Source organism: Pseudophryne corroboree, chromosome 6 (assembly GCF_028390025.1).
Source record: "Pseudophryne corroboree isolate aPseCor3 chromosome 6, aPseCor3.hap2, whole genome shotgun sequence".
NCBI lineage: Eukaryota > Metazoa > Chordata > Amphibia > Anura > Myobatrachidae > Pseudophryne > Pseudophryne corroboree.
In genome coordinates, this window is record NC_086449.1 from 697030653 (window position 1) to 697174831 (window position 144179).

General features: G+C 47.5%; 2 protein-coding genes across 3 annotated transcripts; both read left to right on the plus strand.

Annotated features, from left to right (window-relative positions):
* The first annotated feature begins 37496 nt into the window (after positions 1-37496).
* On the plus strand, positions 37497-98884 carry PFDN1 (prefoldin subunit 1). Of its 2 annotated transcripts, none has more exons than XM_063928323.1 (4): positions 37497-37648; positions 39716-39882; positions 82171-82255; positions 98635-98884. In XM_063928323.1, exons 1-4 carry the CDS (start codon positions 37613-37615, stop codon positions 98716-98718), a joined length of 372 nt encoding a protein of 123 aa, XP_063784393.1. In that variant the 5' UTR covers positions 37497-37612; the 3' UTR covers positions 98719-98884. The 2 variants fall into 2 exon arrangements, with proteins under 2 accessions (XP_063784393.1, XP_063784394.1); XM_063928324.1 differs by lacking the exon at positions 37497-37648 and adding an exon at positions 37787-37811.
* On the plus strand, positions 82774-91072 carry LOC134933255 (uncharacterized). The gene is made up of 2 exons (XM_063928322.1): positions 82774-84109; positions 85481-91072. Exon 2 carries the CDS (start codon positions 89224-89226, stop codon positions 90316-90318), a length of 1095 nt encoding a protein of 364 aa, XP_063784392.1. The 5' UTR covers positions 82774-84109; positions 85481-89223; the 3' UTR covers positions 90319-91072.
* Positions 98885-144179: the final 45295 nt, after the last annotated feature.

Below are 144179 nucleotides of genomic sequence, written 5' to 3' on the forward strand. Positions count from 1 at the left end.
TGCTTATTCAAACAGCGTGAATGTAATAAAAATTCCTCATGTGGCCAGCGTTCTCAATCTCGGTTGTCGACGCTGCCTAGTATAGCGCTATGTATCCATCTGGGCACAATAATTCTGGTTAAATCCCCTCTTGTTAATTACTGTTGGCAAGTAACCTGTTAATGCAACTTTATCTGGGAATACAGATCAAAAATTAATAAACTGTCAGTATTCTGCTCGATTTCTTATTAACAGTGAGAGTTGTCCTAGTAATTAGTAATGTGGGAGAGAAAGGGTGTTTTAGTATCAGCGTGTTTTAGATCAGGTTCAGGAGCTAATTAGGATATTCCATACACAAGAGATGCACTAAAAAATAATATTGTGAAATAAGCTTAAATGCTTTATGTGCTAAATACCCCTCCTGTATATCTATATGATTTAAATCATCATAGTTCACAGAATCCAGGCCAGCAGCTTACTGCAGTATTTGTCATGCAGGTTTATGTATACACTCTATCCCTAAGTGTATCAGAGGATGTTGTGACAGGCTTTAATTATGCACAATATATTTCACAGCTTTTAGTCTGCGGTTGCAGGCTGATACACTGGGATTTCAGACTGTTACATATTATCAGACTGTGTTATATATACACACTTTATCCTTAAATGTATCAGAGAATGTTGTAACAAGCTTTAATTATATACAATGTGTTTCACAGCTTTTAATCTGCAGCTGCAAGCTGATACACTGGGATTTCAAGCTGTAAGGGTGTGTACACACGGTGAGATATTTTCTTTCGATTTTGACTATATAGTCAAAATCGCAAGAAAAGTTAGTGCAGATCGCAAGGTGAAAGTCACCTTGCGATCCCGATGCGCGGTCCCGCCAGGCCAGCATCGTAAGAAAAGATAGACTGTGCAGGCAAGCAGTAGCGGATCTTGCCACGGGCAAGCAGGACTTTTGCCCGGGGCGCCGCCTTCCGGAGGGCGCCGGCGCCATCCGGAGGGCGCCGCACCACGGCAAGATCCGCTGCTGATGTGCCGTGCGCCCCCCGCTGCCCGCTGTCCCCCGCCGTGAAGGTAACTAGACGCGTAGCGTCTAGTTTCCCTTCGTGGAGAGGACGTTTACTGTGCGGTGCGCGATGACGTCATCGCGCACTGCACAGCAAAGGTCCTCTCCACGAAGGGAACTAGACACGAAGCGTCTAGTTCCCCTTCGTGGAGAGGACCTTTGCTGTGCGGTGCGCGATGACGTCATCGCGCACCGCACATCTTTCATCGGCGCTACTACTGTACAGGGGGCGTAAGTGACAACGCCCCCTGTATGAAGCCACGCCCCCATCGCCTGCCCGGGGCGCTCAAAACCCCGTAGCCGGCCCTGCAGGCAAGTCAATCCTTGCTAGATCGGTGTACTATCTAGTTCATCTCACATGTCAATGACATCTCACATAAGCCAAAATCTCACATAAGCCAAAATCGTAAGCACACATTGTCCATATCTCAACAAAAGTTAGTCAAAATCTGTGCTATCTGGGCTCCGGGGAGTTCAAGGGAAATCGCAAGTAAAAATCGGGCATAGCAAGGATCTCCCCGTGTGTACACACCCTTACATATTATCAGGCTGTGTTATATATACACACTTTTATCCCTAAATGTATCAGAGAGTGTTGTAACAAGCTTTAATTATATACAATGTGTTTCAAAGCTTTTAATCTGCAGCTGCAAGTTGATACACTGGGATTTCAAGCTGTTACATATTATCAGGCTGTCAGTATTGCACAGTCCTACATATGCAAATGAATATGCAGTGTGTTAAAGTTCTCTGCTTTCCTGACAACACTCCATGGGGTAAATTTACTAAGAATCGTATTTTCCCGTTTGAGGTCAAAGTTCAATCACGAATGACATCGAAAGTGTAAATATGCAACTTTTTGAATTGATTACGACTAATTTACTAAGCTGCCGTATTCTGCATTTTCGGTTTTTCCGATGTCGATGTCATTCGTTTTTTTAGGCAGTGTTTTACGTGAGTGACTTGTAAAACACTGCCGACTTTAATACAATGAATCTCGGCCGGATCTGAGAGATCCGTGCAGGGCTTCATTGTGCACCTTGTAAAAAAAAATAAGAATTTACTTACCGATAATTCTATTTCTCATAGTCCGTAGTGGATGCTGGGGACTCCGTCAGGACCATGGGGAATAGCGGCTCCGCAGGAGACAGGGCACAAAAAGTAAGCTTTTAGGATCACATGGTGTGTACTGGCTCCTCCCCCTATGACCCTCCTCCAAGCCTCAGTTAGGTACTGTGCCCGGACGAGCGTACACAATAAGGAAGGATCTTGAATCCCGGGTAAGACTCATACCAGCCACACCAATCACACCGTACAACTTGTGATTTGAACCCAGTTAACAGTATGATAACAACGAAGAAGCCTCTGAAAAGATGGCTCACAACAATAATAACCCGATTTTTGTAACAATAACTATGTACAAGTATTGCAGACAATCCGCACTTGGGATGGGCGCCCAGCATCCACTACGGACTATGAGAAATAGAATTATCGGTAAGTAAATTCTTATTTTCTCTAACGTCCTAGTGGATGCTGGGGACTCCGTCAGGACCATGGGGATTATACCAAAGCTCCCAAACGGGCGGGAGAGTGCGGATGACTCTGCAGCACCGAATGAGAGAACTCCAGGTCCTCCTTAGCCAGAGTATCAAATTTGTAAAATTTTACAAACGTGTTCTCCCCTGACCACGTAGCTGCTCGGCAAAGTTGTAATGCCGAGACCCCTCGGGCAGCCGCCCAAGATGAGCCCACCTTCCTTGTGGAGTGGGCATTTACAGATTTAGGCTGTGGCAGGCCTGCCACAGAATGTGCAAGTTGGATTGTGCTACAGATCCAACGAGCAATCGTCTGCTTAGACGCAGGAGCACCCATCTTGTTGGGTGCATACAGGATAAACAGCGAGTCAGATTTTCTGACTCCAGCCGTCCTTGAAATATATATTTTCAATGCTCTGACAACGTCCAGCAACTTGGAGTCCTCCAAGTCGCTAGTAGCCGCAGGCACCACAATAGGCTGGTTCAAGTGAAAAGCCGAAACCACCTTAGGCAGAAACTGAGGACGCGTCCGCAGTTCTGCCCTGTCCGAATGGAAAATCAGATATGGGCTTTTGTACGATAAAGCCGCCAACTCTGATACTCTCCTGGCTGAAGCCAGGGCCAGTAGCATGGTTACTTTCCATGTAAGATACTTCAAATCTACCGATTTGAGCGGCTCAAACCAATGGGATTTGAGAAAATCCAAAACTACGTTGAGATCCCACGGTGCCACTGGAGGCACAATCGGGGGCTGTATATGTAGTACACCTTTGAAAAAGGTTTGTACTTCAGGCACTGAAGCCAATTCTTTCTGGAAGAAAATCGATAAGGCCGAAATTTGAACCTTAATAGACCCCAATTTGAGGCCCATAGACAATCCTGCTTGCAGGAAATGTAGGAATCGACCCAATTGAAATTCCTCCGTTGGGGCCTTCTTGGCCTCACACCACGCAACATATTTTCTCCAAATGCGGTGATAATGTTGTGCGGTCACTTCCTTCCTGGCTTTAATCAAGGTAGGAATAACTTCCTCTGGAATGCCCTTTTCTTTTAGAATCCGGCGTTCAACCGCCATGCCGTCAAACGCAGTCGCGGTAAGTCTTGGAACATACAAGGTCCCTGCTGAAGCAGATCCCTTCTTAACGGTAGAGGCCACGGCTCTTCCGTGAGCATCTCTTGAAGTTCCGGGTACCAAGTCCTTCTCGGCCAATCCGAAGCCACGAGTATTGTTCTTACTCCCCGTAGCCGTATAATTCTCAGTACCTTTGGTATGAGAGGCAGAAGAGGAAACACATACACGGACTGGTACACCCACGGTGTTACCACAGCGTCCACAGCTATTGCCTGAGGGTCTCTTGACCTGGCGCAATATCTGTCCAGTTTCTTGTTGAGGCGGGACGCCATCATGTCCACCTTTGGTTTTTCCCAACGGTTCACAATCATGTGGAAGACTTCTGGATGAAGTCCCCACTCTCCCAGGTGGAGGTCGTGTCTGCTGAGGAAGTCTGCTTCCCAGTTGTCCACTCCCGGAATGAACACTGCTGACAGTGCTATGACATGATTTTCCGCCCAGCGAAGAATCCTTGCAGCTTCTGTCATTGCTCTTCTGCTTCTCGTGCCACCCTGTCTGTTTACGTGGGCGACTGCCGTGATGTTGTCCGACTGGATCAACACCGGCTGACCCTGAAGCAGCGGTTTTGCCAGGCTTAGAGCATTGTAAATCGCTCTTAGCTCCAGTATATTTATGTGAAGAGACGTCTCCAGGTTTGACCACACGCCCTGGAAGTTTCTTCCCTGTGTGACTGCTCCCCAGCCTCGTAGGCTGGCATCCGTAGTCACCAGGACCCAGTCCTGTATGCCGAATCTGCGGCCCTCTAACAGATGGGCACTCTGCAACCACCACAGAAGAGACACCCTTGTTCTTGGTGACAGTGTTATCCGCTGATGCATGTGCAGATGCGATCCGGACCATTTGTCCAGCAGATCCCACTGAAATATTCGTGCGTGGAATCTGCCGAATGGAATTGCTTCGTAAGAAGCCACCATCTTTCCCAGGACTCTTGTGCATTGATGTACTGACACATTTCCTGGTTTTAGGAGGTTCCTGACAAGTTCGGATAACTCCCTTGCTTTCTCCTCCGGGAGAAACACCTTTTTCTGAACAGTGTCCAGAATCATTCCCAGGAACAGCAGACGTGTCGTCGGGGTCAATTGAGATTTTGGAAGATTCAGAATCCACCCGTGTTGTGGAAGCACTACTTGGGTTAGTGCTACTCCGACTTCCAGCTGTTCTCTGGACCTTGCCCTTATCAGGAGATCGTCCAAGTAAGGGATAATTAATACGCCTTTTCTTCGTAGAAGAACCATCATTTCGGCCATTACCTTGGTAAAGACCCGAGGTGCCGTGGACAAACCAAACGGCAGCGTTTGAAACTGATAATGACAGTTTTGTATCACGAACCTGAGATACCCTTGGTGTGAAGGGTAAATTGGGACATGCAGATAAGCATCTTTTATGTCCAGGGACACCATGAAGTCCCCTTCTTCCAGATTCGCTATCACTGCTCTGAGTGACTCCATCTTGAACTTGAATTTCTGTATGTACAGGTTCAAGGATTTCAGATTTAGAATAGGTCTTACCGAACCGTCCGGCTTCGGTACCACAAATAGTGTGGAATAATACCCCTTTCCCTGTTGTAGGAGGGGTACCTTGACTATCACCTGCTGAGAATACAGCTTGTGAATGGCTTCCAATACCGTCGCCCTTTCTGAGGGAGACGTTGGTAAAGCAGACTTTAGGAACCGGCGAGGGGGAGACTTTTCGAATTCCAACTTGTAACCCTGAGATACTACCTGCAGGATCCAAGGGTCCACCTGTGAGCGCGCCCACTGTGTGCTGAAATCTTTAGTCGACCCCCCACCGCCCCTGAGTCCGCTTGCACAGCCCCAGCATCATGCTGAGGGCTTTGTAGAAGCCGGGGAGGGCTTCTGTTCGTGGGAAGTAGTTGCTTGCTGCACCCTCTTACCCCTTCCTTTGCCTCTGGGCAAATATGACTGTCCTTTTGCCCGCTTGTTCTTATAGGAACGAAAGGACTGCGGCTGAAAAGACGGTGTCTTTTTCTGTTGGGAGGTGACCTGAGGTAAAAAAGTGGATTTTCCGGCTGTTGCCGTGGCCACCAGATCCGATAGACCGACCCCAAATAATTCCTCTCCTTTATACGGCAATACTTCCAAATGCCGTTTGGAATCCGCATCACCTGACCACTGTCGCGTCCATAAACTTCTTCTGGCAGATATGGACATCGCACTTACTCTCGATGCCAGAGTGCAAATATCCCTCTGAGCATCTCGCATATAAAGAAAAGCATCCTTTAATTGCTCTATAGTCAATAAAATACTGTCCCTATCCAGGGTATCAATATTTTCAGTCAGGGAATCCGACCACACCACCCCAGCACTGCACATCCAGGCTGAGGCTATTGCTGGTCCAAGTATAACACCAGTATGTGTGTATATACTCTTCAGGGTAGTTTCCAGCCTCCTATCAGCTGGATCCTTGAGGGCGGCCGTATCAGGAGACGGTAACGCCACTTGTTTTGATAAGCGTGTGAGCGCCTTATCCACCCTAGGGGGTGTTTCCCAGCGCGCCCTAACCTCTGGTGGGAAAGGGTATAATGCCAATAACTTCTTTCAAATTAGCAGTTTTCTATCGGGGTTAACCCACGCTTCATCACACACGTCATTCAATTCCTCTGATTCTGGAAAAGCTACAGGTAGTTTTTTTACACCCCACATAATACCCCCCTTTGAGGTACCTGCAGTATCAGAGATATGCAAAGCCTCCTTCATTGCCGTGATCATATAACGTGTGGCCCTATTGGAAAATACGTTTCTTTCTTCACCGTCGACACTTGATTCATCTGTGTCGGTACCTGTGTCGACTGACTGAGGTAAGGGACGTTTTACAGCCCCTGACGGTGCCTGAGACGCCTGGACAGGTACTAACTGGTTTTCCGGCCGTCTCATGTCGTCAACTGACTTTTGCAGCGTGCTAACATTATCACGTAATTCCATAATTAAAGCCATCCATTCCGGTGTCGACTCCCTAGGGGGTGACATCACCATTACCGGCAATTGCTCCGCCTCCACACCAACATCGTCCTCATACATGTCGACACACACGTACCGACACACAGCAGACACACAGGGAATGCTCTTATCGAAGACAGGACCCCACTAGCCCTTTGGGGAGACAGAGGGAGAGTTTGCCAGCACACACCAAAGCGCTATAAAAATGTATATAAACAACCCTAAAAGGTGTTGTTTCTGTTATATGCGCTTAATATATAAAAATATCGCCAAAATATGCCCCCCTTCTCTGTTTTACCCTGTTTCTGTAGTGCAGTGCAGGGGAGAGTCCTGGGAGCCTTCCTCACAGCGGAGCTGAGCAGGAAAATGGCGCTGTGTGCTGAGGAGAATAGGCCCCGCCCCCTAAAACGGCGGGCTCTTCTCCCGGAGTTTGCGATATATGGCAGGGGTTAAATACATCCATATAGCCTCAAGGGCTATATGTGATGTATTTTAGCCATAGAAAAAGGTATTATACATTGCTGCCCAGGGCGCCCCCCCCAGCGCCCTGCACCCTCAGTGACCGCTGGTGTGAAGTGTGCCGACAACAATGGCGCACAGCTGCAGTGCTGTGCGCTACCTTATGAAGACTGAAAGTCTTCTGCCGCCTGTTTCCGGACCTCTGGACCTCTTCAACTTCGGCATCTGCAAGGGGGGTCGGCGGCACGGCTCCGGGACCGGACTCCATGGCTGGGCCTGTGTTCGATCCCTCTGGAGCTAATGGTGTCCAGTAGCCTAAGAAGCAAATCCATCCTGCACGCAGGTGAGTTCACTTCTCTCCCCTAAGTCCCTCGTAGCAGTGAGCCTGTTGCCAGCAGGACTCACTGAAAATAAGAAACCTAAAAAACTTTTTCTAAGCAGCTCTTTATGAGAGCCACCTAGATTGCACCCTGCTCGGACGGGCACAAAAACCTAACTGAGGCTTGGAGGAGGGTCATAGGGGGAGGAGCCAGTACACACCATGTGATCCTAAAAGCTTACTTTTTGTGCCCTGTCTCCTGCGGAGCCGCTATTCCCCATGGTCCTGACGGAGTCCCCAGCATCCACTAGGACGTTAGAGAAATAAAAAATGTTTAAACTTAAAAAGAAAATTGCGTGGGGTCCCCCCTCCTAAGCCAAACCAGCCTCGGGCTCTTTGAGCCGGCCCTGGTTGCAAAAATATGGGGAAAAAAGTGACAGGGGTTCCTTCATATTTAAGCAACCAGCACCGGGCTCTGCGCCTGGTCCTGGTTCCAAAAATACGGGGGACAAAAAGCGTAGGGGTCCCCCATATTTTTGAAACCAGCACCGGGCTCCACTAGCTGGACAGATAATGCCACAGCCGGGGGTCACTTTTATACAGTGCCTTGCGGCCGTGGCATCAAATATCCAACTAGTCACCCCTGGCCGGGGTACCCTGGGAGAGTGGGGACCCCTTCATTCAAGGGGTCCCCCCCCAGCCAACCAAGGGCCAGGGGTGAAGCCCGAGGCTGTCCCCCCCATCCAATGGGCTGCGGATGGGGGGCTGATAGCCTTTGTTGAAAGTAATGAATATTGTTTTTAGTAGCAGTACTACAAGTCCCAGCAAGCCTCCCCCGCAAGCTGGTACTTGGAGAACCACAAGTACCAGCATGCGGCGGAAAACCGGGCCCGCTGGTACCTGTAGTACTACTACTAAAAAAATACCCCAATAAAGACATTACACACACACCTTGAAAGTATAACTTTAATAGATACATACACACCACCATATACACATACTTACCTTATGTTCACACGAGGGTCGGTCCTCTTCTCCAGTAGAATCCATGGTGTACCTGTTGAAAAAATCCTACTCACCAAATCCAGTGTAGAGGGCTCCTCGGATAATCCATTTGTAATCCACGTACTTGTAAAAATAAAAAACCGGGACACCCGACCACGAACTGAAAGGGGACCCATGTTTTCACATGGGACCCCTTTCCCCGAATGCCAGAAACCCCCTCTGACTGATGTCTAAGTGGGTTTCTTCAGCCAATCAGGGAGCGCCACGTTGTGGCACCCTCCTGATCGGCTGTGTGCTCCTGTACTGTCTGACAGGCGGCACACGGCAGTGTTACAATGTAGCGCCTATGCGCTCCATTGTAACCAATGGTGGGAACTTTGTGGTCAGCGGTGAGGTCACTTTCGGTCAACCGCTGACCTCAAAGTTCCCACCATTGGTTACAATGGAGCGCATAGGCGCTATATTGTAACACTGTCGTGTGCCGCCTGTCAGACAGTACAGGAGCACACAGCCGATCAGGAGGGTGCCACAACGTGGCGCTCCCTGATTGGCTGAAGAAACCCACTTAGACATCAGTCAGAGGGGGTTTCTAGCATTCGGGGAAAGGGGTCCCATGTGAAAACATGGGTCCCCTTTCAGTTCGTGGTCGGGTGTCCCGTTTTTTTTATTTTTACAAGTACGTGGATTACAAATGGATTATCCGAGGAGCCCTCTACACTGGATTTGGTGAGTAGGATTTTTTCAACAGGTACACCATGGATTCTACTGGAGAAGAGGACCGACCCTCGTGTGAACATAAGGTAAGTATGTGTATATGGTGGTGTGTATGTATGCATTAAAGTTATACTTTCAAGGTGTGTGTGTAATGTCTTTATTGGGGTATTTTTTTAGTAGTAGTACTACAGGTACCAGCGGGCCCGGTTTTCCGCCGCATGCTGGTACTTGTGGTTCTCCAAGTACCAGCTTGCGGGGGAGGCTTGCTGGGACTTGTAGTACTGCTACTAAAAACAATATTCATTACTTTCAACAAAGGCTATCAGCCCCCCATCCGCAGCCCATTGGATGGGGGGGACAGCCTCGGGCTTCACCCCTGGCCCTTGGGTGGCTGGGGGGGGGACCCCTTGATTGAAGGGGTCCCCACTCCCCCAGGGTACCCCGGCCAGGGGTGACTAGTTGGATATTTGATGCCACGGCCGCAAGGCACTGTATAAAAGTGACCCCCGGCTGTGGCATTATCTGTCCAGCTAGTGGAGCCCGGTGCTGGTTTCAAAAATACGGGGGACCCCTACGCTTTTTGTCCCCCGTATTTTTGGATTCAGGACCAGGCGCAGAGCCCGGTGCTGGTTGCTTAAATATGGGGGAACCCCTGTCAATTTTCCCCCCATATTTTTGCAACCAGGGCCGGCTCAAAGAGCCCGAGGCTGGTTTGGTTTAGGAGGGGGGACCCCACGCATTTAAAAAAAAAAAAATTATAACATTTCCCACCCCTTCCCACTGAAAAACATGCACGGATCTCATGGATCCGTGCATGCCTATACAAACACGGGATAAAAAAGCAGGTCTGGTTTTTTTTAGCACTTTTTCACGATTTGTATTTCATCACGGCAGTGTTTGGCTATTGTCGGCAGTGTTTGTGTTTTGCACTTTTTAGTAAATTCCCGATTTCTACCAAATTGCAGGCGTATTTGACCGATGGTGTATTGATTCGTGATTTTTTCCTAGGACTTCCAAAATATTACGAATGCCCTCATCACTGCCGTGATTTTTGCTTAGTAAATTACCGAGATGATACTTTGAAGAAAAAACGGCATCTCGGTCAAAATCGGGACCTTAGTAAATATACCCCCATGTATCTTTTCCATATTCTGTAGTAGTGCATGGCCGGAAAAATCCCTGCAAGTACAGGGAGTATGTACAAATTCCGCACACGTAGGTCCGTGGTGGGGATCGAACACATGACCTCAGTGCCTTAGTGCTGTAAGGCAGTAATGCTAACCATTACATCATCTGTACTGTGATTGACTGGCTTCTGAGCGGCTATCATCCTACGTACCCTGGGTAAGAAGGAGAATGCATGAAAAATGGACATACCTCTGTAAGACCCTGAAAGTCTTAACGCACCCATTCCGTCCGCTGCTGGATCTCACAGTCAGGTCCCATATCTGGGCAACTGCTGATTGTATCGAAACAGCCCTAGCTGAGATAGGCCCCATCTCCTCACTCCCATCACGAAGACTTGTGGCCGTAGACACCACACTCTTGGATGCATGTCCTGGCAACTGATATAGTCTGCCTCCTAGTTTCCACTCTTGGAATGAACAACGTAGAGAGGACGATGGTGCACCTTACTGTTCACAAGAAGATCTGTGTGGCCACCTTTAACACCATCTTGCTTCTTGTTTCTCCTTGACGGGATATGTATGTTGTTGCTGGTACATTGACCGACCGTATCTGTAAGTGTTGACTCTTCCTCAGGTTCGCGGCTAAGAGAAGAGCTTTTGTCAACTGCTCTGTGTTCGTAGAATATCTATGGGTAGAACGCTCTCTTGTGGCACTCATCTGCACTGAAACTGATGTTCCTCTAGAACGGCACCCCAAACTCTGAGACTGGCCTTCGGCGTTAGGATCCTCCAATTCCGAATCTCTTGTTGTGAGATTTCCTTGTAATGACCATCAATTAGTGAGGTTCGGACCTGTGCCAACCGCCATATGCTCTGTGATACTGCTCCCTGTGCAATAAGACCCTGGAATGGCTTGGATTTAAGTCTGCAGTACTGTAGAGCCTCAAAAGATGCCACCATCTTCACGAGAAGCTGTACACATAGATGTAAGGAAACTGTTTTGATCTGTAATACCTGATCCACTAGCTTCCCTAAGTTTTCTGACAGAAACTTCCTGAATTGTATCGTGTCCAACTCTAGACCGAGGACTTAAAACTTTTGCGTTGTGACAATGCTAAATTCCTTTGTCGTATAAACAACCCTTTATGAAGTCTAAGAACACTGTACGCTGTTTGCTTAAGAAGTACCGTAATGGTACGCTAGTTGCGTAACGATCGCTCAGCCGTAGGCGAGACGCTCAAGCGTCACGTTCGCTCACGGCCCAGTGATCACAGGACACGTTATTGGCTATGACTAGAGTAATGATTCGCTATGGCGTGGCTTACGCTCAAGACCACGAGGTCACCAGCGGCGCAGACGCTCACAATGCTATACCTTTATGTCTAAACCTTATACCAATGAAATACACAGAATACCTTAATGTGAATACAGGGTGTACGTGCAACCTTGTGTAACCTGACTAACTACAAAGCTGCTTGAGCGTCACCGACGCTCAAGTGAACACTTAACACTATAGAAAATACACAGATACTGGTTTAGGGTCCGAAGCCTATTAACTGTATTATATCTAATATACTTGTAAAAAGGGGATAACAGTACAAATGATACACTACAATATAACAAAGACTTCCTAACCACAGAACTAAACAATAAATACAAAAAGACAATACTACACTGACCTAAATGCAATACAATACAATGCTATAATACTATGAGAGATATAAGAGGAAAGAGGAGAGAGAGAGAGAGACGGAGAGAGATGAGAGAAATTGGCTCACAGTAAGACAATGATTACGGAGAGAAAACTTACGCACAAAGGGTATGGTCGCATGCGCCTCGATATCCAGCTCCCGGCTATCAGCAGATAACCGTTGATGAGAGAGTGAAGTTGGATATGGTCGGCCTGCCTATTTATGCCCCACACACAATGCAATCTCATAGTCCCTACAATCCCATTGTCCATTGGCCGAAGGAATTCGGCCCTGCATCATAACAAAAGGTCATAGGGTGATTCATACAGGTGGGCTGTGACGATTTCCAACAGCTCAGGTGGGTGGGAAACTAGGTTTCCCGCCGCATACCTGAGTATGAGTAAATAATAGAAATGGACATAAACTTCTTATGTCCATAACTATTCGCACGAGCGATTAATACGCTCCAAACCAACACCGGAATATTGCTAATTAAATACTCTTCCGATGGGTACCAAACACTGCTGTATGATTCCTGTTAGACCCTTCGTACGATGCAAAGAGGGATTCCTCAGCTCAGGGACATTCTTTTTTAACCAAACTTTCAGAATCTATCAAAGGGACCATGATCTATAAACTACATTAATTGTGAACATTTGTAACGAATGAGTCGCACGCTACGACTACATACTCTTTACCGTAAATACGCATACCGTGCGAGCGGGTGCACGCAATAGCGGGTATGCGCAGTCACGGGAAAGCGCACGCATGCGCAGCATGTACCAGTGTGCGGTGCAAATATGGCAGTGTGCATAGAGACATTTTTCTGACTTTGACAGTTGATATCAGGTTGGATTTCTGGAAGTTCACATTCTAACCATGTTGATTTAGAAATTGATGAGTCGTCTGCGCATCTCTAATCAACTGTTCCTGAGAGTGGGCCGTGATTAGCGGCTCGTTTAGCCAATGTAACATTGTGATACCGAACGCTCTCCATCTTGCGACCAGTATTGTCATGAACTTCGTAAAAACTCTCAGGGCTGATGACAGTCCCAATGGCAAGGCTTTGAACTGGTAGTGGTGGTCACCAGCACTAGGTTGTATGAAGTATATATATATAATAATACACTAATTATAAAAAATCCAGGACGGTAGGTTATGTTGAAATAATATATATGGTAAATTTAATAAGAATAATATCTTAAAATCACAGATGCCTTTACAACACAATTAGAGGTTAATTAATCATATAAAATGACACATCCACATATCTCCTCAATAAGTATTAGTTCATACCCCGGCTAGGACTCCCTCTGGAATTATGTCCATGTAAATTGTTGGAGAATTGATGAAAGCAATGGAGTTAAAAATGTCCCTTTTAGGGCGTGGCCTGGAGGCTGACTAGAGTGGCAGCACGAACAGGGAGCTCTGCAATCAATGAGGAGAATTTTCCCCTGTTTTCCTCCCCCTGTTCCCTAAAAGCACCACAATCTTACCCACTGCACCAGCGAGGCCCCCCCACAGTGGTGGACTTGTGCTGCGGAGTCGGGAAGCCGGTATACCGGCTTCTGCGGATTGCGGCCTGCCCACCCACCTGAAGCCGGGGCCTCGATTTTGGACCAGCGCTGCTTACCGCGGGGGGCGTCTGCCCCTGGAGACCCCGGAGAGACTGCTGAGGGCCCCTGTCCTGGACCCCTGCGGCCGGACCCCCTTACCTGGCTGCTGGGATCGGCGGCGCTGCGGGAGGAGGGAGAGCCCGGCTGGACACGGCTACGGGGGGTCCGGAGTCCCGGCGGCCATCTTGGACCTCGGGATTCGGAGGGGGACGCGGAGGACGTGCGGCCCGGGGATCCCCCCGTCGATGAGGTGAGCCGCTTCCTTAGCCTAGTCTCCCGGCGGTGGTCCCCTCCTCTGAGCCCCAGCACTTACTGCCCGCGGACGGCCGCCGCCAGCGGCCCTGATCTGGTGGAAGCCTGGAAGGGCTGGACGCAGCTCCATCCCCCCTCCTGTGAGCTCACCCTGGGACTGGCTCTGTATCACCCCTATGACTGTGTGGATCTGCTCCACTTCAGTCACTTTTCTGGATCCCCTGCACATTGTTGTCTTCTGGAAGCCCTGGTGCCGCCGGACGCCGGGGGCCCTCTTGAGGAGCACCGGCACGGTTCTCTCCCATCCTCCGGCTCCCTGCAGCCTGCTCCAGCGGCGGCCATTTTGTGGGCCTCCGGGACCGCAATCTCCTCTGCCTGCAACTACTTAAAGCTCGCTGGGGCATACACTGGGGCCCACCCGAGGGCCGTCTTCATAGCTGTCCGCGGACCTCTCTCCCCGCCGGGGCCCGGCCGCGGTGCTGCCCCGGTCACTGGCTGGTCCGTGCCCGGGGCGCATCCCCGTGGTCCCTGAACGGCGGAGATCATATACAGGGTCCCCCCTCCTGCGACCTCTGATTACCTGCTTCCACTCCGGGGCCGGGTGGCCCACCCCTGCTCTCTTGAGCCTCCCTGGGCGGGCTCCGTCTGCCGTGCTCAGCTAATAACCACACCATGATGCCTCCTTAAAGCCCTCGATTTACCTTCCCTGGTCCTGAGCCTCACTGCGGGGGCGCCACCTCCATTTCCCACCCTGCTTCAAACCCATCACTTCCCTGCTCTCCCGTCACAACGTGAAGTACCGCTGGGGTTTCCCTTTCCGTATCCTGGTGTGGCACCAAGGGAAGCTCCTCACAGCCAGAGATCAACCAGAGGCCCAAACGCTCCTCTCCAGGTTGGGCATCCCCGCTGCCGACCAAGATGCCCATACTCAACGCCTCCCGCCACGGACACAGTGGGACTCACTCCAATCTCCTCGCTCTGAGTGGTTCACGGTGCCGTCCTCTGCGGCCTCCCAGGCTCCACCTCCAGTTCCCTGATGAACTTTCAGCTCTCTACGCTAACGCTTCCTACACAGAATTGGGGCGATCATTCCTGGTCGCATTCCCCCATCAGGGGAGCTACGTTGCCTTAGGTTCCCCGTAACCTGATCTCTTGACCCCTTAGTTGCTTCACAACTGCTTTGTTGTTACCCCCTGTTGAAATGTTTCAATGTTTAACAGTTTAAATGCTTAAATGCCTAAATATCCAAATGTTGCCCTGCTGATATGTTACCATGCTGATACCTGATCTATTCCCTTCCATCCTCCCCCACCCCCCCTCTCCTTTGCCCCTTGGGGGTGGCGCTCCAGCTGTCTTCTCTTCCTGTCTTCTCTCCAGCTCTCTCCCTCAGGTACCTCCAGGGGAGGCTTGCCTCCTGCCCTTTCCCGAGCGGCTCGTGATCCGCGATCTGGGCCCCATGCCGCGCTCCCACAGGGCTTCGTGCCCTACCGCTGACCTAGGTGCTCCTCCGACACCTAGTACTCCTTCCCCTTGTCAGCTCCGCCGGTCCTGGCCTCTACCGCCAGATGACCAAACACCCTCCCACCCCTCCCGGTCTCCTTTCCCGCCCCCCCCCCCCTCCTCTGACCACACTCTCTCTTGCTTCATATATCTCCGTTCTGTCTCCCCCTCCCCCCTCTCCACCTTCAACCACCTCCGCTCTTTCTAATCTGCCTACCTCGCTGTTACTTGCCCATGGGTCTCCGGGTTCTCTCTCATAACGTGAAGGGCCTGAATAGCCCTCAAAAGAGAGGTAAGCTCTTTGCTTCCCTTAAACACCATAAGGGCGATCTGATCTTCCTACAGGAAACTCATTTCGTGCATGATTCTCACCCTACCCTGCAATGTAAACCATACCCTGTTTCCTTTCATGCCTGCGACCACTTAGCCAAAAAACGAGGAGTAGCGATTTTATTTGCCCGCCACCTCACCTTTGAACTCCTAGACTCTCATACCGACAAAGACGGCCGATTCCTTGTCCTGGTGGGGAAACTCAATAACAACCTTTGCACCCTGGTTAACGTTTACGCCCCTAACCAGCGACAGGAACGGTTCTTTACAAGGCTAGATAATCTCCTTACTCGAGTCCGGCAGGGCGACCTCATACTTGCAGGGGACTTTAACTCTGTCCTGAACCCACAGATAGATCGCTCTACCTCCTCCCTTACTCCTTCCCCATCGGACTCCCTCCGCTCTAGAACCCTTCTCCGTCTCATGCGATCTCAACTCCTCTACGACTCTTGGAGGATAAAAGATTCCTCTGCCAGCGATTATACCTTCTACTCTGCCCCTCATAACTCCTACTCCCGCATTGATATGGTCCTGCTCAGTCATGATCTTGCTTTGAATCTCCGCGATGCCCATATTCACCCATTAATTTGGTCCGACCACGCCCCCATCTCCTGCGACTTGGCAGGTTTGGTTTCCCGTCCTCGCCCCATGACATGGCGCCTCAACGACTCCCTCCTTCACAACCCCGAGATAAGGTCCCATCTTCAGGATAAGATCTCAGATTACTTCACCTTAAATGATTCCCCCGATATCTCCAGGTCCACCCTCTGGCTGGCACACAAGGCTGTCCTTCGAGGACACCTCATCAGCCTAGCCTCAAAAGCTAAAAAGCAATCCCTTTCCCAATACAATAAGCTCTCCATTAAACTCCACGCACTTGAGACCCAACACAAGGCATCCTCCGACCAGACGGTCTTGTCCGAACTTCGCACTATTAAGGCGGAACTTGATCTCCTTCTCTCTACACGGGTGGCCAAGCGTCTTAAGTGGCTTCGCCAGTCCTTTTACGAGAGGGGTGACAAGGCGGACAAGATCCTGGCGGCACGACTCCGCTCCACGAGAGCCAAAACCAACATTGTTACTATCAGAAATTCTCTCAATCAACTTGTTCAGGATCCCATTGCCATTAGAGCCGCCTTCCAATCCTACTACTCTGACCTATACAACCTTCCGCCCCCTCCACCGGGCTCTTCCCCCCAACTCCAATCCGACCTTATCTCCCACTTTCTCTCTGCTTCTAAATTACCCAGACTACCCCAGGACGCCTTGGATCTTCTTAACGGTGAGATTACGGTGGAAGAAATCACCCAGACTATACTCATGCAAAAAATTGGCAAATCCCCGGGCCCGGACGGGTTCACGGCTCTCTATTACAAAAAAATGTCTGCCCTTCTCTCCCCCCACCTTCACTCCCTGTTCAATAGGATTGTCCAAGGTGACCCTTTTCCCCCTGAGATGCTAGAGGCTAGAATTGTAGTGATCCCCAAAGAAGGCAAGGACCCCCTTAACTGCGCTAGCTATCGCCCCATATCTCTCCTGAACTTAGACCTGAAAATCTTTGCTAAGATCCTGGCCAATCGTCTTAACCCATACCTCCCTTCCCTTGTTCACTACGACCAAGTAGGATTTATCCCGGGCCGCCAGGCGAGAGACAACACCAGACGTGCTATTGACCTTATACATATCTCGAATTCCAGGAGATCCCCACTATTATGCTCTCCTTAGATGCCGAAAAAGCATTTGACCGGATCTCCTGGAGATTCCTGAGACCCGCCTTGGAGGCCTATGGCCTGTCCGGTGGCTTTCTCACTAGCATCCTAGCACTATACTCCACCCCCACTGCCACCGTCCTTATCAATGGTATCCCATCCGCCCCACTTAGTATTTCCAATGGCACACGTCAGGGCTGCCCCCTCTCCCCCTTAATATTTGCCCTCATCATAGAACCCCTTGCCTCTCAAATTAGAGCACATCCGGATATACACGGAATACAGGTAGGCCCCACAGATCCTAAAATCTCCCTCTTCGCAGATGACATCCTACTTTCCCTGACCCAGCCTCTCATCTCACTCCCAAACTTATTCTCAGTTCTACAAGCCTATAGCCTTATATCAGGATATAAGATCAACTACTCCAAATCTGAGGCCATGATACTTTATATTCCCCAATATGAGGCTGAGTCCCTTTGCGCCAACTTTAATTTTAAATGGCAGCCCACGAAGATTAAAATAAGAATTTACTTACCGATAATTCTATTTCTCATAGTCCGTAGTGGATGCTGGGGACTCCGTAAGGACCATGGGGAATAGCGGCTCCGCAGGAGACTGGGCACATCTAAAGAAAGCTTTAGGACTAACTGGTGTGCACTGGCTCCTCCCCCTATGACCCTCCTCCAAGCCTCAGTTAGGATACTGTGCCCGGACGAGCGTACACAATAAGGAAGGATTTTGAATCCCGGGTAAGACTCATACCAGCCACACCAATCACACCGTATAACCTGTGATCTGAACCCAGTTAACAGCATGATAACAGAGGAGCCTCTGAAAGATGGCTCACAACAATAATAACCCGATTTTTGTAACAATAACTATGTACAAGTATTGCAGACAATCCGCACTTGGGATGGGCGCCCAGCATCCACTACGGACTATGAGAAATAGAATTATCGGTAAGTAAATTCTTATTTTCTCTAACGTCCTAAGTGGATGCTGGGGACTCCGTAAGGACCATGGGGATTATACCAAAGCTCCCAAACGGGCGGGAGAGTGCGGATGACTCTGCAGCACCAAATGAGAGAACTCCAGGTCCTCCTCAGCCAGGATATCAATTTTGTAGAATTTTACAAACGTATTTGCTCCTGACCAAGTAGCTGCTCGGCAAAGTTGTAAAGCCGAGACCCCTCGGGCAGCCGCCCAAGATGAGCCCACCTTCCTTGTGGAGTGGGCATTTACAGATTTTTGGCTGTGGCAGGCCTGCCACAGAATGTGCAAGCTGAATTGTACTACAAATCCAACGAGCAATAGTCTGCTTAGAAGCAGGAGCACCCAGCTTGTTGGGTGCACACAGGATAAACAGCGAGTCAGATTTCCTGACTCCAGCCGTCCTGGAAACATATATTTTCAGGGCACTGACAACGTCTAGCAACTTGGAGGCCTCCAAGTCTCTAGTAGCCGCAGGCACCACCAATAGGTTGGTTCAGGTGAGACGCTGAAACCACCTTGGGGAGAAACTGAGGACGAGTCCTCAATTCCGCCCTGTCCGAATGGAAAATCAGATAAGGGCTTTTTCAGGATAAAGCCGCCAATTCTGACACGCGCCTGGCCCAGGCCAGGGCCAACAGCATGACCACTTTCCATGTGAGATATTTTAACTCCACAGATTTAAGTGGTTCAAACCAATGTGACTTTTGGAACCCAAAACTACATTGAGATCCCAAAGTGCCACTGGAGGCACAAAAGGAGGCTGTATATGCAGTACCCCTTTTACAAACGTCTGAACTTCAGGGACTGAAGCTAGTTCTTTTTGGAAGAAAATTGACAGGGCCGAAATTTGAACCTTAATGGACCCCAATTTCAGGCCCATAGACACTCCTGTTTGCAGGAAATGTAGGAATCGACCCAGTTGAATTTCCTCCGTCGGGCCTTACTGGCCTCGCACCACGCAACATATTTTCGCCAATTGCGGTGATAATGTTTTTGCGGTTACATCCTTCCTGGCTTTGATCAGGATAGGGATGACTTCATCCGGAATGCCTTTTTTTTTTTTTTTTCTTCAGGATCCGGCGTTCAACCGCCATGCCGTCAAACGCAGCCGCGGTAAGTCTTGGAACAGACAGGGTCCTTGCTGGAGCAGGTCCCTTCTTAGAAGTAGAGGCCACGGATCCTCCGTGAGCATCTCTTGAAGTTCCGGTTACCAAGTCCTTCTTGGCCAATCCGGAGCCACGAATATAGTGCTTTCTCCTCTCCATCTTATCAATCTCAGTACCATTGGGTATGAGAGGCAGAGGAGGGAACACATACACTGACTGGTACACCCACGGTGTTACCAGAGCGTCTACAACTATTGCCTGAGGGTCTCTTGACCTGGCGCAATACCTGTCGAGTTTTTTAATCATGTGGACGACTTCTGGGTGAAGTCCCCACTCTCCCGGGTGGAGGTCGTGCTGAGGAAGTCTGCTTCCCAGTTGTCCACTCCCGGAATGAATACTGTTGACAGTGCTATCACATGATTTTCCGCCCAGCGAAGAATCCCTGCAGCTTCTGCCATTGCCCTCCTGCTTCTTGTGCCACCCTGTCTGTTTACGTGGGTGACTGCCATGATGTTGTCCGACTGGATCAACACCGGCTGACCTTGAAGCAGAGGTCTGTCTAAGCTTAGAGCATTGTAAATGGCCCTTAGCTTCAGGATATTTATGTGAAGTGATGTATCCAGGCTTGACCCTAAGCCCTGGATATTCCTTCCCTGTGTGACTGCTCCCCAGCCTCGCAGGCTGGCATCCGTGGTCACCAGGACCCAGTCCTGAATGCCGAATCTGCGGCCCTCTAGAAGATGAGCACTCTGCAACCACCACAGGATGGATACCCTTGTCCTTGCTGACAGGGTTATCCGCTGATGCATCTGAAAATGCGACCCGGACCATTTGTCCAGTAGGTTCCACTGGAAAGTTCTTGCGTGGAATCTAACGAATGGGATTGCTTCGTAGGAAGCCACCATTTTTACCCAGAACCCTTGTGCATTGATGCACTGAGACTTGGTTCGGTTTTAGGAGGTTCCTGACTAGCTCGGATAACTCCCTGGCTTTCTCTTCCGGGATAAACACCTTTTTTCTGGACTGTGTCCAGGAACATCCCTAGGAAACAGAAGACAAGTAGTCGGAACCAGCTGCGATTTTGGAATATTGAGAATCCAATCGTGCTGCCGCAACACTACCTGAGATAGTGCTACACCAACTTCCAACTGTTCCCTGGATCTTACCCTTATCAGGGAATCGTCCAAGTAAGGGATAACTAAAATTCCCTTCCTTCGAAGGGATATCATTTCGGCCATTACCTTGGTAAAGACCCGGGGTGTCGTGGACCATCCCTACGGCAGCGTCTGAACTGATAGTGACAGTTCTGTACCATAACCTGAGGTACCCTTGGTGAGAAGGGTAAATTTTGACATGAAGGTAAGTATCCTTGATGTCCCGAGACATCATGTAGTCCCCTTCTTCCAGGTTCGCAATCACTGCTCTGAGTGACTCAATCTTGAATTTGAACCTCTGTATGTAAGTGTTCAAAGATTTTTGATTTTAGATTTAGAATCGGTCTCACCGAGCCGTCTGGCTTCGGTACCACAATAGTGTGGAATAATACCCCGTTCCCTGTTGCAGGAGGGGTACCTTGATTATCACCTGCTGGGAATACAGCTTGTGAATGGCTTCCAAAACTGCCTCCCTGTCAGAGGTAGACGTCGGTAAAGCCGACTTTTGGAAACGGCGAGGGGGAGACGTCTCGAATTTCAATATGTACCCTTGAGATATTACCTGAAGGATCCAGGGGTCTACTTGCGAGTGAGCCCACTGCGCACTGAAATTCATTGAGAACGGGCCCCCACCGTGCCTGAGCTTGTAAGGCCCTAGCGTCATACTGAGGGCTTTGCAGATTTCTGTTCCTGGGAACTGGGTAATCTCTTCAGCCTTTTTCCTCTCCCTCTGTCACGAGCAGAAAAGAGGAACCTTTTGTCCGCTTGCCAACAAAGGACTGCGCCTGATAATACGGCGTCTTATTTTGAGAGGCGACCTGGGGTACAAACATGGATTTCCCAGTTGTTGCCGTGGCCACCAGGTCTAAAAGACCGACCCCAAATGTCCTCTTTCAAAGGCAATACTTCCAAATGCCGTTTGGAATCCGCATCACCTGACCATTTTACTGGTAGAATTGGACAACGCACTTATACTTGATGCCAGTCGGCAAATATTCCGCTGTGCATCCTGCATATATAGAAATGCATCTTTTAAATGCTCTATAGGCAATAATATACTATCCTTATCTAGGATATCAATATTTCCAGTCAGGGAATCCGACCATGCCAACCCAGCACTGCACCTCCAGGCTGAGGCGATTGCTGGTCGCAGTATAACACCAGTATGTGTGTGAATACATTTTTGGATACCCTCCTGCTTTCTATCAGCAGGATCCTTAAGGGCGGCCATCTCATGAGAGGGTAGAGCCCTTGTTCTTACAAGCGTGTGAGCGCCTTATCCCCCCTAGGGGGTGTTTCCCAACGCACCCTAACCTCTGGCGGGAAAGGGTATACAGCCAATACTTTTTAAGAAATTATCAATTGTTATCGGGGGGAAACCCACGCATCATCACACACCTCATTTTATTTCTCAGATTCAGGAAAACTACAGGTAGTTTTTCCCTCACTGAACATAATACCCCTTTTTGGTGGTACTCGTATTATCAGAAATGTATAAAACATTTTCCATTGTCTCAATCATGTAACGTGTGGCCCTACTGGAAATCACGGTTGTCTCTTCACCGTCGACACAGGAGTCAGTATCCGTGTCGGCGTCTGTATCTGCCATCTGAGGTAACGGGCGCTTTTGAGCCCCTGACGGCCTATGAGACGTCTGGACAGGCACAAGCTGAGTAGCCGGCTGTCTCATGTCAACCACTGTTTTTTTTATTTTATTTTTTTATACAGAGCTGACACTGTCACGTAATTTTCAACAGTACATCCACTCAGGCGTCGACCCCCTAGGTGGTGACATCACTGTTACAGACACTCTGCTCCGTCTCCACATCATTTTTCTCCTCATACATGTCGACACAAACGTACCGACACACAGCACACACACAGGGAATGCTCTGATAGAGGACAGGACCCCACTAGCCCTTTGGAGAGACAGAGGGAGAGTATGCCAGCACACACCAGAGCGCTATATATATATATACAGGGATAACCTTATATAAGTGTTTTTCCCCTTATAGCTGCTGTATGTTTTAATACTGCGCCTAATTAGTGCCCCCCTCTCTTTTTTAACCCTTTCTGTAGTGTAGTGACTGCAGGGAAGAGCCAGGGAGCTTCCCTCCAACTGAGCTGTGAGGGAAAATGGCGCCAGTGTGCTGAGGAGATAGGCTCCGCCCCCTTTTCAGCGGCCTTATCACCCGTTTTTTTGTATATTCTGGCAGGGGTTAAATGCATCCATATAGCCCAGGAGCTATATGTGATGTATTTTTTGCCATGTAAGGTATTTTTATCATGTTTTATTGCGTCTCAGGGCGCCCCCCCCAGCGCCCTGCACCCTCAGTGACCGGAGTATGAAGTGTGCTGAGAGCAATGGCGCACAGCTGCAGTGCTGTGCGCTACCTTATTGAAGACAGGAACGTCTTCTGCCGCCGATTTTTCCGGACCTCTTCGCTCTTCTGGCTCTGTAAGGGGGCCGGCGGCGCGGCTCCGGGACCCATCCAGGCTGGGCCTGTGATCGTCCCTCTGGAGCTAATGTCCAGTAGCCAAGAAGCCCAATCCACTCTGCACGCAGGTGAGTTCGCTTCTTCTCCCCTTAGTCCCTCGATGCAGTGAGCCTGTTGCCAGCAGGTCTCACTGAAAATAACAAACCTAAACTAAAACTTTCACTAAGAAGCTCAGGAGAGCCCCTAGTGTGCACCCTTCTCGTCGGGCACAGAAATCTAACTGAGGCTTGGAGGAGGGTCATAGGGGGAGGAGCCAGTGCACACCAGTTAGTCCTAAAGCTTTCTTTAGATGTGCCCAGTCTCCTGCGGAGCCGCTATTCCCCATGGTCCTTACGGAGTCACCAGCATCCACTTAGGACGTTAGAGAAATACTTAGGGATATACCTAACCCCTCGTTACGACTCCCTCTTCCGGGAAAACTTCCCACCCCTCCTTGCCAACACACTTGCCGACCTGACCTCTTGGAACAGTCTCTTCATCTCGTGGCTGGGCAGGATCATAGCAGTTAAAATGACCATAATCCCCAAATGGCTCTATCTTTTTCAGACCCTCCCAGTGGCGGTACCGGCCTCCTTTCTCCGCACTACCCAACGAGCCCTTGTACGCTTTATTTGGAACCATAGACCTCCCCGCATTGCAGCCAACACTCTGAAAAGACCAACCTCCGCGGGAGGCAGAGGCCTTCCCGATGTCAAACTTTACTACCTAGCCGCCCATTTATCCCACATTGTCACTTCATATGCTCCTCCAGGATCGGTGTCCTGGTTGGACATCGAGGCAGCCTTCAGGCAGCCATTTAGGGCAACTAAAATGGTGCATGGCCTACATCACAAAACATACCCAGAAAGACTAAGAAATCTCAATATGTATAGTTTGGAGCAGAGAAGGGAAAGGGGGGACATGATAGAAACTTTCAAATATATGAAGGGTTTTAACAAAGTCCAGGAGGGAAACATTCTCCAAATGAAGAGAAGCAATAGTGTCACGATCCAGGTAATTCCTTATCAGTATTTACCTTCCAAATGCCTCCTGAGACTGTCCCAGCGTTCCAAGCCTGGATTCCATCTGCACTGTCTGTGTGCAGCACGCTGCATCTCATTGTTTCTAATCTCTTTACTGTGATTCTGGCAGCATCAGGGTTAAGTTTCACATGCAAGTTACAAACAATCTTTCCCTCCAAGTTCAAACATGGGCGCAGCCATGTTTGTTTTCATCACATGTTGCTTTTCAGCCTATCAGCTGCACTCTGGTTTCTACCTAATTACCCAGCAGCTGCACTCTAGACTCTGCTTAATCAGCCAGCCAATCCCTGTTTCCCAGCTGGTATAAATATCTTGTTCCTGGGCTGGAAAGGTGGTCAGTGCTTCAATTGTCTTCAGTGATTCCAGTGTGCAGTTCTTCCATGGACTTTCTCTGCTGTACAGCCTGACTCTGCAGTGTCTACATTGCTCCCTGTGACTGGCAGTTACCTGAGACCGGCTTCCAGCTTCTAGCTTCCAGCGGTGCTCTGCCCTGCCAGTAACCATCGGTGTTCCGCCATCGATCCCCAGTCACCATCGGTGTTCCGCCATCGATCTCCAGTCACCATCGGTGTTCCGCCATCGATCTCCAGTCACCATCGGTGTTCCGCCATCGATCCCAAGTCACCATCGGTGTTCCGCCATCGATCCCAAGTCTCCATCGGTGCTCCGCCATCGATCCCAAGTCTCCATCGGTGCTCCGCCATCGATCCCAAGTATTTCTCTGAACTGTGATTCCTGTTACCTGTACCAAGTCATCTGTATTCCTCTGAACTGTGTTTAATAAACCTTTGAACTTTCCTTCGTTGTCTTGGTCACGCCTTCGGGCATTTGTTCTAAAGGTTCCCTGCTTGTCTAAGAACCCTGTACTGCCTCCCAGGTACACATATACCTCAGCCCCTACAACTGAGGCTCCCCCTGGTCAGCACCAGCCCTCAGTTGTGACAAATAGGACACGAGGACATGCACTGAGACTGGAGGGGGGGAGGTTGAGGGGAAATTTGCGGAAAAATTATTTCACAGAAAGGGTAGTGGACAAGTGGAATAGCCTCCCATCAGAGGTGGCAGAGGCTAAGACAGTAGAGCAATTTAAACATGCATGGGATAGACATAAGGATATCCTTACAAAGAAATAAGGATCAAATAAGGTTAGTGATAAAAAATAATATAAAAAAAAAAATAAGGGGCAGACTAGATGGGCCAAGTGGTTCTTATCTGCCGACAAATTCTATGTTTCTATGTTTCATTGGCATCCCAGACCTGACCCCCTTATGGGGCCTCCCCTCCACCTCCCGACCCCCAACCTCTAAACTTCTCCCCACCATTAAATTCAACCTCAAAACCTGGGACACCCTCTCTCTGAAGTGGGGTCTCACTACTACACCCTCACCCTTGACCCCCATCTGGCAGAATCCCATGTTTCCCTCAGGACTCTCGTTTACGAGATCCCGGACGTGGATAACACTGGGCCTCAAATTCCCAACCAACTTTGCCGATCGGGGCCAATGGTTGTCCCTACATGACCTCCAACAGAAAACCCCCTCACAACCACTTAATCCCTTTCAATTCCTACAAATACGCCACTTTCTAACCTCCCTCCCCCCCACCGCCTTACTTCGTGCCCTCACTCCCTTTGAAAGCCTATGTATCAACTCCCATTCCTCCAAAGGCATAATCTCCCAACTTTACTCTCTTACTAGAATCCTCCCTTCCCCTATCCCGGCCCCATGAACTCGCATGGGAACGGGACCTCGGGCCTCCACCAGAAACTGAAGACTGGGAGGACATGAGACTAGGGATTGCTAAATGCTCCATTGCCACCGCTTTTAAGGAAACGGCCTACAAAGTTTACTACCGTTGGTACTACACCCCCGACCGACTTAACAAATTTTTCCCGTCCTCCTCTCCGGCTTGCTGGAGGAACTGTGGGGCTAGAGGCACTATGCTCCACATATGGTGGACCTGCCCGGTCATCGTGCCCTTCTGGGACCTAGTCCACTCCCTCCTCAACTCACTCCTAGAATCCCCTGTGCTGAAAGATCCTTGGATCTCCTTACTGTGTTATCCCCCCCCACTCCTCAATAAATTCTCCCAAAAGCTGACCTCACACATTCTAACGGCAGCAAAATCACTGATCGCCCTCAACTGGAAGAGCCCCTCACCACCTTCCCTACTATCCCTTAAAGCTAAAATTTGGCACATCGCCTCAATGGAAAAGATCACATACTACCTCCACGACCGGGGCCACGTCTTCGAGCAGGTCTGGGCCCCCTGGCTCGCCGCCGAACGTAGTTAGCCGTTCCCCTCCTCCTGGCCCTCCCCGTAGACCCATGGGCACCTCCTACCATCTCTCTCCCCGACATCTCTCTTTATTCCATCTCCTCTCTTTCTCTATCTTCTCTTTTCCCTTTGCCTTGTCTGTTTTTCGTCTCCTTCCTGATCCCCCCCCTTCTCTCTATTCTGATCTTGTTGTTCTCACGATATATATTATGTATGGATGCTAATGTGGTTCACCCCCTCCCCTGTCCCTCTCCTCCTCCCCCCCCTTGAACCCCATGTTTGAACTCAATTGTTCTTCCCACACCGATTAACCCTGTTATTTATCTGAAAATTTGTGGTCTATCCTGGACACTGGCTATGTTGGCCGCCTGTCCCATGTATTTCTATAATGCCTTCTCTATGTGTCTGACCACGTACAAATAAAGAATTAAAAAAAAAAATGTCCCTTTTAAGCGCAAGCGTTTTTAAGCAGATAGGGAAGACTCCAATTTCTCCGCAGATGGTGATGTCCAAGGGAAATGCTGTCCAATTAGTGCCGTATGGGTAGTGGGAATGACGATATTCAGCAATATTGAGGTGATTTTTTGAAGATGTGTCCGGCAGTCTCTAACTTTTTTTTATAATTAGTGTATTATTATATATATACTTCATACAACCTAGCGCTGGTGACCACCATTTTTTATTGTACATATTCCTTTGGGGAATTACCACCCCCTACACCAGCAGCTTTTTGACAGCGCACTCTTTCTATTTTCTTTTACTTATTTGAACTGGTAGTGATCCTTCTCCAGAGTGAATCATAAGTAAGCTCAGTGAGGGGTCCAATTTGGTACCAGAAAGGTAAGCATCCTTTATGTTCATGGACACCACAAACACTACTAGCTCCAAACCTGCAATAACCGACTGGATTGACTCCATCTTGAATCCATAGGGGTATATGCAATTGCGGTCGAATTCCCGAAATTGTCGAAAAACTGGACTTTTTCGCCAAAAAAAATAATTCGACAATGCAATTCAGTACTTTCCGTCAAAAAAACGGACTTTCAAAATTCGACTTTTTGAAATTCGACATTTGTCAATTTCGACTTTTCTGCAATGGTACAAATGCGGCAATTCGACAAAAGTATATTCAATTGAAGTTTGGAAATTCGACAACAGTGCTTTTAGACAGTAAATTCGTCATTTTCAATCCGCCACACTTTGGTGGGTGAATCTAATAAAAAAAATGTAAAACATGTTTTTTTTTGTTTTTGTTTTTTATTGGTAATAGCATATCTATTTATATTAGTAGGGATTAGGTACTTGGTTTGTCTTTTTGGGAGGCACAAGTATTATTTATATATTTTTAAAAAAATATATATATATATTTTTTTAGATGGAATGGTAAAATCCCGGAAAAAAATGGCGTGGGGTCCCCCCTCCAAAGCATAACCAGCCTCGGGCTCTTCGAGCCGGTCCTGGTTCTAAAAATCCGGGGGAAAAATGGACAGGGGATCCCCCGTATTTTTAAAACCAGCACTGGGCTCTGCGCCTGGTGCTGGTGCAAAAAATACGGGGGACAAAAAGAGCAGGGGTCCCCCGTATTTTTTACACCAGCATCGAGCTCCACTAGCTGGACAGATAATGCCACAGCCGGGGGTCACTTTTATACAGCGCCCTGCGGCCGTGGCATTAAATATCCAACTAGTCACCCCTGGCCGGGGTACCCTGACAGGAGTCACGTGGGGTCCCGGCATTCGGGGAAAGGGGTTCCATGTGTAAACATGGGACCCCTTTCAGTCCGCTGGTCCGGGTGTTCATTTATTTTTTTTGACAAGTACGAGGATTTATATCTGGACACTGGATTGAGGCGAGTATAATTTTATTCACAGGTACCCCGGATCGTCGGATCAGGAGACGTGGCAGTCGGCGGGTCAACATAGGTAAGTATGTGTGTGTCGGCAGGTGTGCAATAAAGTTTTACTCTCAAGGTGTGTCTCTCCTGTTTTTATTTGGGTATTTTTTTTCCAGTAGTACTACAGGTACCAGCGGGCCCGTTTTTCTCCCGCATGCTGGTACTTGTGGTTCTCCAAGTACCAGCTTGCGGGGGAGGCTTGCTGGGACTTGTAGTACTACAGGAAAAAACAATATTCTTGTCATTTTCTCAAGGCTATCAGCCCCCCATCCGCAGCCCTTGGATGGGGGGGACAGCCTCGGGCTTCACCCCTGGCCCTTGGGTGGCTGGGGGGGGGACCCCTTGATTGAAGGGGTCCCCACTCCCCCAGGGTACCCCGGCCAGGGGTGACTAGTTGGATATTTTAATGCCACGGCCGCAGGGCGCTGTATAAAAGTGACCTCCGGCTGTGGCATTATCTGTCCAGCTAGTGGAGCCCGATGCTGGTGTAAAAAATACGGGGGACCCCTACTCTTTTTGTCCCCCGTATTTTTTGCACCAGCACCAGGCGCAGAGCCCGGTGCTGGTTTTAAAAATACGGGGGATCCCCTGTCCATTTTCCCCCCGGATTTTTAGAACCAGGACCAGCTCGAAGAGCCCGAGGCTGGTTATGCTTTGGAGGGGGGACCCCACGCCATTTTTTTTTCGTGTTTTTCCCCGTTTTTCCCCGCTTTTTAAAAATCAGAACAAAATCCGTCAAATCGGCCGTTTTTCGGCAGCGGGACTGTCGAATCCGTTTTTTATTGAATATGGTCAATTTCGGCACCCACTTGCCGAAATTAGACGGTCGAATTGTGTCGAATTAAAAAACGGCCGAAAAATTGCCGCGATTCGCCGCTAATTGCATATACCCCATAAACCGTTAGAAATGGTGCAAAACCTTTAAAGTGAGTATCGGTCTGACTGTCCCTTCCGGTTTTAGCACTACAAAAAGATTTGAATAAAATCCCGATCCTCCTTAAGAATCCGGGATCAGGTAACCCTTCGAGATAATCCTGTTTATCCAAACACCTGGTGAGAATCTGACCCAGGTATCCCGAAAACCTTCTAGCTGTGCACCCACTATTGGAGACCCCAGGTGAGCTGGGAGACCGTCATGTCACGGTCTTGTCAGCAGGCTTGTCCTGCTTTCTGGCTGTTGTCTAGGAACGACCTCTATCTCTGCCTCCACAAGTTTTTCTCTTAACCTGTGGAGTGGTTCTCGCATAATGGTGTAGGTAGAGAAGTTTATTTCCCTTGCCTGCAAAATCCACCTGTCTAACTCCTTCTAGCCAATATGGAGGATTTGGAGATGCTTGACGTTCTCTTGCTGGCATTTTATGAGGCCTAGCACTATAAATATTTGGCTGACTTTCGGATATGCTCCGTCAGTTGAGCAATTTCCTCCAAGTTCTTCGTCTTCAGTAACTTAAACAATGCGCCTTGCCCCTTGCTACTATGGCTCTGTTCCCAAGCACTGACTATTGTAGGCGTGTGATGTGCCTGTTGCTAGAGAAATCGACTTTAAAGCTGTGTTAAGTCATTACATTAGGTATTTGTATAATTGTCTTTTTTGACAATCTACCGAAAGAGGTGTCCACTATTGGTGGAACTGCCAACTTCGCCACGACCCTCTTTGGTAAAGGATAATTTACATAAAACCTCTTTGGAAATTGAAAAGGTTTATCAGGCTGTTTTCCGAGTCTGGAGATCCTGAAGCATTGGAAACACAACTGACAGCCGCTTTTGGTATTTGAATAATCGAAAATCCTCAGGCTCATTAACTTCTTTTAAATGATGGGGAGGTGGTCCAGAGCCGACAGGCCCCAGGCAACCAATTTGACAGCCTTACCGCTTCCAGAAGGGAATCTAAAACCCCCGACTGCTGTGTTCTCTTCTTGAGAACCAGTATCCAAGGCAGTCTCTATCAACTCGCCTTTTTTAATCAATAACAAGATCATCATCCTCCTCCGACCCTTTTGGTAGGATGAGGTGCGATTTATTAACTGCTATGCACACATCCGTTACTGTTAGTTCATATGAAACTCCCGCAGCCTGCATGTTGCTTTCGGGATTTCTCCACCTTGGAAATCTGCTAGGGCATGTTCCCATGACCTAGACGGAGCACTGCTCCCGGGTAGTGCATCCCTTTCTAAACACGAATCGCACACCCCGGAACTGCCAACCGTCGTGCTCCCTTCTTACATTTCTGCAAACTTCATATGTTTAGAGGTCTGGGTTGGTGCTTTAGACTAACCCCGTCCCAGACTACTCCGCAGTACTTTCACCCTTTAACGTAGGAAGAGAAAGGCCATGACGGATGATGGAAGCAAAGTAACCTGGAGTCAACTGGCTGATTCTACATTCTTTTTGCAAATAAATAAATAAATTAAAATATTTAAATAAATTAATTAAAATTTAAATCATCAGCCGACCTGCAACCCTCGCACATCCAACTGTAATTCAGTTTTGATGATGGGGTTGATATTCAATCTCTTTTGTTTATTTTCATCAGGATCTTTGTAATAGAAGTCCATTGAAAATATAAGTATAAGAATGCATGATTAATGTACAGCAGCATAGACCCTAATAATGTCTTACCAGTAGATGGAGCAATCTGTCTAGTGTACGGATCCCTCCCCCTGAGCTAACTTGTTTTGTCACTGAGAGGGGAGTATCCCCATTCTACCTCAGTTTTGGCGCCTATGTATATATTAAAAATGGCCGCAAATGAAAATTCTTATTCACTGTTAACAAGGGAGTACTCCATTTCTCTATATGGAGCCCTGCTGTGAGCTCTGACATGCTGGCCAGCGACTGGGGCAACCTCATTGCCCTATACCAAAAACCCCCGACTGTTGTGTTTTTATAGCTCAGCTGTCGGCCTAAGCCCAGTCACCTGCTTAAAGAGTGTTCCTCTCACTTGATAGCCGCAGCAGCACTGATTATTTTACCCGCAGCGCGTCCACTCCTGATCTGAGTAGCTCCTCTCCGCTCTCTGTCAGGTATGATCTGCGGTGATACGCGTCTCCCGCTGTGAAAGCCGGAGGGAGGGGGAAGAGCGGGACACGGCTGCGGCTGTAATGGCGCGGACCTTCTAGGCTGATCGCTTCCTCCGGCCGGCGCACGCTGGGACTCCTTGTCTCCTAACAGCCCCAACGGTGATACACGCTGGGGACGCTGAACGCCGCGCACCTCTATATGGAGTCCCACCTGTAGGGCTCTCCGATCGGCATAAGTACTTGGGTGATCATTCCGAGTTGATCGCTCGTTATTTTTTTCCGAAACGGAGCGATTAGTCGCTAATGCGCATGCGCAATGTCCGCAGTGCGACTGCGCCAAATAAATTTGCTATTAAGTTTGGTATTTTACTCACGGCATTACGAGTTTTTTTCTTCGTTCTGGTGATCGTAGTGTGATTGACAGGAAGTGGGTGTTTCTGGGCGGAAACTGGCCGTTTTATGGGAGTGTTTGAAAAAACGCTGCCGTTTCTGGGAAAAACGCGGGAGTGGCTGGAGAAACGGGGGAGTCTGGGCGAACGCTGGGTGTGTTTGTGACGTCAAACCAGGAACGAAACTGACTGAACTGATCGCAGTGGCAGAGTAAGTCTCGAGCTACTCAGAAACTGCTAAGAACTGTCTATTCGCAAATCTGCTAATCTTTCGTTCGCAAATCTACTATGCTAAGATTCACTCCCAGTAGGCGGCGGCTTAGCGTTTGCAAAGCTGCTAAAAGCAGCTTGCGAGCGAACAACTCGGAATGACCACCTTTGAGCAGTAGAGGGAGGAGTATCCTCCCACCACCCTTATCGTGCCGCTTCTGATCTCCCCGTGCTCAGAGCAGGGGAGTACTTACTAATACCTATTAGTCTTGCAATGTTGTTACCGCTGCGCCCTACATGTGGTACAGCCTTCCTGGTCACATATCTCTACAACCAGTACTCACTGTTTTGCTGGCTGGTTAGGAATTCCTGTAGAGAGATACAGTTCCCTTCAGAAGGGATCATTGTCTCTCAGACACCTTCGGCTTTCTCCCCCTTTTATTAGGTGGACGCCACACTAACAATTCTGTTGTCTCACATTCGTGCTCCCTTCTTACTTTTTCAAGGAGCAGTAGCTCACACGTGCTGTACCTCCAGCACAATTTTTCAAACTGAGGGAAGGGGGGCGTGCCACACCTCCGGTTGCAAGCTTCACACCCCTACTGTATAAGCTGTTCCAGTGTCCCCTAGTGGATAAAAGAGAAAGGAAGGTTTTCTACACCTTTTTTGGAATCAGCATCCGCTGACCATTGTCGCAGCCACAGAGCCCTGCGGGCCGAGACCGCCATAGCCGTAGTACAGCCATTGATGAGACATAATTCCTTAACGGCTTCACTCATAAGGTTAGCCGCATCCTGGATATGGTGCAGTAGGGTAATGATCTCCCCCTGGGGCAGGGAGTAAAACCCACTCACTATATTTTCAGACCATTTGACAATGGCCCTAGAAATCCAGCCGCAAGCAATAGTGGGCCGTTGAGCTACGCCCACTGCAGTATAAATTGCTTTGAGTGTAGTCTCAATTTTACGGTCAGCTGTGTCTTTGAGGGAGATAGCCCAAGGTACAGGCAGTATAATCTTACGTGACAGCCTGGACACTGAAGTATCCACTGACGGGGGATTTTCCCAAACTTTTCTGTCCTCTGCAGAAAAGGGAAAGAAATTCAGTAACCGTTTAGGGGTAATAAATTTCTTGTCAGGGTTTACCCACGCCTCCTTAGACAGGGAGTTTAGCTCCTTTGAAACAGGAAAGGTGAGAGGATTTTGGTTTTACATTAAAATACAATTCCTCTTATAGCTCTGCCTCCTTATCTTGTATGTTGAGGACCTCCCTAATGGCATAAATTAGGGCCTAAACTGTAGGGGACAGAGAATTATCCTCGTCCATCTCCAGCTCTGCCTCATCCAACTCCAGCAAGTCAGTCTCAGAGTCAGACTGGAGTTCATGTGGAAGCGTGCGTTTATGAGAGACCACCAGTGGGGGCTAAAGAGCCTGTCTGTGGTCAGCAGCCTTAACTAGGAAATCGTTTATAAACTGTTTTATGGTCTGCCTTTCATGCTTAGCCGTGGCTAACTCAGTATTAATATTAGTAATCATTGTTTTGAATGATTCTAACCATTCAGGTTCCTGCATATCACTGCCCTGTGAAAGCTGAGAACACTGGGTATACAGTAAAGATCCCTGTGAGGAAGTTCTAAACTTAGTGTTACATGAGGGACACACAGATTTTTTCCCATTCTTATAGCAGAAAACACAGAATTAATAAGCAACACAGTGTAATAACAACACAGTTAGTGTACATACACAGCAACCCCAGACAGCCCTGTATGGAGTGACACAGAGAGGATTGGGACCAGCATACAATACCACAGCCCAAAGCAAAGCTCCGCTGGGTATATTTATCTGATTGTAATGTGCACAGCGGTATAACTGCTGAATAAACACTCCCCCCTTCCTATCAGACCCCATGGTACCAGTAAAGTGTGGTTCAGTGGCCTCTGGAGCAGTGTCAGCATGCAGCCTGTAGTCAGCAGCAGCAGCAGGAAATTGCGCCTTCCAGCCTCTGGTCCCCCTCACCGGGAAGCCCCGACCCCTCAATGGCACGTGGCCCCTATAAGATTATACTGGCTTCTACTGTGCAAAATGTGTAAAACAGAGAATAATAATCCCCCTGTGTGTCATGAGCCAGTGTGGGTTCGCGGCAGGCACTGCAGCCCGAGGCCCGTGACCGCCGCGCCCTTATGCCGCCATTGTCACTGGGGTCCTGCTAACCGGGATCCCGTTGTAACACTCACCGCACCGCGTCTGATCTTCGGCATCTGTTAGGGGTTGCGGCATGCTGCCGGCGTGGGCTCACACTCTGGGAGTGTGAGAAACAGCACCTCAGAAGCTTAGTGTCATGTCAGCGGGGATGCGAACCATTAACTCTGTATTAAGTTGGTGCGGTCCCCCACTAAGTCCCACGACGCAGGCAGACTGGTTGCCAACTAGTGCGGCCTGAAAAAAACAAACTAACATAAAGTCTGAAGAAAACTCTCTGGAGCTCCAGAGAATACACCCGCCTTCTTGGGCACATTTTTCTAAACTGAGTCTGCTAGGAGGAGCATAAAGGGGAGGAGCCAGCACACACTAATTAATTCTTAAAGTGACAGGCTCCAATGGACCCGATCTATACCCCACGGTACTAAAGTACATTCCCCAGTATAGGACGTTAGAGAAATAAGGATCATATAAGGTTTGAGGTAAAAATATGATAAAAAAAGGGTCAGACTAGATGGGCCAAGTAGTTCATATCTGCCGTCACACTCTATGTTTCTCTATTTATTCTGCTTCTCTGGGTCACCCTCTCCCTCATTGCCCCCTACCACTGCCTGTCATCCTCTGCCTCTCCCCCGTCACCCTCTGCCCATCATCTTTTGCCCCCCCGTCACACTCTACCCATCTCCCTTTGCCTCTACCTGAAACCCACTGCTCATCGCCCTCTGCTTGTCACCCTCTGTCTCTCGTCATTGCCCCCTTCAGTCTTTCACCTCTGCCTCTGCTCATTGCCACCTGCCTCACCCGTCACCCTCTGCCTTTGTCTATCACCCTCCGCCATCTGTGGAGCCTCCAAGCAGCACTGCTGACATAATAGAGTTATGAGTGTAAAGGGGGCACAGATTATTAATAGTTGATTAAAGGGGGCACATTGGGAGGGTGTATGTATTGTTTGATGGTGACGTGGCACACTATTGTGTGTTATATTATGAACTTAGTTTGGGACCTAGAAGCACAAAGCATTGTTTTGCACCTTGGCCCATCACTTGTATGTTACGCCACTGATTCTCGTGCTCGGCCCATACTTTGCTATAAATTGATGGCTAATGCGTTCACTTTAATTCCACGTTGGGACCCGGCCGCACTATTGCTCATGTATGAGCTACCGTTGGCAGGGAGTGATCCTATGGATCCCTCTTCCTGTAAATTTTGCGAAGTGTAACAAGGGGACTACAATGGCTAATGGTATCTGTAGAAGCGGTTAGCTACCATGGCCAAGCTCACAACAAGGTAAATTAATTTCAGAAACCTATGGGGGCTACTACTGCTAACGAAAACGGGGACCACACAGCAAACATATGCGCTGCAGTCACCTGTACATACAACCAGGTGGTACTTAATATATGTGGGTACCACATGACAGAGGCGTCACAAGGTGGGTGCGGGGGGTGCGGCCCGCAGCCAGGTATCACCTCCAAGGGGGTGACACCAAAAACAGCCACACTCCCACCCGCACCTGCCCTAATAATCACTTATGCCCGCACCCCCACTGACACCATCGGCCGCAGTCGCGCAGCGCTATCAGGACAGTGCTGCCTGGCTGGTGCGCGGCAGCAGCTCCCTCTCTCCTTCCTTCCCAGAATGCCAGTGCGGGCGTGACATCATCACGCACGGCATTCTGGGAGCGGCTGCAGGGGAGAGAAGACGGAGGAGCACAGCGCAGCAGCGCACACAGCCGCCAGCCCACAAGTACCCTGCGTGCAGCCTGGCTACATACAGCCAGCCTGCCTGCCTGAGCCCCCAGGATACTGAAGAGAAGTCCCATCACCCAGGAAGTCCCGGATCCTGGCCCCAGAATCAGCACCCCCCCTTCCCCGTAGGTATGCTCCTGCTCTGTCTTCAGAAGGGCTGTAATAGCAACACATATTTTTTGCATGTATATTATACTATATATATATATATATATATATATATATATATATATATATATAATCACACTGTGGGTATATTATATGAAAAATATCTGAGGCTATAGGTGCATTCACATGTATTGTGTCACCACCTTTCCTCCTCCTCCCTCCTCCCAGCGCTACCTCTCCTCCCAACCATTTTCTCTTCTTCCTGTACCCTCCCTTTCTTCCATCTATTCTCTGCCTTTTATCTCCCTGTCAGCCTCCCCAGCATTTGCAGACTGAAACCTCCCTGCAGGATCAGTTTGATTTACCGGTGCATGGGATCCCGGCGGTCCAAATACGACCGCGGGATCCCAATGTGTACGAAGCCGATAGGGGTGAGTAAGGGGTGTTCTCCCCTCTCCCCAACCCCCTAACCCTCCCTTTCCTTAGCCTAACCCTAACCTCCCCCCTTGGTGCCTAAACCCAACCCCCTGTCCCCGCTGCCTAAACCTAACCCCCCCCCCTACCCGCAGCCTAACCCTATCCCCTCGGAGACACAGCCTAACCCTCCCCCCCTCCCCCCCGCAGCTTAAAGCAATCTCCCCCCCCCCCATCCCCGTCTTACCTGCCTTGCTACGCAGTCTCTCCTCATTCGGTATTCCACGGTCGGTATTCTGGCGCCCTTTCTGCATGCCGCCGCCATATTTCCTTTTCTATGATGTCACAGCTGCTGCAATTACGCCCCCGTTCACGCCGCACTGGCCCCCGCAACGCTCCGTCTCCACCCTGGAAACTGAGTGTTGCCGCTCCCCCGCCCCGCGACTACCTCTGCCTCATTGAAAGGCAGAGGCGATTACATTTTCTGCAGTCCCTCCACAGAAAATGCATGCGCAGGACGGGCACTGCACATGCACCTGCATCTTTTTCTAATTTTTTGCGGTTGGATCACACACTGCGATCCAACCTGAATGAGGCCCAATGATCAGAAGCAATTATTTTTAGTAAAACATTACTATGGATTCGGTGTGGTGTGGTGTGATACGGGACGAAGTCCATGGGGGGGTGACACCATGAGTTATCCCACCGGGTGACACCAACCCTAGTGACACCTCTGCCACATGAAAGTGTGTTTTCTGTTTGGGAGGTGGGGGTTATAAATAGGCCTCTCCGTAACATAACCTGCACTGGGTTGAAAACCAGCAACACTGACTTGGCACAATGATACCAAGCGACGTTTGTGCGTGTGACCTATATTTACTATTACAGAACCTACAGCAATGTTATCACTCATATCAAGTGAACATGATGCTGCGTGTATGATTCAGGTGATATTAGCTGTTGCTAACATAGTAGGCGGCCATGGTGGTCGCCATCAAGCGGCGGAATACGCCCATATAAGCCGCTGGAAGCGTCCTAGATACCGAGTTGACAGTTACCACCAGCAGCGAACCACGTCTCAGCACGGCTGCTCGTCAGCCAATCACATCGCGCGTTGTTGAGACGTCATGTGTCCGGCAGTATCATTGAGGCTGTGCGCCGCGCATTTGGCAGGGGAAGCAAGATGGCGGCTACTCCCGTGGACCTGGAGCTGAAGAAGGTAGTATGTACACAGAATGGCCGGCCTTACACTGACAGATTATGATACTGGGCCTTATCAGTAACCGCAGTTCCAAAGCCATGGGCGTGGTGATGATTTCGCGAGATTAGTAATATCCGTGATTGTCGGATATGTATACCTATTATCCGCATAGCCGTGGCCGGTAGGTTGAATCTAGCATCAACCATGGCCGGTATTACAGCAGGAGTCGGTGGTTATAGCTGGGCACATGTGATTATCACTTTGCGTACAATATACACAATGATACAATATACAGCAATTCTTTATCTTGCCATTGCATTGCGTTGTAGTAGCTGAATGTGCAATTGTAGGCCCAGTCTCTATCTGCAGTGGCTTTGCACTGACTTATAGTGATATTACATTATGGGGTCAGATACATTAGCTGTGGGACCTCTGTGTCACTGAGGTTGCCTTGTCCCTGTAGAGTGATGTAGTGGCTGCTGTAATAACTGGTAACTATCAAGAAGTGGATAAGTTATCCATAGCAAGCAATGTAGATTCATCTAAATTGAGATTGATTTAGTTTAAATATTTTAAGAAATTCGTATTTATTTGACTTGCTTCAGCAATCCATGGGATGTTATTTATTGCACAGTTGTTCTATTATATATTGTTTCTCAATTTACTCTTATTTTTGTTTTGTATTCTATCTATAGACATAGATATGTGTGTTAGTGCTGGGGATTTAGTAAGCATCCGGGGTTTAGAAACCAATGGCACTTGCAAAATCTGCAGATTGATTACAATTTGTAAGTCCAGTATATAGCATTTACTAAACTTTTTTTAAAATTTATATTTTACAACCTACCATAGTTTTCTAAACCCCTAACCTTCCACAGCCCCTCCTCTAAAAGTGCTCCTAGATACCTAATATCCTTTATATATTTTTCAATCTGAACATTGGTAATGTGTGTTTTTTTTTTTTTTTTTATATATATATATATATATATATATATATATATATATATATATATATATATATATATTATATATATATATATTTTTTTTTTTTTTTAATATATATATATTTTTTTTTAAACCTTGCATGGGCTTCCCCACAATATTGATTACCAGCCTTAAACTAGGTACACGCTATACAATTATCTGGCAGATAATCTGCCAGATCTAGCTAGTTGGAATTAAAATTTAGTAATGGATGAGAGCAACTGGCAATCGACCATTTGCTCCCAAACACTGGAAAACGAACAAAACCTGTTGGTCATACAAATTAGTTGAACACATATTTAACCAACTTGGATGAACAACTATTTTTGTCTGTTTTCCAGTGTCGATTGCCATTTGCTCTCATCTATTACCAAATTTTCATTCCAACCAGCTATATCTGGCAGATTATTGTATAGTGTATGCCTAGCTTTAGGCCTTGAAGTCTAAGCTTGCAGTTGCCAAATCAGGGGGATAAATGGTGTGGGGTCCCACCAATTTTCCACTAAGTAACACAAGCCAGGACTGGTGTTACTGTCACAGTAGTGTCAACCACCCTAGGACAGTTTTGGTCCAGTTAATAAATGCATACAATCTATAACATCCAAGTGCATTACAAAGTTTTTTTTGGGGGGATTTCAATTCTTTTGAGTACAGCAATAATTCATTGGCGTCTAAATTGTTTTGGCCGCACATGAATAGTTGCACTTTTCACCTGGTTTAGCAGCATATATCAGTTAAACCTGTCCAAAGTCCTGATTAGAAACCACTGACTTTTCTCACATTATTGGAGCAACAATTGAATTGCTGTGTCCGGGAACCACTGCTAACGGCTCCAACCAAAATACAGTTGAATTCCTCCCAAAAAGTGTATTTCTTCTGCCTCTCCCAAAATAGATGATGGAAGTAACATTTTATTTTGTAATTTTTTCTATTTTAATCTGATACAGAAGTGCCATGGTGTGCATTGGTGAATTAATGATTTATTGCACTTGTAGAAATTATGGTTTCTATTTTTTTTCTCTCTCTCTATACATCTCCATGAATGTATTGTTAACAAAAGGGTATTGGATGAATGTAGAAACTGATAGTTATGTTTTACAGGCTTTTACAGAACTTCAGGCCAAAGTAATGGATACGCAGCAGAAAGTGAAACTAGCAGATCTACAGATAGAACAGTTGAATAGAACAAAGAAGCATGCCCACCTTACTGATGGTGAAATTAAGACCTTGCCTGATACAACTCCAATGTATGAAGGTGTGGGAAGGATGTAAGTAAAGGGTTTTTCAAATTTATTATTATATTTTTTTGTTTTGTTTTTTTTGTTCCTTTTGTGTGTGTGCTTATGTTTAGCTTTAGCACATTATGGTTACTGAATTTAAGAGGATCACACATAACACATAAACTGTATTAATGCCTCTTCAAATGTGTCTGGTCCTTTTAGCAACTCTTATTGCTAATAGGGGCATACTGCCAAGTAATCTCCTTTTTATCAAGCATTAGCAGAACAGGACATACCACAGAGCTGTGACCTCCAACGTGGCACTGATGTAGGATGCCACTTTTTAACAAGTCTGTCAATTTTCTGCCTTACTGAATCTGCCCCAGTTAATAAATGCTGTTATTATGAATTGGAATCATATAGGAACTGCATCAGTAGGCCACAGAAGCTTGCAGAACTGGACCATCAAGTGTTGTAGAAGATAAAAATCCTCTGTCCTCAGTTGCAGTTCCGAATACCAAGTTCTAAACTGCATTGGGAAGCAACGTCTGCAGAAGAATTTTGTCTGGAGCTTTATGTATTTCATTTTCATGGTCGAACAGCTACACCGAAAGCTTGGATCACCATGTGCAATTGCAAACATCTGCTGGAGTGATTTAAAGCGCACTGCCATTGGTCTCTAGAGTAGTGGAACCAAAAACATTACCTGTTTGATATTGGTGATGCTTCAGTATTATGAAATTCCCTCCTTTTTTGCAGTCCAGGACTCCTTCAGACTCCACAGAACTGGAAGCTCTGCATGATCATCTATAGAGTTTAATCAAGGCCAGATTAAGCCACTTAAATAAGTTTCATTATTACAGCCTATGTGGCTTGGTACTCTTGTTGCCCTTGTTATTGTATTGCTTGGGTACATCCCATTGTTAGAGCTGCCATATAGTATATTGGTGGGGAAAACGGTAGCATTTACTCACCGATAATTGCTTTTTCTGCTGCGGTGTACGTTGGTTTTCACAGGGAAACATCAGGGTGTAGAGATGGATCTTGATCCAGGCACCAACAGGTTAATGCTTTAGACTGTCCCAGCATGCATTGGGGCCTCCTCTATAACCCCGCCTCCAGACACTGTGAGCTCAGTTTTCGAGTTGGTGCCTGCAGAAGCAGGTCACTTAACAAGGGGGCTGCACTGGGCAGCCCTGAAAAAGCTTTTAGAAGACTTCAAGGGCCGCAGCACTTGCATGTCGGGGTGACATTCTGTGCTGTGGCTCCGTCGCCTCCCCAGCGGTGTTGCTGACTCTGTTCCCGGGTACTTGCGGCGGAAACGCTCTGGCTCTAGGCACATGGTCATAGATGCTCTCCTGGTTTGCGTGGCTGCTACTGAAGGGAGGAGGTAAGAGGGTCATCCAGGCGGGACCCGCCATTAAATCGCGTTCCGGTTGCAGTCTAAGGAGATGGACTGCGATGCTGGCATGGACACTGTAACAGAGCAGGGACCCCACTATATCCACCAGGGCATAAGAGTACAGGTCTGATATATAAATTTCTCTAACGTTCTAGTGGATGATGGGAACTCCGTAAGGACCATGGGGAATAGACGGGCTCCGCAGGAGACTGGGCACTCTAAGAAAGATTTAGGACTACCTGGTGTGCACTGGCTCCTCCCCCTATGACCCTCCTCCAAGCCTCAGTTAGATTTCTGTGCCTGGCCGAGCTGGATGCACACTAGGGGCTCTCCTGAGCTCCTAGAAAGTATAGTTTAGGTTTTTTATTTTCAGTGAGACCTGCTGACAACAGGCTCACTGCATCGAGGGACTAAGGGGAGAAGAAGCGAACCTACCTAAGTGGTGGTAGCTTGGGCTTCTTAGGCTACTGGACACCATTAGCTCCAGAGGGATCGAACACAGGACCCGACTTCGTCGTCCGTTCCCGGAGCCGCGCCGCCGTCCCCCTTACAGAGCCAGAAGCAAGAAGGTGGTCCAGAAAATCGGCGGCTGAAGACTTCTGTCTTCTCCAAGGTAGCGCACAGCACTGCAGCTGTGCGCCATTGCTCCTCATGCACACCACACACTGCGGTCACTGATGGGTGCAGGGCGCTGGGGGGGGGGCGCCCTGAGCAGCAATACTAACACCTTGGCTGGCAAACTGGCACCATATATAGCCCCAGGGGCTATATAGGTGCTTTTTAACCCCTGACAGAACTTTTACATTAGCGGGAGTAAGCCCGCCGAAAAAGGGGCGGAGCCATCTCCCTCAGCACACTGGCGCCATTTTTCCCTCACAGCTTCGCTGGAAGGAAGCTCCCTGGCTCTCCCCTGCAGTCCTGCACTACAGAAAAGGGTAAAAAAGAGAGGGGGGGCACAAATTAGGCGCAGTATAACTATATTTATGCAGCTATAAAGGGAAAACACACTTCTATAGGTGATATCCCTGTGATATATAGCGCTCTGGTGTGTGCTGGCATACTCTCCCTCTGTCTCCCCAAAGGGCTTTGTGGGGTCCTGTCCTCTGTAAGAGCATTCCCTGTGTCTGCTGTGTGTCGGTACTGCTGTGTCGACATGTATGAGGAGGAAAATGATGTGGAGGCGGAGCAAATGCCTGTGAATGTGATGTCACCCTCTGCGGGGTTGACACCTGTGTGGCTGGACTTATGGAAGGAATTGCGTGAAAGTGTCAACTCCTTACACAAAAGGTTTGACGACATACGACAGCCGGCTACACAGCTTGTGCCTGTTCCAGCGTCTCAAATGTCATCAGGGGCTTTAAAACGCCTGCTAACTCAGGTGACAGATACAGACGTCGACACGGATACCGACTCCAGTGTCGACGATGATGAGACAAGTGTACCCTCCAATAGGTCCACCCGTTACATGATTGAGGCAATGAAAAATGTTTTACGCATTTCTGATAATACCCCAGGTACCACAAAAAAGGGTATTATGTTTGGTGAGAAAAAACTACCAGTAGTTTTTCCTGCATCTGAGGAATTAAATGAGGTGTGTGAGGAAGCGTGGACTTCCCCTGATAAGAAATTGATAATTTCAAAACGATTATTGGCAGCGTACCCTTTCCCGTTAGAGGATAGGTCACGTTGGGAAACACCCCCTAGGGTAGATAAGGCGCTGACACGCTTATCAAAGAAGGTGGCACTACCGTCTCCGGATACGGCCACCCTGAAGGAACCTGCTGATAGCTTTTAGGGTAGCCTCCTGCTTTCTATTTACACACACACACGGGCATTATATTACGACCAGCGATTGCATCAGCTTGGATGTGCAGTGCTGCTGCTGCGTGGTCAGATTCCCTGTCAGATAATATCGATACCATGGATAGGGACAATATTTTGCTGACGATTGAGCATATAAAAGATGCAGTCTTATACATGCGTGATGCACAGAGGGATATTTGCCGGCTGGCATCAAGAATAAGCGCTATGTCCATTGCCGCCAGAAGGGGGTTATGGACTCTGCAATGGGCTGGCGATGCCGACTCAAAGCGGCACATGGAGGTTTTGCCCTATAAGGGGGTGGAACTGTTTGGGGATGGTCTTTCGGACCTCGTGTCCACAGCTACTGCTGGGAAATCGACCTTTTTGCCACAGGCTGCCCCACAGCAAAAGAAAGCACCGTATTATCAGGTACAGTCCTTTCGGCCCCAGAAAAGCAAGATGGCTAGAGGCTCATCCTTTCTGCTGAGAGGCAAAGGTAGAGGAAAAAGCTGCAACACACAGCTAGTTCCCAAGAGCAGAAGTCCTCCCCTGCGTCCGGTAAGTCCACAGCATGACGCTGGGGCTGCTCAGGCGGACCCGGGTACGGTGGGGGCCCGTCTCAAAAATTTCAGCACACAGTGGGCTCTCTCACAGGTGGATCCCTGGGTCCTTCAAGTAGTACTTCAGGGGTACAGACTGGAATTCGAGACGTCTCCCCCCCGCGGTTTCCTAAAATCTGCCTTACCGGCAACTCCCTCTGCCAGGGAGGCAGTGTTGGTGGCTATTCAAAAACTGTATTCACAGCAAGTGATTGTCAAGGTACCCCTCCTTCAGCAAGGAAAGGGTTACTATTCCACAATGTTTGTGGTACCGAAACTGGACGGTTCGGTGAGACCCATCTTAAATTTAAAATCCTTGAACACTTATATCAAAAGGTTCAAGTTCAAGATGGAATCGCTCAGGGCGGTTATTGCGAGCCTGGAGGAGGGGGACTACATGGTCTCCCTGGACATCAAGGATGCGTACCTACATGTCCCCATTTACCCTCCTCACCAGGAGTACCTCAGATTTGTGGTACAGGACTGTCACTATCAGTTCCAGACGCTGCCGTTTGGGTTATCCACGGCACCGAGGGTCTTTACCAAGGTAATGGCCGAAATGATGATACTCCTTCGCAAGAAAGGAGTTTCAATTATCCCGTACTTGGACGATCTCCTGATAAAGGCGAGGTCCAAGGAACAGGTGATAGTAGGGGTAGCACTTGCTCGGGAAGTGCTACAACAGCACGGCTGGATTCTCAATATTCCAAAGTCACAGCTGGTCCCGACGACACGTCTTCTGTTCCTGGGAATGATTCTGGACACAGACCAGAAAAGAGTGTTTCTTCCAGTGGAAAAAGCCGAGAAGTTGTCATCTCTAGTCAGAGACATCCTAAAACCGGGACAGGTGTCGGTACATCAATGCACACGAGTCCTGGGAAAGATGGTAGCTTCGTACGAGGCAATTCCATTCGGAAGGTTCCACGCAAGGACTTTCCAGTGGGACCTGTTGGACAAATGGTCCGGGTCCCATCTCCAGATAAAACGGCGGATAACCCTATCTGCAAGAACCAGGGTGTCGCTGCTGTGGTGGCTGCAGACGGCTCATCTACTAGAGGGCCGCAGATTCGGAATACAGGACTGGGTCCTGGTGACCACGGACGCAAGCCTTCGGGGCTGGGGGGCAGTCACACAGGGAAGAAATTTCCAAGGACTATGGTCAAATCAGGAGATTTCACTTCACATAAATATTCTGGAGCTAAGGGCCATTTACAATGCCCTAAGTCAAGCAAGACCCCTGCTTCAGAACCGGCCGGTGCTGATCCAGTCAGACAACATCACGGCGGTCGCCCATGTAAACAGACAGGGCGGCACAAGAAGCAGGAGGGCAATGGCAGAAGCCACAAGGATTCTCCGATGGGCAGAGAATCATGTGTTAGCACTGACAGCAGTATTCATTCCGGGAGTGGACAACTGGGAAGCAGACATCCTCAGCAGGCACGACCTCCACCCGGGAGAATGGGGACTTCATCCAGATGTTTTCCGAATGCTGGTCAACCGTTGGGAAAAACCACAGGTGGACATGATGGCGTCCCGCCTAAACAAAAAGCTAAAAAGGTATTGCGCCAGGTCAAGGGACCCTCAGGCGATCGCTGTGGACGCTCTAGTGACACCGTGGGTGTACCAGTCGGTTTATGTGTTTCCTCCTCTGCCCCTCATACCCAAGGTACTGAGAATAATAAGAAGGCGAGGAGTGAGAACTATTCTCGTGGCTCCGGATTGGCCAAGAAGGACTTGGTACCCGGAACTTCGAGAGATGCTTGCAGAGGACCCTTGGCCTCTGCCGCTCAGACAAGACCTGCTGCAGCAGGGACCCTGTCTGTTCCAAGACTTACCGCGGCTGCGTTTGACGTCATGGCGGTTGAACGCCGGATCCTGAAGGAAAAAGGTATTCCGGAGGAAGTCATCCCTACCCTGATCAAAGCCAGGAAGGATGTCACCGCAAAGCATTATCACCGCATTTGGCGGAAATATGTTGCTTGGTGTGAGGCCAAGAAGGCCCCAACGGAGGAATTTCAACTGGGTCGTTTCTTAAACTTCCTGCAAGCAGGTGTGACTTTGGGCCTCAAATTGGGGTCCATTAAGGTCCAGATCTCGGCCCTGTCGATTTTCTTCCAGAAAGAACTGGCTTCACTGCCTGAAGTTCAGACTTTTGTCAAGGGAGTCCTGCATATTCAGCCTCCTTTTGTGCCCTCAGTGGCACCTTGGGATCTCAATGTGGTCTTGGAATTTCTAAAATCACATTGGTTTGAGCCACTTAAGACTGTGGATTTAAAATATCTCACGTGGAAAGTGGTTATGTTGTTGGCTCTGGCTTCAGTCAGACGGGTGTCAGAATTGGCGGCTTTGTCCTGTAAAAGCCCCTATCTGATTTTCCATATGGATAGGGCAGAGTTGAGGACTCGTCCTCAGTTTCTCCCGAAGGTGGTGTCAGCTTTTCATTTGAACCAACCTATTGTGGTGCCTGCGGCTACTAGGGACTTGGAGGATTCCAAGTTTCTGGACGTAGTCAGGGCCCTGAAAATGTATGTTTCCAGGACGGCTGGAGTCAGGAAAACTGACTCGCTGTTTGTTCTATATGCACCCAACAAGCTGGGTGCACCTGCTTCTAAGCAGTCTATCGCGCGCTGGATTTGTAGCACTATTCAGCTGGCGCATTCTACGGTGGGACTACCGCAGCCTAAAAATGTGAAAGCCCATTCCACAAGGAATGTGGGCTCATCTTGGGCGGCTGCCCGAGGGGTCTCGGCTTTACAACTTTGCCGAGCTGCTACTTGGTCAGGGGCAAACACGTTTGCAAAATTCTATAAATTTGATACCCTGGCTGAGGAAGACCTGGAGTTCTCTCATTCGGTGCTGCAGAGTCATCCGCACTCTCCCGCCCGTTTGGGAGCTTTGGTATAATCCCCATGGTCCTTACGGAGTTCCCAGCATCCACTAGGACGTTAGAGAAAATAAGAATTTACTCACCGGTAATTCTATTTCTCGTAGTCCGTAGTGGATGCTGGGCGCCCATCCCAAGTGCGGATTGTCTGCAATACTTGTAGATAGTTATTTTTACAAAAATCGGGTTGTTATGGCGAGCCATCTGTTCAGAGGCTCCATTGTTATCATACTGTTAACCGGGGTTCCTATCACGAGTTATATGGTGTGATTGGTGTGGCTGGTATGAGTCTTACCCGGGATTCAAAATCCTTCCTTATTGGGTCAGCTCTTCCGGGAACAGTGTCCTAACTGAGGCTTGGAGGAGGGTCATAGGGGGAAGAGCCAGTGCACACCAGGTAGTCCTAAATCTTTCTTAGAGTGCCCAGTCTCCTGCGGAGCCCGTCTATTCCCCATGGTCCTTACGGAGTTCCCAGCATCCACTACGGACTACGAGAAATAAAATTACCGGTGAGTAAATTCTTATTATCCACTTTATTAAGACTCCATAGAACCAGGTGGTGAGGACCAGCATAGGGGAGAAGGCGCTTGACCTGTAGCCCCTCCCCTAGCTCTGGGCACCATCTACTGCTGGTGTTCCCACCCTGGAGCTGCCTCACACTCTCCCTCACTCCCGACTGAGACGCTGGGTGCCATCTTCTATGATTAGCTGCGACTGGTCTCCGGGACTGCAGGGCAAGGTCTCCTCTGTAAATCCGCCTGTACGTCAGTGCCGTGATTTTACAGACACTTAAGTATTCTACATGTCAATAATAAGACAGTGTTGGTTAAGAACAAGTGTACCTGTGCCAGAATATATTGTACGAGTATTCTAATATATACATCTGGTCTCGTACCGTGCATTGTTGTATGTATGTATGTATGTATGTATGTAAATTGTATCTTTAGGAGGCGCCTAATATGAAAGTTTGTATAGATTGACACCCTTCCTGGAACATCCAAAACATTTATCTATGGTACAGAGATTGGTCTATTTGTTATAACCTATTGTACATTGAATACAACCACAGTACTTAATCTTCAAAGTATATATAATTTATTAAAACACTTTCTAAAATTATTTAAAATAAATGAATAGAACCGTAGTTCAAATACATAGGTACACTTGTATTTCTGTATGATCGAATAAACAGCTTTTGTCTGTTGCCTTGAATCCAGACACTCTATTACCCAACGCTTTTCGTCATCTATGACTTCATCAGGGGTGTATTACAAAATAAGTCTGTATTTATGGACTTTTTGTTAACAGTGTGGTCCTTTACAATTGGATTTTCGAACAGATTTGTGTTTAGTGGATCTTAATCAGACTCTTTCTCCTATCCCCAAAAAAAATGGATTGAGTGGCTGATTATAAATTGGCCCTCATGTACTTGATGTCCTTTATTGACAACCTAGTATATTTTGCGATTAGCAGTCCCAGTTAATCAATTAAAAATTTTACAGGATTTTAGTATAAAGTCCTCTTAGAACTGAAGGTATTACATTTTCTTAACCTTCTTAATGTGGTCCTCTCTCTCCTGGTCCTTCCTGTTCAAAAGCTTGTCACTACTGATACAGCTGCTTCTGGCGAGAAATCTACTACTCAGGGTGATGTCCCTGACCTAGTGGTTGCTATTAAGCAATTCCTACAAATAGATGATGTGGATACCACTACTGGGTCTAAGAAACTTGATAAGTTTAAACGTCCGAAGGTAATTAATACATTATTACAGCAATCTGACCAGTTAGTAGACATACGTCAGGAACCCTGGTCTTCGCCAGGAAAGAAATTCTCCCTAACTAAAAGGATGGTAGCTCGTTATTCTCTCCCTTCTGAGTTGTGTAACAAATGGGAAAATTTGCCGCCGGTGGATTCACATGTCACCCGTCTTGTGGTGTCATCTACTCTACCTGTCGCCTCACTGAAGGAACCGACAGATAAGCGGGTTGAGGGTTGCCTGAAATCTATTTACTCCCTTACAGGTGCTGTACATAGACTCGCTATAGCAGCCTCCTGGGCTGCAAAAGGAATTGAAGCATGGGTTGAGTCATTAGAGGAAGAGCTGCCTCAAGATATATCTGACACTGCCAGACAATACCTGTCCCACATTACCACCGCCGCCTATTACATTCAGGAGGCGTCCTCTGTGGCAGGTGTGTTGGCGGCCAAGGCATTGACGACGTCCATCCTGGCTCACCGTATTCTGTAATTGAGGTCGTGGAAGGTGGACCTGGACTCCAGAAAGACCTTGGAGGTACTCCCTTCTAAGGGAGACATCCTATTTGGGGAAGATCTCAATAAGATTGTGACTGACTTAGCAGCTGCTAAGACTGCATTTCTCCCGAATACTAATCCTTCTGCACAGAAGGCAAAAGGTACCACTTCTCACTCCTTTCGGCCTCAAGGGAAGGCAAAAGTTCAGGCTTACCAGAGACAATCTCATGCTCCCACAACCACTAAGCCCAAGACAAAACAATCCTGGGCTGCCCGTCAGCCTGCTTCTAAACACGACAAGCCTGCTGCATGACTCGACGGGGGACCCCAGGGTGGGAGGCCGACTTTTGCAATTCACCCAGGTCTGGTTAAAGACCACTTCTCGCACCCATGCTTCTGAAGTTCTCTCTCCTGGGTACACGGTCTCTTTCAAGAGATGTCCCCCCCCCCCCCCCCCCCCTCGCCAGTACTGCACAACGGTTATTCCTTCGGATCTGTTGAAGGCGCAAGCTCTACACCTGGTTGTGCGTTCCCTCCTGGATAAAGAAGTGATAGTGCCGGTACCTCTATCCCAGAGAGGCAGAGGATACTACTCGACCCTGTTTCTAGTCCCGAAACACAATAGGTCTTTCCGGCCTATACTCAACCTCAAATCACTGAACAAGTTTGTGAGAGTGTCCAAGTTCCGTATGGAAACGCTGCACTCAATTGTACTGGCCATGGAACACGGAGATTATATGGTATCCCTGGATATACAAGATGCTTACCTGCATATACGAATTGCCATGTCGCATCAGCAATATCTGTGGTTTGCTATTGGCAACCTTCACTATCAATTTCAGGCTCTGCCGTTTGGACTGGCCACGGCACCTCGGATCTTCACCAAGGTTATGGCCGTGATGACGGCTCATCTCCGTCTCCAGGGAGTTAGGTTCTTGCCGTCTCTGGACAACTTGCTGATTCTGGCAAACTCCCACGATGTCCTCCTCAGTCATCTACAACTGACTGTAAACTTCCTACAAGCCCACGGGTGGCTCATCAACTGGAAGAAGTCCTCGCTGGTCCCTGCTCGGAGCATGATGCACCTGGGGGCACTGCTGGACACCGTCAACGGCTGTTTCGGTCTCCAGAGAAGGTCCTGAAACTTCAGGACAGGATCGGATACTTTCTCTTGCCCAAGAGTGTCGATACACTCGGCGATGCAAGTACTAGGCCTCATGGTGTCTGCTTTCGACATTGTAGACTATGCTCAATTTCATTCCCGCCCTCTGCAGAGGTTAATCCTTTCCAAGTGGGTCGGCCTGCCTCACCGGATCAGGTGTCACATGATCTCCTTGACTTCGGAGGTTTGTTTGTCGCTGACATGGTGGCTACAGGACCAGCAGTTGAGCAGGAGCCGTCCCTTCTGGATCCCCAACTGGGTCCTACTGACTACGGACGCCAGTCTGAGTGGTTGGGGTGCAGCGTTGGAGCAACACTCTTTCCAGGGTCGGTGGACCAAGGAGGAATCGCTACTCCCGATAAACATTCTGGAATTGCGAGCAGTGTTCAATGCTTTGTCTCTCGCCCTGCCTCTGATACAGAACAGGCCTGTTCAAGTACGATCAGACAACGCCACAACGGTGGCGTACATAAACAATCAAGACTGCACTCGAAGCCGCATGGCAATGATGGAAGTGTCCAAAATCCTTTGGGCGGAACGCAATCTGCCAGCAATATCGGCAGTGTTCATTCCGGGGGTCCTCAGCTGAGAAGTGGACTTCCTCAGTCAGGATGTGCACGCCGGAGTGTGGAGTCTTCATCAAGAAGTCTTTCAACTCCTAGTGGACAAGTGGGGCCTACCAGATGTAGACCTGATGGCGTCTCTACATAATCACAAGGTTCTGGTCTTCGGATCAAGAACCAGGGATCCTCAAGCAGCGTTTGTGGATGCACTGGCAATTCCATGAACTTTCGGCTGCCCTACGTGTTCCCTCCAGTGTCACTCCTTCCCAGGGTACTACAGAAGTTCAAACAAGGAGGCGGAAAACTACTTCTAGTCGCTCCAGCGTGGCCTAGACGGCATTGGTTCTCAGACCTACAGGGTCTATCGATAGAGCATCCTCTTCTACTTCATCAGCACCCGGACCTCCTCGTTCAGGGCCCTTGTGTCTACCCGGACCTGGCCAGACTGGCTTTGATGGCGTGGCTCTTGAAGCTTCACTCCTGAGGGCTAAAAGGATTCTCCGAGGCAGTTATCCAACCTATGCTACAGGCCCACAAACCGGCTTCTGCGCGGATTTATTATAGGGTCTGGAATTCTTACTTCACCTGGTGAAGAATTACGATGCTTACAAATTCAGTACTTCCAGACTTCTGGCTTTTTTGCAACAAGGCCGTGACGTAGGCCTTCGTCTGGCCTCCCTCAAGGTTCATATCTCTGCCTGTCTGTTTGGTTTCAGAAAAAAATCGAGTCTATTCCTCACGTTCATACTTTCACTCAGGGTGTTTTATGGATTCAGCCTCCCTATGTCCCTCCTGTTGCTCCATGGGATCTTTCTATTGTCCTAAATGCCCTGCAAGAGTCTCCCATTTGAACTTCTTGAGTCAGTGGGCCTTAAGTGGCTCTCGGTCAAGGTCCTGTTCCTACTGTCTATTGCCTCTGCTGGAAGGGTGTCTGACGCAGGCGCTCTGTCCTGTCGTCCACCCTTTCTGATATTTCACAGTTATCGGGCCATTCTTAGAACTCGCCCTGGTTATTTACCTAAGGTGGTGTCATCGTTTCACCTTAACCAAGAGATTGTGGTTCCGGCTTTCATCTCTTCTGGTTTGTCATCCAAAGAGAGGTCTTTGGATGTGGTACGGGCTCTCCGTGTTTACGTGGTCAGATACCCTTTTTGTACTTTTTGGTTTTCACGAATGTGGCTGGCCTGCGAACAAGCAAACATTGGCCAGATGGATTGGAATGGTGATTGCACAAGCATATGCACAGGCTGGTCTTCCAGCTCCTGCTGCTATTAAAGCCCATTCTACTCAGTCTGTTGGACCTTCATGAGCGGCCTGCCGAAGCGCGTCCACGGAACAATTGTGCAATGTGGCTACGTGGTCCTCAGTGAACACGTTCATTAGGTTCTATGCCTTTGATACTTTCGCCTCCCAGATTGCTTCCTTTGGACACCGGGTTCTCATACCCGCTACGGCGCGTCCCCTCCCATGAGGAACTGTTTTAGGACATTCCTGATGTTTCCCTGTGCAAACCAATGTACCCCACTGCAGAATAGGAGATTTGTAGTAGACTTACCATTGTTAAATCTTTCTGTGAGGTTCCACAAGGCGTCTGCCCTGACGCACCTAGCTTCTATGGGTTTGTATGGCATTAGTCGCTAGTCCCTTCCCCTGTCGTGAGAACGTGGTTCAATGTGACTAACATCTACCTTCTTTTACCTGCTCCTGCATTGGACTGGTTAACGAAACCGCTCACAGTGCATGGAGGCAGGGTTATCTAGTATGCCCCAATGCATCCTGGGACAGTCTAAAGCTTTAGTCTGTTGGTGCCTGGATCAAGATCCATCTCTACACCCCGATGTTTCCCTGTGGAACCAATGTACCTCGCAGAAAGATTTAACAGTGGTAAGTCTACCATAAATCTCCTTTCTCTTCTAAAACCCACATGGCGGCCCAGTGTTTCCATGTTTCAGATGCTATGGGGGAATTCAATAGTTTGAAAAGTCAGTTGGGTGTCTTTGTTTGTTTGGGTCCCCCCCCCCCCCCCCCCCCCAAAAAAAATATATATTTTTGTTGGAGAAATGTCATACAAACCATCACAGACGTACAAAAAGACATTGATACAGAATAATTCAAAATGAAGCTCCAGGTATCACTTAGGATACAGATAATGTAGTACGTCAACTACGCAATTTGGACCTTACATTTTTTTAGAACTAAAAAACCTGTACAGAAAGAAGAATAGGAGAGAGAAGAAAAAGAGGAATGAGGGCAGGGGGAGGGGGGAGGACCAATATAAAAAGTTCTAGGAATGAACTCAAAAGTTGACGGTTTAGAAGATGCACATCGTATTTATATAAACAAGATGGGTGTCCTTTTTTTTTTTTTTTTTTTTTTGCCTATCTAATAGACAGAAGGAAACAGACATTCAACCGACTTTTCAAAATTGTATTTTCGGTCTTGATTAGAATACTCAGAGATGGTTAATTACAGATGCAGATCACCTTCACCTTTTGTAAATGGTTTGTTCTGATTTCCACCAATAAAGCTAGGTACACACTGTACAATAACAACCAATTTGCCAAAAATTGGGTGCTCGCTCATTTTAAGTCCTAGTTTGTATGAACGATTGTTTTGTCGATAACCGTAAAAGTTTTACATACAAACACACACCCTTGATTAGCCGAACGGTCGGCCAAGAACGAAAATCTCGTCCTCAATCCCCCGATATCGCGCAGTGTGGGGGGCATTCTCGATAATTTGACCATATTTCCCACGCGTTTCCATGACTTTGGCATCCTCTTTGTTGGCATTCATATGCAAATTCGTGTTTGTGTCAGAGATTCAGTAACTGCCAAAAAAAAAATCAAAAACCTTTTTAGTGTGTTGCTCAGATATTGGGGCCTTCAATTTTCTTGAAAAATCCCCATTATTGTTAGGGCGACCAAAAAATCTGATAGTGTACCTAGCTTAAGTTATAACGGTTGGGAGCAGATCTGCAAAGCCGTTACAGCAGGAGGCTTAATTGGTTTGATAACTGCACTAAAATATGTGGTGTTAGTCACCAAACAGGACAGGTATGTTAATTTTCAGATTCTTAACCACTAGATTTATAGAAATCTTTATAAATATTATACAGTTAAGAACAAGCTAGTTTTGTTTTTTAATCAAACATGATTTTACTATTATCGGTTCTGTAGCTTTTTATAATACCAATTGAAAGCAGTTCTCAAGATTGTCTCAAGTATTCCTGTTACAAAATTAAAGTCTAAAATACAGCCAACAATTCTGAAATCAAATAAGTTTTATTTTAAAGTTTAAACATGTTTTCTGCCACATGTGTAACTGTCTAGCAATTCAAAACATTGAAAGCTATTTTTATTACTTTAGGTAACGTAATAGAGGTATTGAAAAGTAGCAGATATTAATAGCATTGTGACTCATAGGTTGAAACACACACTATAAAATGTCTGCCTGCCCTTTTTATATTTCTAGAAGGGCAGGCAGCTTTTGAACTACGGATTCTTAGAAAAGCTTTGCAATTCCACTAGAATGTTAAAAAAATAAAATATATTGTTGGTGTGTGTAATTAATAATAAAAATAAAAAAAAGTATAATAAAAAAAAAAAAAATTGCATCCGGAAAGTATTCAAAGGTCTTAACTTTTTCCACATTTTGGTATGTTACAGCCTTATTCCAAAATGGATTAAATTTTATTTTTTCCCTCAAAATTCTGCACACAATACTCCATAATGACAATGTGAAAAGTAGTTTTTTTTTTTTTTTTTGTGTACAAATTTATTAAAAATAAAAAAACATATCACATGTACATAAGTATTCACAGCCTTTGCCATCATGCTCACAATTAAGCTCAGGTGCATCCTGATTCCACTGGTCATCCTTGAGATGTTCCTACAGGTTAATTGGAGTCCACCTGTGGTAAATTCAGTTGATTGGACATGGCTTGGAAAGGCACACACCTGTCTATATAAGGTCCCACACTTGACAGTGCATGTCTGAGCACAAACCAAGCATTAAGTCCAAGGAATTGGCTGTAGATCTCTGAGACATGATTGTCTCGAGGCACAAATCTGGGGAAGGGTACAGAAAAATTGCTGCTGCTTTGAAGGTTTCAATGCGCAGAGTGACCTCCATCATCCGTAAATGGAAGAAGTTCGGAACCACCAGGACTCTTCCTAGAGCTGGCCAGCCGTCTAAACTGAGCGATCGGGGGAGAAGGGCCCTAGTCAGGGATGTGACCAAGAACCCGATGGTCACTCTGTCAGAGCTACAGCTTTGGGTGAGAGGAGAATCTTCCAGAAGGACAACCATCTCTGCAGCAATCCAACTAATCAGGCCTGTATGGTAGAGTGGTCAGACGGAAGCCACTCCTTAGTAAAAAAAAGTACATGGCAGTTCGCCTGGAGTTTGCCAAAATGCACCTGAAGGACTCTCAGACCATGAGAAACAAAATTCTCTGGTCGGATAAGACAAAGATTGAGCACTTTGGTGTGAATGCCAGGCGTCCTGTTTGGAGGAAACCAAGCACCACTCCTCACAAGGCCAATACCATCCCTATAGTGAAACATGGTGTTGGCAGCAGCATGCTGTGGGGATGTTTTTTCAGTGGCAGGAACTGGGAGACTAGTCAGGATAGAGGGAAAGATGAATGCAGCAATGTACAGAGACATCCTGGATGAAAACCTGCTCCAGAGCGCTCTTGACCTCCGACTCGGGTGACTGTTCATCTTTCAGCGGGACGGCGACCCTAAGCACACAGCCAAGATATCAATGGATTGGCTTCAGGACAACTTCGTGAGAGCCTAGACTTGAATCCGATTGAACATCTCTGGAGATCTGACAATGGCTCTGCACCGACGCTTCCCTTCCATCCTGATGGAGCTTGAGAGGTGCTGCAAAGAGGTATGGGCAAAACTGCCCAAATATAGGTGTGCCAAGCTTGTGGCATCATATTCAAAAATACTTTTGAGGCTGTAATTGCTGCCAAAGGTGCATCAACAAAGTATTGAGGAAAGGCTGTGAATACTTCTGTACATGTGATTTTTATTTTTCATATTTTTAATTTTTTTGTATTTTTGTTTCATTTGCAAAAATCTCAAACTTTTTCACGTAGTCATCGTGGGGTATTGTGTGTAGAATTTTGAGGGGAGAAATTTATTCCAGTTTGGAATAAGGTTGCTAAATATGGAACAAGTCAAGCACTGTGAATACTTTGTATGTATGTATGTATGTATGTATGTATGTATGTATGCCATTGAAAAGGAGTAGTGTTGTCTATTATTTGAGACACTACAAGCCCAGGCTTGGGGATATCTGTTGAAGTAAATGTGGAATGCAGGGTTCCACGGTCCCTGAAGGAATTTAAGGATTATCACATCCTCTAACTCCGACTTATGTGTTGTTAATTGTTACAATGAAGTCATTTAGATATCATAAGAATTGAATACAGAATGTTCTATTGGATATAACATTGAGAAATACATTGAAAAATATAACCAGTGGTAACCTTTTCTGTTATACAAAACCTGATTTAAAAAAAAAAAAAACCCGTTGAAGTCCTAACGGACGAAACGCATTGGAATGCGATTTGGGTTAATAAAGCCTTTTCCACAAGCATCTGGTTGGAGATACATCCTTTCCAAGTCATAACTGTGACCACCTGATTGTAATTCCTCAGATCAATTCAGAATCATTTATGTATGAGATTGATGTACTATTTTAATAAGTTTTTACATATTTACGTCAAAGACTAATGTAATGTTGTGAATATTCATTTTTGTGAATAAAAATTCTTTTAAATATTGTAGTCTAAAGGCGATCAGGCTCCCACGAGAATCTTTACCGATATATATATATATATATATATATATATATATATATATATATATATATATATATATATATATATATATATATATATATATATATATATATATATATATATAATTTCTCTGACGTCCTAAGTGGATGCTGGGACTCCGTAAGGACCATGGGGAATAGCGGCTCCGCAGGAGACTGGGCACAACTATAAAGAAAGCTTTAGGTCTAACTGGTGTGCACTGGCTCCTCCCACTATGACCCTCCTCCAGACTTCAGTTAGAATCTTGTGCCCGGCTGAGCTGGATGCACACTAGGGGCTCTCCTGAGCTCATAAAAAGAAAGTATATTTAGGTTTTTTTATTTTACAGTGAGATCTGCTGGCAACAGACTCACTGCAGCGAGGGACTAAGGGGAGAAGAAGCGAACCTACCTAACAGGTGGTAGTTTGGGCTTCGTAGGCTACTGGACACCATTAGCTCCAGAGGGATCGACCGCAGGACCCGACCTTGGTGTTCGTTCCCGGAGCCGCGCCGCCGTCCCCCTTACAGAGCCAGAAGCAACGAAGAGGTCCGGAAAATCGGCGGCAGAAGACTTCGGTCTTCACCAAGGTAGCGCACAGCACTGCAGCTGTGCGCCATTGCTCCTCATGTACACCTCACACTCCGGTCACTGATGGGTGCAGGGCGCTGGTGGGGGCGCCCTGAGGGCAATATATGACACCTTGGCTGGCAAATCTACATCATATATAGTCCTAGAGGCTATATAGATGTAAAATTACCCCTGCCAGTATTCCAGAAAAAGCGGGAGAAAGTCCGCTGAAAAAGGGGCGGGGCTTCTCCCTCAGCACACTGGCGCCATTTTTCCCTCACAGCTCCGCTGGAAGGAAGCTCCCTGGCTCTCCCCTGCAGTCTGAACACTACAGAAGGGTAAAAAAGAGAGGGGGGGGCACTAAATTTAGGCGCAGTGTATATCTATCTATCTATCTGGGAAAACACTCATTTATAGTGGGATCCCTGTGTTATATAGCGCTCTGGTGTGTGCTGGCATACTCTCTCTCTCTGTCTCCCCAAAGGGCTTTGTGGGGTCCTGTCCTCTGTCAGAGCATTCCCTGTGTGTTTGCGGTGTGTCGGTACGGCTGTGTCGACATGTTTGAGGCTTATGTGGAGGCGGAGCAAATGCCTGTAAACGTGATGTCACCCCCTGCGGGGTCGACACCTGAGTGGATGACATACCTAATGTGGGACAGCTGGCTTCTCAGCCTGTGCCTGCCCAGGCGTCTCAAAAGTCATCAGGGGCTCTAAAACGCCCGCTACCTCAGATGACAGACACAGATGTCGACACGGATACTGACTCCAGTGTCGACGACTATGAGACTAATGTAACTTCCAGTAGGGCCACACGTTACATGATTGAGGCAATGAAAAATGTGTTGCACATTTCTGATGTTACCCCCGGTACCACAAAAAAGGGTATTATGTTTGGAGAGAAAAAACTACCAGTAGCTTTTCCTCCATCTGAAGAGTTAAATGAAGCGTGTGAAGAAGCGTGGGCTTCCCCTGATAAAAAGCTGGTAATTTCTAAGAGGTTACTAAATGGCGTACCCTTTCCCGCCAGAGGATAGGTCACGCTGGAAAACATCCCCTAGGGTAGATAAAGCGCTCACACGCTTGTCAAAGAAGGTGGCACTACCGTCTCCGGATATGGCCGCCCTAAAGGAACCTGCTGATAGAAAGCAGGAGGCTATCCTGAAATCTATATATACACACACAGGTGTTATACTGAGACCGGCTATTGCTTCAGCCTGGATGTGCAGTTCTGCTGCTGCGTGGTCAGATTCCCTGTCAGAAAATATAGATACCCTAGACAGGGACACTATATTGCTAAACGTAGAGCATATAAAAGACGCACTTTTATACATGAGGGATGCACAGAGGGATATTTGCCGGCTGGCATCCAAAATTAGTGCGATGTCCATTTCTGCCAGGAGAGGGTTATGGACTCGGCAGTGGACAGGAGATGCAGATTCCAAACGACACATGGAAGTTCTGCCTTTATAAGGGTGAGGAGTTGTTCGGGGATGGTCTCTCGGACCTCGTTTCCACAGCAACAGCTGGGAAGTCTACATTTTTACCCCATGTTCCCTCACAACCAAAGAAAGCACCGTATTATCAGGTACAGTCCTTTCGGCCCAATAGGGGCAAGCGGGTTAAAGGCGCGTCCTTTCTGCCCAGAGGCAGAGGTAGGGGAAAGCAGCTGCAGCATACTGCCAGTTCCCAGGAGCAAAAGTCCTCCCCCGCTTCCTCTAAGTCCACAGCATGACGCTGGGGATTCACAGGCGGTGGGGGCCCGTCTCAAATATTTCAGCAATCAGTGGGCTCGCTCACGGGTGGATCCCTGGATCCTTCAAGTAGTATCTCAGGTGTACAAGCTAGAATTCGAGACGTCTCCCCCCCCCCCCCCCCCCCCCGTCGTTTCCTCAAATCTGCCTTGCCAACCACTCCCTCAGGCAGGGAGGCAGTGTTGCAGGCAATTCACAAGTTGTAGAATTAGAAAGAAATTATTGCGCCACGTGTGTTCACCAACGTTAAATAACCCTGAATATAGATATAAACAATAGCGATCTGACACTCCCTAAAAATTTAAAAGGGCGTCTGCTTACCCCCAAACAGGGACGGCGGTTCCCTGTATCATAGAATTCAAGACAGTTGGGGGGGGGGGGGGGGAGGGGGTTTTAGCGACCAATGGTGTCTAAAAGAAATCACGCTTTAGGTGAATAATTAAGAATAAAATACAATTTATTAATGTGTATATTTAAAATGACAGAACTTCTTCTAAAAATGGGATAAAAACTATACATACAGAAATATAATACCAGTTAAAAATGAATAAATAGTAAAAAGATTCCTTAACTTGGTATGTAGTCACTGCCAGATAGCCCAACGCGTTTCGTCCTTAAGACTTCATCATCATCTTTTAGACACCATTGGTCGCTAAAACCCCCTCCCCCCCCCCCCCCCCCCCAACTGTCTTGAATTCACAAGTTGTATTCACAACAAGTGATAGTAAAGGTGCCCCTACTTCAACAAGGACGGGGTTACTATTCCACAATGTTTGTTGTACTGAAACCGGACGTTTCGGTGAGACCCATTTTAAATTTGAAATCCTTGAACACATATATCAAAAAATTCAAGTTCAAGATGGAATCGCTCAGGGCGGTTATTGCAAGCCTGGAGGAGGGGGATTACATGGTATCCCTGGACATCAAGGATGCTTACCTGCATGTCCCCATTTACCATCCTCACCAGGAGTACCTCAGATTTGTGGTACAGGATTGTCATTACCAATTCCAGACGTTGCCGTTCGGTCTATCCACGGCTCCGAGGGTCTTTACCAAGGTAATGGCCGAAATGATGATACTCCTTCGAAAGAAGGGAGTTTTAATTATCCCGTACTTGGACGATCTCCTGATAAAGGCGAGGTCCAGAGAGCAGTTGTTGGTCGGGGTAGCACTATCTCGGGAAGTGCTACAACAGCACGGCTGGATTCTAAACATTCCAAAGTCACAGCTGGTCCCTACGACACGTCTACTGTTCCTGGGGATGGTTCTGGACACAGAACAGAGAAAAGTGTTTCTCCCGGAGGAGAAGGCCAAGGAGCTGTCATCTCTAGTCAGAGGCCTCCTAAAACCAAAACAGGTGTCGGTGCATCACTGCACGCGGATCCTGGGAAAAATGGTAGCTTCCTACGAAGCGATTCCATTCGGCAGGTTTCATGCAAGAACCTTTCAGTGGGACCTGTTGGACAAGTGGTCCGGATCGCATCTTCAGATGCATCGTCTGATAACCCTGTCTCCAAGGACAAGGGTGTCTGCAGAGTGCTCATCTAAGAGGGCCGCAGATTCGGCATACAGGACTGGGTCCTGGTGACCACGGATGCCAGCCTTCGAGGCTGGGGGGCAGGCACACAGGGAAGAAACTTCCAAGGACTTTGGTCAAGTCAGGAGACTTCCCTGCACATAAATATTCTGGAACTAAGGGCCATTTACAATGCCCTAAGTCAGGCAAAACCCCTGCTTCAAAACCAGCCGTTACTGATCCAGTCAGACAACATCACGGCGGTCGCCCATGTAAACCGACAGGGCGGCACGAGAAGCAGGACGGCGCTGGCAGAAGCCACAAGGATTCTCCGATGGGCGGAAAATTACGTTTTAGCACTGTCAGCAGTGTTCATTCCGGGAGTGGACAACTGGGAAGCAGACTTCCTCAGCAGGCACGACCTCCACCCGGGAGAGTGGGGACTTCATCCAGAAGTCTTCCAACTGATTGTAAACCGTTGGGAAAGGCCACAGGTGGACATGATGGCGTCCCGCCTAAACAAAAAACTAGAAAAGTATTGCGCCAGGTCAAGAGACCCGCAGGCGATAGCTGTGGACGCTCTAGTGACACCGTGGGTGTACCGGTCGGTTTATGTGTTCCCTCCTCTTCCCCTCATACCAAAGGTACTGAGGATAATACGGAGAAGAGGAGTAAGAACTATACTCATTGTTCCGGATTGGCCAAGAAGAGCTTGGTACCCGGAACTTCAAGAAATGATCACAGAGGACCCATGGCCTCTGCCGCTCAGACATGACCTGCTGCAGCAGGGGCCCTGTCTGTACCAAGACTTACCGCGGCTGCGTTTGACGGCATGGCGGTTGAACGCCGGATCCTGAAGGAAAAGGGCATTCCGGAGGAAGTCATTCCTGCGCTAATTAAAGCTAGGAAAGAAGTAACCGCAAACCATTATCACCACATATGGCGAAAATATGTTGCGTGGTGTGAGGCCAGGAAGGCCCCAACGGAAGAATTTCAGCTGGGCCGTTTCCTGCACTTTCTACAGTCAGGGGTGACTATGGGCCTAAAATTGGGTTCCATTAAGGTCCAGATTTCGGCTCTATCGATTTTCTTCCAGAGAGAACTGGCTTCACTACCTGAAGTTCAAACTTTTGTTAAGGGAGTGCTGCATATTCAGCGCCCTTTTGTGTCTCCAGTGGCACCTTGGGATCTCAACGTGGTGTTGTATTTCCTAAAGTCACATTGGTTTGAGCCACTTAAAACCGTGGATTTGAAATAGCTCACGTGGAAAGTGGTCATGTTGTTGGCCTTGGCTTCGGCCAGGCGTGTATCAGAATTGGTGGCTGTCATGTAAAAGCCCTTATCTGATTTTCCATATAGATAGGGCAGAATTGAGGACTCGTCCCCAGTTTCTCCCTAAAGTGGTATCAGCGTTTCATCTGAACCAACCTATCGTGGTGCCTGCGGCTACAAAAGACTTGGAGGCTTCCAAGTTGTTGGACGTAGTCAGGGCCCTGAAAATATGTTTCCAGGACAGCTGGAGTCAGAAAGACTGACTCGCTATTTATCCTGTATGCGCCCAACAAGTTGGGTGCACCTGATTCAAAGCAGACTATTGCTCGCTGGATCTGTAGTACGATTCAGCTTGCACATTCTGCGGCTGGACTGCCGCATCCTAAATCGGTGAAAGCCCATTCCACGAGGAAGGTGGGCTCTTCTTGGGCGGCTGCCCGAGGGGTCTCTGCTCTACAACTTTGCCGAGCAGCTACTTGGTCGGGGTCAAACACATTTGCAAAATTCTACAAGTTTGACACCCTGGCTGAGGAGGACCTAGAGTATGCCCATTCGGTGCTGCAGAGTCATCCGCACTCTCCCGCCCGTTTGGGAGCTTTGGTATAATCCCCATGGTCCTTACGGAGTCCCAGCATCCACTTAGGACGTCAGAGAAAATAAGAATTTACTCACCGGTAATTCTATTTCTCGTAGTCCGTAGTGAATGCTGGGCGCCCATCCCAAGTGCGGATTGTCTGCAATACTTGTACATAGTTATTGCTTAACTAAAGGGTTATTGTTGAGCCATCTGTTGAGAGGCTCAGTTGTTATCATACTGTTAACTGGGTATTGTATCACGAGTTATACGGTGTGATTGGTGTGGCTGGTATGAGTCTTACCCGGGATTCATAATCCTTCCTTATTGTGTCAGCTCTTCCGGGCACAGTATCCTAACTGAAGTCTGAAGGAGGGTCATAGTGGGAGGAGCCAGTGCACACCAGTTAGACCTAAAGCTTTCTTTATAGTTGTGCCTAAATTCTTATATATCTATCTATCTATCTATATATCGCGGTCCTGCTGCTGGGTTGTTTGCCTCCTCCGCGTCTCCTGGTAGCGCCCCCATGCTCTGGACACTGCGCTGACAGACACAGCAAACTTTCTTGCCACAGCTCGCATTAATGTGCCATCCTGGATGAGCTGCACTTCCTGAGCCTCTTGTGTGGGTTGTAGGGAGGTCATACAGGCACGTGGAGGCCACACACACTACTGAGCCTCATTTTGACTTGTTTTAAGGACATTACATCAAAGTTGGATCAGCCTGTAGTGTGTTTTTCCACTTTAATTTTGAGGGTGACTCCAAATCCAGATCTCCATGGGTTAATAAATTTGATTTCCATTGATAATTTTTGTGTGATTTTGTTGTCGGCACATTCAACTATGTAAAGAACAAAGTATTTGACTTCCGGTTCCGGCGCCCATGTGAGGAGAAGCTGATTGCTGCAGCTCTCCTGCACCCTCTGCAACCGGAGCACACAGCGCCTCTAATTCACGGCTTTTCTCCGCGCCGGTCGCACAATACCAGTGGGAAGGTGTAGAGAACTGGATGGAGAGATTTCTGTCCTCCCCTATGCCCCCTAAAGTCCAAAGATCGAGGTCTGAAAGACGGCCGGGAGAATCCAAGATGGCCGCCGCATCTAACTCACAAACGAGTCTGCAGGCTGCTGGCAGCACCAAACAGGCTTCTGCAAAACACACTTCTCCCTCAGGTGAGCCTGACTGTACCCTTGTCTCTCCAGTGACTTATGCTGATGTAGTAAGAGCTGTTAGGGATGCCATGGAGCCTATCATGGATGCACATGCTGTTAAAATGCAGCAGGCAGTAAAAGATCTAAAATCCCAAATCCAGCAGCTCACCAAGACTGTTCTTACAAATGAACAAAGGCTGGGGGAGACTTTTCAGGATGTTGGGGATCTTAAGCACAGATATGATGAGCTCCAGAAATCTCACTTTCAACTGCTGAACTAGGTTGATGATCTTGAAAATAGATCGAGGAGATCGAATCTTCGGGTACTGGGGCTCCCTGAGTCACTGAAAGGTCCTGATTTGACTCTGTCTTTTGCAAACGTCCCTCCTTGATTTACTGCATATCCAAGATGAATGCACCGGCTTAGTTATTGAGAGAGCCCACAGACTGGGTCCCCCACGTTCTGCACCTAATAGCAGACCACGTGTGGTCATATTTAAATGTCTGAACTTTCTCCATAAGGAGGCAATATGGTCGGCATCCAGGAAGCACAGAAATTTACAATGGGAGGGAGCTCGTTTGGCCATTTTCCAGGACTACTCCGCGGAGGTTTCCCGGGCCCGTCGAGAATTAACCCCCCATTGCTCACGTTTGGTAAAGGCGAATAAAAAATTTGCTCTGCTCTTCCCTGCAAGACTACGTCTGTTTGATGGAAATTCTTTTCGAGACTTTACAAATCTTGCAGATGCAGAGGCTTATGTTTCCGAGGCCTCCCAGGCAGATGACGACTCCTCTCAGATGGACGACTCCCTGGAGAGGGATGGCTGAGTACTGCTCCTGGACTTATCTGTTTCTGGCGATGCCCGCCAATCTAATATAATTTAATTATTGCGGTAGAAGCTGCCGCAGGTGTTTTTCCCCACAAAAGAGCATTTGGTCTTACACAACGGGCCGAACCATTTTAAAAAATGTTTTTGTTTTAGATTTTTCTTATACATCTGCTGTTTTCTCCTGGAAATGCAATCTCTCTAGAATGTTTACATATGTTTAGAGGAGATATTTCCATCCTTTTATTTATGTGACAGGCTGCATTTTTCTTTTTCTGTAACATGCTCTGTGTGCTCTGAAATTTTCTGGTTAATTTTCTTAAGATATATCTTCATATAATATGTTGCCGAGGGTGGGTAAGGGTGCCCCCTCCCTCACTTTTTTTCTCAGGTTATCAAATTCCGGCTGGCTCAGTGGTGGTCTATGACGGCCTCTGTGCTTGCTCGAACCGGTTGTTCTTGTTTTCTGAAGTTATGATCGTCCTTAGCAGGACTTTCTTTCACAATTTTAATGTTATATTCTGTGTGTTTTCTATGTTTTTGTTCTTCTTTTCTTCTCCCCCTCCCATTCTTTTCCTTATGTGTCCACCCCGGTATGTTTGGTATTTGTTTCTCGACGGCTGTAGATATTGTGGTTACTGTGCATGTTTTCAGGTTCTCCCAGGTCATTTGATGCATGGCTAGTCTGAGTGTAGGCACGTGGAATGTGGGAGGGATCAACTCCCCAGCTAAACGCAGAAAGATTTTGCTCTATCTTCGGAAGGTGGGCATGGATGTTTTCATCAGGAATCTCACCTTATGCCAAATGAGGTGGTAAAACTGAACACTATGGGTTGGTCTGTGGTAGCCTCTTCCTCCTTCTTCTCTTCTAAGGCTAGAGGAGTGATTATATTAGCACGACACACGGTCCCTATCTCTGTCCAAGCTATTATAGATGACACTCAGGGTAGGTATGTATTGGCAGATGTCACTTTGTATGCATCCAGGTTCCTACTTTGTAATATTTATGCCCCTAATCAGTACTCTAGGCAATTCTATACGAACATGGTCACTAAGCTACTAAGTTACTCTGAAATTCCCATGATACTGGGTGGAGATTTTAATATATATTCTTCTTCAACCATGGATAAATCCCCTCCCCCCCCGCACTACCCCCTCGTTACCGCGTATTGGTATCCCCTATATTTGCTCGCAGCTATCCTTAGTGGATGTGTGGCACGCATGCTATCCATTAGAAAGGGAGTTTACATGTCTCTCAGCTGCGCACCACACGTTCTCGAGGATTGATTATCTGCTGTTATCTGAATCCCTTTTCTCAAAAGTGGCTGACTCAAAAATTGAGTATCTGTATTTCAGATCATGCTCTATGCTGGATGAAATTGATGCTCCTTTCAGAAAAATCCCATTTCCGCTCCTGGCACTTCCCCTCTCATTTAAGTGGCTCTCTAAAATTCCGCTCCTCATTAGATGCAGCGTGGCTTGATTATCATATGCACAATGGAGAAACTCTGAGCGATGATCCTGCTCTTTTCTGGCAGGCGTCAAAATCAGTTATCCGGGGACACATTATTTCCTATAGTAAAAAAAGGGATTTAGATTTAAATTCACAATATTTGGAAGCCCAGGCGGCTCTCACTCTCGCTTTCCAGGAATTTAAGTCCTCCCCCTCCCCTTCTACTAGAGAACGGTACCTTACACAAAAAACACTGTTCGATACCCTCCTTTCTCAATTGGAAGCAAAATATTCATTTTCAAGAGACTGTAGCATTTACAGATATGGCAACAAGTCTGGCAAACTGTTATCACGTTTATTAAAGGGCAGACACCCTAAAGTGGTCATTCACTCTCTGCTCACCCAAGGTGGAGACAGAGTACGGACCTCGGCCGAGATTGCTGAGGTGCTACAGTCCACTTTGTATGCACGTCCTATTATCAACCAGACACACAAGTCTAGCTTTTGGTCTTCTACTGATCTGCCTCAAATGTCAGAGTCGCACTGTACCTCTCTTCTTGCACCTATCACCACTGAGGAAGTTTCTCTAGCAATAGGTGGACTGAGGGCTGGGAAGACTCCGGGTCCTGACGGTTTTGCCAATGACTACTATAAAATTCTATCTACTAGACCAGTGGTTCTGAAACTCGATCCTCAGGACCCCACACGGTTCACGTTTTCCATGTCACCCAGCACTGCACTGTGTATCACCAACTGTCACATTTTAAAAATCTACAGGTGACCTGCAAAACATGGACCGTGTGGGGTCCTGAGGACCGAGTTTGAGAACCTGTGTACTAGACTGAGCGACTGTCTTATTTAATTTATGCAGGGTGCTTCCTTGCCCCAATATTTTAATTCAGCCGTCATAAAGGTTATCCCGAAGCCTGGCCGGGATCCTGAGTCTCCCAGCTCTTATCGTCCGACCTCCCTTTTAAACACGGATTATAAATTATTCACTAAAATCCTCTCAAATAGACTCAAATTCATAGTCCCTGACATAGTGCGTACGGACCAGACTGGATTTGTCTGGGGTCGGCAATCAGTGAGCAATATCCGAAAGGTCTTGACTGTTATGCAGGCCTTTCAGTTTTCCAAACCCACGGATACTAATGTATTATTATCCATTGATGCCGAAAAGGCGTTCGACCTGGTCACCTGGGACCATCTGTATGAAACGCTCCATCGCTTTGGTGCACCTGAGGACTTTGTCTCTCATTTCCCGTCTATATGAATCTCCCTCCACTCAAGTTTTGGGGAATAGTATTCTCTCTTCCCCTTTCCTTATCCAGAGTGGCACATGACAGGGCTGCCCCTTGTCACCTTTATTATTTGCCTTAGCTTTAGAACCCTTAGCTGTTTCCCTGAGAAACTCTCCCGAATTTGCAGGCATAAAAATCATGGACACCACGGTAAAATGATCACTGTATGCCGACGACATGCTGCTATTTATTTCTCTGACGTCCTAGTGGATGCTGGGAACTCCGTAAGGACCATGGGGAATAGCGGCTCCGCAGGAGACAGGGCACATCTAAAGAAAGCTTTAGGATCACCTGGTGTGCGCACTGGCTCCTCCCCCTATGACCCTCCTCCAAGCCTCAGTTAGATTTTCTGTGCCCGACGAGAAGGGTGCACACTAGGGGCTCTCCTGAGCTCTTTGTGAAAGTTTTAGTTTAGGTTTATTATTTTCAGTGAGACCTGCTGGCAACAGGCTCACTGCATCGAGGGACTAAGGGGAGAAGAAGCGAACTCACCTGCGTGCAGAGTGGATTGGGCTTCTTAGGCTACTGGACATTAGCTCCAGAGGGACGATCACAGGTTCAGCCTGGATGGGTCACCGGAGCCGCGCCGCCGGCCCCCTTACAGAGCCAGAAGAGCGAAGAGGTCCGGAAAAATCGGCGGCAGAAGACTTTCCTGTCTTCAGATAAAGGTAGGCGCACAGCACCGCAGCTGTGCGCCATTGCTCTCAGCACACTTCACACTCCGGTCACTGAGGGTGCAGGGCGCTGGGGGGGCAGCGCCCTGAGACGCAATAAATCGATAGAAAACCTTTTATGGCTAAAATAAACGCATCACATATAACTCCTGGGCTATATGGATGCATTTAACCCCTGCCAAAACATACAAGAAAACGGATGATAGGCTCCGCCCCTTTCTCGGCGTCCTTATCTCCTCAGCACACTGGCGCCATTTTCCCTCACAGCTCAGTTGGAGGGAAGCTCCCTGGCTCTCCCCTGCAGTCACTACACTACAGAAAGGGGTTAAAAAAGAGGGGGGGGCACAAATTAGGCGCAGTATAAACAATACAGCAGCTATAAAGGGAAAAACACTTATATAATGTTATCCCTGTATATATATAGCGCTCTGGTGTGTGCTGGCAAACTCTCCCTCTGTCTCCCCAAAGGGCTAGTGGGGTCCTGTCCTCTATCAGAGCATTCCCTGTGTGTGTGCTGTGTGTCGGTACGTTTGTGTCGACATGTATGAGGAGAAAAATGATGAGGAGACGGAGTAGAGTGTCTGTAATAGTGTTGTCACCCCCTGGGGGGTCGACACCTGAGTGGATGTACTGTTGAAATTGCGTGACAGTGTCAGCTTTGTATAAAAGACAGTGGTTGACATGAGACAGCCGGCTACTCAGCTTGTGCATGTCCAGACGTCTCATACAGGGGCTCTAAAGCGCCCGTTACCTCAGATACAGACGCCGACACGGATACTGACTCCTGTGTCGACGGTGAAGAGACAACCGTGATTTCCAATAGGGCCACACATTGCATGATTGAGGCAATGGAAAAAGTTTACACTCTTCTGATAATATAAATACCACCAAAAAAAAGGGGTATTATGTTTGGTGAGGAAAAACTTCCTGTAGTTTTCCTGAATCTGAGAAATAAAATGAGGTGTGTGATGATGCGTGGGTTTCCCCCCGATAACAATTGATAATTTCTAAAAAGTTATTGGCAGTATACCTTTTCCCGCCAGAGGTTAGGGTGCGTTGGGAAACACCCCCTAGGGGGGATAAGGCGCTCACACGCTTGTAAGAACAAGGACTCTACCCTCTCTGGAGATGGCCGCCCTTAGGGATCCTGCTGATAGAAAGCAGGAGGGTATCCTAAAATGTATTCACACACATACTGGTGTTATACTGCGACCAGCAATCGCCTCAGCCTGGATGTGCAGTGCTGGGTTGGCGTGGTCGGATTCCCTGACTGGAAATTTGATATCCTAGATAAGGACAGTATATTATTGCCTATAGAGCAATTAAAAGATGCATTTCTATATATGCATGATGCACAGCGGAATATTTGCCGACTGGCATCAAGTATAAGTGCGTTGTCCAATTATACCAGTAAAGTGGTCAGGTGATGCGGATTCCAAACGGCATTTGGAAGTATTGCCTTAAAAAAAAAAAAAAAAAAAAAAAAAAAAAAAGGGGATGTACCCCAGGTCGCCTCTCAAAATAAGACGCCGTATTATCAGGCGCAGTCCTGGTTGGCAAGCGGACAAAAGGGTTCCTCTTTTCTGCTCGTGACAGAGGGAGAGGAAAATGGCTGCAGAGATCAGCCAGTTCCCAGGAACAGAAACCCTTTTCCGCCTCTGCCAAGCTCTCAGTATGACGCTAGGGCTTTACAAGTTCAGGCACGGTGGGGGCCCGTTCTCAATGAATTTCAGTGCGCAGTGGGCTCACTCGCAAGTAGACCCCTGGATCCTTCAGGTAATATTTCAGGGGTACAAATTGGAAATCGAGACGTTTTCCCCTCGCCGTTTCCAAAAGTCTGTTTTACCGACGTCTCCCGCTGACAAGGCAGTTTTGGAAGCCATTCACAAGCTGTATTCCCAGCAGGTGATAATTAAGGTACCCCTCCTGCAACAGGGAACGGGGTATTATTCCACACTATTGTGGTACCGAAGCCAGACGGCTCGGTGAGACCGATTTTAAAATCTAAAATCTTTGAACACTTACATACAGAGGTTCAAATTCAAAATTGAGTCACTCAGAGCAGTGATTGCAAACCTGGAAGAAGGGGACTACATGATGTCTCGGGACATCAAGGATGCTTACCTTCATGTCAAAATTTACCCTTCTCACCAAGGGTATCTCAGGTTATGGTACAGAACTGTCACTATCAGTTCAGACGCTGCCGTAGGGATGGTCCACGGCACCCCGGGTCTTTACTGAAGTAATGACCGTAATGATGATATTCCTTCGAAGGAAGGGAATTTTAGTTATCCTTTACTTGGACGATTCCCTGATAAGGGTGAGATCCAGGGAACAGTTGGAGATCGGTGTAGCACTACCTCAGGTAGTGTTGCGGCAGCACGATTGGATTCTCAATATTCCAAAATCGCAGCTGGTTCCGACGACTTGTCTTCTGTTCCTAGGGATGATCCTGGACACAGTCCAGAAAGAAGGTGTTTCTCCCGGAGGAGAAAACCAGGGAGTTATCCGAGCTAGTCAGGAACCTCCTAAAACCGAACCAAGTCTCAGTGCATCAATGCACAAGGGTTCTGGGTTAAAATGGTGGCTTCCTACGAAGCAATCCCATTCGGCAGATTCCACGCAAGACTTTCCAGTGGAACCTACTGGACAAATGGTCCGGGTCGCATCTTCAGATGCTTCAGCGGATAACCCTGTCACCAGGGACAAGGGTATCCCTCCTGTGGTGGTTGCAGAGTGCTCATCTTCTAGAGGGCCGCAGATTCGGCATGCGGGACTGGGTCCTGGTGGCCACGGATGCCAGCCTGCGAGGTTGGGGAGCAGTCACACAGGGAAGGAATATCCAGGGCTTATGGTCAAGCCTGGAGACATCACTTCACATAAATGTCCTGAAGCTAAGGGCCATTTACAATGCTCTAAGCTTAGCAAGACCTCTGCTTCAAGGTCAGCCGGTGTTGATCCAGTCGGACAACATTACGGCAGTCACCCACGTAAACAGACAGGGTGCCACAAGAAGCAGGAGGGCAATGGCAGAAGCTGCAAGGATTCTTCGCGGGGCGAAAAACCATGTGATAGCACTGTCAGCAGTTTTCATTCCGGGAGTGGACAACTGGGAAGCAGTTTTCCTCAGCACGACCTCCACCCGGGAGAGTAAGGACTTCACCCAGAAGTCTTCCACATGATTATAAACCGTTGGGGAGAAACTCGACAGGTATTGCGCCACGTCAAGGGACCCTCAGGCAATAGCTGTAGATGCTCTGGTAACACCGTGGGTGTACCAATCAGTGTATGGGTTCCCTCCTCTGCCTCTCATACCCAAGGTACTGAGATTGATAAGATGGAGAGGAGTAAGCACTATATTAGTGGCTCCGGATTGGCCAAGAAGGAATTGGTAACCGGAACTTCAAGAGATGCTCACGGAGGATCCGTAGCCTCTACCTCTAAGAAGGGACCTGCACGAGCAAGGACCTTGTCTGTTCCAAGACTTACCGCGGCTGCGTTGACGGCATGGCGGTTGAACGCCGGATCCTGAAGGAAAAAGGCATTCCGGATGAAGTCATCCCTATCCTGATCAAAGCCAGGAAGGATGTAACCGCAAAACATTATCACCGCATTTGGCGAAAATATGTTGCGTGGTGCGAGGCCAGTAAGGCTCGACGGAGGAAATTCAACTGGGTCGATTCCTACATTTCCTGCAAACAGGAGTATCTATGGGCCTGAAATTGGTGTCCATTAAGGTTCAAATTTCGGCTCTGTCAATTTTCTTCCAAAAAAGGAACTAGCTTCAGTCCCTGAAGTTCAGACATTTGTTAAAGGGGTACTGCATATACAGCCTCCTTTTGTGCCTTTAGTGGCACTTTTGGGATCTCCAGGTGGTTTTTGGGTTCCAAAAGTCACATTGGTTTGACACACTTAAATCTGTGGAGTTAAAATATCTCACAGAAAAAGTGGTCATGCTGTTGGCTCTGGCCTGGGCCAGGCGCGTGTCAGAATTGGTGGCTTTATCCTGTAAAAGCCCTTATCTGATTTTCCATTCGGACAGGGCGGAATTGAGGACTCGTCCTCAGTTTCTCCCTAAGGTGGTTTCAGCGTTCACCTGAACCAAACCTATTGTGGTGCCTGCGGCTACTAGGGACTTGGAGGACTACAAGTTGCTAGACGTTGTCAGGACCCGGAAAATATATGTTTCCAGGACGGCTGGAGTCAGGAAATCTGACTCGCTGTTTATCCTCTATGCACCCAACTAGCTGGGTGCTCCTGCTTCTAAGCAGACTATTGCTCGTTGGATTTGTAGTACAATTCAGCTTGCACATTCTGTGGCAGGCCTGCCACAGCCAAAAATCTGTAAATGCCCACTCCACAAGGAAGGTGGGCTCATCTTGGGCGGCTGCCCGAGGGGTCTCGGCTTTACAACTTTGCCGAGCAGTTACTTGGTCAGGAGCAAATACGTTTGTAAAATTCTACAAATTTGATACCCTGGCTGAGGAGGACCGGGAGTTCTCTCATTGGGGGCTGCAGAGTCATCCGCACTCTCCCGCCCGTTTGGGAGCTTTGGTATAATCCCCATGGTCCTTACGGAGTTCCCAGCATCCACTAGGACGTCAGAGAAAATAAGAATTTACTTACTGATAATTCTATTTCTCGTAGTCCGTAGTGGATGCTGGGCGCCCATCCCAAGTGCGGATTGTCTGCAATACTGGTACATAATTATTGTTACCAAAAAATTCGGGTTATTGTTGTAGTGAGCCATCTTTTCGAGAGGCTTCTATATTGTCATGCTGTTAACTGGGTTCAGATCACAAGTTGTACAGTGTGATTGGTGTGGCTGGTATGAGTCTTACCCGGGATTCAAAATCCTTCCTTATTGTGTACGCTCGTCCGGGCACAGTATCCTAACTGAGGCTTGGAGGAGGGTCATAGGGGGAGGAGCCAGTGCACACCAGGTGATCCTAAAGCTTTCTTTAGATGTGCCCTGTCTCCTGCGGAGCCGCTATTCCCCATGGTCCTTACGGAGTTCCCAGCATCCACTACGGACTACGAGAAATAGAATTATCGGTAAGTAAATTCTTATTTTCCCATCCTGATACGTCCATCCCTGCGATTGTCTCCCTGATTGAACAATTTGGTTCTTTTGCGGGATACGAGATTAATATATCCAAATCCGAGCTCCTCCTCCTTTCAGGGGACTCCTCCCTCTTTCCATCACACCCTGTCCTGTCCCGATTCCCAGTTACCCGAGATAGTCTTAAATATTTAGGAGTTCAGATTCCTACTTCTCTCCCGGACCTATATGCGATTAATTTGGGTCCTATTTTGTCCAAGGTGTCTAAAATACTTACTGACTGGGCGTCCCTGCCCTTATCTCTTATGGGTCGTGCAGAGGTTATTAAATCTGTGATATTTCCTAAGATTGCTTATTTCCTGCTTATGCTCCCTATTGCCCTCGTTGAGAAAGATGTCCTTTTCCTTAAGCAATGTTTCACTAGATTTCTATGGGCCGGAAAACGACCAAGAGTCCCCTACGCTAGATTGCAGCTATTACGTGAAGAGGGAGGTATGGGAATCCCGGATCCAGTCCTATTTAGTAGAGCAGCAATGTACAGGTATATCACAGACTGGCTTTGGGGCAGATCAGTATTTACGAACCTGACACTTGAACTGGCTGTATTTCACCCTTTCTCCCCTGCTGCACTCTTACACACCCCGAACTCCCGCCTCCCATCTAGGATAAAACAGAATATTTTGTTTTGGCATACATATCGAACATGGCAGGGCACACACACTAAAGCACAGAGAAAACCTGACACCTCTCTTCACACTACGTTCTGGGGTAACCCATGTTTCCTTCCTGGCCTTGATAACACACATTTTTTGAGTTGGAGAGAAAAGGGGATCGCAGCTATTAGAGACATATATGACCCAGGAGGCAACGCAGTGCTTTCTTTCTCTGACATCCAAATAAAGTTTGGTATATCCCACCGGGAATTTTTTATGTACCTACAGGCTAGGCATTTTGCTCAATCCCAGTCTCATCCTATGATTTCTGAGGCTACCACAGACCCGCTGCGCACCCTAATGGTGCTCACTAAAGATTGTCCTTACCATCTTAATTATTTCAGAAACACCTTTAGAGTCTCATATAGAGACCGGCTCTGGGAACCCGCGCTGTCCTCATGGTCCAGAGATATCCCCAATATGGGATCGAGCGCTGAATTATTAGATAACATTTTACCCATTTTTAGGTCCTTATATTCTGCCTCTTTGCAAGAGGTACACTTGAAAACGCTCCAAAGGGCATATATAGCACCTAATCAGAGGGCACACATGGTCCCAGACGACACTGGCTGTTGCATCAAATGTACTGCGCAGAGTGCCACCTTGTACCACAATATGTGGTCTTGCCGGAAAATATCTTAGTTTTGGTATAAGGTGGTCGCTTATCTCAACACAGTATTTAACTTACAGTTAATAAAACGTCCTAAGGCTTGTTTGCTACTTGATTTTAGGGAATGGTCTCTTGGGCCTGAAGATAGAGATATTGCTCCGGTAATCTGTCATTTTGACAATTGCCAAGAAACAAATTCTTAATAATTGGATCAAACCGTCTACCCCTTCTTTGATGGCTGTAAAACACATGACCCTCCGAATTATTTATTTTGAGAGGCGTGCCACTCTTCCTGACATAGAAATGGGGGTCAGGCGGTTTGCCAAGAAGTGGGAGAGATACATTGATACTTTAGATCCGGACATACAATCTTTCATCTATAAATTATTTGAGACCACAAAGTGGTACCTATATAGACAAATCGATAGGGCCTATTGATAACTTAGGCCTATATTCTGTTCCTTTGAGACCTCCTGTTCCTTGCCTAGGAAATGTAATCATACTAATCTTAATACCCCACGCTGTATGTTTAGTCCGAAGCCAATTAGATACTGAACCTTCTCTTTAATTAGAATGGCTGACCATGCCGGAAATGCCTTTATTATTCTTAATTAAGATGTCTTTGGCCGTTACTCATTCAGGAACTGATCATACTTGTATTGTCTTCCCCATTTGTTCCCCCCCCCCCCCCCTCCTGTCTGTCTTCTTCATTGACCTCTCTGGTTATATTGATGTTCTGTGAACTCTCAGGTAAAACTAGGTGCTTGACCTTGGGTATATGATAATTTCGTATGCTGAGACGCAAACGGGTACTGTTTTCATCATTTCTTAGACCTCATGTAGATTAAGATTGTCCATCCTTTACCCAAGCCCACAGCTACCGACCATATATGTATTTGTTGATTTCACTGATGTGATTTAAAAGCACTTTACGTTGGAACACTGTAATTATACCGGTTTCTCTCCGGTCTTTGGTTTGTCTGTACCATGAAGGTCTTCCCTGTTTATTGTATTTCTATATAAAAATCTAATAAAAATTGTTGAATTAAAAAAAGAACAAAGTATTTAATAGGAATATTTCATTCATTCAGATCTAGGATGTGTTATTTTAGTGTTCCCTTTATTTTTTTGAGCAGAGTGTGTATGTATGTGTGTGTATATATCTATATATCTATCTCTACAAAGAAACTCCATATTACTAGAAATTGCTGAAGCATCACACAATAATAAAAAAATCAAAGTGCTGATTCTTCTATTGACTGGCTCACAAGCTAATAAGTGGAAAATTATTATTACATTTAGAAGGGGCAACTGGTAAAAAAAAAAAAAGCGGACATCAAGTTTAGTGGCAAGAACACAGGAAGCAGGATGATTTCTTTAGCAAAAGAGATGTTTCTCTGACGTCCTAGTGGATGCTGGGAACTCCGTAAGGACCATGGGGAATAGACGGGCTCCGCAGGAGACTGGGCACTCTAAAAGAAAGATTAGGTACTATATGGTGTGCACTGGCTCCTCCCTCTATGCCCCTCCTCCAGACCTCGGTTAGATTTCTGTGCCCGGCCCGAGCTGGTTGCACACTAGGGGCTCTCCTGAGCTCCTAGAAAGAAAGTATATGTTAGGTTTTTTTATTTTACAGTGAGACCTGCTGGCAACAGGCTCACTGCAACGAGTGACTAAGGGGAGAAGAAGCGAACCTACCTACTTGCAGCTAGCTTGGGCTTCTTAGGCTACTGGACACCATTAGCTCCAGAGGGATCGACCGCAGGACCCGTCCTTGGTGTTCGTTCCCGGAGCCGCGCCGCCGTCCCCCTTACAGAGCCAGAAGCAAGAAGAGGTCCGGAAAAACGGCGGCAGAATACATCAGTCTTCACCAAGGTAGCGCACAGCACTGCAGCTGTGCGCCATTGCTCCTCATACACACTTCACACTCCGGTCACTGAGGGTGCAGGGCGCTGGGGGGGGGCGCCCTGAGCAGCAATAAAAACACCTTGGCTGGCAAAATAATCACAATATATAGCCCCAGAGGCTATATATGTGATAATTACCCCTGCCAGAATCCATAAAAAAGCGGGAGAAAAGTCTGTGAAAAAGGGGCAGAGCTATCTCCCTCGGCACACTGGCGCCATTTTCTCTTCACAGTGTAGCTGGAAGACAGCTCCCCAGGCTCTCCCCTGTAGTTTTCAGGCTCAAAGGGTTAAAAAGAGAGGGGGGGCACTAAATTTAGGCGCAATATTGTTTATACAAGCAGCTATTGGGGAAAATTCACTCAGTGATGGTGTTTATCCCTACATTATATAGCGCTCTGGTATGTGCTGGCATACTCTCTCTCTGTCTCCCCAAAGGGCTGTGTGGGGTCCTGTCCTCAGTCAGAGCATTCCCTGTGTGTGTGCGGTGTCGGTACGGCTGTGTCGACATGTTTGATGAGGTTTATGTGGAGGCGGAGCAGATGCCGATAAATGGGATGTCGCCCCCTGTGGGCCGACACCAGAGTGGATGGATAGGTGGAAGGTATTAACCGACAGTGTCAACTCCTTACATAAAAGGCTGGATGACGTAACAGCTATGGGACAGCCGGCTTCTCAGCCCGCGCCTGCCCAGGCGTCTCAAAGGCCATCAGGGGCTCAAAAACGCCCGCTCTCTCAGATGGCAGACACAGATGTCGACACGGAGTCTGACTCCAGTGTCGACGAGGTTGAGACATATACACAATCCACTAGGAACATCTGTTACATGATCCCGGCAATAAAAAATGTGTTACACATTTCTGACATTAACCCAAGTACCACTAAAAAAGGGTTTTGTGTGTGGGGAGAAAAATCAGGCAGTGTTTTGTTCCCCCATCAAATGAGTGAATGAAGTGTGAAAAAGCGTGGGTTCCCTCGATAAAAAACTGGTAATTTCTAAAAAGTTACCGATGGCGTACCCTTTCCCGCCAGAGGATAAGTTACGCTGGGAGATATCCCCTAGGGTGGATAAGGCGCTCACACGTTTGTCAAAAAAGGTGGCACTGCCGTCTTAGGATACGGCCACTTTGAAGGTACCTGCTGATAAAAAGCAGGAGGCTATCCTGAAGTCTGTATTTACACACTCAGGTACTAGACTGAGACCTGCAGATAGTGCTGCTGCAGCGTGGTCTGTAACCCTGTCAAACAGGGATACTATTTTGCGGACATAAGACGTCGTCTTATATATGAGGGATGCACAGAGGGATATTTTGCCGGCTGGCATCCAGAATTAATGCAATGTCCATTCTGTCAGGAGGGTATTAGAGACCCGACACTGGACAGGTGAGGCTGACTTTAAAAGGCACATAGAGCCTTATAAGGGTGAGGAATTGTTTGGGGATGGTCTCTGGGACCTCGTATCCACAGCAACAGCTGGGAAGAAATTTTTTTTACCTCAGGTTTCCTCACAGCCTAAGAAAGCACTGTATTATCAGTACAGTCCTTTCGGCTTCAGAAAAGCAAGCGGGTCAAAGGCGCTTCCTTTCTGCACAGAGACGAGGGAAGAGGGAAAAAGCTGCACCAGTCAGCCAGTTCCCAGAATCAAAATTCTTCCCCCGCTTCCTCTGAGTCCACCGCATGACGCGGGGGCTCCACAGGCGTAGCCAGGTACGGTGGGGGGCCGCCTGAAAAATTTCAGCGATCAGTGGGCTCGCTCACAGGTGGATCCCTGGATCCTTCAAGTAGTATCTCAGGGGTACAAGCTGGAATTCGAGGCGTCCGTCCCCCCGCCGTCGTTTCCTCAAATCTGCCTTGCTGACAACTCCCTCAGGCAGGGAGGCTGTGCTAGAGGCAATTCACAAGCTGTATTCCCAGCAGGTGATAGTCAAGGTGCCCCTACTTCAACAAGGACGGGGTTACTATTCCACACTGTTTGTGGTACCGAAACCGGACGGTTCGGTGAGACCCATTTTAAATTTGAAATCCTTGAACACATACATAAAAAAATTCAAGTTCAAGACGGAATCGCTCAGGGCGGTTATTGCAAGCCTGGAGGAGGGGGATTACATGGTATCCCTGGACATCAAGGATGCTTACCTACATGTCCCCATTTACCATCCTCACCAGGAGTACCTCAGATTTGTGGTACAGGATTGCCATTACCAATTCCAAACACTGCCGTTTTGGACTGTCCACGGCACCGAGGGTCTTTACCAAGGTAATGGCAGAAATTATGATACTCCTTCGAAAAAAGGGAGTTTTAATTATCCCGTACTTGGACGATCTCCTTATAAAGGCGAGGTCCAAGGAGCAGTTGTTGGTCGGAGTAGCACTATCTTGGGAAGTGCTACAACAGCACGGATGGATTCTATACATTCCAAAGTCACAGCTGGTTCCTACCACACGCCTACTGTTCCTGGGGATGGTTCTGGACACAGAACAGAAAAAAGTGTTTCTCCTGCAGGAGAAAGCCAAGGATCTGTCATCTCTAGTCAGAGACCTCCTGAAAACAAAAACAGGTATCGGTGCATCACTGCACACGAGTCCTGGGAAAAATGGTAGCTTCTTACGAAGCAAAATTCCATTCGGCAGGTTCCATACAAGAACCTTTTAGTGGGACCTCTTGGACAAGTGGTCGGGATCGCATCTTCAGATGCATCGGCTGATAACCCTGTCTCCAAGGACCAGGGTATCTCTACTGTGGTGGCTGCAGAGTGCTCATCTTCAAGAGGGCCGCAGATTCGGCATACAGGACTGGGTCCTGGTAACCACGGATGCCAGCCTTCGAGGCTGGGGGGCAGTCACACAGGGAAGACATTTCCATGGACTTTGGTCAAGTCAGGAGTCGTCCCAACACATAAATATTCTGGAACTGAGGGCCATTTACAATGCCCTAAGTCTGGCAAGGCCTCTGCTTCAAAACCAGCCGGTACTGATCCAATCAGACAACATCACGGCAGTCGCCCATGTAAACCGACAGGGCGGCACAAGAAGCAGGATGGCGATGGCAGAAGCCACAAGGATTCTCCGATGGGCGGAAAATCACGTCTTAGCACTGTCAGCAGTGTTCATTCCGGGAGTGGACAACTGGGAAGCAGACTTCCTCAGCAGACACAACCGACACCCGGGAGAGTGGGGACTTCATCCAGAAGTCTTCCAACTGTTGGTAAACCGTTGGGAAAGACCACAGGTGGACATGATGGCGTCCCGCCTAAACAAAAAACTAGATATTGCGCCAGGTCATGGGACCCTCAGGCAATAGCTGTGGACGCTCTAGTGACACCGTGGGTGTACCAGTCGGTTTATGTATTCCCTCCTCTGCCTCTCATACCAAAGGTACTGAGAATAATAAGAAAACGAGGAGTAAGAACGATACTCGTGGTTTCGGATGGGCCAAGAAGAGCTTGGTACCCAGAACTTACAGAAATAATATCAGAGGACCCATGGCCTCTACCGCTCAGACAGGATCTGCTACAGCAGGGGGCCTGTCTGTTCCAAGACTTACCGCGGCTGCGTTGGACGGCATGGCGGTTGAATTCCGGATCCTAAAGCAAAAGGGCATTCTGGAGGAAGTCATTCCTACGCTGATAAAAGCCAGGAAAGAAGTAACCGCAAACCATTATCACCGTATTTGGCGAAAATATGTTGCGTGGTGTGAGGCCAGGAAGGCCCCAACAGATGAATTTCAGCTGGGTCGTTTTCTGCACTTCATACAGTCGGGAGTGACTATGGGCCTAAAATTGGGTTCCATTAAGGTCCAGATTTCGGCTCTGTCGATTTTCTTCCAGGAAGAACTGGCTTCACTGCCTGAAGTTCAGACTTTTGTAAAGGGAGTGCTACATATTCAGCCCCCCTTTTGTGCCTCCTGTGGCACCGTGGGATCTCAACGTGGTGTTGAGTTTCCTGAAATCACATTGGTTTGAGCCACTTAAAACTGTGGATCTGAAATATCTCACGTGGAAAGTGGTCATGTTATTGGCCTTTGCTTCGGCCAGGCGTGTGTCAGAATTGGCGGCTTTGTCGTGTAAAAGCCCTTATCTGATTTTCCATATGGATAGGGCAGAATTGAGGACTCGTCCCCAGTTTCTCCCTAAGGTGGTATCAGCTTTTCACTTGAACCAACCTATTGTAGTGCCTGCGGCTACTAGGGACTTGGAAGATTCCAAGTTACTGGACGTAGTCAGGGCCTTAAAAATGTATATTTCCAGGACGGCTGGAGTCAGGAAAACTGACTCGCTTTTTATCCTGTAGGCACCCAACAAAATAGGTGCTCCTGCTTCTAAGCAGACTATTGCTCGCTGGATTTGTAGCACAATTCAGCTGGCGCATTCTGCGGCTGGATTGCCACATCCTAAATCAGTAAAAGCCCATTCCACAAGGAAGGTGGGCTCATCTTGGGCGGCTGCCCGAGGGGTCTCTGCTTTACAACTTTGCCGAGCTGCAACTTGGTCAGGGGCAAACACGTTTGCAAAATTCTATAAATTTGATACCCTGGCTGAGGAGGACCTTGAGTTCTCTCATTCGGTGCTGCAGAGTCATCCGCACTCTCCCGCCCGTGTGGGAGCTTTGGTATAATCCCCATGGTCCTTACGGAGTTCCCAGCATCCACTAGGACGTCAGAAAATAAGATTTTACTCACCGGTAAATCTATTTCTCGTAGTCCGTAGTGGATGCTGGGCGCCCATCCCAAGTGCGGATTGTCTGCAATACTTGTTTATAGTTATTGCCTAACTAAAGGGTTATTGTTGAGCCATCTGTTGAGAGGCTCAGTTATATTTCATACTGTTAACTGGGTATAGTATCACGAGTTATACGGTGTGATTGGTGTGGCTGGTATGAGTCTTACCCGGGATTCAAAATCCTTCCTTATTGTGTCAGCTCTTCCGGGCACAGTATCCTAACTGAGGTCTGGAGGAGGGGCATAGAGGGAGGAGCCAGTGCACACCAGATAGTACCTAATCTTTCTTTTAGAGTGCCCAGTCTCCTGCGGAGCCCGTCTATTCCCCATGGTCCTTACGGAGTTCCCAGCATCCACTACGGACTACGAGAAATAGATTTACCGGTGAGTAAAATCTTATTTTCTGGATGGCGAATTTAGATGACAATGCACGTTAAGATTGTGGAGAAATGCGTAGAAGGCCTATTATTTATCAACATAAGCTCAATGGACAGGATGATAGCTAGGCCTCATTCTTACTAATTGTAGCATAAATTGGTTATAAGGTCTCTAAAACCAAACCCCCAAACAAAAAAAAGACTATTGAAACCTTATAGCTTCATGGAATTGGATTGTCGCCATCTTTCTACTGGAAAATGCTGTGCTGCAAATATCCAAGCTTAAGGGTGGGCAGTTAAATATTAATAACTTCAGTATGTACTTGCAAATATTTTATTTGAATAAATAATATTGTTTTGTTTGTACAAATATTTAATGTTTGTGCTGTTCTGTTAGATGTTTTATCTTTCTGACTTGTAAAAAAAAAAAAAAAAAACGGTCATGGTTTGTTGGCCATAGTTCTGTATTGCGTTAATGTCATGTTTTTAGCAATGTTGAATACTATAGTTTCTCTGACGTCTAAGTGGATGCATGGAACTCCGTAAGGACCATGGGGAATAGACGGGCTCCGCAGGAGACTGGGCACTCTAAAAGAAAGATTAGGTACTATCTGGTGTGCACTGGCTCCTCCCTCTATGCCCCTCCTCCAGACCTCAGTTAGATTTCTGTGCCCGGCCGAGCTGGATGCACACTAGGGGCTCTCCTGAGCTCCTAGAAAGAAAGTATATGTTAGGTTTTTTTATTTTACAGTGAGACCTGCTGGCAACAGGCTCACTGCAACGAGGGACTAAGGGGAGAAGAAGCGAACCTACCTGCTTGCAGCTAGCTTGGGCTTCTTAGGCTACTGGACACCATTAGCTCCAGAGGAATCGACCGCAGGACCCGTCCTTGGTGTTCGTTCCCGGAGCCGCGCCGCCGTCCCCCTTACAGAGCCAGAAGCATGAAGATGGTCCGGAAAATCGGCGGCAGAAGACTTCAGTCTTCAATGCAAAAAATGGTGAGCTGCTCAATCAGATAGTGATGTCACTCAGGTGCTAAAAGGGAGGGGTAATTCTGTGTAGGAAAAAACAATGGTTCCCTAATGCACACCGAGTGAAAAATATTACTACATAATAGTCAGATAATACGGAGATCTTGGTTGCGTATATCTGCAGATATAGGGTTAAGCCCCCAGGCCAATCGACAAGGCTTCTCCGTCACTGGGGGTCCCTAATACTAGGTATGGGTCCGGGGTGCAGGACCCCATAACGTCGGCACCGTCTATTCCCCATGGTCCTTACGGAGTTCCCAGCATCCACCACGGACTACGAGAAATAGATTTACCGGTGAGTAAAATCTTATTTTTAAATTCTGTTTTTTAGGTTTGTTCTTCAAACTAAAGAAATAATTCACAGCCAATTGCTGAATAAACAAAAAGTAGCCAATGAGAAGATTGCAGAGCTGGAGGTTTGTATTCATCCCACCATGTGAACGTCCTGAACTGCTTTTAGTTTTGCAGCACTGGTCAGCAGAAGAAGACCAAGGCCCTCAATCCGAGTTGATTGCTAGCTGCTGTTGTTCGCTGCGTAGTGATCAGTAAAAAAAAAAAAAATTGCGCATGCGTGGCGTATGGGTACAAAGAGCATCGGGGGTTTGCACAGGTTCCAGTGATGCTTTCAGTCGCACAACCGATCGCAAGGAGATTCACAGGAAGAGGGAGTTTCTGGGTGTCAACTGACCATTTTCTGGAACGGTTTGGAAAAACGCAAGCGTGGCCAGGCGTTTGGGCGGGTATCTGACGTCATTACCATATCATTCGTCGCAGCAATCATCGCACAGAATAAGTAACTACAGGGCTGGTATTGTTCTGCACAAAATGTGTTTGTAGCCGCTCTGCTGCACAGGCGTTCGCACTCCTGCAAAGCGAAAATACACTCCCCCCCCCCCCCCCCCCCCCCCTGTGGGCGGCGACTGTGTCTGCACGGCTGCTAAAAGTAGCCAGCGAGCGATCAACTCGGAATGAGGGCTCAAACCTTATTGTGTCTAGCAGGAAACCTATTTGACCCACGCATAGCTGCAATGAACTGCAAAAGAAACCTACATGGAAATAATATGCATTTCTCTAGCATCCATAAGAAATAATGGGGACAGAATTAGTACGATGGGGTATAGACGGGTCCAAAGGAGCCAGTGTACTTTAAATTTCTTCAACTGGGTGTGCTGGCACCTCCCCTCTATGCCGCCTCCCACAGCTCAGTTTAGAAAAGTGCCCTCAGGAGAGGGTGCACACTTCTAACTCAAGAGTTTTTCTTCAATTACTTTTAAAGTTTTGCTTATTTCAGTATGCTGTTTGGGCAACAGCATACCTGCACCGTGGGAGTTAGGGGGGTGGTCACCGGCCTCTTGAGGTGCAGAGCTGCTTTCCCGCTGCAGGACCACTGTCCTGAGGGGCTGTTTGTTCAGCGGGGCATGACGCCTTGGCTGTCGCAGCATGCCGTACTCCCCTAACGCTTCCTGAAGGTGAGTACCAACCGGGGGCCCCACTAGGTGCGTCCCCCGGTTTACTGTGCGGCAAAAAGCACAGGTGTGGCGACCGGGTCCCTCCTGGGGGGGATCCACTATAGCCCCTGCGTGAGACTGGCTAATTTAGGGTAAACCAAGCATTTATGTAAGGTTTTACAACTTGGGAGACATGGCCAGTATAAATATACAGAGGTAGCTCTGGCGCCATGGCGGGGGGCGGAGCTACACGAGAGCAGGCTCAGTGGCATTTTGGCACCTTCCTCTGCATAGCAGCAGCAGCAGCCTCCACAGCTCCTCCAAACAGTCCCTGGGCTAATCAAATTAAGGAAGGTCTCTCGGGTGATATGACCTTAGTTAATGCTGTTACTCTACTGACTCGCATTCAGGACATTGCAAGAGTCCTCTGTGACGCCCTTAAAGAGATTGGCAATATTCATCCTAGAGGATGCTGGTGTTCCATTTAGTACCATGGGGTGTAGACTGGTCCCTTGGGAGCCATGGGCACTTTAAGAGTTTGAGAGTATGGGCTGGCTCCTCCCTCTATGCCCCTCCTACCAGACTCAGTTTAGAAAATGTGCCTGGAGGAGCCGGTCACAGGGGAGCTCCTAAGAGTTTTTCTGGTTTTATTGTTTTTCTAAGAGTGTTAGGTACCGGAGAGTAGGAACCAACTCTAGAAGTTAATGGTTCTATATCTCTGCTGACAGGACGCTGAGCTCCTGAGGGTGCTGATCACAAGGCGACCACTCACTCCCGCAGCATGGCCGCCAACCCCTAACAGAGCCAGAAGAAAGAAGAGTGGTGAGTATAACGTGGCCGGCTTGGGAAGCGGGTCACCGGCGAGAATGGCAGCAGAAGGGTAGGAGCGCAGCTCTGACACGCTGCGCTCCGGCAGGTTTAGAGGCACACTGTGTACGGCGCTATGAGGGGAGTGTCCTGGGCCAGCGCAACTACCCTACACTGGTCACATAAGACTACCAGGGGCTAATCCCACTGTTAGCTGCAAATTACCTCAGGCCAGTATAATACAATAAGTGCGGGAAGATGTGCCATTACAGGGGGTGGGGCTTCTCATCAGAGCGGATCCAGCACTCGGCAGCACCATTTTTTCCCTGCAGACACACGCGCTGACAGGGGAGCACTGGTCTCCACATAACTACAAGGTGTTATAAACAAGGAGGGAGAGTGAATTATGTACTAGCTACCCTGTTGAGGTTAGGCTAGTCAGCTGGGATTTTATCATAATAAAAGCCTATAAGGGCGCGCTGTGGTTGGCTTCTTGTACTCTGCAACTCTCTGAAGATATTCTTGGGGGGGGGGAGAGACTGTGACATTTTCCTGTGTGTGTAACCCACTTTACCATGTTTAAGGGACTTTGTCCTGTACTGCAGAATGTCTATCTTTTTTCCTGGGGAATCTCTACCATGCCCAAATCTGTACAAATTCTCAGTCTTCGGGGTAGCCTCCATAGGGTGTACTTTTAAAGTATATTTCTTCAAATATATCCCATACTGGGAAGAAGCCGCAGTTTTGAGTAGTCTGGGGATTAACTTCCCACAGCTGTGCCTCTCACCCCAATTACGTACCCTAACAAGCGTACACTTGCCCATATAATGCATGACATATGAGGGGGGCAACATATGTTTGAGGCCTTTAGGGATGAGGAATATTATATATGTGTGTATATATAATGCCTTCCCACTTTTTAGGGCAGGCATGTCCAAACTGCGGTCTTCCAGCTGTTGTGAAACTACATATCCCAGCATGCCCTGACACAGTTTTGTTGTCAAAGAATGCTAAAGCTGTGTCGGGGCATGCTGGGATGTGTAGTTTCTCAACAGCTGAAGTGCCGCAGTTTCGACATGCCTGGTTTAGGGCGTTAAACTGCTTATTTGGGAACACCTGAGTACACCCAGAGATATTATCCACATCCCTAACGAGTGTCTAAATTGTCAAAGAAGGTTGTGTTACCTGTCCCTGGTACAACCTCCATAAAGACTGAACGCAGATTGAGACTAATCTCCTCTAATATTGTACACTGCTGCAGATGTGACTCGGAGACCCACTATTGCGTAGATCTCTGAGGCTATTGTAACGTGGTCAAGCTCCTTACTTGATGACTTAGATTCTATGTATAGGAGTGACATGTACTTGTTTCTGTGTCACATACAGGATTCTACTGGCTTCACGGCTGGATGCCATGAAGGAGATTGGCCTGCCTAACGCAGGGACCACTGCTCTGGCAGTTTCGACACGCAGGGGACGGTGGCTACACCAATGGTCTGCAGATACAGAATCCAAGAAAGGTATGGTGAGTCAGCCCTTCACGGGTGAGGCCCTGTTGGGATGCTCGGGATACGTGAATACCCGAGCTAACTGCGGGTAAGTGGACATATCTTCCTTCCGCAGCTGCACAGACCAGGAACTTAGAGCCTACACCTATACTGCAATCCCTTCAAACCGCAATGTTTACACACCAATCCAAGGGTTCCTACACTTCCTTTAGAGGACGGTGGGGAAATTTCTGAAAACCTGCTCCGCCAGGTTCCTAGGAACGGATTTCGGTTTCGGTGTTCTCAAAACCTTCGTTTTGACGATGGACCTCACTGCCTCGGGATCAAGCAGGTGGGAGAGAGACTAAAAAGATTTAGGTAAAACATCTAGGCGATATCCTGCCTAGTCCCCTGGGAAATGTTGAGCTGCCCAGGGGTGCAGACTGGAGTTTCTGGTACTCCCGCCTCACAGATTCTTCAAATCAGGCTTACTAGCTTCTCAGGCTGAAAGTACAATACTGCTGGAAGCTATTCTACAATTTGTCAAACAAATGTCATTATTCCTGTTCCACCTCATTTACGTAACAGGGGTTGCTATTCAAACCTAAGGTCATTGAACCTCTACTGGTGGATGTTCAATTCAGGATGCAGTCTGAGAGTGGTGATCTCTGGTCGAGAGACAGGGGAATTCCTGGTATCCCGTGATGTCAGGGGTGCGTACCTTCACATTACAATCTGGCCGCCTCTCTAGACCTATCTAAGGTTGCACTACAACTATATCACTTCCAGTTCCAAACACTGCACTTGGCTTCTACGCAACACCGGGGGTGTTCATCAAGGCCATGGCGGCGATTGTGCTCCTACTCCACAGACCAGGAGTGGACATAATTCCATATCTGGATGACCTTAACATCCTCCAGGGAGATGTTGTTAGAGTGTTGCTCTCTCAAATCACCTGTCTTGGGTGGATCCTGAAGCTTCCAATTTCACATTTGGAACTGACAAGGAGGTGTTCCTTCCTGGAGATGATTCTCGACGTGGAAGTGCAGAGGGTGTTTCTACCGGTGGAGAAAGCATTGGTGATCCAATCAATGGTCCGGGATGTCCTGAAGCCAGCCCGGGTATCGGTTCATCAGTGCATTCCCCTTATGGGGAAGATGGTTGCCTCCTACGAGGCTCGACAGTATGGAAGGTTTCTTGCATGGTCTTTCCAACTTGTTCTACTAGTCAAATGGTAGGGATTTCATCTTCACATGCACCAGCAAATACGCCTGTTGCCGAAAACCAGAATTTCATTCCTCTGGTGTCTGCAAACTTCTTCTTCTCTCGACAGAGGTTGGGGAGCGGTCACCAAAGGGGAAAACTTCTAAGGAAAGTGGTCGTCTGGAATCCATCATTCCGATAAACATTCTTGAGCTTAAGGGCCGGGTTCAACGGCCTTCTACTAGCGGCACATCTTCAAGATCAGGCCATTCAGGTTAAGTCTGACAACGTAATGGCGGTGTCCTACATAAACTGACAGGATGGAACGAAGAGCAGAGCTGTAATGTCAGAGGTGAGGCAGGGCATAAACCTCGTTTTCTGGCAAAAATATGTATATACAGCTGGGCACTGTATATATAAAGAGCCCCAGCCAGGTTTTTTTACATATTTGAGCGGGACAGAAGCCTGCCGCTGAGGGGGCGGGGCTTCTTCCTCAGCACTCACCAGCGCCATTTTCTCCACGGCACAGCGCTGAGAGGAAGCTCCCCGAACTCTCCCCTGCTTATCCATGGTGAAAGAGGGGGGGGGGGGCGGCACATATTTGGCGCAATATACAGATTACAGCGCTATCTAGGTAATCATATTGTGTTTTTTGCTGGGTCATATAGCGCTGGGTGTGTGCTGGCATTCTCTCTCTCTCTCTCTCTCTCTCTCTCTCTCTCTCTCTCTCTCTCTCTCTCTCTCTCTCTCTCTCTCTCTCCAAAGGGCCTTGTGGGGGAACGGTCTTCAGATAAGAGGATTCCCTGAGTGTGTGGTGTCGGTACGCGTGTGTCGACATGTCTGAGGTAGAAGGCTTTCCGGGGGAGGAGGAGGAGAAAATGAATGTGGTCTCTCCGTCGACAACGCCAACACCTGCCTGGATGGATATGTGGAATGTTTTAAGTGCTAATGTAAATTTATTGCACAAAAGATTAGACAAAGCGGAAGCTAGGGAACAGCCAGGGAATCAACCCATGTCTGTCTCTGTCGCAGGGACCTTCGGGGTCTCAAAAGCGCCCACTATCCCAAATAGTAGACACAGATACCGACACGGATTCTGACTCCAGTGTCGACTACGATGATGCAAAGTTACAGCCAAAACTGGCTAAATGTACTCGATATATGATTATTGCAATAAAAGATGTTTTGCATATCACAGAGGAACCCCCTGTCCCTGACACGAGGGTACACATGTATAAGGAAAAGAAACCTGACCTTTCCGCCCTCACATGAGCTGAATGAGTTATGTGAAAAAGCTTGGGAATCTCCAGACAAAAAACTGCAGATTCCCAAAAAGGATTCTTATGGCGTATCCTTTCCCGCCAAAGGACAGGATACGGTGGGAATCCTCCCCTAGGGTGGACAAAGCGTTGTCACGCTTATCCAAGAAGGTAGTGCTGCCATCCCAGGATACGGCTACCCTCAGGGATCCTGCTGATCGCAAGCAGGAGGTTACCTTGAAGTCCATTTACACGCATTTGGGTACCTTACTCAGACCGGCTATTGCGTCGGCCTGGGTGTGTAGCGCTGTAGCAGCATGGACGGATACCTTATCAGCGGAAATTGAAACCCTGGATAAGGATACCATCTTATTGACCCTAGGACATAGAAAAGATGCTGTCTTGTATATGAGGGATGCTCAAAGAGACATTGGTCTATTGGGTTCTAGAATCAACGCTATGTCGATTTTCTGCTAGACGAGTCCTATGGACCCGGCAATTGACAGGTGATGCCGACTCAAAAAGGCATATGGAGGTTTTACCTTACAAGGGTGATGAATTGTTTGGAGAAGGTCTCTCGGACTTGGTCTCCACAGCTACAGTTGGTAAATCCAATTTTTTGCCTTATATTCCCTCACAGCCTAAGAAAGCGCCACATTATCCGATGCAGTCCTTTCGGTCACAGAGAAACAAAGTACGAGGTGCGTCCCTTCTTGCCAGAGGTAAGAGCAGAGGAAAGAAGCTGCACAACACAGCTAGTTCCCAGGAACAGAAGTCCTCCCCGGCCTCTACAAAATCCACCGCATGACGCTGGGGCTCCACTACGGGAGTCCACCCCAGTGGGGGCACGTCTTCGACTTTTCAGCCACATCTGGGTTCACTCACAGGTGGATCCCTGGGCAGTAGAAATTGTTTCTCAGGGTTACAAGATGGAATTCGAAGAGGTGCCTCCTGCCGGTTTTTCAAATTGGCCCTGCCAGCTTCTCCCTCAGAAAGGGAGTTAGTGTTAAATGCAATTCACAAATTGTATCTTCAACAGGTGGTGGTCAAGGTTCCCCTACTGCAACAAGGGAGTGGATATTACTCAACCCTGTTTGTAGTCTCGAAACCAGACGGTTCGGTCAGACCCATTTTAAATTTAAAATCCCTGAACCTATACTTGAAAAGGTTCAAGTTCAAGATGGAATCACTCAGAGCGGTCATCGCCAGCCTGGAAGGGGGGGATTTAATGGTATCCCTAGACATAAAGGATGCATACCTTCATGTTCCAATATATCCACCTCATCAGGCGTACCTGAGATTTGCGGTACAGGATTGTCATTACCAATTTCAGACGTTGCCGTTTGGGCTTTCCACGGCCCCGAGGATTTTCACCAAGGTAATGGCGGAAATGATGGTGCTCCTGCGCAAGCAGGGGGTCACAATTATCCCGTACTTGGACGATCTCCTCATAAAAGCGAGATCAAGAGAGCAGTTGCTGAGCAGCGTGTCACTTTCACTGAGAGTGTTACAGCAACACGGCTGGATTCTCAATATCCCGAAGTCGCAGCTGGTTCCTACGACTCGTCTGACCTTCTTGGGCATGATTCTGGATACGGACCAGAAAAGGGTTTATCTTCCAACGGAAAAGGCTCAAGAACTCATGACTCTGGTCAGGAACCTGTTGAAACCAAAACAGGTGTCAGTGCATCACTGCACTCTAGTCCTGGGAAAGATGGTGGCATCTTACGAGGCCATTCTGTTCGGCAGGTTCCATGCGAGGACCTTCCAATGGGACCTACTGGACAAGTGGTCCGGGTCACATCTACAGATTCATCGGTTGATCACGCTGTCCCCCCAGGGCCAGGGTATCTCTCCTGTGGTGGCTGCAGAGTGCTCACCTTCTAGAGGGCCGCAGGTTCGGCATTCAGGACTGGGTTCTGGTGACCACGGACGCGAGCCTCCGAGGTTGGGGAGCAGTCACACAAGGAAGAAACTTCCAGGGTCTTTGGTCAAGTCAAGAAACTTGTCTTCACATCAACGTCCTGGAGCTGAGGGCCATATACAACGCGCTTCGTCAAGCGGAGACCTTGCTTCGCGACTTACCAGTTCTGATCCAGTCAGACAACATCACCGCAGTGGCTCATGTAAACCGCCAGGGCGGCACAAGGAGCAGAGTGGCAATGGCGGAAGCCACCAGGATTCTTCGCTGGGCGGAAAATCGTGTAAGCGCACTGTCAGCAGTGTTCATTCCGGGAGTGGACAACTGGGAAGCAGACTTCCTCAGCAGACATGACCTGCATCCAGGAGAGTGGGGACTTCATCAGGAAGTCTTCGCACAGATTGCAAGTCAGTGGGGACTGCCCCAGATAGACATGATGGCATCCCGCCTCAACAAAAAGCTGCAGAGGTATTGCGCCAGGTCAAGAGACCCTCAGGCGGTAGCTGTGGACGCCCTAGTGACACCGTGGGTGTTCCAGTCGGTCTATGTGTTTCCTCCTCTTCCTCTCATCCCAAAGGTGTTGAGAATAAGAAGAAAAAGAGGAGTACAGACAATTCTCATTGTTCCAGATTGTCCACGAAGGGCCTGGTATCCAGATCTGCAGGAGATGCTCACAGAAGATCCGTGGCCTCTTCCTCTAAGACAGGACCTGTTGCAACAGGGGCCCTGTCTGTTCCAAGATCTAATGCGGCTGCGTTTGACGGCATGGCGGTTGAACACCGGATCCTAGCGGAAAAGGACATTCCGGATGAGGTCATTCCTACTCTGATAAAGGCTATTAAGGACGTGACCGTTAAACATTATCACCGTATATGGCGAAAATGTTTCTTGGTGTGAGGCCAGGAATGCTCCTACGGAAGAATTCCATCTGGGCCGTTTTCTTTCACTTCCTACAGACTGGAGTGAATTTGGGCCTAAAATTAGGCTCCATTAAGGTTCAGATTTTGGCCTTATCCATTTTCTTTCAAAAAGAATTGGCTTCTCTCCCAGAAGTACAGACTTTTGTGAAGGGAGTGCTGCATATTCAGCCTCCTTTTGTACCTCCGGTGGCGCCTTGGGACCTTAACGTGGTGTTGAGTTTCCTTAAGTCGCACTGGTTTGAACCACTTAAAACGGTGGAGTTAAAATATCTCACTTGGAAAGTGGTCATGTTGTTAGCCTTGGCTTCGGCTAGGCGAGTCTCGTAAATTGGTGGCTTTGTCTCATAAAAGCCCCTATCTAGTTTTCCATATGGATAGAGCAGAATTGCGGACCCGTCCTCAATTTTTGCATAAGGTGGTGTCATCTTTTAATATGAACCAACCTATTGTGGTGCCTGTGGCTACACGAGACTTGGAGGATTCGGAGTCCCTTGATGTGGTCAGGGCTTTGAAAATTTACGTGGCCAGAACGGCTAGAGTCAGAAAAACAGAAGCACTGTTTGTCCTGTATGCAGCCAACAAGGTTGGCGCTCCTGCTTCAAAGCAGACTATTGCTCGCTGGATCTGTAACACGATTCAGCAGGCACATGCGACGGCTGGATTGCCGTTACCAAAATCGGTCAAGGCCCATTCCACTAGGAAGGTGGGCTTGTCTTGGGCGGCTGCCCGAGGGGTCTCGGCACTACAGCTGTGCCGAGCTGCTACTTGGTCGGGTTCAAACACCTTTGAAAAGTTCTATACGTTTGATACCCTGGCTGAGGAGGACCTACTGTTTGCTCAATTGGTGCTGCAGAGTCATCCGCACTCTCCCGCCCGTTTGGGAGCTTTGGTATAATCCCCATGGTCCTTACGGAGTCCCCAGCATCCTCTAGGACGTAAGAGAAAATAAGATTTTAAACCTACCGGTAAATCTTTTTCTCGTAGTCTGTAGAGGATGCTGGGCGCCCGTCCCAAGTACGGACTACTTCTGCAAGACTTGTATATAGTTTTGCTTACATAAGGGGTATGTTCTAGTTTTCATCGGTCTCCGACTGATGCTATGTTGTTTTTCATACTGTTACATGGTTAGTTTATCACAAGTTATACGGTGTGAATGGTGTGGGCTGGTATGAATCTTGCCCTTGGTTTTACAAAAATCCTTTCCTCGTACTGTCCGTCTCCTCTGGGCACAGTTTCTCTAACTGAGGTCTGGAGGAGGGGCATAGAGGGAGGAGTCGGTGCACACCCATACCTAAAGTCTTTCTTAAAGTGCCCATGTCTCCTGCGGAGCCAGTCTATCCCCATGGTCCTTACGGAGTCCCCAGCATCTATTTTATAAAAAAAAAAAAAAGAAAAGAGGTAGCATTATGGTGCACAGTCAAAAACTAACTAATGTTTATTTATTAAAACGTAACTTTTATTAAATGTAATACCTAAGATAAACTCCCCACCTATCTAAAAAGCGAAATATTAAAAATTAGAAGATAGTAAGAGATGAAATAATATCTCTTACTATCTTCTAATTTTTAATATTTCGCTTTTTAGATAGGTGGGGAGTTTATCTTAGGTATTACATTTAATAAAAGTTACGTTTTAATAAATAAACATTAGTTAGTTTTTGACTGCACCATAATGCTACCTCTCCTTTTTTTTTTTTATAAAATACATGTTCCTTAGGTAGCAGGTAGCACATCCCCCTTATATATACCCAGATTTTGAGGTCCATTACACTACATGGGGATTTAGTCATATTATACCGGTGCGGAAACACTTGCTTTTGTCTGCATAACTGAGTCCCAAGCATCCTCTACGGACTAAGAGAAAAAGATTTACCGGTAGGTTTAAAATCTTATTTTTAATTACCTACCGGTAAATCCTTTTTCTCGTAGTCCGTAGAGGATGCTGGGCGCCTGCCCAGCGCTTCGTTTTCCTGCATTGTTACTTGGTTGAGTATTGGTTCAGCTGTTGCTGTTCCTCTTTCCTGCTCCTTAGCATGGTTTCTTCATGTTGCATGCTGCTTAGCATGGTTTCTTCATGTTGCGTGCTGCTTTGCATGGTTTTTCAATTTGGTGTGAGCTGGTGCGAATCTCACCGCTATCACTGTATTTCCTTCCCTCAAAGTATGTCAGTCTCCTCGGGCACAGTTTCTAGACTGAGTCTGGTAGGAGGGGCATAGAGGGAGGAGCCAGCCCACACTATTAAACTCAAAGTGCCCATGGCTCCCGAGGGACCAGTCTATACCCCATGGTACTAAATGGAACCCCAGCATCCTCTACGGACTACGAGAAAGGGATTTACCGGTAGGTAATTTAAAATCCTATTTTCTTCGGGGACTCCACCTGCTAGACGTACCTATCCGGGACCGTCTACTCTACTTTCGGTCCTCCAGATTTCGATCTAGGGCCAGAGGGGCCTCAAACGCAGCTAGAGGCTTCAGATGAAAACATAAACCACCAGTTCTGCTCCCGCAAAGACTTCAGCATGACTGTGCCCACCCACCCCGAGGAGATCTCGTGGTGGGAGCTCGATTTACGTTACTTCAGCCACATCTGGGATAGTTCCTGCCAAGATGCTTGGGTGAGGGACCTTATCTCTCAGGGTTACAAGCTGGAGTTCGACTGTACTCCTCCCCAACGCTTTTTCAAATCAGGCTTACCAGCTTTGGAAAGTATGCATGGTACGCTACTACTGGCCGTAAACAAGTTGGTCCAGTCCTGGGTCATTGTTCCAGTACCCCTACTACAACAAGGACAGGGTTACTACTCCAGTCGGTTTGTCGTACCAAAACCAGACGGGTCTGTGAGACGCATTCTGAATCTGAAGCCCTTGAATCCTTACCTGAAGGTTTTCAAATTCAAGATGGAATCTTTTGAGAGCGGTAATCGCAGGCCTGGAACAGGAATTCCTAGTATCTCTGGATATCAAGGACGCTTGCCTACATATCCCAATTTGGCCTCCTCATCAGGCCTATCTGAGGTTTGCCTACTGAACGATCACTACCAGTTTCAGGCGTTACCTTTTGTCCTGTCTACAGCTCTGAGGGTGTTCACGAAGGTGATGGCAGAAATGATGTTTCAGCTCAGGGTCCAGGGGGTCAATGTAATTCCATATCTGGACAATCTCCTGATAAAATAAAGTTCCAGGGAGCTTCTATTGCTCCATATAGATTGCACTATCTAACTTCTGTCTCACCATGGGTGGATCCTCAATCTGCAGATGTCCCACCTGGAACCATCTCAGACTCCTGTTTCTGGGAATGCTGCTGGATACTGTAGCACAGAGTGTTCCTCCCAGTGGAGAAAGCAAGAACACTCCAGGAAATGGTTCACATGGTACTCAGACCTGCTCGAGTCTCAATTCATCTTTGCATAAAATTATTGGGAAAGATGGTGGCCTCCTAAGAGGCGATATAGTATGGAAGGTTCCATGCCAGACCCTTCCAGTTGGTCATCCTGAACAAGTGGTCCAGTTCCCATCTTCAGATGCACCGGATGATTCAGCGGTCACTCCAGGCCAGGATTTCACTCCTGTGGTGGCTACAGTCATCCAACCTCCTGGAAGGCCAAAGCTTCGTGATTCAGGATTAGATCCTCCTCACGACAGATGCGAGTCTAAGGATGGGGAGCTGTCACCCAAGGGGCGCAGTTCCACGGCAGGTGGTCTGCCCAAGAGGTCCTACTTTCAATCAACATTCTGGAACTTTGGGCTATCCACAATGCTCTGCTTCAGGCGTCCCATCTGCTAAGGGATCGGGCGATCCAGGTGCAGTCGGACAACGCCACGGCGGGGACGTACATTAATCGACCAGGAGGGACCAAAAGGCAGGGCCTGCATGAGAGAAGTGTCAAGAATACTCCTAGGCAGAAAGAAATGCAAGAGAGCTGTCCGCAATCTTAATTCTGGGAGTGAACAATTGGGAGGTGGACTTTCTAAGTCGCCCTTATCTCCACACGGGGAAGTGGGGACTACACCCGCAGGTGTTGCAACTGATCGACAGGTGGGGTTGCCCACAGATCGACTTGATGGCCTCTCGTCTCAACAAGAAGCTTCGCTGCTATTGCTCACGAACCAGGGACCCTCAGGCGAGCGCAGTGGATGCGCTGACTTCGCCTTGGCCTTACCAGTTAGTCTACCTGTTTCCTCCGATTCTTCTGATCCCAAGGGTGCTGAAGCGGATCAGACATCAAAGAGTGGAAGCAATCTTGATTGCCCCGTATTGGCCCCGAAGAACGTGGTACACAGTTCTCCTGGACTAGTCCGTAGAGGACCTTTAGCCTGTACCACAAAGAAGGGATCTTCAACAAGGACCGTTCGTTTACCCGAACTTACGGCAGCTTCGTTTAATGGCATAGAAGTTGAGCGGAACATCCTAGCTCACAAAGGGCTTTCCAAAAAGGTCATTGTGGCTATGGTGCAAGCCAGAAAACCTGTGACGTCAAAACACTATCATCATATCTGGCGGAGATATGTCTCGTGGTGCGAGGAACGCAAATATCCATCTGCGGAATTCCACTTGGGAAGGTTCCTCTGTTTTCTGTAGGCTGGAGTGGATAAAGGCTTACGTCTGGGATCCATTAAGGTCCAGATTTCAGCTCTTTCAATCTTCTTTCAGAAGAAGTTGGCTGTCTTGCCGGAAGTCCAGACCTTCTTGCAAGGGGTACTTCACATACAACCTCCTTTCGTGCCGCCTGCGGCACCTTCGGACCTGGATGTAGTGTTACGCTTTCTACAGTCCTCCTGGTTTGAACCTCTGACGGTAGAAGATAAGTACCTCACGTGGAAAACAGTGATGTTACTGGCCCTGGCTTCTGCTAGGCATGTCTCAGAATTTGGGGCCTTGTCGTGCAAAAGTCCGTATTTGGTCTTTTTCGAGAACAGAGCGGAGCTCAGGACTAGACAGCAGTTCCTGCCGAAGGTGGTCTCCGCGTCTCACTTGAATCAGCCTATTGTGATTTTTGTTTAGTTCTGACACTTCTGCTCTTCCGGAGGTATTGGATACAGTGCGAGCCTTGAAAATATGTCAAGAGGACAGCTCGGATCAGAGAGACTGATTCCTTGTTCGTGCTGTATGATGCGCAGAAGAAGGGTTGCCCTGCTTCAAAGCAGTCCATTGCTCGTTGGATTGGGCTTACTATCCAACAAGCCTATGTGTCTGCAGCCTTACCGGTTCCACAGTTTCTGAAGGCCCACTCTACTAGATCGGTGGGTTCTTCCCGGGCGACTGCCCGTGGAGTCTCGGCCCTACAACTATGCCGAGCTGTTACCTGGTGGGGGACGAACACCTTTGTGAAGTTCAAGTTTGATACCCTGGCCAAAGAGGATGCCCAGCTTGGGCAGGCGGTGCTGCAGTTGTCTCCGCACGTTCCCGCCCGTTCTGGAAGCTTTGAGACATCCACATCGTACTAATTCTGTCCCCAATATCCCTTAAGGATGCTAGAAAAAATAGGATTTTGAATACCTACCGGTAAATCCTTTTCTCGTAGTCCATAAGGGATATTGACCCTCATTCCGAGTGGATCGCTCGCTAGCTACTTTTAGCAGCCGTGCAAACACACAGTTGCCGCCCACAGGGGAGTGTATTTTCGCTTTGCGGGAGTGCGAACGCCTGTGCAGCCGAGCGGCAGCAAACACATTTTGTGCAGAACAAGATCATCCCTGTAGTTACTTATTCTGTGCGATGATTGCTGCGATGAAGGTCCCGGTATTCACGTCAGATACCCACCCAGCAAACGCCCGGCCACGCCTGCGTTTTTCCAAACACTCCTAGAAAACGGTCAGTTGACACCCAGAAACTCCCACTTCCTGTCAATCTCCTTGCATCTGCCAGTGCGACTGGAAGCGTCGCTAGAACCTGTGCAAAACCACAAAGCTCTTTGTACTTGTACAACGCACCTGCCATAATCGCTGCGAAAATCCGTAGCGAGCAATCAACTCGGAATGACCCCCATTGGGCGCCTGCCTCTGTGTTGTGACTTTCTGCAGGTTCTCTGTTACGTGTTCCTTTTCAGCTGTTGCTGTTAATGTTGCCAGACTTTGCTGGCTAAGTTATGTATTGGTGAGCTGGTGTTCAAATCTCACCGTTGTTGTTGTTGTTGTTGTTGTTGTTGTTGTTGTTGTTCCTTCTGCTCCTTCTCACAAGTATGTCATTCTCCTTTGGGCACTGTTTTACCTATTACTGAGCTGTAGGAGGTGGCATAGAGGGGAGGACCCAGCACAACCAGTGGAAGAAATTTAAAGTGCACTGGCTCCTTTGGACACATCTTTACCCCATCGTACTAATTCTGTCCCCAATATCCCTTATGGACTACGAGAAAAGGATTTATTGGTAGGTATTCAAAATCCTATTATATTATCGTGCAAAACTTTGCACATCTAAAGATGTTCTTGTCTCTGTGTGGTATTCAGGACCCTGGTGTGCTACAAGCAAGGGCATCGGAGCATTTTAATGTTTGTGGGGAGGGTGGGGGGGGATAGAATTTGATATTGGCACAAAGCCCTCCCCATTTTCCAGCTGGTTCATTGTCATGGTGATGCTCCAGGTCCTGGTATTTGTCAGCCACTGATGCGATACCATGGTGGGGGAAGGGGCAGCGCCATGGATGAGGATGAGGTCTGGACCACCAGGGACTATTAGATGGCACCACAGTCGAGCAGGAGGCAGGGGCTGTGGCTTGCATTATAGGAATAGGCTGCACGGTGGAGGTGGTGTAATGTGTGGTCCAGTAACTTAAGACTGCACTTTACACCACCTCCTCCAAATGTTTAGTGGAGGCGAGCTGCTTTTTCTGGTGCCCATGGCTACAAGTAATCATCAGTGAGTAATTGCACTGGTCTTATACTACATGCTTAGCCCGCAATTACGTAAGCTTTCTGTGAACTTTGCTTGTGTAAGGGTGTTCCTTTTTACCTCTTGGGTTACAAGTGTAGATGCAGTGAAAATGCTATGACTAAGATACAGGGTCATGCATTCAACACTACATAGGTCCCATTGCTTCTGCTTGAGATAAGTGTATAAATATCGGGCATACTAGTGCAATATTAACATAACATAACTTACTAAATTATAAAGGACCGCCAGGTTAAACCATAAATTTTGCGTTCAGTAGAGTTTTCTTTTAAATAATATTACGTTGACGTTCTTACCATAAGGGCTCAATTTTCATTTTACTAGTGTGGGCCATATATCTGCACCGCGATACCCAGTTCTGGCGATCGATTAACCGATCGGCAGGCATCCATGATCGTGATCTGTTTAGTATCCCGGCTGTTGGACCGACACCGTACTCCCGACACCACTCGGGAGACCAGCACCAGATCAGACAGCCAGAATGCCGAAGACGAGTATCGGGCTTGCTGTTAGGTCCCGGGTAGGAGGGGGTGTTAGCCGTAGCCGCCACTCCCCCGAGAGTTGGGGTGGTGGGGATAGAAATACCCCCTCTGCTGTCGGGATCATTAGTGTTGGGATGTCACCATCGGTCACTAGTTTTTAATGAGGAAAAAGGTGGGCAGACGGGTATGTATAGCAAGCGACAGATCGTGGGCAAGAGTGTTTCATGTGAGTGATGGGATATTACACGCCCCTTGGCTACTGGGTAAACGCCCAATGAGCACAAAGTAGCTTCTACATGTTTTGGTCAGGAATGTGGATGTTATAAATCACAGCACACTTTGATACATTTTAAAATACTTTTTTTTTTTTTTTTTTTTACAGCAGAAAAAGTCTTATCTGGAGCGAAGTGTGAAGGACGCTGAAGATAACATTAGGGAAATGTTAATGGCCAGAAAAGCACATTAGCAACACTATATATTCTTTTTAATGTGGAGTATATGATTCAGAAGCTTTTCTTTTTGATAAATATAGGCACTATTGTTTTGTGCCTTTATAACACTGTGTTTACATTAAGTTCCTACATGTATAATCCATATTTAACTTTTATCAATAAACCCTTTCTTTAAATATTGTGAGTGTCTTGGCTAATTTCTTTCTTAGCAACTTTTGTTACTAAGGAAAATTTCTTACGTTTTTGAAATTGATTAGAAAGACTAAACTGGAGCAAACTATAGTATCTGAATCTCCACCTTATTCTTCGCCATAAAAAGGGTCAATTCAATTAGCCACAATGATCTAGCGGGTGCGAGTCATCGCAGCAGCAGGCGCACTTTACAGCAGCCTGAATACGCACAGAAGTGTTTATCACACCATAGAGATCTGATCAATTTTGTCCAAATTGGGGCTGATTTCAGCCCGTGAAGGGTTCAAGATTGGGTGCCTTTGCCGGCGTTGAAATGCTGTGGCAATGGTACATCGCACCCGTCATGGCTAATTGGATCCACCCTCAAAGTCTCTCACCATTTTCTTAATTTTCAGAAGCTACCTAGGAGGTATAGGATTCTAGGGACATTCCTATTTCTCTTACTTACTAGAGGATGCTGGGATCCACATTAGTACCATGGGGTATAGACAGGTCCACTAGGAACCATTGGCACTTTTAAGAGTTCGAGAGTGTGGGCGGGCTCCTCCCTCTATGCTCCTCATACCAAACTCAGTTTAGAAAATGTGCCCGGAGGAGCCGGTCACAGCTAGGGGAGCTCCATAGGAGTTCTTTTAGTTTTATTATTTTATTTAGAGTTTCGGCACAGGGAGATTGCTGGCAACAGCCTCCCTGCTTCGAGGGACTAAGAGGAGGGGAGGGAGGAAAGGGGGGGAGGGAGGGGAGTGTCCGCCCTGCGGGGTCTGAGCCACTGTCTCCGTTGACAGGATACTGAGCTCCTGAGAGGATAGAACGTTCCCTGCCACAGGGGATTGCTCACCCCAGCAGCATGCCGCCACCCCCTTACAGAACCAGAAGATCTGTGGCGAGTTAGTCACCGGCCCCCCTAGCAAGCGGGGGGGCGGTGTGAAGATGGCAGCAACAGGGTATGGAGCACAGTACTAACTGTGCTCTGGGGCTCAGCGGTACATAATGCGGCGCTGTGAGGGGCGCCCTTAGCCAGCGCCTACACTGACCTCCAAGCCTGTCGGGGTCCCAGGATCACTGCCAGCACAATTCCTCAGGCCAGTACAATCTCCAGAAGAGCGGGAAGACCGCCATGAAGGGGGTGGAGCTTCTCAGCTGACCCAGCAGCATTCAGCGCAATTTTCCTGCCTGCAGAAGCGCTGCCAGTGAGAGCTGTCCCTCCAATTCAACTCCAGCTATCTCTCACGGTACCAGGGGGTCGTAGAAAGGGGGCGGGGGGAGGCTGTATATAGACTGTAGCCTATTAAGGTGCACAGTCAGCGCTGGTTGGGGGTCTCCCTATACCTTTTAAAGCGCTGTGTGTGGGTTGGCTCCAATCTCTGTCTCTTGCCGTTCTTGGTGGTGAAACTCTGTCTGTCCTCCCCTGTGTGTGTATGTGGAGTGTCTGTGGTCTCCGTTAAGCTTTGTCCAGGGACTCTGTGTCATATGCTGCAGAGGATATGTCCTCTCGGGATGATCCCATTCCATGTAATCAGGATTGCTCTGTCTTAGCGCAGATACCAGCAAAGGAGCTGGAATGGTTATCCTCTATTAAAACTGATTTCTCAGATTTCTACTAGGGTTGCACAGAATGAGTCTGCAACTAAGGTTTTACAGAACTCTATGGTAGTTTGGCACTATTCTGTTACCTCAGGACCCCCTACTGTATGTTCCCACAAAAGTGCTCTTGCCAAGATTATAAAATATGACACAGATACAGATTCTGACACGGCAGACGGTGAGGGGGATGTGCTGCGGGGGGCGACATCTCTTGCAAAAGGGGTGCAGTTGATGATAGAGGCTATTAGAGATGTGTTGAATATTGCTGATACAACACCTGAACAGGTTGAGGAGGCTTACTTCACTGACAATAAGAAAGCTTTGCTAACCTTCCCTGCGTCTAAGGAATTAAATGCTATATTTGAGAAAGCATGAGAAAACCCAGAGAAAAAATTCCAGATTCCTAGGAGGGTTCTGGTTGCTTTCCCCCTCCCTGAGGAGGATTGGGAAAAACCCACCCATAGTTGACCTGTCTGTATCCAGTACTCAAAAAAGGTGGTTTTACCTGTTCCAGAATCTAAAGCCTTAAAAGAGCCGGCTGATCGCAAAGTCGACATTACGCTCAAATCCATATACATGGCTTCAGGGGCGATTCTACGTCCTACTATTGCCTGTGCATGGATTTCCAAAGCTATAGTAAAGTGGTCAGGCATGTTACTTGAGGATTTGGATACTATGGGTAAAAGTGATGTTGAATTGTTTGTTTGGGGAAGCGTTGGATGCGTGGAATTCCACGGCTACAGCGGGTAAGTCACCTTTTCTTCCCTCGGCTGCACCTGCTACGAAGAAACCCTTTTCTTCAGCTGCATCTCAGTCCTTTCGGACTGCCAAAGCAAGAAAGGCCAAGCCGTCTAACACCTTCTTTATAGGAGGTAGGCCAAAATCCAAGAAACCTGCTGCAGCGGGTTCCCAGGAACAGAAACCTACATCGGGTACACGAAAGTCCTCAGCATGACTGTGGACCGTGCGGCCTGGAGATGGGACTGGTGGGGACGAGACTCGGGCGTTTCAGTTCTGGGTGTCTTCTGGCCTGGATCCCTGGGTGCAAGATATTGTGTCCCAGGGGTACAGGCTGGAATTTCAGGATCTCCCTCCTCACCGGTTCTTCAAATGAGTCTTGCCAGCTTTGCTGGCAGACAGGACTGTCCTACAGGAAGCCATCCAGAAGTTTGTGGAGACGCACGTTATTGTGCCAGTTCCTCCCCATATACAAAACAAAGGTTACTATTCAAACCTTTTCGTGGTACCGAAACCGGATGGTTCGGTCAGGCTGATTCTGAACTTAAAATCACTGAACCCCTTCCTGAGGGAGTTCAAGTTCAAAATGGAGTCTAAGGCCGGTGATATCAGGTCTGGAGGAGGGGGAATCCCTGGATATCAAGGATGCGTACCTCCACTTTCCGATTTGGCCGCCGCATCAAGCTTATCTCCGATTCGCACTGTTGGACTGTTATTTTCAATTCCAGACCCAGCCATTCGGCCTCTCCACAGCGCCGAGGGTATTCACCAAGATGATGGTTCTCCTCCGCAGGCAGGGGGTGAACATAATTCCATATCTGGATGATCTGATAAAGGCATCGTCCAAGGAGAAGCTGTTACAGTCCATAGTTTTCACGACCCAGGAGGTTGTCCTTTCTGGGAATGATCCTCGACACGGAAGTGCAGAGGGTGTTTCTTCCGGAGGAAAAAGCGTTGGGGATACAAACAATGGTCTGGGATGTCCTGAAGCCAGCCCGGGTGTCTGTTCATTCGTGCATTGGGGAAGATGGTGGCCTCTTACGAGGCTCTGCAGTACGGGAGGTTTCATGCTCTGTCCTTCCAACTGGATCTCCTGGACAAATGGTCGGGATCTCCTCTACATATGCACTAGAGAATACGTCTGTTGCCAAAGGCCAGGATTTCACTCCTCTGGTGGCTACAATTATCTCACCTTCTGGAGGGCTGCAGGTTCGGGATTCAGGACTGGATCCTTCTAACCACGGATGCAAGTCTCCGGGGCTGGGGCCCAGTCACTCAAGAGGAAACCTTCCAAGGAAGGTGGTTAAGTCTGGAAGCCAGCCTTCTGATAAACATTCTGGAACTAAGAGCCATCTACAACGGTCCTTCTCCAAGCGGCCCATCTTCTGAGAAATAGGGCCATTCAAGTGCAGTTGGACATGGGTAACGACAGTGGCTTACATAAACCGACAGGGCGGAACGCAGAGCAGAGCTGCAATGTCAGAGGTAACAAGAATCATCCTCTTGGCAGAAAAGCACGCGTTGGCGCGGTCAGCAATCTTCATTCCGGGAATAGACAACTGGGAAGAGGACTTCCTCAGCAGATACAATCTCCATCCAGGGGAGTGGGGTCTCCATCCGGAGGTGTTCGAGGAGGTAATAGTTCTTTGGGGTGTACCCCAAATAGACATGATGGACTCTCATCTCAACAAGAAGCTTCAGCGATATTGTTCCAGGTCGAGGGACCCACAGGCGATGGCAGTTGACGCCCTGGTGTTTCTGTGGGTATTCCAGTCTGTGTACGTACTCCCACTCATTCCAAGAGTGCTAAAGCTCATAAGGAGAACAAGGGTTCAAGCGATCCTCATTGCTCCAGACTGGCCAAGAAGGTCTTGGTACGCTGATCTTCTGGATCTGCTGCTAGAAGAGCCGAGGCCTCTTCCTCTTCGGGAGGACCTGCTGCAGCAGGGGCCGTTCGCCTATCCAGACTTACCACAGCTACGTTTGAAGGCATGGAGGTTGAACGCCAGATACTAGCTCGGAAGGGCATTCCGAAGAAGGTTATTCCTACCCTGATACAGGCTAGGAAAGGCGTAACGTCTAAACATTACCATCGCAAGCAGGTGTGGATATGGGCCTGAGGTTAGGATCCGTAAAGGTCCAAATTTCGGCCCTATCCCATTTTCTCTAACGTCCTTGAGGATGCTGGGACTCCGTAAGGACCAAGGGGAATAGACGGGCTCCGCAGGAAATAGGGCACTTTAAGAAAGCTTTGGACTCTGGTTGTGCACTGGCTCCTCCCTCTATGCCCCTCCTCCAGACCTCAGTTTTTACACTGTGCCCAGAGCAAGATGGGTGCACTGCAGAATAGCTCTCCTGAGTTCTCTGCCTAAAAGCATTTTTGTTTGGATTTTTTCTCTACTTTTTCACAGTGAGCACTGCTGGAAACAGGCTCCCTGCATCGAGGGACTGAGGAGAGAGTAGCAGACCTTCTTGTCTAAGATAGTCTCTGCTTCCTCGGCTACTGGACACCATGAGCTCCAGAGGGGGTGAATGCAGGTTCTTACTGGGCGCCCACCCCCGGAGCCGCGCCTCCGTTCTCCTCACAGAGCTAGAAGAACAGAAGACAGAAGTCGTCAGGCGTCAGAAGCCTTCAGCTTCACGAAGGTAACGCACAGCACTGCAGCTGTGCGTCATTGCTCCCATACACCTCACACACTCCGGTCACTGTAAGGGTGCAGGGGGGGGGGGGGGGCGCCCTGGGCAGCAATATAAACACCTCTTATGGCAAAAGACAATATACATGTACGCCTTACTGCCTTTCTTTCCTCTCACTCACTGCTTGACCCATACCAGTCTGGTTTCCGCTCTCTCCACTCCACTGAAACTGCCCTCACAAAAGTCTGCAATGACCTCCATGCCGCCAAATCTAAGGGCCACTACTCTCTGCTTATTCTTCTTGACCTCTCTGCTGCTTTTGACACTGTGGACCACCCTCTTCTTCTGCAAATCCTTCACTCTCTTGGTCTACGTGATACTGCCCTCTCCTGGCTGTCCTCCTACCTCTCCGATCGTTCCTTCTCTGTCTCCTCTCATGATGCTACCTCGCCCCCACTTCCACTAACTGTTGGTGTCCCCCAAGGTTCTGTTCTTGGGCCTCTCCTTTTCTCTCTCTATACGTCCTCTTTAGGTGAACTCATTAGTTCTTTTAATTTCCAGTATCACCTCTATGCTGATGACACTCAAATCTACCTCTCCTCCCCTGATCTCTCCACGGCTCTCCTCACTCGTGCCTCTAACTGTCTTTCTGCTATCTCTTCCTGGATGTCCCAGCGCTTTCTTAAACTCAACATGTCTAAGACTGAGCTGATCATCTTCCCACCCTCCCGCACAACCTCACCTCCCACAATCTCATTATCCATTGATGGCACGACTATCTCCTCTAGCCCCCAAGTACGCTGTCTTGGTGTAATCCTTGACTCCTCCCTCTCCTTCAAACCACACATTCAGCACCTCTCACAAACCTGTCATTTTCATCTCAAAAACATTTCCAGGATCAGACCTTTTCTCACCCAGGATGCCACTAAGATCATTATTCACTCACTGATTATTTCCAGACTGGACTACTGTAATCTCCTCCTAACTGGCCTCCCTGACAATTACCTCTCTCCACTCCAGTCTATCCTCAATGCTGCTGCTCGGCTCATCTTCCTCACCAAACGCACTACATCCACCTCCCCTCTCCTACTAGCCCTTCACTGGCTTCCCTTCCCCTTCAGAATCCAATTCAAACTTCTCACTCTCACTTACAAAGCTCTCACCCAATCCTCTCCCATTTACATCTCTGACCTTATCTCCCTTTACTCTCCCACCCGTCCTCTTCGCTCTGCTAATGCACGCCGCCTCTCCTGTCTCCTGATTACTTCCTCCCACTCCTATCTCCCAAGATTTTTCACGTGCTGCTCCCTTCCTTTGGAATTCATTACCTCTCCCCCTCAGACTCTCCACCTCTCTACAAAACTTCAAACGGGCTCTCAAGACCCATTTCTTTACCAAACCCAGCCAAATCTCATCCTAACCCCCTGTTCCATGCTCTCTATGTACCCCATCTGTGTCACCCCTGTCTGTCTACCCCTACCCCTAGAATGTAAGCTCTCACGAGTAGGGCCCTCTTCCCTCATGTGCTCACCCTTTTCTTCTTTAATAATTCTCAACTGCCCAAATCACAGTTTTTGGGCCACCTGGAACTTATCTCTGTCATTTACTGGTGTAGTTATGCTTAGTTACCCTGTACTTGTCCAAAATTGATTTCAACTGTAAGTCACTGTTTTGATTATGTGCATATGTACTCTGTAATTGGGCGCTGCGGAACCCTTGTGGCGCCATATAAATAAATGATGATGATAATAATAATAATACAGGTGGGCACTGTACATGTATATAAAAGAGCCCCCGCCATGTTTTTGTAAGTTTGAGCGGGACAGAAGCCCGCCGCCGAGGGGGCGGGGCTTCTCCCTCAGCACTCACCAGCGCCATTTTCTCTCCACAGCACCGCTGAGAGGAAGCTCCCCGGACTCTCCCCTGCTTACACACGGTGAAGGGGTGTTTAAAAGAGAGGGGGGGGGGGGCACATAATTGGCGGATAACATATTATACAGCGCTGCTGGGGAAAAATATTTTGTGTTGGTCTCCAGGATCATTGTGCTGGGGTGTGTGCTGGCATAATCTCTCTCTGTCTCTCCAAAGAGCCTTGACAGGGATACTGTCTTCAGGAAAGGGGTTCCCTGTGTGTGTGAAGTGTCGGTACGTGTGTGTCGACATGTTTGACAATGAAGGCTCGCTTAATGTGGAGGGGGGAGTGCTTTAATGTCATGTCGCCGTCGGCAACGCCGACACCGGGATCGGTGGACATGCTGAATGTCTTGAATGCAAATGTTAATCTATTGCATAAAAGGTTAGACAAGGCAGAAGCTAGGGATCAGTCAGGTAGCCAGTCCATGCCTGTCCCTGTGGCGCAGATACTGACTCTAGTGTCGACTATGAAGATGCAAAATTACAGCCGAAGGTGGCAAAAGGAATTCGGTACATGATTATTGCCATTAAAGAGGTTTTGCATATTACTGAAGAACCCCCTGTCCCTGACACGAGGGTACACATGTATAGAGGGAAAAAAGCCTGAAGTCACCTTTCCATCCTCATTTGAACTAAGTGAATTGTGCGAAAAGGCTTGGGAATCTCCGGATAGGAGACCACAAGTTCCCAAAAGGATTCTTATCTTATCCTTATTCTTTTCCACAAACTGATAGGATACGCTGGGAATCTTCGCCTAAAGTAGACAAGGCGCTGACACGCTTGTCCAAAAAGGTGGCACTGCCTTCTCAGGATACGGCTTCCCTCAAGGAACCTGCTGACCGCAGGCAGGAAATTACCTTGAAGCACATTTACACTCATTCAGGTACTATTGCTAGACCGGCTATGGCGTCGGCCTGGGTTTGTAGTGCGGTTGTGGCATGGGCAGATTCCTTATCTACAGAGATTGACACCTTAGATAGGGATGCTATTCAAATGACCATAGAGCATATCAGAGATGCTGCCTTGTATATGAGAGATGCTCAGAGAGACATTTGTTTATTAAGCTCCAGAATAAATGCTATGTCTATTTCTGCTAGGCGGCTCTTGTGGACCCGACAGTGGACGGGAGATGCCGATTCAAAGCGGCATATGGAGTCCTTGCCTTACAAAGGGGAGGAGTTGTTTGGAGACGGCCTCTCGGACCTGGTCTCTACGGCTGGTAAGTCGAATTTCTTACCTTATGTCCCCCCGCAGCATACAAAAAAGGCACCTCATTATCAAATGCAGTCCTTTCGTTTCAATAAAAACAAAAAGGTACGGGGATCGTCCTTTGTTGCCAGAGGGAAAGGTAGGGGAAAGAAGCTGCACACAGCTAGTTCCCAAGAGCAGAAGTCCTCCCCTGCCTCTGCAAAGTCCACCGCATGACGCTGGGGCTTCCCGGGGGGAGGCAGATCTAGTGGGGGCTCGTCTTCGGTTTTTCAGCCACGTCTGGGTTCACTCGCAGGTGGATCCCTGGGCATTAGAGATTGTTTCTCAGGGATACAGGCTGGAATTCGAAAACTTGCCTCCTCGCCGGTTTTTCAAATCGGCTCTGCCGGCTTCCCCGTCAGAGAGGGAGCTAGTGTTGGCGGCAATCCAAAAATTGTATATTCAACAGGTGAATGTCACAGTTCCTCATCTCCAGTAAGGAGAGGGATAGTATTCGACCCTGTTTGTGGTTCCGAAACCGGACGGTTCGGTCAGACCCATTTTAAACCTAAAATCTCTGAACCTGTACTTGAAGAGGTTCAAGTTCAGGATGGAGTCACTCAGGGCGGTCATCGCCAGCCTGGAGGGGGGGGGGGGGTATTGGATGGTGTCCCTGGACATAAAGGATGCATACCTTTATGTTCCGATATTCCCCCCCTCATCAGGCGTTCCTGAGATTTGCAGTGCAGGACTGTCACTACCAATTTCAGACGTTGCCGTTTGGGCTTTCCACGGCCCCGAGGATTTTCACCAAGGTAATGGCGGAAATGATGGTGCTCCTGCGCAGGCAGGGGGTCACAATTATCCCATACTTGGACGATCTTGTCATAAAGGCGAGATCTCGGGAGAAGTTGCTGGACAGTGTGTCTGTCCATGAAGACGTTGCAGATACACGGCTGGATTCTCAATATACCGAAGTCCCAGCTAGTCCCTACAACGCGTCTGACCTTTTTGGACCTGATTCTAGACACAGACCAGAAAAGGGTTTTTCTTCCGATCAAAAAGGTTCAGGAGCTCATAGCCATGGTCAGGAACCTCTTAAAACCAAAAAAGGTTTCAGTGCATCATTGCACGCGGGTCCTGGGGAAGATGGTGGCTTCAAACGAGGCCATCCCTTTCGGCAGGTTCCATGCGAGGATCTTTCAATGGGACCTCTTGGACAAGTGGTCCGGGTCCCATTTACGAATGCATCAAAGGATCACCCTGTCTCCCAGGACCAGGGTATCTCCTGTGGTGGCTGAACAGTGCTCACCTGCTAGAGGGTCGCAGGTTCGGCATTTAGGACTGGGTCCTGGTGACCACGGACGCAAGCCTCCGAGGCTGGGGAGAAGTAACACTGGGAAGAAATTTCCAAGGTCTCTGGTCAAACCTAGAGACTTGTCTCCACATCAACGTCCTGGAGTTGAGGGCCATATACAACGCCCTGTGTCAAGCGGAGGAATTGCTTCGGAGAAAACCGGTTCTGATTCAGTCGGACAACGTCACGGCAGTGGCTCATATAAACCGGCAAGGCGGAACAAGGAGCAGAGTGGCCATGGCAGAAGCGACCAGGATTCTACGCTGGGCGGAAGGCCATGTAAGCGCACTATCAGCAGTGTTCATCCCGGGGGTGGACAACTGGGAGGCGGACTTCCTCAGCAGGCACGACCTGCAACCGGGAGAGTGGGGACTTCATCAAGAAGTCTTCGCAGAGATCACGGATCGATGGGGACTGCCTCAAATTGACATGATGGCATCCCATCTCAACAAAAAGCTAAAGTGGTATTGCGCCATGTCAAGGGACCCTCAGGCGGTAGTGGTAGACGCTCTGGTGACACCTTGGGTGTTCAGATCGGTCTAGGTGTTTCCTCCTCTTCCTCTCATACCCAAAGTGTTGAGAATAATAAGAATGAGCAGGGTCAGAACAATCCTCATTGTTCCAGATTGGCCACGGAGGACTTGGTATCCGGAGCTGCAAGAGTTGCTCACAGAAGATCCGTTGCCTCTTCCTCTAAGGCAGGACCTGCTGCGGCAGGGGCCCTGTCTGTTCCAAGACTTAACGCGGCTGAGTTTGACGGCATGGCGGTTGAACGCCGGATCCTAGCGGGAAAGGAATTCCGGAGGAAGTCATTCCTACCCTGATCAAGGCTAGGAAAGACGTGACGTTAAAACATTATCACCGTATATGGCGGAAATATGTTTCTTGGTGTGAGGCCAGAGCTGCTCCTACTGAGGAGTTCCGTTTGGGCCGTCTGCTTCACTTCCTTCAAACAGGAGTGACTTTGGGCCTAAAATTAGGGTCCATAAAGGTCCAAATTTCGGCCTTATCCATTTTCTTTCAAAGAGAATTAGCCTCTCTTCCTGAAGTACAGACTTTTGTAAAGGGGGTGCTGCATATTCAGCCTCCCTTTGTGCCTCCGGTGGCGCCTTGGGATCTTAAGGTGGTGTTACGTTTCCTCAAGTCACCTTGGTTTGAACCACTCAAAACTGTGGAGTTCAAATACCTCACGTGGAAAGTGGTCATGTTGTTGGCATTAGCTTCGGCTAGACGTGTTTCAGAATTGGCGGCTTTATCACATAAAAGCCCATACTTGGTTTTTCACGTGGATAGGGCAGAGTTGAGGACTCGTCCTCAATTTCTGCCAAAGGTGGTCTCATCTTTTCATATGAACTAACCTATTGTCGTGCCTGTGGCTACACGGGACTTGGAGGATTCAGAGTCCCTGGATGTGGTCAAAGCTTTGAAGATTTATGTGACCAGAACGGCTAGAATCAGGAAGACTGAAGCTCTGTTTGTTCTGTATGCGGCCAACAACGTTGGCGCGCCTGCTTCAAAGCAGACTATTGCTCGCTGGATCTGTAACACGATTCAGCAGGCGCATTCTACGGCAGGATTGCCGTTTCCGAAATCGGTTAAGGCCCATTCCACTAGGAAAGTGGGCTCTTCTTGGGCGGCTGCCCGAGGGGTCTCGGCATTACAGTTGTGCCGAGCAGCTACTTGGTCGAGGTCTAACACCTTTGCAAAGTTCTATAAGTTTGATACCCTGGCTGAGGAGGACCTCCTGTTTGCTCAATCGGTGCTGCAGAGTCATCCGCACTCTCCTGCTCGTTTGGAGGCTTTGGTATAATCCCCTTGGTCCTTATGGAGTCCCAGCATCCTCAAGGACGTTAGAGAAAATAAGATTTGACTTACCGGTAAATCTATTTCTTGTAGTCCGTAGAGGATGCTGGGCGCCCGTCCCAAGTGCGGACTTCTTCTGCAAGACTTGTATATAGTTATTGCTTACATATGGGTTATGTTATTGTTTATCGGTTGAACCGTGGCTATGTTGTTGTTCATACTGTTAACTGGGTAGTTTATCACAAGTTATATGGTGTGGCTGGTATGGATTTGGCCCTTAGATTTACAAAAATCCTTCCTCGTACTGTCCATCTCCTCTGGGCACAGTTTCCCTAACTGAGGTCTGGAGGAGGGGCATAGAGGGAGGAGCCAGTGCACACCCAGAGTCCAAAGCTTTCTTAAAGTGCCCTATCTCCTGCGGAGACCGTCTATTCCCCTTGGTCCTTACGGAGTCCCAGCATCCTCTACGGACTACGAGAAATAGATTTACCGGTAAGTAAAATCTTATTTTCTTCCAGAAACTGTTGGCTGCCCTCGCTGAGGTTCAAACTGTTTTTTTGTTGTTGTTTTTTTAAGGGAGTTCAGCACATCCAACCTCCATTTGTACCGCCTATGGCGCCCTGCGATTTTAACATGGTGTTGCAGTTCCTCCAGTCGGACTGGTTTGAGCCTTTAGAGGAGGTTGAGGTCAAGTTTCTCACGTGGAAGGCTGTCACTTTGTTGGCCTTAGCTTCTGCTAGACGTGTGTCGGAGTTGGGGGGCTTTGTCATGTAAAAGCCCATACTTGATCTTCCATGAAGATGGAGCTGAGCTTCGGACACGTCAGCAGTTTCTTCCGAAGGTTGTGTCTGCATTTCATATCAACCAACCTATTGTGGTGCCAATTGCGACTGACTCCTCAGTTTCTTCAAAGTCCTTAGATGTTGTAAGGGCTCTAAAAGTCTATGTGAGGAGGACTGCTCGTCACAGAAAATTGGACTGTTTGTCCTGTATGATCCCAAGAAAACTGGGTGTCCTGCTTATAAGCAGACAATCTCTCGCTGGATCAGGTTCACTATCCAGCATGCGTATTCTACGGCAGGCTTGCTGTGTCCTACGTCTGTTAAGGTCCACTCTACTTGTAAGGTGGGTTCTTCCTGGGCGGCTGCCCGGAGTGTCTCGGCTTTACAACTCAGCTGAGCGGCTACTTTGTTGGGGCCGAACACGTTCGCAAAGTTCTACAAATTCGATACTTTGACCAAACTTCAGGTCCTCAGTTCTGCAGGAGCCTCCCCGCTCTCCCTCCCGTTCTCGGAGCTTTGGTACATCCCCATGGTACTAATGTGGACCCCAGCATGCTCTAGGCCAGGGGTGGGCAATTATTTCAGCTGAGGGGCCACTTGACATTTCCTGTCAGTATCCGAGGGCCACATACAAAGAAGCAGCTCCCCCCACTTGCCAAAAATATAGGGACGTGGCTTCATGTGGAAGGGGTGTGGGCAAAAAACAATACAGATTCATATTAGGCTGCACAATAGTCTCCATTATTCAAATTGCGCCACACAGCGCCACTTACACACATTACACCAGGTAGAGCCCCTTTTACACACATTACGGTAGGTAGAGAGCCTTTATACACATTAACATTTTATTTAGGATAATTATTGTGCAGCAAGCAAATTATCCAGTGTCTTATGGCCCTTGGGGAAAGGTGTGACACGGTGACAGAACACGGTGACAGAACACGGTGGGGGTGACACGGTGACAAAACACGGTGGGGGTGACACGGTGACAGAACACGGGGGGAGACACGGTGACAGAACACGGTGGGGGTGACACTGTGATAGAACACGGTGGGGGTGACAGAACACGGGGGGTGTGACACGGTGACAGAACACGGGGAGGCGGGGTGACAGAACACGGTGGGGGTGACACAGTGATAGAACACGGTGGGGGTGATACGGTGACAGAACACCGGGGGTGTGACACAGTAACAGAACACGGGGAGGGGCGGTGACAGTGACAGAACACGGATGTGTGACACGGTGACAGAACACGGGGGTGTGACACAGTGAAAGAACACGGGGAGGGGGGGGTGACAGTGACAGAACACGGTTGGGGTGACAGAACACGGGGAGGGGGGTGCCAGTGACAGAACACGGATGTGTTACACGGTGACAGAACACGGGGGGTGTGTGACACGTGACAGAACATGGGGGGGGGGGGCGACACAGTGACAGAACACGGGGGGTGACACAGTGACAGAACACATGGGGGGGGTGACACAGTGACAGAACACGGGGGGGGGGGGGGGGTGACACAGTGACAGAACACGGGAGGGGTTGGTACAGTGAGAGCTAAAGATCTCTCCCCAAACCTAAAACAGTATGACGCCACTGCCCGCACACACAAATATACGCACACTATCACACACACTTTCTCTCACACACACACACACACACACACACACACACACACACACACACACACCCTTTCTCTCACTTTTCCCATTAACTTATTGATCTGGCTGGCAGTGGCAGGAAGGATGGATCTGTAGCAGTCTGGCTCTTGTCCCGTGTAGCTCCGCCCTCTGAGGTCCCGTGTAGCCCCGCCCCCTCGTTAGCATGTAGCCCGGCACCCTTTTCGGCTGAACACAGCCGTTGTCACTGGGGACTCTGGAGGCGGGGGCTGCTACAATGCAGCAGGGGAGAGAGGCGCCACCGGCAGCTTGGAGGTACTGCAGTTTCAGAGCAATGACGAGCAGCTCAGCCGGTCGGGCCTCTTGTCATTGCTCGCTGGTGGGAGGCAGTGGGCTGGGCAGGATCGGTTTGCGGGCCGCATTTTGCCCACCCTTACTCTAGGCCGTAAGAGAAAATAGGATTTTAATTACCTACCGGTAAATCCTTTTTCTCGTAGTCCATAGAGGATGCTGGGCGCTCGCCCAGCGCTTCGTTTTGGTTTACTGGTTCGGTAGAACTTTTTAGTTAAGTACTGCATTGTTACTTGGTAAGTACTGTTTCAGCGGTTGCTGAGTTTCCAAGCTCGTTAGCTTGGTTTGCCTTCTGTGTGTGAGCTGGTATGAATCTCGCCACTATCTGTGTTGCATGTGGATCATCAAAGCGACAGTGTCTAGATCGACCACTATGGGTCGACAGTCACCAGGTCGACAGGGTTGGAAGGTCGACAGGGTTTCTAGGTTGACGTGCTAGGTCGACAGGTCAAAAGGTTGACATGAGTGTTTTGTTTTGTTTTTTTGGTGGTGTTTTCTGCGTACAGTGACCGGGAAGCCGAATTACTGCACCGTGTCCCCTCGCCATGCTTTGGGCAAGGTGCCTCGCTCCGCTGCAGTTTCGCTCGGCACAGATGACCGTTCCAATCGTCGTCCACGTGGATCGTTAAGTATGAAAAAGTTCAAAAAAAGGAAAAAATTTGAAACTCGTGTCGATCTTTTGACCTGTCGACCTAGAAATCCTGTCGACCTTGCAACCCTGTTGACCTAGTGACTGTCGACCTAAACATTGTCGACCTAGACGGTGTCGACCTTCAGACCGGATCTCGAAGATGTCCGGTCTAGAGATCGAAGATGTCCGTCTCCTCGGGCACAGTTTCTAGACTGAGTCTGGTAGGAGGGGCATAGAGGGAGGAGCCAGCCCACACTCTCAAACTCTTAAAGTGCCAATGGCTCCTAGTGGACCCGTCTATACTCCATGGCACCAGTGTGGACCCCAGCATCCTCTACGGACTACGAAAAAAGGATTTACCGGTAGGTAAATAAAATCCTATTTACTGTGCTGACCCTATTCTACCAGGACAAGGTCTTGGGGGAATTCAATTGGGCATAAGGCTTTTACTGAAAAATAACGTTGTGGATTTTGTGCTCAATTTTGGTTTACTGCAGGTATGCGCACTCCTGATACCCGTTTCCAATTTAAAAAAAAACACCTGGAAAAACCTTGCGCTGATGCCAACCAGGGAAAGGGCATCAGCAGGTAGAACTACATTTATGCACAAACAGATTTACACTTACCGCTGCTGCGGATGACCGGGTCCTGACTCTCAAAGACGACAGTGCTTGGAAAGGGGAGTAATTTAAGTTAATTTTACATTTCCAATTGCTTAATTAGTCGTCGGGTGGTGTGCTGCAAGGGCGCTGGAGCAAGTCCAGATTTATCTTAAATTTATGTTTTAGTGAAAATTAATCAGTCTTGCTCTGGGGGTTAGAGAAAAAGATGTGCTGATCAACGCATCCGATATATATATTCCTCCCCCCCCCCCCCCCTCCTTTATTTGAATAGCAAAACCCAGCGTCTGCAGGAAAAACCCTACACTGTGGGATTTTGTTTTTTTCTTTATCTTACTGCGCTCAATTGAATTCCCCCCTTGGACTGCCAATCTTACATTCTATGGAGACAATTGCGCTAAATCTATCTTAATGTATAGTCCTAAATATTTAATGAGTGCTGTCAGACAGAGGAAATATTGTTTTTGAGTTTAGACTGTCCAAAGAGGATGTGGAGAGATTAAGGGCCAAAGATTTTGTGCAGTTTATTGGAAAGATCATGTTAAACAAGTCCAAGAAACCCCCATTTATTTCAGTTCTAGCCAATGGCAGATTGTGTGAAGTCAGAATCATGTGCATTATCCCCAAATATCTCGGTAAGCCATTCATAAAACTCCAGTACACCATGGGGGAGATATAGCAAACATTGGAGAGAGATATAGTGAAGTAGGCCATAGTAACCAATCGGCTCTGTTTTTATAGACTGCTAGATAAATGAGTTTGAAGCTGGTTGCTATGGACATCTCTACATCTCTCTCGCAAGTTAGAAAAATCTCCACTTCTGTCTTTTTTGTCTTTATTGAACGGAGAATTCCAATAGCATTTGACCAAAACATTCTGGTCTAATGCAAGTTACTTCACAGCCAGGCTCTATCTCTTCCCTCCCACCCCAGTCAGCATGGGTCTAGCCTTAGGTGCAGCGTTTTATACCATTGATTATGATGAGCTTTACATACAATTTAATGTGACTAGATAGGAGCGATATTAACCTGTGGTTGGGGAATAATAGGAGTCTTTCCCTTCTTTGGGTGTAGACTGTTATATGGGGCTTTAGTGAACGAGAATATTATCAGATATTGTGGTAAGCAATATATATAAGTATATGTGTGTGTGTATATGTATATATATGTGTGTGTGTGTGTGTGTATATAATATTATATATATATATAATATAATTTCTCTAACGTCCTAGTGGGGAAATAGACGGGCTCCGCAGGAGACATGGGCACTTTAAGAAAGAATTTAGATTCCGGTGTGCTCTAGCTCCTCCCTCTATGTCCCTCCTCCAGACCTCAGTTTGATACTGTGCCCAGACGAGCTGGGTGCTGTTCAGTGAGCTCTCCTGAGCTTGCTGTGAGAAAGTATTTTGTTAGTTTTTTTATTTTCAGGGAGCTCTGCTGGCAACAGACTCCCTGCATCGTGGGACTGAGGGGAGAGAAGCAGCCCTACTCTCTGAAGCTAGGTCCTGCTTCTTAGGCTACTGGACACCATTAGCTCCAGAGGGATCGTATGCAGGATCTCACCCTCGCCGTCCGATCCCAGAGCCGCGCCGCCGTCCCCCTCGCAGAGCCGGAAGACAGAAGCCGGGTGAGTATGAGAAGCAAGAAGACTTCGAAATCGGCGGCAGAAGACTCCGTTCTTCACTGAGGTAACGCACAGCACTGCAGCTGTGCGCCATTGCTCCCACACACCTCACATACTCCGGTCACTGTAAGGGTGCAGGGAAGGGGGGGCGCCCTGGGCAGCATATGAACCTCTTTTGGCAAAAGTACACATATATACAGTTGGGCACTGTATATATGTATGAGCCCCCGCCAAGAAAATGCATATTTGAGCGGGACAGAAGCCTGCCGTCAAGGGGGCGGGGCTTCTCCCTCAGCACTCGCCAGCGCCATTTTTTCTCCACAGCTCCGCCGAGAAGAAGCTCCCCAGGCTCTCCCCTGCAGATTCACGGTAGAAGAGGGTAAAAAGAGATGAGGGGCACATAAATTAGGCGCAAAAACACAATATACAGCGGCTACTGGGTTAACATTAAGTTACTGTGTTATTCCTGGGTTTATAACGCTGGGGTGTGTGCTGGCATACTCTCTCTCTGTCTCTCCAAAGGGCCTTGTGGGGGAACTGTCTTAAAAAAGGGCATTCCCTGTGTGTGTGGTGTGTCGGTACGCTTGTGTCGACATGTCTGATGAGGAAGGCTATGTGGAAGCAGAGCGGGAGCAAATGAATGTGGTGTCTCCGCCGATGGCACCGACACCTGATTGGATGGATATGTGGAAGGTTTTAAATGATAGTGTGAATTCCTTAGATAAAAGGTTAGAAAAAGCTGAAGCCTTAGGACATTCAGGGTCCCTACCCATGCCTGATCCTATGTCGCAGAGGCCGTCAGGGTCTCAGAAGCGCCCACTATCCCAAATTGTTGACACGGATACCGACATGGATTCTGACTCCAGTGTCGATTACGATGATGCAAAGTTACAGCCTAAATTGGCTAAATCCATCTGTTATATGATTATAGCAATTAAGGATGTGTTGCACATCACAGAGGAAACCCCAGTCCCTGACAGGAGGGTTCATATGTATGGGGAAAAGAAGCCGCAGGTAACCTTTTCCCCCTCACATGAGCTAAATGAGTTATGTGAAAAGGCTTGGGAATCTCCAGATAAAAAACTGCAGATTTCCAAAAGGATTCTTATGGCGTATCCTTTCCCGCCAACGGACAGGTTACGCTGGAAATCCTCCCCTAGAGTGGACAAGGCTTTAACACGCTTGTCCAAGAAGGTAGCCCTGCCGTCACAGGATACGGCTACCCTCAAAGATGCTGCGGATAGAAAACAGGAGGGTACCCTGAAGTCCATTGATACACATTCAGGTACCTTACTGAGGCTGGCAATCGCGTCGGCCTGGGTGTGTAGTGCTGTAGCAGCATGGACGGATACCTTATCTGAGGAACTTGATACCTTAGGCAAGGATACTATATTAATGACCCTGGGGCATATTAAGGACGCTGTCCTATATATGAGAGATGCTCAAAGAGACATTAGTCTGCTGGGTTCTAGAATCAATGCTATGTCGATTTCTGCCAGAAGGGTCCTTCCGCGATGGTGGAAGCCACCAGAATTCTTCGCTGGGCGGAAAATCACATAAGCGCACTGTCAGCAGTGTTCATCCCGGGAGTGGACAACTGGGAAGCAGACTTCCTCAGCAGACACGACCTCCACCCGGGAGAGTGGGGACTTCCTCAGGAAGTCTTCGCACAGATTACAACGCGGTGGGAACTGCCACAGGTGGACATGATGGCATCCCGCCTCAACAAAAAGCTACAGAGGTATTGCGCCAGGTCAAGAGACCCTCAGGCGGTAGCTGTGGACGCCCTGGTGACACCGTGGGTGTTCCAGTCGGTCTATGTGTTTCCTCCTCTTCCTCTCACTCCCAAGGTGCTGAGGATAATAAGAAAAAGAGGAGTGAGAACAATACTCATTGTTCCAGATTGGCCAAGAAGGACTTGGTATCCAGATCTGCAAGAAATGCTCACAGAGGACCCGTGGCCTCTTCCTCTAAGACAGGACCTGTTGCAACAGGGGCCCTGTCTGTTCCAAGACTTACCGCGGCTGCGTTTGATGGCATGGCGGTTGAACGCCGGATCCTAGCGGAGAAAGGCATTCCAGAGGAGGTCATTCCTACGCTGATAAAGGCTAGGAAGGACGTGACAGCTCAACATTATCACCGTATATGGAGAAAATATGTTTCCTGGTGTGAGGCCAGAAATGCTCCTACGGAGGAATTCCAGCTGTGCCGTTTCCTCCACTTCCTACAGTCCGGAGTGAATTTGGGCCTAAAATTGGGTTCCATTAAGGTCCAGATTTCGGCCCTATCTATTTTCTTTCAAAAAGAGCTGGCTTCTCTACCTGAAGTTCAGACGTTTGTAAAGGGAGTGCTGCATATTCAGACCCCTTTTCTGCCTCCAGTGGCACCTTGGGATCTTAACGTGGTGTTGAGTTTCCTGAAATCCCACTGGTTTGAACCACTCAAAACGGTGGAATTGAAATATCTCACGTGGAAGGTGGTCATGCTGCTAGCCTTGGCTTCGGCTAGGCGTGTGTCAGAGTTGGCGGCTTTGTCACATAAAAGCCCCTATCTGGTTTTCCATGCGGATAGAGCAGAATTGCGGACCCGTCCACAGTTCTTGCCGAAAGTGGTTTCATCCTTTTCATATAAACCAACCTATTGTGGTGCCTGTGGCTACTACTGAGTTGGAAGATTCCGAGTTGCTTGATGTGGTCAGCGCTTTGAAGGTTTATGTAGCCAGAACGGCTAGGGTCAGGAAAACAGAGTCTTTGTTTATCCTGTATGCTTCCAACAAGCTTGGTGCTCCTGCTTCAAAGCAAACTATTGCTCGCTGGATCTGTAACACGATTCAGCAGGCTAATTCTGCGGCTGGATTGCCGCTGCCAAAATCAGTTAAGGCCCATTCCACTAGGAAGGTGGGCTCTTCTTGGGCGGCTGCCCGAGGGGTCTCGGCATTACAGCTTTGCCGAGCGGCTACTTGGTCAGGTTCGAACACTTTTGCAAAGTTCTACAAGTTTGATACTCTGGCCGAGGAGGACCTTGTGTTTGCTCAATCGGTGCTGCAGAGTCATCCGCACTCTCCCGCCCGTTTGGGAGCTTTGGTATAATCCCCATGGTCCTTACGGAGTCCCCAGCATCCATTAGGACGTTAGAGAAAATAAGATTTTACTTACCGGTAAATCTATTTCTCGTAGTGGATGCTGGGTGCCCGTCCCAAGTGCGGACTTCTTCTGCAATGCTTGTATATAGTTATTGCTTAAATAAGGGTTATGTTATGGTTGCATCAGGGTTGACCTGTTGCTCTGTTGTTGTTCATACTGTTGACTGGGTATGTTTATCTCAAGTTATACGGTGTGATTGGTGTGGCTGGTATGAATCTTGCCCTGGATTACCAAAATCCTTTCCTTGTATTGTCAGAGAAACTGTGCCCGGAAGAGCTAACTGAGGTCTGGAGGAGGGACATAGAGGGAGGAGCCAGAGCACACCAGAATCTAAATTCTTTCTTAAAGTGCCCATGTCTCCTGCGGAGCCCGTCTATTCCCCATGGTCCTTACGGAGTCCCCAGCATCCACTACGGACTACGAGAAATAGATTTACCGGTAAGTAAAATCTTATTTTATGTGTGTGTGTGTGTGTGTGTATATATATATATATATATATATATATATATATATATATATATATATATAATTTCTCTTACGTCCTAGAGGATGCTGGGGACTCCGTAAGGACCATGGGGATAGACGGGCTCCGCAGGAGACATGGGCACTTTAAGAAAGACTTTAGATCTGGTGTGCACTGGCTCCTCCCTCTATGCCCCTCCTCCAGACCTCAGTTTGATACTGTGCCCAGAGGAGATTGGTGCACTTCAGGGAGCTCTCCTGAGCTTCCTGACAGAAAGTATATTTAACCACTACTTTGCATAGGAGAAAGACTCCTTGCAAATAAAGAGGGGCGCTGTCTGCACCAATCAATGAAGACCACATAAATATATTAATAATAAAATTTCATATGATTTATTTTATTTTAAAAAAAACCTCAAATCTCACATATATATGCTGCAGCACAAAAAGGTATTCAATCAAACCATGATTAAATGAACATCAGATTAATTCATAAGCTCATCTGCAAACCATGATTACTATAAGCCATAAAACAATCAATTAAAACTTGATGTATAGATATTTCCTACTAATGTCCACTGAATCGTATATATAAAGTGGTATGGGCAGATCTTCAAACACTAGGTGTTCATATGTCCCCAAAATTGCGTAAGATCTTTTCTAGGAAAGTGTGCGCACACTGATTTATATAATTAGATATTATCATGCATGTTTGACATTTATATCACCTCCAGCTGGTTTCAAATTTTATGTTGATCCATGATTCCACTCCCTCTGCTGGTGCTTGTTCCGTTTTAGTGCAGACTATCTGGAGTATGAAATCTTTTCACAGGCATCCACAGTGCTCCGGCTCCCTCTGCTGGTGGTTAGCCGCAATTGTAGGTACACTGACGATTATGCCGTGGATCTAAACTGGATTCCAAATCACAATAAATGGAGGTGATACAGCCTGACTCAGTCAACTCGAAAACGCGTTTCTCCGCCTTCTAGCACATCAGCGGCTTCCTCAGTTCGAATGACTGTGTTCAGTGGGCCCCGTTTATATAGGCCCTGTAATTTGTAATTCCCGCGCCGGTTTGCGCATGCGCACTCGCTCGTGCGTTCCAGGCCTCACTTTCAGTCCATTCCTTTTATAGACTGCAGCGCCCATTTTGACCGCCCATACCAAACCTTGTTTTCATGTCAGGAAATAGTTGAAAAATATGTCTTAGGAAACCAAGCCTCATTTTGGGTTCCGGTGGCCATCTTTGATTTCAATAAACCACTAATACATGTATTCCACACTTCATTTTCAAATGGCTACCATTGTTATGAAATACATTACGTTTATAATATGCATATTTAACCCCTCATATTTATTGACCCATATATATACTCTGATGTTCATCCACCACCGCAAATATAATATTCTATATATGTGCATATGCGTGCACCTACACACATAGGGAAATTTATCTATATTACACATATAAATACATGTACACATGTATATAATAGATATATAGGGGGAATCTATTACTATTATCACCCCAAGAAAACTAAAATTGATTAATAAAATGACCAATGCTCACCCCATTTTAAATTATAATATTAATATATCCATCTGAAACATATATATATATATATATATATATATATATATATATATATATACACACACATGTAAACATGCACACACATATATATATATGTAGTTATATATGTAGTTGTGCCCCTTGTACTGTGCCCCTTGTACTGTGCCCCTTGTAGTTGTGCCCCTGTAGCTGTGCCCCTTGTACTGTGCCCCTTGTAGTTGTGCCCCTTGTAGCTGTGCCCCTGTAGCTGCGCCCCTTGTAGTTGTGCCCCTGTAGCTGCGCACCTTGTAGGTGTGCCCCTATAGCTGCGCCCCTTGTAGTTGTGCCCCTGTAGCTGCGCCCCTGTAGCTGCGCCCCTTGTAGTTGTGCCCCTGTAGTTGTGCCCCTTGTAGTTGTGCCCCTTATAGTTGTGCCCCTTGTAGTTATGCCCCTTGTAATTGTGCCCCTGTTGCTGTGCCTCAACACACACAAAAAAAAAAAAAATACACACACACATACTTACCGCTCCTGCAGCGCTGCCTCCGTCTCCGTCCACCGGCTCCTCTCTGCTGTACTATGGGAGAGACGTCATGACTCACGACGTCTCTCCCACTGTAGCGCTGCTCAGACACTAGGGGTCAATTATGACCTCTAGTGTCAGTCAGCGGCGCCGGCTGCAGCGGGCGCCCACGGCACCTGCTGCAGCCGGGAAGGGGGATCGCTAGTGATTGGACAGCGGATCCAGCACTGGATCCGCTGGGCCAATCACATCTGGGGGAATGACAGGGTTGTGCATTCATCGGGGCTGAATGCACGCCCCTGTCATTGAGGCATCAGTAAAGGTGCCGCTTCCCCGTTCTTTTTCAATGGGCTTTCACAGCCCATTGCTGTGCCCCACCTCCTGCCCGCCCCCTGCTGCCCGGACTTTAATGTTAGGTGAGGGAGGCACCTCTCCCGCTGCCTCCCAGCCTAACATTTTCTCGGGGGGGAGATTATTAAAATAATAAAAGAATATATTTATCACAAACTCTGTTATAAATATCTTCTTTTTATTATTTTAATCATTATGACAGGGGAGGCACTGCCTCCCCTGCCTCCCCTGACTGCACGTCCCTGGTGTGGTGTCTCCGTCGACAACGCCGACACCTGACTGGATAGGTGGAATTAAGTGCTGAGATAAATTTATTGCACAAAAGATTAGAGAACAGACAGGGAATCTACCCATGTCTGTCCCTATGTCGCAGGGACCTTCAGAGTCTCAAAACGCCCACTATTCAAAAATAATAGACACTGATACCGACACGGAGTCTGACTCCAGTGTCGACTACGATGATGCAAAGTTACAGCCAAAACTGGCAGAAAAGTATTCAATATATGATTATTGTAATAAAAGGTGTTTTGCATATCACTGATGATCCATCTGTCCCTGACACGAGGGTACACATGTTTAAGGGGAAGAAAGAGGACATAACATTTCTCCCCTCTCATGAACCAAATGAATTGTGTGAAAAAGAGCGGGAATCTCCAGACAAGAAACTGCAGTTTCCCAAAAGAATTCTCATGGCGTATCCTTTCCCTGCTAGGGCCAGGATACGTTGGGAATCCTCCCCTAGGGTGGACAAGGCGTTGACACTTTTCCCCAAAAGGTAGCGCTGACATACCAAGATACAGCTACCCTCAGGGATCCTGCAGATAGCATGCAGAAACGTACTTTGAAGTCCATTTACACACATTCTGGTACACTACTCAGACCGGCGATTGTGTCGGCAGGGGTTTATAGCGCTGTAGCAGCGTGGACAGATACCTTATCGGTGGGGATTGAAATCTTAGATAAGGATACCATGTTATTAACCCTAGGATATATAAAAGATGCTGTCTTATATATAAGACATGCTCAAAGAGACATTGGTCTACTGGGTTCTAGAGTCAACGCTATGTCGATTTCTGCTAGACGTGTCCTGTGGAACATGCACTGGACAGGTGATGCCGACTAAAAGAGGCATATGGAGGTTTTACCTTGCAAAGGTGAGGAATTGTGTGGAGAAGGGCTCTCGGACCTGGTCTCCACAGCTATAGCTGGTAAATCTGATCTTTTGCCTTATATTCCCTCACAGCCTAAGAAAGCACGACATTATCAAATGCAGTCCTTTCGGTCGCAGAAAAACAAGAAAGTACGAGGAGCGTCCTTTCTTACTAGAGGTAAGGGCGCAGGGCACAGCTAGTTCCCAGGAACAGAAGTCCTGCCCGGCCTCTACTAAATCCACCGCATGACGCTGGGGCTCCGCTAAGGGAGTCCGCCCCAGTGGGAGCACGTCTTCGACTCTTCAGCCACATCTGAGTTCACTCACAGGTGGATCCCTGGGCAATAGAAATTGTTTCTCAGGGTTACAAGCTGGAATTCGAAGAGGTGCCTCCTCGCCGGTTTTCCTTATCGGCCCTACCGGCTTCTCCCCCAGAAAGGGAGATAATATTAAATACAATTCACACATTGTATCTCCAACAGGTGGTGCTCAAGGTTCCCCTCCTTCAACAAGGAAGGGGATATTACTCAACCTTGGCTGTAGTCCCGAAACCGGATGGTTCGGTCAGACCTATTTTAAAATTAAAATCTCTGAACCTATACTTGAAAAGCTTCAAATTCAAAGTGGAATCGCTCAGAGCGATCATCACCAGCCTGGAAGAGGGGGGATTTTATGGTGTATCTAGACGTAAAGGCTGCACACCTTCATGTACCGATTTATCCACCCCATCAGGCGTACCTGAGAATTACGGTACGGTATTGTCATTACCAATTTCAGGGTAATTGGCGGAAATGATGGTGCTCCTACGCAAGCAAGGAGTCACAATTATCCCATACTTGGACGATCTCCTAATAAGGGCGAGATCAAAAGAGCAGTTGTTGAACAGCGTGTCACTTTCGCTGAAGGTGTCACAGCAACTCTGCTGGATTCTCAATATCCCGAAGTCACAGTTGGTTCCTATGACTCGTCTGCCCTTCTTGGGTATGATTCTGAATACGAACCAGAAATGGGTTTATCTTCCGATAGAGAAGACCCAGGAACTAATTACTCTGGTAAAACACCTGTTAAAGCCAAAACAGGTGTCAGTGCATCACTGCACTCGGGTCCTGGGAAAGATGGTGGCATCTTATGGGGCCATTCCCTTCGGCAGGTTCCATGCGAGGACTTTCCAATGGGATCTACGGAACAAGTGGTCCGGATCATATCTACAGATGCATCAGTTAATCACCCTGTCCCCTAGGGCCAGGGTGTCTCTCCTATGGTGGCTGCAGAGTGCTCACCTTCTGCAGGGTCGCAGGTTCGCCATCCAGGACTGGATTCTGGTAGCCACAGACGCGAGCCTCCGAGGTGGGGGAGCAGTCACACAGGGAAGAAACTTCCAAGGTCTTTGGGTCAAGTTAAAAACTTGTATTCAAATCGACATCCTGGAGCTGAGGGCCATATACAACGCCCTTCGGCAAGCGGAAACATTGCTTCGCGACCTACCGGTTCTGATCCAGTCAGACAACATCACCGCAGTGGCTCATGTAAACTGCCAAGGCGGCACAAAGAGCAGGGTGGAAATGGCAGAAGCCACCAGGATTCTCCGCGGGGTGGAAAATCATGTAAGCGCATTTTCAGCAGTTCATTCCGGGAGTGGACAACTGAGAAGCAGACTTCCTCAGCAAACACGACCTGCATCCAAGAGAGGACTTCTTTAGGAAGCCTTCGCACAGATTGCAAGTCAGTGGGAACTGCCACAGATAGACATGATGGCGTCCCGCCTCAACAAGAAGCTGCAGAGGTATTGCACCAGGTCAAGAGACCCTCAGGCAGTAGCTGTAGATGCCCTAGTGACACCGTGGGTGTTCCAGTCGGTCTATGTATTTCCCCCTCTTCCTCTCATACCCAAGGCTTTGAGAATGGTAGGAGGGAGAGGAATGAGAACAATCCTCATTGTTCCAGATTGGCCACGAAGGACCTGGTATCCGGATCTGCAAGAAATGCTCACAGAAGATCTGTGGCCTCTTCCTCGAAGACAGGACCGGTGTCAACAGGGGCCATGTCTATTCCAAGACTTACCACGGCTGCGTTGGACGGCATGGCAGTTGAACGCCGGATCCTAGCGGATAAGGGTATTCCGGATGAGGTCATTAGGCTAGTAAGGACATGACATCTAAACATTATCACCGTATATGGCGAAAATATGTTTCTTGGTGTGAGGCCAGGAATGCTCCTACGGAAGATTCCATCTGGGCCGTTTCCTTCACTTCCTGCAAACTGGAGTGAATTTCGGCCTAAAATTAGGATCTATTAAGGTTCAGATTTCGGCCTTATCCATTTTCTTTCAAAAGGAATTGGCCTCTCTCCCTGAAGTACAAACTTTTGTGAAGGGAGTACTGCATATTCAGCCTCCTTTTGTACCTCCGGTGACGCCTTGGGACCTTAACGTGGTGTTAAGTTTCATTAAGTCACACTGGTTTGAACCACTTAAAACGGTTGAGTTGAAAAATCTCACTTGGAAGGTGGTCATGTTATTGGCCTTGCCTTCGGCTAGGCGAGTGTCGGAATTAGCGACTTTATCACATAAAAGCCCCTATCTGGTTTTCCATATGGATAGAGCGGAATTGCGGACCCGTCCTCAACTCCTGCCAAAAGTGGTTTCATATGAACTATTGTGGTGCCTGTGGCTACGCGTGACTTGGAGGATCCCGAGTCCCTTGATGTGGTCAGGGCTTTGAAAATTTACGTGGCCAGATCGGCTACAGTCAGAAAAACAGAAGCACTGTTTGTCATGTATGCAACCAACAAGATTGGTGCCCCTGCTTCAAAGTAGACTATCGCTCGCTGGATTTGTAATACGATTCAGCAAGCGCATTCTACGGCGGGATTGCCGTTACCTAAATCGGTCAAGGCCCATTCCACTAGGAAGGTGGGCTCTTCTTGGGTGGCTGCCAGAGGGGTCTCGGCGCTACAGCTGTGCCGAGCTAATACTTGGTCGGGTTCAAACTCCTTTGCAAAGTTCTATAAGTTTGATACCCTGGCTCAGGAGGACCTCCTGTTTGCTCAATCGGTGCTGCAGAGTCATCCGCACTCTCCCGCCCGTTTGGGAGCTTTGGTATAATCCCCATGGTCCTTACGGAGTCCCCAGCATCCTCTAGGACGTAAGAGAAAATAAGATTTTAAACCTGCCGGTAAATCTTTTTCTCGTAGTCCGTAGAGGATGCTGGGCGCCTGTCCCAAGTGCGGACTACTTCTGCAAGACTTGTATATAGTTATTGCTTAAATAAGGGTTATGTTATATTCTCATCGGTCTTGGACTGATGCTATGTCGTTTTCATACTGTTAACTGGATAGTATATCACAAGTTATACGGTGTGATTGGTGTGGCTGGTATGAATCTTGCCCTTGGATTAACAAAAATCCTTTCCTCGTACTGTCCGTCTCCTCTGGGCACAGTTTCTCTAACTGAGGTCTGGAGGAGGGGCATAGAGGGAGGAGCCAGTGCACACCAGATCTAAAGTCTTTCTTAAAGTGCCCATGTCTCCTGCGGAGCCCGTCTATCCCCATGGTCCTTACGGAGTCCCCAGCATCCTCTACGGACTACGAGAAAAAGATTTACCGGTAGGTTTAAAATCTTATTATTATGTCTGTTTGCTTAGAAGACCTTGTAATAACATGTTTGTGTCTGGCGAATCCTTTGCTATGGTGTCCGATATGTTTAAAATCTGTCGCACTGCCAAAATAAGGTGTTCTCCCCCAATTGCAGTATCCTGAGGAGATAAATCCTTCGATTCAGAGATCTCTTCGACAAAGCTCTGGTAAGAGCGAAACGCGTCAGAGGCAAAAGATGACTGCTTGTCTCATTCCGGGGACACTTCGTTATTTGGACATCAATCCACCTGCATGGCTAGGCGGCTTCGGTGCACTGATTTATTTTAGATTGATCCACCTCTTATTAGGAATAGTGAAAATTGCCAATTAAGATTGAATATTATGTACAAAAATTAATGGTTAATATCATATGGGAAGTTATTTCTGCTATATAATTTATTTCAACTGGTTATTATGCATATCTATATCTATATATATATATCTATATCTATATATATGTATATATGTATGTATATATATATATATATATATATATATATATATATATATATATATATATATATATATATGTTTTTTGCATTTTTTTATTGTGGTTGATATTTTGTGTTTTAAAAGTGTATTATATTAAATAAATTATTAATAACATTGCATGTGTTTTTAATCATCCTATGGACCATATGATATTAAGAGCAGAGTAACTATAATATATTGATTCAGAGATCTCGCCTATCTCGCTATCATCCTAATCTACTTTGTCTTGGGTCATGACTTATTCCCCTGACTCATACGATTGCAGGACCTGAAGCAAGGGCCTCTTTCTTCTCTGTTGTAAAGATGCCTAAAGGGCCCACACACTAGGCCAATTCAGCTCCTTCTGCCTGTATTACAGGGACCCAATGTGGAAACTGAAATAAGGTAAAACTGCTGTGTATCAGCGGTAACAGTAAACGGCTGCCGCGCCAAACGGTCCCTCTCCCCATTATGTGAGAGGGGGGCTAGAATATGCGGCTGTTTTCCCCCGTCTATTGTCTGCACTCTGATGGGGGAACAGGTTAACAGTTAATCACCACTGCCGAACGCCTCAGGATTGCGGCTGTCTGGTGTGGGTAACAGCACTTCTCATATAATTGCTGTTAATCCCTCTCCTGTGCACCAAGGAAGACCAGGGACTCGGACCCCACTTCTCACTAGAGATGTGCACCGGACACTTTCTTTTTCATACACTAGGGGTCACTAGAGTACTCCTGGAATATGGACAGGGCATTAGCAGGGATAGACGCATTTAAATATTTAAATTAGTAACCCTCTCCCCCTCCATACTCCCAAAATGCCCCAGTGTTTTTTGTGCCTCCACAAGGAAGGCACGTTTTGGAACAGCTCCAGACTTATATTTAAAACTTTAATTTCTCTTACGTCCTAGAGGTTGTTGGGGTCCACATTAGTACCATGAGGTATAGACGGGTCCACCAGGAGCCATTGGCACTTTAAGAGTTTGAGCGTGTGGGCTGGCTCCTCCCTCTATGCCCCTCCCACCAGACTCCTGTTAGAAAATGTGCCCGGAGGAGCCGGTCACAGCTAAGGGAGCTCTCCAGAGTTTCCTTAGTAAAAGTTTTATTTCTCTTACGTCCTAGAGGATGTTGGGGACTCCGTAAGGACCATGGGGTATAGACGGGCTCCGCAGGAGACATGGGCACTATAAAGAAACTTTAGAATGGGTGTGCACTGGCTCCTCCCTCTATGCCCCTCCTCCAGACCTCCGTTAGAGAACTGTGCCCAGAGGAGACTGGGTGCATTACAGGGAGCTCTCCTGAGTTTCTCTGAAAAAAGACATTTTGTTAGGTTTTTTATTTTCAGGGAGCACTGCTGGCAACAGGCTCCCTGCATCGTGGGACTGAGGAGAGAGAATCAGACCTACCTAAGTGATAGGCTCTGCTTCTTAGGCTACTGGACACCATTAGCTCCAGAGGGAGTCGGAACGCAGGTCTTCCCTCGCCGTTCGTCCCAGAGCCGCGCTGCCGTCCTCCTCACAGAGCCGGAAGAAAGAAGACTTCAAAGGCGGCAGAAGACTTCAGATCTTCTCTGAGGTAACGCGCAACATTACCGATGCGTGCCATTGCTCCCACACACAACACACACTGCAGGCACGGATGGGTGCAGGGCGCAGGGGGGGCGCCCTGGGCAGCAATATTACACCTCTAGGACTGGCTAGTACATATATAGGCTGCGGAGGCAGTATATATTAAAATCCCCCGCCAGTATTACAAAATTGAGCGGGACCGAAGCCCGCCGCTGGGGGGGCGGAGCTTGATCCCACAGCACTAACCAGCGCCATTTTCTCCACAGAGCACTGCAGAGAAGCTGGCTCCCCGGACTTTCCCCTGCTGAACACGGTGACACAGGGCAGAAAAGAGGGGGGGGGGGCATTTGTAAACGCGCAGTGAGTGTATTATACAGATAATTATATATAAAAGCGCTATTTATCTGAGAATTTTGTTTCCAGTGTGAGTTGGAGCTGGGTGTGTGTGCTGGCATACTCTCTCTCTCCAAAGGGCCTTATTGGGGAACTGTCTCCATATAAATATATCCCTGTGTGTGTGGGGGTGTCGGTACGAGTGTGTCGGCATGTCTGAAGCGGAAGGCTCATCTAAGGAGGAGGTGGAGCAGATGATTGTGGTGTCTCCGTCTGCAATGCCGACACCTGATTGGTTGGACATGTTGAATGTTTTAAATGCAAATGTGGCTTTATTACATAAAAGGATGGACAAAGCAGAGTCCAGGGAAAAAGCAGGGAGTCAATCCATTGCTTTAGCTGTGTCACAGGGCCCTTCAGGGTCCCAAAAACGTCCTCTATCCCAAATAGCAGACACTGATACCGACACGGATTCTGATTCCAGTGTCGACTACGATGATGCAAGGTTACACCCGAGGATGGCCAGAAGTATTCATTATATGATTATTGCAATAAAAGTAGCAAATTATACTTACCGATAATTTTATTTCTTCGAGATACTTCATGGCAGCCATTACTCTGGGATTTATCCCTACTCCTAGATTTTAGACAGGAAGTGTTTTCTATTTTAGGCTCCGCCCCTCTGGGAATATAGGTCCGACCGCCCCTTGGCTTCCCCAGTCTTTTGAGTGTCTCCTTGACAGAGCCTAAGAAAAAACAAAGATGTATCGAGGTGGGAAAAACTAGGCTGCCATGGAGTATCTCGAAGAAATGAAATTATCGGTAAGTATAATTACTTTCTTCTACGCTACTCCATGGCAGCCATTACTCTGGGATATACCAAAGCATCCTAGTAGGGAGGGAAATAAACCACACAAAGCCCAAATGATGCTTAAAGAAAAAAATTTTATGCAGTTGCTTCCTTCAGTACTGCTTTTCCAAAGTGACCACCAGAGACATCTAAGCCATAGTGTCTGGTGAATGTATGGATGGACGACCATGTTGCTGCCGTACATATATCTTTAATCGACACCTGCGCTCTTCTCGCCCAGGATGTAGCCACAGCCCTCGTAGAGTGTGCCTTAATGTGGTCTGGAACTGGTCGGCCATTTTCTTGATAGGCGAATGCAATCAATTCCGTAATCCATCTAGCAATCTTGTTTTTAGAAGGTGATTCACTTCTTTTGACTCCAGAGTGTAAAACAAACAGATTTTTAACCTTCCGGAAGTCTTTCACTCTCTCTAAGTATATGGAGACTGCCCGTAAGACTTCCAACATATGCAATCTTTCTTCGTAATCATCCGTTGGGTATGGAAAGAAAGATGGAAGAATGATCTCTTGGCTCATATGGAAGTTTGAAACTACCTTTGGCAGAAATGCTGGATTATTTTATATTATTATTCTGTCTGGAAGAATATTCAAATAGGGCTCCTCAGCCCAGAGAGACACTAGTTCTTCAACCCTTCTCGCTGAAGTTATTGCTGTGAGGAAAACTACCTTCCAGGTAAGCATTTTTAAAGAGATTTCCCGCAGAGGTTCGAAAGGCGAATCCATCAGCGTATTCAGAACAAGATTCAGATCCCAGGTTGGTATAACTGATCTGACTCTAGGACGTTCCCTCTTGATGGCTTGACGGAATCTCTGCACCAGGTTATCCTCCGACAACTTTCTATCCAGCAATATACTTAAGGCTGATATTTGCATCTTGATGGTTGATACTGCAAGACCCATCTGAAAACCTTCGCTTAGAAACTGCAGTACCTGCGGGACTTCAACCTTAGAGATTTCGGTGCCATCTCCTAACCAATCGCCAAATTTTCTCCATACTCTATAATAGGACTTTGAAGAGAGATTCTTTCTTGCTTTCATAAGTAAGGTAACAACCTGTTCTGAAAGGCCTTTACTTCTCAGGATTGACCGCTAAACTTCCACGCCGTCAAATAGAGACTCTGCGGGTTCGGATGGCAGATTGGTCCTTGTCGCAGTAACTCTGGTTCTATTGGTAAGGTCCATGGACTCTGTATCGCCATTCTGAGGACTGTGGGAAACCACACTCTGTTTGGCCAATGGGGTAGAACTAATATAACTACCGCTTTCTCCTCTCTGATTTTTCGTAGGACTCGAGGTATCATTGGTAGTGGAGGGAACACATAGCTGAGGCTGAAGTTCCATCTCTGGGAGAGAGCATCTGTCCCGCTGGAGTTTGGGGACTGGTACCTTGAAAAGAAATGTTTCACTTTCGTATTCTGAGATGTGGCCATCAGGTCTATCTGAGGGTACCCAAACCTCTGTGTTATCAAATGGAACACCTGAGGATTTAGCTCCCATTCTCCCGGTAATACATTGTGTCGCTCAGGTAATCCGCCACTAAGTTGGATTCTCCTGGGACATGAAGGGCTGTTATGGACTTTAGGTTTTGTTCTGCCCAATCCAAAATCTTTGCTACTTCCACCCATAGATCTCGACTCCTGGTGCCTCCTTGCCGGTTTAAATATGCCACAACTGTCACATTGTCCGAGAATACTCTCAGATGAGACTGCACCAGCAGTGTCTGAAAGCAACGTATCGAGTTCCACACTGCCCTCATTTCTCGCTTGTTGGAAGACATGAGTTTTTCTTGGGTGGACCATGACCCCTGGCAGGTGTGACTTAACAGATGACCTCCCCAACCTGTGGCACTTGCATCTGTTGTCAGGACAGCGTACTTGGGCTGCACTAAGGACACTGACCTTTGGCTTAGGCTCTGGTCTATCCACCAGTCCAGGGACTTCTTTGCTCCTTGAGTAAGGATTATCTTGTGGTCTAGGTCTCTGCCTATACGGACCGCTCTGATTATGTCCCACTGGAACGTTCTCATTTTCCACCTGGCCCAGGGTACTACTTCTATCGTAGAAGACAACATCCCCACAAGACGTAGGCCTAGGCGGAGTGAAATGCTGTCCTCTACCTGAACCAGGGATGAGAGATCTTGAATTTTTTTGCATTGGTCTTCTGACAATGCCACCGTGTACTTCTTTGAATCTATCCAAACTCCTAGGAACTGTAGGCCTTGTGTTGGATCTAGCTTGCTCTTCTTCCAGTTCACTAGCCAACCATGAGCCTGAAGAATCTGAAGAGTCTTCTGTACCGCTGCTATTAGAGTCGCTTTCGTACTCGCACAGATCAGCAAGTCGTCCAGGTACGGCCACAATGCTATGCCCATCACTCTCATGTGTGCCACTAGAGCTAGGAGGACTTTCGTGAAAACTCTTGGTGAGGAAGACAGGCCGAACGGCAGACAGGTGAATTGAAGATGTTTCCCGAGGACGTAAAACCTTAGGAATCTCCGGTCGTCTCTGTGAATTGGCACGTGAAAATAGGCGTCTTTCAGATCTATAGAGGCCATAAAGTCTCCCTGCTTTATTCCTAATAGTATGGTCTTCAGCGTCTCCATATGAAACCGTTTCTTTATAAGGAGTCTGTTTAACCTTCTTAAATCCAGAATTGCTCTGAATTCTCCCGATGGTTTCTGAATCAGGAACATCCTGGAATAAAAACCTCTTCTCTCCTCTGCCACCGGTACCTTTTCGACTGCACGTGCTTTGAGAAGATTTTTTTATAATATCCTGAAAAGCTGTTATCTGTTTTTCTGACGTTGGAATCTTTGATTTTACAAAATTCCTTCCCGTCGGTTTCTCTATAAATTCTATATGATAACCCTGGGAGGCATTTTAGATCACTTGCTATTGGGAAGCTGCATGAGACATATCCGGACCTTTAGTGGACTACTACCATCAGATGATCAGACGACTCATTCCAGCACATTGGTGACACCGCAATTACCAACTCAGCAGTGAGGAATCCGCAACCTGGTGAGGACCAAGGACCCCAAAGATCCCATCTATATAAGGGGACGTTATTTAGAGGACTCCTTCCCTCCAGCGGTGATCATTGTGGTGACTATCGCCAACAGGACTGTGCCATCAGTTCTAATGTTTTTCTGATTTATTCATCTGACGTCCACACCAATTAAGGAAAGGACGCATACAAAACCGCTCCCCAGTGATCTGTAACTTGATTTTATCATCATTACCAATTTTATCATTGCTTTGGCAATGTTGTGCACTTTTAACCATTCATGTTAATAAATAATTTGGTACCTTTCTTTTCAGTCCATTCATCTCCATTTGTTCCTAGTGATTTATATTATTGTGTTGATTTTACATCCAATTCACAGATTCTAGCGCTGCTATTTTGTTTGTTATTTGTTGTTTCTTTAATCGCAGGATTGACTAGTCTTGCTTGTGTGGCAGCTGCTCAAAATTAGCACAACAGTCCTGTTTGCGCCTGATTTAACCTTGGTTAAACCCCCCCTTTTAACCCTGGGAGATTACCTTTAATACCCAGGCTTCCTGGGTTGACGGTTGCCATTGATCTGAAAATTTCATTAATCTGCCTCCTACTGGCGCAGCATTCTGGGGCATCATATAGTCAGAATTTTCTATTATCTCTTCTGCCAGACTGACGAAAGGACTGCCTGGTAGTTGTTGGAGTATATCTACTATACTGTCTACCTGGCCTGTATGACCTGGCCTCCTTAAACTGTTGCTTGGGTGAAGAAGCTCTAAACCTCGATTTTCTATCATATGGCAGCTTCGCGGACTTACCGCCTGACATGACATTGATTATCGATTCCAGCTTGCTTCCGAACAGGCGAGAGCCTTCATAAGGAAGAGCTATCAATCTGTTTTTTGAATGGACGTCTGCCGTCCAGGTACGCAGCCACAGTGACCTTCTAGCCGCTACACCTGCTGCTAATGATTTTGCGGCATATTTGACTACCTCAAGAGAGGCCTCACACAGGTATTCCACCGCCTTCATCATCACAGCCAGGTCTTTCTGCAAGTGATGTCTGGATACCTGATCTTCCAAATCATGATTCAGGTTGTTCCCCCCACATCCTCAGGGTTATGGTTGTTGACGCCATCTCTACCCCAGCTTTTAGCGTCACCGCTTTATGGACTTTCTTCAAGGAACTTTCAACCTTCTTATCCATTGCATCTTTAAGTACTGCACCATCTTCCAACAGGATAGTGGTTTTAGAAACAACTTCTGCTACTGCAGCATCCACTTTAGGCAATTCACACCACTTAATGAATTCTTCATCCTGCACCGGAAACATGCGATCCAACCTTTTCATATAATTGAGACGCTTATCTGCACTCTGCCACTGCACTGACATAACCTCCTTCAGTACCTTATGCACCGGAAAACATCGGTTTTTCTTAATCCTATCTTCAAATAAAGGATCCTGAGCATCATCCTCCTGTGCTTCATCCTTAATATTTAAAGCTCTATACATATGCTTAAGTAAGCTATCAACTATATCCAAATTAAATGATCTATCTGGCTCCTGAGCCTCCTCAGATTCTGCCGGAGAGGGACTATCAGCATTGTTTAAGGTGAACCCAGGAAAGGGCACCCTTTGCTTAACCAAGTTCAAGCACGCATTCAGTCAGTCAGCATCAGGTTCATACACGGCTGCAGCCAGTGACCAGTCAACAAAATAACCTTTGTAATAACTAGCCACACGTGTATAAAGTGGAAAGTAATAGAGCAGAGAGAGAGCTTTATTTCCTACCAGCAGTACATTATAAAGTGATACCAATTAACATATCGTGTCGTCGTTTTCTGACACGAAGCTTAATCCTATTGGCTAATAAAACTTCTATCTTATACGTGATATATTTTGCCAACGTCTATATTTTTTATATGTGCTCTTAAGTGGAATAACTAGGGGTTTTTGCTAACCTCGAAACCTACATATGTCTGGTTATATTTTTACACCTGCTATACCGCAAACTGACAAATACCCTTTGAAGCTCACATGTCTAGCTGCTGACATTATATTTCTGCTAGGAAATTACCGTAAAATATATCTTAGATAAAGGTCATAACTTCACAATATGGGTTCAAACAAAGTGCAGTGTCTGTACTTTTTCCTGTTTCAATTCTAAGCTGAAAAACAATTTGAAACAACTTGTCAGATAAAATGGAGTCTTATGAACAAATATGGCTTCCATCTTTATCAACTTCCCCTCTTTGTTTCTAATTTTATTTTACCCTTCCTTTACCTGGTCATTGATTCTATAGGGATACCTACTTTCACGACTGGTGTACCATAAGGGCACTCCAGGCATGGGCTAGTCCATTCAACATCCCTATGCTCGGGCAGAACCAATGTTCCCTATTTTCTTATCCCTAACCACAAAAGAAAGTTCATAAAGGAGAAGCGTTTTCTGAAGATGAGATCGTGATAATGTTCATAGTCCTTGCTCAATAGTTCTTGAAAGTCTTTTTGACTCAATATTGTGACAGCAATGTTTCTTTAGATCACATCATCATAACAGCAGGGACAGCTTCTGAGTATCTTGTATGGCAGCTTTCACAGTAGTGTGATGTGAAGTTATATATTATAGCTCTTCCAATAAGTTTCATATAAATTGGTTGCAGTTTAGCAGTTTCAGCAATGCCTTAGGTAGAAAACATTTTAGTGTCAGTATCCACATAATAAGCCTTACAATAAAATATGCAATTAATAGCAAAACAAGTCCCTTAGCAACAATAGATAATATTCCTGAAAAGCAATTGGTTGTATAGTGTTTATAAAACCAAGAAAAGAAAGAATCTGGAAATACACTGGTATAATTATGATTAGTAGCAAACTGATATTTCAACTGTATTACTTCATTTATCTTTTCATTAATAATATCCTTTGGGTTAGTATCATTAGTTAAATAAGTGCAACATTTAACTACATATACAGTTTGTAACGTGACACAATAGCCTGCAGATACAGTAAACAATTGATGACAACTGTTTATATTGGTCCTGTTTTACATTCAATGACTAGCATCTTCTATGCCTATTTGTCTTTACCTGGGTAATTGTTGACATCCTATGTGTATTCCCTTTTGTTCTGTTATTTTTGGCATAGTTACTGATTATTACACTATCACTTGTCTCCTCATATAAGTAAGATTCAATCATTACTGTTTATATTAGAATAACCATGCTAACAAGAAGAACTAAGTTACACATTATACATCCCCCAGACCCTTATATGGCCTGGGGCCTATTAAATTGTATCTATATATTTTGATTGTGTATCGTGATTGGATAATACTTCCTTTGTCACTTTCTTGCAATGAGATGCGTCTATTCACGAGTCTTTTTCACTTAACGTGACTGAAGTGGCGGTAGTCAACAGAACTTAAAACGGTCCTTTGAATTTGGGTTCAAGAGACTTTCTTTTTCTTAGTGACCACCCAATCACCTTGCTTTAGTTCATGTGAGTCTTGGGAACAGTTGGTGTCTGGAATAGAATCAAAAACTTTGCCGTGCAATTTGGTTAGTTGCTGTTATATATGCATTACATAATAAGTTAAGTTACCATGCTCATGCAGAAGCTGCTGGGGAAAATAACATACTGTTCTAGCAACAATACCAAAATAAGATTTCATATGGTATTAACCCATGCTTTTCACTTGCAGTATTTGTGAGAACAGAGCAATGGGTAAACCTTCTAGCCATGTTTTGCCTGTTTCTGTAACTTATTTTTACAGCTTTAGTTTTAAGGTAATAAGTTTTTCTACATGTTTACTACTTTGCCTATAGGGAGTGTAAAAGGCCTGAGTAACACCTAAATCTGACAGAATTTTGCCTAATACTTCTCCTGTGAAATGGGTACCTCTGTTGCTTTCAATAACTTAAGGTACTCCATATCTACATATTACTTCTTGCACTAACTTCTTTGCAACTGTTTTTGGCATTTGCTGCTCTACAAGGCCAAGCTTCAACCCAATTTGAGAATAGGTCTTTGCACACAAGTACATTTTCATACCCATGTCAAAGTCAGAAAAATATCTCTATGCACACTACCATATTTGCACCTCACACAGGTCCGTGCTGCGCATGCGTACGCTCTCCCGTACGTGCGCATACTCACAGTCGCGGGCACCCGCAGGCGCATGGTATGCGTATTTACGGTAGAGTTTATGCGATCGTAGCGTGCGACTCAATCATTACATATTTTCACTAATAAGGTATTTTATAGATCATGGTCCCTTTGATAGATTCTGAAAGTTTGGTTAATATAGAATGTTCATGAACAGAGAAATCCCTCTTTGTTTGATACGAAGGGTCAGACAGGAGTAATACAGTGGTGTTTAGTATCCATCGGAAGAATATTTAATTAGAAATATTCCGGTGTTGGTTTGAAGCAGATCAATCGCTTGTGCGAATAGTTATGGACATAAGAAGTTTATGAACATTTACTTTATTTGCACTTTATTACCCATGCGGCGGGAAACCCAGTTTCCCTCCCACCTGAGCAGTTGGAAATAGTCACAGCCCACCTGTATGAATCAACCTATGACCTTTTGTTATAATGCGAAGCCGAATTCCTGTGTCCAATGAACAATGAGATTGTAGGGACCATTGAATTGTATTGTGTGTGGGGCATAAATAGGCAGGCCGACCGTATCCAGTTCACTCTCTTCAACGGTTCTCATTGCTGATAATCGGGAGCTGGATATCGAGGCGCATGCGATCATTTCCCCTTGTGCGTAAGTTTTCTCCGTAATCATATTGTCTTACTGTGAGCCATCTCTCTCTCTCTCTCTCTATCTCTCTCTCTCTCTCTCTACTCTTTCTCTCGTATTTTCCTTTAATTGTATTGTATTGTATTTCCCGTGTAGTTATCTGGTTAGTTGGTCTATGTTATATTGTAGTGTATCATTTGTACTGTGATTCCTTTTTCAAGTATAATAGTTATAATACATATAATAGGTTTTGGACCCTAAGCCCAGGTATCTGTGTATTCTTTATAGGGTTAAGTATTCTCTGAGCGTCGGTGACGCTCAAGCAGCTTTGTAGTTAATCAGGTTACACCAGGTTGCACTTACACTCTGTCTCTACACTAAGGTATACTGTGTATCTCATTGTTAAAGGTATAGATATAAAGGATTTAACGTTGTAAGCGTCTGCACCGCTGGTGATCTCCTCGTGGTCCCGAGCGTACGCTACGCTATAGCGAATCATTACGTTAGTCGGCAGCCAATAGCGTGCCTGCCTGTGATCACTGGGCCGTAAGCGAACGTGACGCTTGAGCGTCTCGACTACGGTTGAGCGATCGCTACACAACTTGCGTACCCTTACGGTACTTCTTACGTAGATAGCGTACAGTGTTCTTAGACCTCTTAAAGTGTTTTATATACGATAAATATTTAGCTTTATCAATTGGCGGCTCGCCCGTCCTTCACATATCTGCACTAGGTAGATCAGCAGACATTATCCCTCAGCAAAGGGCGGGAGGTTGTATCCCTCGTAGTGCTGACAGGATAAGCGTCTGCTTCGCTTAGGTAAAGAGTGCTGAAGGAATCCGGGAACCGGAGGTAAGAACAAAACGCTAGTGTCTTTTAAAACTGTTTTATTTTTCTGTCTTGCGTACACACGCACGCACACATATATATATCTGCATTTCTTTTTCTTTTTCATTTTCGTATATCACTCTCCTGTCTGCCAGTTTTATAGTTGATAGAAGTACTAAAAGAGATTTGCCGTTATTTCATAGTTTAAGAGTAAAGGTAATATAGTTAAAAGATAGACAAACACACAGTTTTGCCTGGGAGATAAGGCGAAGTCAGTGTGTTGTGTGGTAGATGATCAAGGATCATCTACATTGATAAAAGTATAAATTGTGTTACGGTGGATCTTTGCTTTGCGTATACGTGTCTCTAACAAAGACTTGCGTACGCAATCCAAAGGCCGACGCACGCAGCGTATATTACGCAACGGAGCGTCCGGCTACGCCCACGTAGCTCAAGTCACGATAAGTTGATTTTTAACGCAAAGCGATAAATAACGCAAAGCGATAAATAACGCGAGGCGAGAAATAACGCAAGTCTATTTTTGGGTGTCCGAAATTTAATTAACAGATCCTGCTCCTAATTGGTAACACACCTGATCTAAAGAAAAATTTCTGCGCAGAAATAGAAATAGAAACAAAAGTGTACATGTGATGAGTGAGTGTTTTTACAATTTTTAAAGGTTGAACCACAAGAAAAGTCGAGTACTCGTGAGGTACATGCGTGTAAGTGACGTGCACGGTGGCTAGGGAGGCATCCCTGGTTAAATATACAATTTTGAGCATTAGAGTATAGCAGACCAGGAGGTCATACTGTAACAAGACCAGGAGGTCATACTGTAACAAGACCAGGAGGTCATAGCAGACCAGGAGGTCCAGGTACAGCCGACAAGGAAGTCCGCTATACAGTTCACAGGCACAACACCGAAAAGGGTTGGTGCAACACCCATATAGGCCATATAAGCTCTGGCTGAAGGAATTCGCAGTCGTAAGTTTCGATTCCATTGGTCTTTCCGTACATAAGCTTAGTTGTTTGTGTACTGAACGACTGGACCGCACGTAAGTGTGTGCAGTAGTTAGTAATCTGACCTAATACCATTAGAGTAAAGGGGTCACAAACGCTATTTGTACACTCTAACGTGATTTGTGTAATTTTTTTTATTTTAAGGGAAGTTTGCTGCTCACTCAGGAACTATCCAGCAACCAATAGTTACTGGAAAGAGTAAGTGTTCTTCGGATAACCCTCGCAGGTTCCAGTAAATAGAGGTTCAGGTCGCAGGGGCCCTAGGTCGAGTACGCCAGCACCATATCGGTGTGATCAGGTCGTATTGGTCGGCGTGGGCGAGTGAGTGGGGTACTCGGTAAACCGCCACCGTCAGCCTATTGTGGACATTTGGTTTTGCGTAAGGGTTGGCTAAATAAAGCAACACTTTCGAACTATGGGGGCCACTTGTTCAGGTAGGGGGCGATCAACCTCGGTTCGGGTTGATTCAGTGGTCCGACCAATTGGGTCGGCCAGGTATATAATGTGTGAGAAATATGGAAGTCACACAGAAACTTTATGTGATGAATGACTGTACATGACGGGGAGAAATTCCCAAGAGTAGGTAGCTTCAGCTCAGAAGTGTTACAAAATTTAAGGAGGAGGATATGTCTCATAAAATCAACAAAGAGACGAATCCAGCATTATGATTATTTACAGTTGTGGCAACAGGAAGGTGAGATACAGAGAGGTTTGGCTCAGGCGGCGGGATCTGGCTCTAACAGAAAACTGATTGCCACGGCCCCACCGCCACCATATATATCAGGAGAGAAGTTGATTGCGGAGAAAGACGCACTAAGGTGTAACACAAAATCACTTAGTAACTGTGTAAATGTTAATGATAATGTTAACCCATTAACCCATGCAAGTATTAACCCGTGCAAGTTGTACCCTGTTTTGAACTTTCCTCAGGAGTGTGATCAAGAGGACGAATCGGCAACGATTTCAGCGCTCTCTCTAGCAGCCACCATAGCAGAGACCACAGTAGGCACAGCTCCACCCACGAGATTAGTAAAGGCCCCTAGCGGAGGGATAGGTGAGGTCGTATCAACTGGTAAGTACGGCACCATGCATTATGCTGAGACTATTTCACCACAGCCTGTAGAATCTACACAGAATGAGGTTGTTAGAATTACACCTGTTAGAGTAATAGCAGTGCCAAATGGGAAAACAGACACATCAGGAGCCACTCCCATTAGGAACATTGCCATGTACACCCCATTTTCCCGAATGGAATTAAGGACCATAGTGTCTGAATTTCCTGACCCTAGAAAAGACTTAGTTGCCAGTCAAAAATACATCAGAGACTTAGGTAACACTGCAGAGCCCAACAATAAAGACTGGCAGATATTGCTGAGAGCATGTTTACCCTCAAATGTCGACGCAACTCAATTTTTAGCTGATTGCGGACTAGATCATGATGTACCTCTTACAGATGTGTACAACCAAGATAATGTGAAAAGAATAAACTTGCAGTTAAAAGAGTATTTCCCAGCAGTAGCTAAATGGAATAAGATATTCTCCATTAAACAGAAGGAGTCAGAGACAGCTGCAGAGTATTTTCACAGAGCATTATTAGAAATGGCAAAATACACAGGCATAGAGGACATTAAAACAGACACAAACCATCGGGAAGTAGCAGTATTGGTACTGATGGATGGTTTAAAAGAGTCATTGAAGACTAGGGTACAGACCACACAACCATGTTGGCGAGGTCTGTCTGTGGCTACTTTGAGAGAGGCTGCTATTGATCACGATAGAAACATCACCAGACACCGGGAACAACAAGGTGATAAATTAATGTCAGTAAGTATACAGGCTCTGACCACAAGGCAGCCTTTGTTTGTATCACCAAATCCTGTGGGTAAGTCAAGTATGGTTACTTGTTATTCTTGTCACAAACAGGGACACATGGCACGAGATTGTAGAGTAAAGAATCCACGAAACTCATACCAACCCCCTAGACAACGACACGACACACGACATTGGGATCGGGGTCCACAGAAACGGAGTTATGAGCCACATACAGGGGAAACAAAAAGATATCCCCCGAACAGAGACTGGCATGCCTCTGGTAGTTCCCAGCTAACTCCCTCACAAGTAGTTGCTGCCAGCGGGATTCAGGAAGGTCACCATACCCAATAGGGGTGTGGCCATACCTGTAATCTGCAGCCAGTAAAGTTAATTGCCAACCTTGGAAGTGAACCCGAGATCGCAATTAATGTAGCTGGTAAAACTTTCAACTTTCTTGTAGACACAGGGGCGGCCAAGTCAGTGATAAATTCGACAGTGGGCATGAGAACCACTGGTAGGACAATTCCAGCCATGGGAGTAACAGGAGTAGTCCAGCACTACCCTGTTAGCAAACCAGCCGAGATTACAATAGGGCCTTTGCATACCAAGCATTCCTTTTTGCTGGCTGCATCGGCACCAACTAATCTCCTGGGAAGAGACTTACTGTGTAAAATGGGGTGCGTCATTTATTGTACTCCTGAAGGTGTATTCTTGGACATACCTGAGAAACACGCTCAGGAAGTGTGAGACATGTTAGACTCCCCATCAAAATTAATGTCACATACCATTATGACAAATAGGAATCCATCCCAAATAGAAGAGATGACATCTCAGATACCAGAGTCACTTTGGACAAAAGACGGACAAGACACTGGATTAATGGCAAACGTAGCTCCAGTAGTTGTACAAGTAAAAGATGGTAGGATAGCTCCAAAAATCCCACAGTACCCTCTGAAGCCAGAGGTGGAGTTAGGAGTTTACCCAGTAATAGAGCGCTTGCTACAACAGGGCATTCTGGTAAGAACGTCCAGCACTGCCAATAGTCCCATCTTCCCTGTTAAAAAGAGTGGGGGGAGGGGTTACAGACTAGTGCAGGATCTAAGCGGGATTAACAAAATAGTTGAGAGTCAGTTCCCCGTAGTGCCAAATCCAGCTGTCATCCTAATGCAAATCCCTCCCACTGCCAAATTTTTCACTGTTATTGACCTCTGCTCCGCTTTCTTTTCGGTACCTCTGCACCCTGACAGCCAATATTTGTTTGCATTTACATACAGAGGAGTCCAATACACGTGGACTCGATTACCCCAAGGTTTCATAGATAGTCCAAGTATATTTTCTCAGGCTTTGCATGATTGTTTACAGTCTTTCCAACCAGACAGTGGATCAGTATTGATACAGTATGTGGACGATTTACTACTGTGTTCAGATTCACTGGAAGCATCTCTGAAGGATACGAAACAGCTCCTGTTTCATCTTTCAGACACAGGACACAAGGTTTCCAAAGACAAGTTGCAATTATGCCAAACTAAGGTAAAATATTTGGGACACTGTCTAACACAAGGACTGAGACACCTGACCGCTGATAGAATCCAAGCAATTAGAGACATGACTCTGCCACAAACCCAGCAACAGATCAGAACGTTTTTAGGAATGTGTGGGTATTGCCGTAATTGGATCCCAGGGTTTTCCATTTTGGCGTTACCTTTGCAGGAAATGGTCTCCTCAAACAAACCTGATAGGATTTCGCATACAGACGAGTCCGAAACAGCATTTGAGAGACTCAAACAGTGCCTAACGCAGGCACCAGCACTAGGTATGCCAGACTATGGGAAACCCTTTGAACTATACGGAACAGAAAGTGCTGGTTGCGCGGCAGGTGTACTAACCCAAAAACACGGTGATGCCAGCAGGCCAGTTGCATACTACAGCGCTCAGCTAGACACGGTAGCGCGATCCCTCCCCACATGCTTGCGAAGCGTTGCTGCGATAGCATTGCTAGTGACAAAAAGCGAAGATGTCGTGCTAGGCCACAACCTCACAATCCATACGCCACATGCAGTATCAGCCTTATTGAATTCTGCCCAAACCAGACACGTCTCATCAGCGAGGTTTACAAGATGGGAATTGGCACTAATGGCCCCCGTAAACATCACCATAAGGAGATGCAGTGCATTAAATCCTGCAACGTATCTCCCAGGTGTGCCTGGTCAGGCACAAAGGGTGGAAGGTGAGAGTGATGGGGAAGGAGGATTTAATACAAAGGAAGATACACATGATTGTATGGAATATTTGACCCAAAATTTTACCGCAAGGCCTGACATCAGTGACAACCCACTGGAAGATGCAGAACTTACGTTCTACACGGACGGTAGTTGCCATAGACAGTCAGACTCGGGAGACTTGTGTACTGGATACGCAGTCGTAGATGACCAAGACACCATAGAAGCGGAACCGCTAGGCCCACCTCACTCAGCCCAAGTTGCTGAACTGGTCGCCCTAACCAGAGCATGTGAATTGGCTAAAGGTAAGTCAGCCAATATCTACACCGATTCTAGATACGCATTCGGAGTAGTCCATGATTTCGGAGCCCTATGGCGTCTCAGAAATTTCATGACGGCCGCTGGTACACCGGTAGCGCATGCAGCTCACATAAAAAGGCTTCTAACAGCGATACAGGAACCCGACAGAGTGGCTGTTATCAAATGTAAAGCACACACATATAGCCAAGACCCGGTATCACTTGGTAACAGCCGAGCAGACGAAGCTGCTAAGTTAGCAGCTGCTACCCCCATACAGACAGACACCACACAATTGATGGTATTTAATACCATTAACACACAGAAGTTGTGTGAAATGCAAAATTTGTGTTCCACACAGGAAAAGGCAGTCTGGAAGGCAAAGGGATATGGCCAGGAGTCCTCAGGACTCTGGACGGATGGACACGGTAAACCAGTGGCCCCCAGAACATATCTTC

Bases quoted from the DNA above. Each gene is read 5' to 3' on its own strand.
- LOC134933255 (XM_063928322.1), top strand. From the start codon at position 89,224: ATGGAATCACTCAGAGCGGTCATCGCCAGCCTGGAAGGGGGGGATTTA.
- PFDN1 (XM_063928323.1), top strand. From the start codon at position 37,613: ATGGCGGCTACTCCCGTGGACCTGGAGCTGAAGAAG. The intron at 37,649-39,715 runs GTAGTATGTACA...TATGTTTTACAG, and splicing joins TGGACCTGGAGCTGAAGAAG to GCTTTTACAGAACTTCAGGC. The intron at 39,883-82,170 runs GTAAGTAAAGGG...TCTGTTTTTTAG, and splicing joins TATGAAGGTGTGGGAAGGAT to GTTTGTTCTTCAAACTAAAG.